This window comes from Metopolophium dirhodum, chromosome 2 (assembly GCF_019925205.1).
Source record: "Metopolophium dirhodum isolate CAU chromosome 2, ASM1992520v1, whole genome shotgun sequence".
Lineage (NCBI taxonomy): Eukaryota > Metazoa > Arthropoda > Insecta > Hemiptera > Aphididae > Metopolophium > Metopolophium dirhodum.
Genome location: NC_083561.1, coordinates 5,910,627 through 6,015,771, shown reverse-complemented (window position 1 = coordinate 6,015,771; position 105,145 = coordinate 5,910,627). Strand labels below are relative to the sequence as shown.

At 28.2% G+C, this 105,145-nt stretch overlaps 9 protein-coding genes across 28 annotated transcripts; 4 read left to right on the top strand and 5 right to left on the bottom strand.

The window, feature by feature from the left end:
* The first annotated feature begins 5,212 nt into the window (after positions 1-5,212).
* On the top strand, positions 5,213-7,881 carry LOC132939369 (E3 ubiquitin-protein ligase rnf168-like). 2 transcript variants are annotated; one of them, XM_061006489.1, is made up of 9 exons: positions 5,213-5,747; positions 5,879-6,179; positions 6,486-6,625; positions 6,699-6,791; positions 6,854-6,931; positions 6,995-7,039; positions 7,114-7,153; positions 7,213-7,332; positions 7,401-7,881. In XM_061006489.1, the coding sequence occupies exons 1-9, from the start codon at positions 5,739-5,741 to the stop codon at positions 7,757-7,759; spliced, it is 1,185 nt and encodes a 394-aa protein (XP_060862472.1). In that variant the 5' UTR covers positions 5,213-5,738; the 3' UTR covers positions 7,760-7,881. The 2 variants fall into 2 exon arrangements, with proteins under 2 accessions (XP_060862472.1, XP_060862471.1); XM_061006488.1 differs by having other exon boundaries at positions 5,215-5,747; positions 7,389-7,881.
* An 80-nt stretch (positions 7,882-7,961) lies between these two features.
* On the bottom strand, positions 7,962-13,827 carry LOC132939365 (FAS-associated factor 1). Of its 2 annotated transcripts, none has more exons than XM_061006480.1 (14): positions 13,286-13,827; positions 13,129-13,197; positions 12,834-13,047; positions 12,132-12,315; positions 11,748-12,045; positions 11,072-11,264; positions 10,420-10,565; positions 10,035-10,189; positions 9,839-9,975; positions 9,600-9,762; positions 9,330-9,426; positions 9,112-9,243; positions 8,228-8,305; positions 7,962-8,157 (listed from the first exon to the last, which is right to left on the bottom strand). In XM_061006480.1, exons 1-14 carry the CDS (start codon positions 13,319-13,321, stop codon positions 8,077-8,079), a joined length of 1,983 nt encoding a protein of 660 aa, XP_060862463.1. In that variant the 5' UTR covers positions 13,322-13,827; the 3' UTR covers positions 7,962-8,076. The 2 variants fall into 2 exon arrangements, with proteins under 2 accessions (XP_060862463.1, XP_060862464.1); XM_061006481.1 differs by having other exon boundaries at positions 11,072-11,261.
* A 284-nt stretch (positions 13,828-14,111) lies between these two features.
* LOC132939370 (thymidylate kinase) lies at positions 14,112-18,456 on the top strand. 9 transcript variants are annotated; one of them, XM_061006495.1, is made up of 2 exons: positions 14,112-14,244; positions 17,437-18,456. In XM_061006495.1, exon 2 carries the CDS (start codon positions 17,451-17,453, stop codon positions 18,087-18,089), a length of 639 nt encoding a protein of 212 aa, XP_060862478.1. In that variant the 5' UTR covers positions 14,112-14,244; positions 17,437-17,450; the 3' UTR covers positions 18,090-18,456. The 9 variants fall into 9 exon arrangements, with proteins under 9 accessions (XP_060862478.1, XP_060862476.1, XP_060862482.1 ...); XM_061006493.1 differs by lacking the exon at positions 14,112-14,244 and adding an exon at positions 14,251-14,399; XM_061006499.1 differs by lacking the exon at positions 14,112-14,244 and adding an exon at positions 14,562-14,583.
* Positions 18,457-19,733: 1,277 nt separating this feature from the next.
* Positions 19,734-27,053, top strand: LOC132939366 (heat shock factor protein). 3 transcript variants are annotated; one of them, XR_009663971.1, is made up of 11 exons: positions 19,734-20,158; positions 20,547-20,652; positions 22,115-22,251; positions 22,334-22,528; positions 23,571-23,711; positions 23,792-23,901; positions 23,980-24,417; positions 24,993-25,142; positions 25,506-25,585; positions 25,640-25,742; positions 25,810-25,836. XR_009663971.1 is itself a non-coding variant. In XM_061006482.1 (11 exons), exons 1-11 carry the CDS (start codon positions 20,048-20,050, stop codon positions 26,522-26,524), a joined length of 1,794 nt encoding a protein of 597 aa, XP_060862465.1. In that variant the 5' UTR covers positions 19,736-20,047; the 3' UTR covers positions 26,525-27,053. The 3 variants fall into 3 exon arrangements, 2 of the variants coding, with proteins under 2 accessions (XP_060862465.1, XP_060862466.1); XM_061006482.1 differs by lacking the exon at positions 25,506-25,585 and adding an exon at positions 26,289-27,053 and having other exon boundaries at positions 19,736-20,158; positions 25,810-25,876; XM_061006483.1 differs by lacking the exon at positions 25,506-25,585 and adding an exon at positions 26,289-27,053 and having other exon boundaries at positions 19,737-20,158; positions 24,993-25,076; positions 25,810-25,876.
* A 135-nt stretch (positions 27,054-27,188) lies between these two features.
* Positions 27,189-36,949, bottom strand: LOC132939367 (protein charlatan). 4 transcript variants are annotated; one of them, XM_061006487.1, is made up of 4 exons: positions 36,173-36,396; positions 32,030-33,269; positions 30,697-31,037; positions 27,189-29,700 (listed from the first exon to the last, which is right to left on the bottom strand). In XM_061006487.1, exons 2-4 carry the CDS (start codon positions 33,209-33,211, stop codon positions 29,556-29,558), a joined length of 1,668 nt encoding a protein of 555 aa, XP_060862470.1. In that variant the 5' UTR covers positions 33,212-33,269; positions 36,173-36,396; the 3' UTR covers positions 27,189-29,555. The 4 variants fall into 4 exon arrangements, with proteins under 4 accessions (XP_060862470.1, XP_060862469.1, XP_060862467.1 ...); XM_061006486.1 differs by lacking the exon at positions 36,173-36,396 and adding an exon at positions 36,415-36,949 and having other exon boundaries at positions 27,190-29,700; XM_061006484.1 differs by lacking the exon at positions 36,173-36,396 and adding an exon at positions 36,422-36,949 and having other exon boundaries at positions 27,190-29,700.
* Positions 36,950-38,489: 1,540 nt separating this feature from the next.
* On the top strand, positions 38,490-67,837 carry LOC132938421 (regulator of G-protein signaling 17). Of its 5 annotated transcripts, none has more exons than XM_061005245.1 (10): positions 38,490-38,759; positions 39,007-39,430; positions 57,144-57,376; positions 59,390-59,431; positions 60,619-60,630; positions 61,111-61,191; positions 61,571-61,632; positions 62,096-62,262; positions 62,977-63,238; positions 66,066-67,837. In XM_061005245.1, exons 3-9 carry the CDS (start codon positions 57,144-57,146, stop codon positions 63,211-63,213), a joined length of 834 nt encoding a protein of 277 aa, XP_060861228.1. In that variant the 5' UTR covers positions 38,490-38,759; positions 39,007-39,430; the 3' UTR covers positions 63,214-63,238; positions 66,066-67,837. The 5 variants fall into 5 exon arrangements, with proteins under 5 accessions (XP_060861228.1, XP_060861227.1, XP_060861230.1 ...); XM_061005244.1 differs by having other exon boundaries at positions 38,490-38,950; XM_061005247.1 differs by having other exon boundaries at positions 38,491-39,430; positions 59,411-59,431.
* Positions 67,838-68,074: 237 nt separating this feature from the next.
* Positions 68,075-69,252, bottom strand: LOC132938425 (ejaculatory bulb-specific protein 3-like). Its single transcript, XM_061005251.1, has 2 exons — positions 69,000-69,252; positions 68,075-68,415 (listed from the first exon to the last, which is right to left on the bottom strand). The coding sequence occupies exons 1-2, from the start codon at positions 69,226-69,228 to the stop codon at positions 68,207-68,209; spliced, it is 438 nt and encodes a 145-aa protein (XP_060861234.1). The 5' UTR covers positions 69,229-69,252; the 3' UTR covers positions 68,075-68,206.
* Positions 69,253-79,817: 10,565 nt separating this feature from the next.
* On the bottom strand, positions 79,818-90,620 carry LOC132938422 (uncharacterized). Its single transcript, XM_061005249.1, has 2 exons — positions 89,876-90,620; positions 79,818-80,614 (listed from the first exon to the last, which is right to left on the bottom strand). Exons 1-2 carry the CDS (start codon positions 90,339-90,341, stop codon positions 80,388-80,390), a joined length of 693 nt encoding a protein of 230 aa, XP_060861232.1. The 5' UTR covers positions 90,342-90,620; the 3' UTR covers positions 79,818-80,387.
* A 1,545-nt stretch (positions 90,621-92,165) lies between these two features.
* On the bottom strand, positions 92,166-103,404 carry LOC132938059 (putative mediator of RNA polymerase II transcription subunit 26). The gene is made up of 4 exons (XM_061004727.1): positions 103,104-103,404; positions 101,761-101,951; positions 96,477-96,711; positions 92,166-93,156 (listed from the first exon to the last, which is right to left on the bottom strand). The coding sequence occupies exons 1-4, from the start codon at positions 103,300-103,302 to the stop codon at positions 92,474-92,476; spliced, it is 1,308 nt and encodes a 435-aa protein (XP_060860710.1). The 5' UTR covers positions 103,303-103,404; the 3' UTR covers positions 92,166-92,473.
* Between the last annotated feature and the right edge of the window lie 1,741 nt (positions 103,405-105,145).

Sequence of the window (105,145 nt, the reverse complement as noted above, 5' to 3'; positions counted from 1 at the left end):
ATAATGTTTTGAAAAATAAACGGTAACGAAATCCAGCTGATGCTGGCCGATTAATAATATAACGGCGAACCTAGTAGTAATTTGTGGTAAAAGTATATTTGATGATATTATTGTGAATAAAGTAATTTATATATAACCTATTTTGAAACCTTGTTTTAAATTTTCAATCCTTAGCTACAAAAGTTGAACATTTTATAAATTTTTAACTACAAAATAATTATTAAATTTTAAATTTGATAAATTTTGTCAAAAATTGAACTTTAAATGCTTATAAAAAAAATTGTGCCTTTGTATTTTCAATATTTTTCAACTGCTATTGTAACAATATATCAGGAGCCTTATATTAATTTTCACGCTTTTCTACCCAACAAATAAAATTTTATTTATATTTATAGAAAAAAAAACTAAAAAAATTGAAAACTGACAATGTCCGTAAAAAGCTCAAAAGGTGTCAAATTATTTGGAAAATGATATGGTGTATCGGTAAAAAAGCGTGAAAAATTAATATAAGGCTCCTGATATATCGTTCTAATAGGAGTTGAAAAATCTTAAAAATACATAGGCATAACTTTTTTTTATAAGCATTTAAAGTTTAAATTTTGACAAAATTTATCAAATTTAAAATTTAATAATTATTTTGTAATTAAAAATTTATAAAATGTTCAACTAACCTAACCGTTTTCGCTCAGAATCGTTTTTCTAATACAATGATATTATATTATCATTGAATTCAAATTTAATACTATCCATTACAGTGATCCACTTGTAACCTACTGTACAGCAGAGAGACATCCACTTACCCACCTTTTTTTGTTGTTGATTATAAACAGTTTTTTTTATCTATAATGATAGAATGAAAATTGTAGGATATCTCCTTTAACTATAATATTTATGCGGTATGTAGTACCTATATAGAAAATAAAAACTAAAAAGGTATACATTATACATATTTATTTATTCTTCAAGAAGATAATGAATATATACACTATAATTATAGTTTATAGTTTATTTGCATATAAAATGGGAAATAAATAAATATATTAGTATAATGTATGTAATTTTTATGTTTAACTGTTTAAGATGTTAAACTGGTAATAACTAAATATAAATGATTGATTTCACGTAAAGTACCTACCGCTGACCTTGACCTTTGGATAACAAATATTCGTTATTATTATTACATAAGCTTACAATCTACATAGTATATTATGCAATTTATGCAATGTTGAATTCATATTTTGATATAAAATAATTCTTCTAACACTCTCGTCTAGCATCAGCGTCTTATTAAATTTATCAGAAAAAATACATTTTAAGTACCTATCTAATTAATGAGAAGATATAACGTGCATAGAATGATTGTGTACTCATAAAAAATGTACCTAATACCTATTAATCAATGTATAACATAATACGTAATATAATCAGTGGTTCCTATAGACCATGATGGTTTTGTGGTTGTTGGGCCCTTGGGGGGGGGGGGGGGCAGGATAACATTTATAAATATCTATTCGGAAATAGAGACTTCAGCCACACCTATTGCCCTATTGATGTTAAACAATAATAATATTTAGGTATTGAACTATAGCCCATCATATTATTATTACACTAAAATCGTCGGAATGCGCATAATGCAACTAAGTACCTATGTTTGGTTTTTATTTATTAATGTTTAAGTTTGATTTTAGACACACAAATAATACTAATAATATTCAAAATTGAAATTGTAAGCACAATAAATTCTAAAAAGGTAACGATCGTATTTTTGTAGAGAAATAGTTTAACCTTACCTTATTTCCCATATCCCATGAATATTATACTATCCAGTGAACACTATTATATTATATAATAATGTACGATATACTACTGTGGATACGGATGATCATTGTCATTATCCTGGAAAAAACAACATATGACGTCGTCGGATCAGCCAAATATACAATGTTGAATGTCTTAAACAAAATATTTTTAACCTTTCTGGTCACTCTAAAAAAACTACTAACTATATAGGTACCTATATTATATTATGTATATATTCAATATTGTATACTGTATGGAGACGCTATACATATTGCTTCACAGTTATAATTTTAGAAGCTTTCAATAAGAAGGGATTAAAAGGTAAATTGAATAACAATTTAAAACCATTAATATTATTTTGATATCAATATATTATAAGTTACACTATAGGTATTTATTACTATTTCAAGTAATATTCAAAATACTTCTAATATTTCCTAATTGAGCCAGATTTGTTATTATTTTAAACTGTAACTTGCGAAAATAACCGAACATATTGTGATACATCAGTTATATGCCATTAACTATATAAAATATAATTGGTAAAAAATTCAAATCTCTATAGTTATCTATTAATTTTTAAATTACAACGAAAAAACAAAATCTCTGTACATTATCTTCGCTTGACACTTTGAGAGTTTAAAAGAATGAGTGCGAAGTAATGCGTGTAGCCAAATCGGAGAATTGGAGAAGAAGGTTATACATTTCTTAAAGAGATTAAGTTTATGAAACTAGGGTTGGTATGTGGGGTAGAAATAATTATATACCAAGTTGCGAAATGAGCGAAATAGCGTTTCGGTATCTCAAAGGTTTTGCCACAATTTCGTTATACAAATCCCGCGATTAGGACTGAAGTCTGATCACAGGATTTTAATACTAGTGAGCATCGGGATCTCCAAGATACGCCGTGGAACTGGTGGCTCGTTACCAGCTAATAGCTAGTCTTGTATGTCTGGGTTATGGGTACATAAATAGAACGTCAAAGCCTATTTCTGTTGGAGAACATAAGAAGTATCTAGTCATGACTATATAAGAGGAGACCGTAATTTATTTTAAGTCATTAGAGGAGAGAGCTTTAAGACCAAAAAAAAAATGAGAAAGTTTGCGGGGATACCCCCTGGTTATGTCTTATAATATAATATCGTAGCGTATATTCACAACACACGCATTACGCATATATTATTATGATTACTAGTGGCCAACATCTAAATTCCACGCACTATATAGCACGTTTCACAGCCTCATGATATGATACGCGTGACTGCGGGAGTGCGTGTGAGTGTGCCTACGCCCAAATGATGTCCTGATGTTCACGACGACATGACGACAACACCAAGTTCCAACAGTTGTCTGTATGTGCCTGTGTATAGCTTAGTTGGCCGTGAGGCGTTAACGTAATGCAACATCACTTAAAATTCTTAGACTTAAAATTTATTATTTTACGAAATCGTAGAATAATAACACAAGACGTCAATGTCAAGACTATTGTTGTCGAATTTCTGGAATTGGCAATAACAATATCGAATTCGCTGGAAACGTAATCCGTACCTACCTTAGTACCTTCTCGGCACTCGGTAAACGCAATGATATAAATATCAAGTGGATGACTTTAAACTGTATAATACTGCGTAGGTATGACATAAATACGACAATTAATAACAATTGTTTATTTTCACGGCCCGTGGTCACACGCATTATTCACACAACATACTATTTTTATAGTATGTTTAGGTATATTATGTTGTAGGCACATCACTGCGCGTCTGCGCATTAACTAACGATTATCGTGTTGTCATGGACCATGGTAAAATGACTAAAATGCAACAAGAAAAACAATTATTTTATTACAATTTATAAAATTTTCGATTTATTATTTTACACAAATATTATAAAAGCAGTCGTATAAATCGTAGAATGCTGATATACGTATCATTTACCTATACTGGCTATACCTATCACCTATGTGTGTAGTAGCGCTGGAGCATATACCCCCCCCCCCCCCGTCATAACCATGTCAATGGAGCTGCCCCTGACAGGTTAGTGATGGAAAATGACAAATTACTAGTAGGTACATACTATAAGATTAGGTACTATTATAGTATTATAGTGATATAATAAATAGATATAAATAATATTATAATATGTCAGGTGCTTAACCGGGGGGGGGGGGGTCTGCTGTACAGTAGGTTACAACTTACAAGTGGGTCACTGTAATGCCGTTATGGTGTTTAATTTGAATTCAATGATATTATAATATTATCATTGCATACGAATAACGATTCTGAGCGAAGACGGTTTGTCAGCCAAAGATATTTTATATTATATTGATATTATTATTATTAATACGGTAGTTGGTATGTATAATTAATATTATTTGTATATTATAATAATATACATCTTGAAAAGTTTCGAGTACCCACGAATAATATTTTAAAAATATAACACGAAACTAAAATCGTTATTCTTCGTTTAAATATCTAATTTTGTCCAAATTTGAACATAAAATAGGTAACTATAATAAAAACTGCGTTTTTATATTATTTTATAGATTTTTTGGTTACCTACAGAATAACCTACTTCCGTGGATCCTTGTTTTAATCCATAGCTATAAAAGTTGAAAATTTCATAAATTTTTAACTACTAAATCTTTTTTAAATTTTTAAATTTGATAAATTTTGTCGAACTTTAAATGCTTATAAAAAATGTTATTACAAAAATTGTGCTTATGTATTTTTAATATTTTTCAACTGCTATTGTAACAGTACCTATATCAGGATCCTTGTATTAAATTGCCATGCTTTTTTTAAATTTTTAACGATAGAAACTTTTTCCTAGAAACTTTAATTTTTCACATTTTGACTCTTTTTAAGCTATTTGGAGCCATTTAACTCATAAGAAATTGTTTAAATTATCTTTCAGTTAGAAATTCATAAAAGTTTTTCTTTTTATAGCTAACATGAGAAATTTTAGTAGAAGGTTCCCAACAAGTTTTTCTACCTAGATCAAAAAGATAAAGTTCACCGGAAAGCCACGCTATTTATAGCCATGAGATATTTTAGATTTTTTAAAATGTTATATAACCATTAAATTTGATTATTCTAATTTATAGTGATACTATAGTATGACACGACGTCTCCGCTCAAAACCGTTTTTCGCATACAATGATTAATCATTGAATTCAAATATAACACATCCATTACAACCACATGTTCGACAACTACTGTACAGCAGAGCGGTACACACTTTTTAAAAATTATTTTTATTTTTGCTGATCTATGGATAATATACTATTTTTCATTGTGTTTATTTTGGCAACACTGTTTTCAATTTTTTTGATCAACAAACGTGTTAAGAAGAATATCTTCTGAGGCCGTGGTGTTAATATACCATATTCTGTGGTGCGGCTGTCACGTATCACCATGCTACGATAATTCCACAATACTATTGTAACAATAGTACTATCTATTTTGGCGGTTTTATTCAGCGCGTCTATGCCGCCCGAGTTAGTTACGTATGGACGTAGAATGCAATTTAATATTTGAATAGTGTGATACTGTGGAGAAACTCTTCACTCACCGACCTGTGTCAAATCTTTGCTCCAACTGCTGGACGTCCGTTGCCTATGATATTAACTACCTTACTGTATTTGTATAATATAATAGCTGCTTAACGCTTTACGAAATACGAATAGTTATAAATGTTAACGTCTTGACGTATTATTGTATAGTATCTGACTTGTTTGATTCGTCAAGATCAATGATCATTCATGACAAAAAATGTAATATATTTAATATATTATAATAATTTTAAGGCAGAACGGTTAACCCGCTATGATGTTATGATAATTTCGTAATTATTTTTGAGAAATTAACTTAACAATTTATTCTATCACTTGATCGTTTTGACTTCATTATAAAAAGAAAACAGGATAACAAACAATGAATTCCGTAAGTAATAAAGTACCTACTTCTTAAGATTTTTTTAATTATCTAGATGATTCTTTTTACTTTGAATGTATGCTATTAGAAAATGATAGTGCATAGTTAAATTAAATTAATATAATTTTATAATTTTTCAGAAAAAAATTCAAAAAAAATTAAACTTTGAAGAAGTATTTTGTATTGCATGTAGAAGCATTTATTTACAACCCGTGACAATGCCATGTGGTCATACACTCTGTCTAGAATGTTTCAAAAGTATGGTGGATTTAACGGCTTACCAGTGTCCCATGTGCCGAAGACGAATAAGTAATTGGCTTCGTAAATTCAAACATGATTGGGATGCCATGCTTAATGTAAAACTTTGGGAAGCTATAAAACAGCAGTACCCAGTTGAAGTACAGAAAAGGTTAAATGATGAAGATGATGGCCTCGAAGAACGTAATTATTAATATTTACATATACCCATAGGCGCAAATTGGCTAAATTTTTTGGGGGGACTCAAGCCCCCCTCCCCATAGGACATATTGCTTAGTACTACGGAATATAAAAATTCGTACTAATTACTAGATTTTTAACTGGGGGGACTTAGGCCCCCCCTTATTTGCGCCAATGCATATACCTATATTTTACATCATAAGTATGTACCAATAAAATTGGGTAATAAATTCAATTGTTTTTAATTTCTTTATACTTCAAAGTTTATGGACTCATAAGTGAGAAAGTTACACATTTATTTATGTTTAGGTATTGTCAACCATGGCTTTAGTCGGGTTGAAATTAAAGAAGGAGAAATAAAAAAAGAATTTGATGACATGCAAATGAGTATTTATAAAGAACAGGAAGAAAGAGAGTTGCAAAATTTGGAAATTGCTAAAAAATTACAAGTAAATTAAATACATGATTTATTTCACTACTTTTAATACTGGTCTTAAATACATTTTTATTACTATTAAAAAGGAAGAAGAAGTTGTTAAGATTCAAACTCAAACATCTTTAATTGAAGAATTAACACGGGAAGATTCTATAATAGCCACGTCTATTCAAGAAAATGTGAGGATTTACATTTTGTAATATTTACCTCATGTTGTGTAAATACAAATTATTTTTTATAGATAATCAAAGAACTTCACCAAGAAGAAATAATTTTAATCCAATCAGATTTGGATTTGGCGACAAAATTACAAAATCAGGTGAGGAAATAGATTTAAAAAATAATATTATTTTTATGAAAAACAAATGATTTTATGTTCAAGATTTCCACTGAAACAAGCATTTGTACGAAAAAGTCAGTTTCTGAAGTGAGTTAAATTTTAGATATATGATATAAAATATAAACATACTATTAGTGGTATTTTTTATAATTTTTTTCTAGAAAAAACAAATCAAAAAAGGACCCCTGGATAAAATGTTTTGTAAGTTCTTAATTGACTGCGTATTGTTAGTAAATTATATAATATATATTTATGTATAGCTAGGACCGAAAATAATTCTAAGATACAATGGAATAATACACAAAACTGTAGTTTATCTAGCACTATCTCTTCATCCAGTACAAAATGTGAAATTCAATCTTCTAATACATCATTAATAAGTAAGACTATTTAAAAAATTGAAGTTCAATTTTATAGTTAAATAAATTATTTATAGGTTTTTCTTCAGATCCGTGTACGAGTTCAACAACTTTAGATTCATCTGAAATATTTGAAGATGAAAATGAAGCTACTTGTACTTGTGGACGTTTACAAGATAACTTAACCACAAATAGTCCTCCTTGTTCATTTTGCGTTGCTCAAATAGCATTGTTGAATAAATTGTGGACTCAACAACAAAATGATTTTTTAGTAGCTAAAGATTTAGAAAAAAAGTTACGTATGGATAATTTCGATGATTATAACTTAAGGAAAAGACCAGGTTCAACTGTAAGCCTTGCTCTCAAAAAAAAAAGAAAACTGTCTAAAGGACAATTGACATTGAAACAAGTATTAAAGGACAATGGCAACACAACACTTTGGAAATAGTAGTATAAACTATTTTTGAAGAAATATATTAACTATAAAATAATTTAAAAATTAAAATTAAAAGACAGTGAAGATTTAAATATTAATTTATAGTTTTGTAATAAACAAAAATTATATTAACATTCGGTTGTTTTTTTACTCTGTTACCAAATTAAATAAAACATAACACTTGATAAATTTTAATATTAAATGAAAAGCTGTGTAGCATACAATCATCATTTTTAATAATAATAATAGAAACAATATCCTATTTATTTTTGATAAAAAAAATCTTATTTGTGGTAAATAAATTTATACATTCATGCATTTACATAGACTTATCGTTCTTCTAGAGTTAATGTTTCTTGTGGATACAGATTTAGTTCTTTCATGGTTTGAGTCACACCTAGTGTTGTTAACTATAAAAACAATTAAATGAATTGTTTAACAATAATATTAATAAAACAAAATATCATTATTTTTACTCACATCTCTTCTAGGCCAACTAGAAATTACTTTGAATTCTTCTTGACTAAATCCACTTATATATAAATAGTCAAACAACACCTACAATATAAACATGATTACATTTTATTGTTGAATTCAGTATTTAATAAGCCAGTAAAGTCGTCCTGGACTTATTTAGGTTTATTAGGTTCAAATTTTAAAATTAAAAACTAAGGTCAAAGTATAGAGCAGAAGTTCCCAAACTGTGGGTTGTGATTATATTTTTGGTGGGTTACATTAAGTTTTGAAATATTTATACATTTTAGTAATATAAAATATGTACTATTAGATTAATTTAGAATATATAAACATGAAAAAGAAAAGAAATATTAGAATTATAGTATACATAAATTTAAAGATGAAGTAAATGTATGATACAGTATCCGTGTGACTAAATCATATATTTATCATGTTCAAATTTAGTTTTATCATTGATCATTATCCATGACGATTACAAGTGTACCAGTGATGTGTCACCACGACATCATTAGACTAAAAGTTAACACAAAAATTAGTGATAAATGATAATATACGAAAATAAAAGTCATTAGTAACCAAAATTTGAACATGTTCCAAAATGGGTATACCATGAAAAGTTTGAGAACCTCTGGTATATAGAATAATTAAGTAAATAATGAACAGTGTGGATTCAAACCTACGACCTGTACTCCATGTATTTAACAATAACACAAATTCAAGTGAGCCATTACAAGAAAAGTTATTGATTTTTAGTACACATTTACAATTTTAAATTTTTTCCAGAAACAAAATCTAAGCTCTAGTTTAATCACACTTTAGGCTCCAAATAATCTATGTATGTTTAAAAATAAAAATACTATATATTAACATCATAGTAAATAGTTTACTTGAAGATTATCTGATGCCAGAAACCGCCGTTCTAAAAACTTTCCAAGAGGAAGCCTGAATCTGATTTTTGCGACTTGATCACCAGGTTCTGGTTCAGCCGGAAGAGATGCAACTATACGTTGTCGAATAGCCTAGTCACAATCAATTTATATATTAACATTAACTATACTATATGTATAATAAATATACATTTGAAAATCTTATGTTACTTTAATACCTCTTTTTCTGCGGCGACTTGTCTTTCTTGACTTTCAATTTGAGTTCGAATTGCTTTTTCTTCCATTTCTTGCACTCTTTTTGTTTCTTCTTTAGCTCTAAAATTATATTGATTTGTTTTTCAAATCCGGTTTTATAACAACTGATATTTTAAGACTTATAAAGCAGAACTAAAAGTCTATATACCACAATTTAAATCCATGTATTAAGCAATACAAATCCAAACTACAAATTACAATTACTACGAAAAAATTAGTTTGTTCAAATTTACCGATCAATAGCCAATGATTGTTGATAGGCTTCATCTTGTTCTACTTTAATCATTTCTCGCATATTACGTTCCCCTTCTTCTTTAATTTCAACTTGCTGTTGTATAGCAAACATTTCTTGGGCATTTATAAGGCTCGATAGTAGCTCACTTATATTGCAATCTCCTGTAAAATTGAAAATACATATTTTAGTAATTCAAAATTAAAAATTATAAAAAAAACTAAGATGATGAAATATTACCATTTATAACTGACAATATTTCCGTGTTTGACCGATTACGCGTAAATAACACTAAAGCTGGTAGTCTGTTAATATCAATAGCTCTCAAAGTTATTTCGGCCATTGTACCCAGCGACAAAGACGCTGATTGCAATATTCTAAAAAAAATATATAAAAATTGTATTTACATTATAATTTTGAATTTGTAACTAGTTACCTATTTCTGTTAGAAGGGTGTGTCATATCCCATCCCCATACTAAAAAATTTGTATTGAGATACTGAACGACTGATTCAAAACATAATAGTTGTGTACAAAAGACATTTGACAACACACTGCGATCATGATGTAAGTAAACAGCTAATAAACGTTTCTAAAATAAATACATTCAAAATTATTGATATTAGATATTATGCAGTTAAGACAAGCTTCAATAAAAGGTATCATTTAAAGTTGAATTCATCAGTATTTTAAATGTTATGAAGAACAATACAAATATATATATATATATATTAGTTTATAGTAATAAGGGTATTATAATATAGTATAATACAATTGGTTGTATACCAAATTGCAAATCTATATCATAATAATAATACCTACATCTTTAGCCGGTTTAAAACATGCAATTTTGATAGCTTGATCAAGTGTTCCCAAAAAAAACTGAGGTCTCATATCACCATAACGATTTTGAAATTCATCAATGAATTGAATACAACCAGCAAGTTCATCTTCAGTATCTTCAGCAACTAAATAATTTATAAGCCAATTAACTACTGAAGATAAAATATTTATTTATTTAAGGGGCGAGGCCCCTCTTTTACATAATATATTAAAAGTAAATTATTAAGTACATGCATAATCAAATACACCTATACAACAATTAAATAGAGGAAAAAGTTTTTGAACTAAAAAATTAGGGTCCACATTGGTACGTCCACAATTAACCTTTTCATTGGTTCATTGGCTAAATAGTTTGTGGTGGCATGAGACATAAGAAGGAGCAGTGATCTAGTTTAACGCTGAGGTACTTTAAATCATGTTAGCGAAACAAGATCAGTGGTTCAACTTTGCCATTTAACAGTCCTTCAATAAATCTAATACCAGCAGTTCGTCTTCGCTCAGCCAACGAAGAAATATTAAAATATATTAAACTGTGAAAACTTTGTGGTACTTTTAATTTTCCTTTTTAATCAATACTATAATAATAATATAAAATGTTTATAGAATTTATGGTCCTTTTTATCAAACTTACTTAATGGTCGGATCCGAGTAGGTGCCTCCGTGTCCATGAACATAGTATCTACATCATCATCATCAATACCACTTAATGATTCTGCTGCATCTTCAAATGGATCTTCTTCAGAAGATGATGATGATGTGGACGAAGATGAAGTAGATGATGAAGGCATTGGAGAATCGCTTGTTTCCATATCAACAACAGACTGCTTGAATAAACATGTACAAGGATAAGTGTCAAAATTAGTGATCAAAATATTACAGTAGTAATTCGATAACTTGGCATAATGGCGGTGCGGTGTTGTATCTAACACTAAAAACAGCAGTATTGTTTAAATGGTTGGAAAAGGTATTTTATTACAAGTGTCATAACATGTTTTCTTATATCAAAGAATACCAAAAATCAATTGCCAATTTTGGCAGTATGAAATTTTCATCAAATAAAGTACCAATTTGTATAATTTATATATAACCAAATCAGTATTCATTGTAACAGATTTTTTTATTGTTAAGAGCGTATTAGAGTTATTTATTTTGTCGGTTTTGTGGTGTATAATTAATACAATAAATAAATACTCACCATAAAATAATATTATTATAACAAAACATTTTTAATTGGATTTTGTAGGGCATTCAGTACCATAATTGATCATAGGTTCCATAATAATCATAATAATACAAAAAATACTTACATTTAATCTAGTGTTGTATCTTCTTCTGGTATGTTTAAGAATTGAATTTGAAGGCTTCAATTTAAAATCATGTACTGGGTAATTAATATGAGATTCTTCCAAAGTTGTAGCAGGAGTAACAAAATGTGGCCAACCTAACCATTGTTGATTACTAATAGGTAATTTAGTTAAGTTTGCAACAGCTTCTTTCACTTGTGCAACAGTCTGATTAGACGAGAATGACAATTTATAAACTTGGTATTCACTTGAAGTTGTAGCCTCCATTGTTATGTTTAGAGTGAACGTTCGCAAGTTAGCCCTTTAAAACAGAAAAGAAATATTAAGCTAATATTAAACTAGATAATATAATCAAAATATGAAATCAAATAGGTATAAATATATTACCTTCCATTCAGCTCTTGATTTAAATCTTCATCACCTCTAATAAGATTTAGCTTAAATCTATCTGGAAGGTTTAGTTTGGAAAGTGTATCTTTATTGGAAGGGAGTTGATTATTTGGCCATCCATTAAAGTTTTGTAGGCAACATGGTATGTTACTTTCCGCGTAGACCAATGTTTTTAAATCATCTAAAATAAAAATGATAATAATAAAGTAGGTTAAATTGTTTAATATATAATGTTTAAAACATTAAATAATTACACTGAAAAATTCTAAGTTACATAAATTAAAGAACCTGATAAATAATAGTACTAAGAAAAATTAAAAAAACATGGGAATAAGGTATTATATTTTGTTATAGCAGGGAACTAATAAAAATAATAAACCTGTTTGAACTGTTTAACTACAACTTTAAAAATAAAGTATTGTCTCGTTAGTTTTTTGCTTTGATAATGAGTCGGGTTATGTAGGTATGTAATATGCATAAATGGAAGTCACTCAATTTAAAACATAGAATGCTAATAACCTTTAATTACATATAGGTAGATCATTTAAAATTTAGCAACAATTCTATAAGTACAACTTTTTTGTTTTTGATAAATGTATAATATACGTATCAAATATTTATGTACATTTTGATTTTAAACCAATATAATATTATATAAATTGATTTAAAAATGAAAATAAATTTGGAATTAGTAATTACCTATTGTAGAACCATCGTTGACTTTTAATGTGGCAATAATATGGCCATGTTGTTCAATCTCGATGGTAATTAAACGGCGAGTTTCATTTGACGTTGATGCAGTCATACCGCTGAAATCGTCTGCAATCATTACAGTAGGTGCGCTCAATTGAGTACTATGTCCTTCAGAAGGCAAGTGTTGGGTGTGTTGTGGCGTGACATGTTGGACGGCGGCCTAAAAAATAACAGATATAAAGAGTGGATTTGGCAAAGCCAATATTAATACCACGTTTCGGTGGAAAGCTCAAGTAATTACCAGCAAATCCCAATTGAAATTCGACAAGTGCATCAACGCTTCTCCTGCATTGTCGATACCGGTGATGGCCTGTAGTACAACAAGACAACAACGTTAGAAGGAGGCTGGTGGGTGTCTTTGTCCCCCACGTACGGGAATATAGAACTATTATTAATACCTGAAAATCGGCTACAATGCCGTTTTTGTCGTCCATGTTATAGCGAGATGAGAGAAGTGGCGTCGATGAAACGAAAAAACCACTAGCCGGATTAATCAGACATGACGGATATCTATGTGGCAGGTACCGCTAGCGACGGGGCCGAAAGTTCGTGACGAAAGTTAACTTGCGCTCACAAAATCGGCCACGGACGACGTAGCGATTGACGCCCGACGGACAGAACTGAGACGTTTATGCTTTAAACCTACGAATTCTGCGATAAACGGACCAAACGATGTGTAACAATCAGACGTTCTGCGAGTTGAAGTCTACACTCTACGATGACTGCGGACCACTGCTGCGACTATAGTCTATATTATTATTATTATTATTGTTTTAAACTGTTTCACTTCCAGCGAATACGGTCGTAGCATCAGCATTCGATGGAGAGTAGAGACTAGAGCTGCGGCGCACACACGACACACAACGGGAACGTCGGGAACAACGGCGTAGGCCAGCTGTTTAACGGCAGCGGTGCGGGACCTCCACCCCTAAGCTCGAAAGCAGAACCATGACTTGTCACTATATTATAATAAAGATTATAAAGTGATTGTACTCTGTGTACTTTACGGTGGGGATGGGTGGGTGTGTGGCGTGTGCGTGCGTAGCGTCATAGAACAATATGGTTATGGTAGCGTTGAACCTTGGGTATTGTTATTTGTTATGCTATAATATTGCTATTGCTATACATATATATATATAATATTATAGTTTATAGTAATGTACTATAATTCCCTACTCCGATAGTCGTGGTTAAAAGAGAAACCCGAGTCCCGAGAACAGCAGCAGCTGTTGCAGGCTGCTGCTGCTGGTACCATCTGTTATAGTACTAATGTACCATAGTCCATAATACCATAGAACAATGATAATACCACATAGCCTATTTAGGACAGGTAGTACGTATTTCCCATTCCATATTGGTGAGTAGTATCATCATTTATTATAAATCATAATAATATTACTGGTGTGGTCTTCTGGGTATTCTGTATCCATGACGTGCAAATCAGGCTGTCGGATCGTACAAGTCGAGTACAAGACTCGTCAAAACTTCGTTATCAAAGTATCAACTTGCACGGTATTTTTTTTTTTGTAAACTGCTACCTCAGATTACTGAATAATAATAATGACTATTATTAGTCTATAATGAGTTAATGACACTATGACAGTAAACAGTTATACTAATTACTAAACACTAAACACCACAGAATAATGTTTTCGGCGTTTACTCTCAGCGTCCAGCGAACCGAGTATAGTATAGGGTATGGTCGCAAGGAATGGCTTCACTGCTGGAACCTTAGATCATATAATAATATAGAATAGAATATAATATTATATGTATTATGTCTATGCCTTAGATCCTGCTTAGATCATACAATATTATTATTCATGCATGATAGCATGATATAAACAACATAGTAATATAGAATGATCGGAAAAGTCCAGATTTTGTCCAAGGCCGCGCAGTCCGTCACCCACTTACCCGTATTATCATATTGATCATTAAATTATTATTATTATAATACTATACACTACGGCATGCGCTTATCGAAAGGTACTGTCAAAAAGTTACGATCATTCCTTGTTTTTATATCATGCATTAGTATAATGGTGATCATGACGTATACTATGCATAGACAAAAGTTTATAAATTTATCCAAGGCTTTAGAAAGACCCATTGGGTAATATTGCCCTATGGAAAGACCGCACCACCCACCCGCATCCCAAACCGTTGTTACGTATTTCCGTCCATTAGTATAGGTCCATCGTGATAAGGTCTGAAGTTCAATATTATTATCATTATTTATTGTTATTATTGTGATTTCGCGCCAATTTGTTCGCCACGGCCACACATAATAGAAATTCGCTATACTAAACCGGTGTATAATATTGCTCTATGATGCATATTGCATTTCTGCCTCAGTATTCAGTTCAATATTTCAGTTGCGATTTATAAACTAAAGGTTTACACCTTATTTTATAATAGTTGATATTAACTTACTACAATAGTTTCTATTTGTCTGCTGTTACTGAAAGTGAGTGGTAGAGAACAATTATCAATTAACGTCAGTCAAATTCCTTTATCTTAACTAGTATAGACTATAGACTTCTGATTTCTATACCTACTGCAATCTCACCGACATTGGTGACATTCGTCATTTCGTTTTATGTAAATCCAGTTCAAAGATAACCTTTCCTGCGTCTTGTTGTCGCCTAGGTAATATTAATGTGGCTATAATTATTATTTGCATAATACTATGATGGTTTTGCTACTGGAGTACTTCTTTTTCAAGACAAAGCACGGTCAAATTAACTCTTAGCTCTTGAGAGGACATTAAACTAGCATGTGTTTTCTCTGTCCAGCATACTTACAATATACCAAATTGCTCCAGTAGAACCAATTTAGTGATATTAGCTTAAATATTAGAGTGAATTGAATTAATATCAAATTTAAAGGTAAGAATATTATCTAGACCATTGTATCTCATAGACTTTTATTGATATTTTAATTTTTAAATTGTAATATTTTACATACTCTTTAATATTAATTTATAATATAAATGTTGAAAAAAAACTTTTTTTTGAACTTCAGAAAATATGATGACCTACCTTGATAAAAGTTAAATTCATTCTTAGATTAAAATGTATGAGACTAAATCTCAACTGCTTTATGTAAATTAACTATGTTATGCACTTGTAAGATGGAGACAACAAAAGCGACTATTTGTTGTCTTTTTAACCACTTCAGCTTATTGTACAATAATTATATTTAGCATACCAAATTTATCATTTGTATTATTATTTTAATGCATGTTTAAACTTTCAATACATGTCAGTTATACCTATTATCATTTGATGTTAGTCAAAATTAAGTGAGTTGTAAAGGAAGTAAAATTATTATCAAAATTTGGCAAATTACAATTACTTTACTTTGTTCGAAATATAGTTTAAAAAAATGTTAAAAGATAATAGTTTCTAATGGTTAAAAATAGTATCCTACGACCTAGAGAACTACCCAACAAACACTTGGATCAAGAGTAAAACCTGTTTTAATATTAAGTTTAAATTTTATTATTCATCAATCTTCCTTATTAATTTAAAAATTTCAAGTTTACAACACAATAATTTATACTTTTATACTTTAGTACTTAAAAGTATTTAAATGACTGGACTTTTTAAAACGCTTCACATATCTGTACATATTTTGCTTATCGCTTATGTAATTAGGGGGGGGGGGGAGGGTTAATAATATTTTAGTTTAAAATATCAATTATCAGGGTCTGTGCTGCTGATACAATTCTTGACCCCCCCCCTCCCTAGAAAAATGTCCTTAGTTGCTTGCACCTGTGTATCAGAGTTTCATCTTACAACACCTCTGGAAGCTATTTATTATTCCTTGGTGCACTCAATTGTTCAATATTCGTCAGTGACCAGTGTGGCAGTGATATGGGACTCGCACACAGTACACAGTGCTTCATAGTTAAAACAAGTGCAATGTCGTTTCTTATCTTTTGCATGGCATGTCCTAGGTCAGGTATTGAACATCCTCAGTATTATTATTCCTATGTCCTATACTACCTTGTTTAAGCACCTTAGTTGACAGAAGAGTGTCCATGATTATTGGCTCCGTTGATACTTGACCTCTTCTATCTCAAGTAAATTTCAAAGTCCCCGTTACTATGTTTGTAACCACAAAATTCACCACATGATGCGTCTTGCAAACAAACACTCTTCTTAACTCACGTAACCCATGTAATTATTAGTTTTTTTTAATTTCTTCTATATAGAATTTTGACTAGACAAAAGTTTAAATTGTACCTATTAATGTTATGAGGTACTATTATAACCTTGTTCTCATATAATTATATTTTATATTGAACGTATGTCTATTGATTTAATAAAATAAATATTTGTAGCTAACACCAAATTTGAATATTTAATGTTATAATAGGTAGCTACTTATATATTTTAACTGCAAAATATTATGCTTGTATTATAGTATCACACCCTGGCTGATGGCCATACCATACCATATTATATAATTAGAAGTTTTTTTTTTGTTAACAGAATAACATATAAATGTTTATGTAACTATGTATCTTTTATTTTTTTAGGGTGATTTAACAAAATGACAAAGTCTGGTATGAGGGGCGCATTAATTGTTTTGGAAGGCTGTGATAGATCAGGAAAAACAACCCAATGTGCAAAATTAGTTGAAGCTTTAAATAGTATGAAAATACCAGCTAAAAAGATATCTTTCCCAGATCGATCTACTCCTATTGGTTCACTAATCAATGATTATTTATCAAGAAAAATTGAGTTACCAGATCGATCAGTACATTTATTATTCAGTGCTAACCGTTGGGAACTAGAACCAGAAATTCGTAAGCAAATTGAGTCTGGTGTAACATTAATTGTGGATCGGTATTCATATTCTGGTGTAGTTTTTACAAGTGCCAAAGAATGCATGGATTTCAAATGGTGTTGTGGACCAGAAAATGGTTTACCAAAGCCAGATATAGTGATGTTTTTAAAATTATCAACTGGTGAAATGGCTAAAAGATCTGGTTTTGGTGATGAAAGATATGAAAATATTGAATTCCAAAATAGAGTCGATATCAATTATGATAAATTTAAAAATGATAATTTTATTCAAGTAGATGCAGCTCAAGATGTGTCTATCTTAACAGACACTCTTTTAGGGCAAGTTTTAAAAACAATAGACACTGTTAAGAACCAAGAGTTAGACGATTTAGTTTTACAATAAAACAAAGTTACCAATGATGATATTATAGAACTAGTTAATGTTTTATATTTTAAATCAGTTTATGAATTTATTCTCTTTCTAAAATAATCATCATTACCCTTAATTATGTTTTTCAAAATGTGTATAATTAAATATTGTCAATAAATTTTAAGTCACTTTTATTTAGTTTAAGCTTTTATAAATGATGTTAATATATTATCTACCTGGCTTTAATTTTATTATTATTAAAATTCATAAGTTATCTTTAAAATAATTTTGGGTAAATGAGTAAGGTATCTATTGCTTTTATTTTAAAACAAGTATTTTATACATAATATTGAATATTTATTTGGTGACATACCTAATATAATATTATATAATGCACTAAGTAGTAATGTGTTTTCATTTAATCACCATCAGTCTTTATACTATAGTTATTCAAACTCCTACAAAATTAAAATCATTGATTATACATAATATAAAATATATTATTTATAGTCCCTTAATATGTATTAAATATAATAGTATTATACAACAATAACATTAACAATGGTCAATGGACCAACTATTATATTAGAAGCAGACACCTAATTACACACGAACAGCATACCAAATTTTCATTCACCAGTTTCAATGGTGTGATATTAAACTTTTAGGTAAGAATATTATCTGTGTTATCTCGATCAGTATTTTCCGATATTTTAATTTTTAATTGAATTTTGAGCAGTTTTAATATACATAAATATAAAAAAATAATAAATTATATTATATATTTTTACATACACAACTCATAACCGTGAAGACTGGAATAAATGTAAAAAAATATAATATATTATATGAATAGTAATATTTGACTATAGAGTCAATAGTTGAGAAACTATGGGTTTTAAGGTTGATAACCAGTAACTCTACTGAAAAATTGATGCTAAGCCTATGACGGTCGACGCTCATTTTTAGTGTCCGCGACCATAGACACTAGTACGTTCATGACAAGTTTAATTTGTCATGAGTACACATTGCAGTCTGTGATATGTCAATATACATACGTATGATACATAAATACATAATAATATAATACTGCATAATATAGGTAATTTAATAATATATAAATAATAGATGATGTATATTGCAATTGCAGATCCTTCCCAATATTAATCTTAAAAAATTCTTTCCTAATTTATACAATTAATTTGAAGGATATATATTACTTCCCATGACTAAGTCATTCATAAATTCATCAAAGTTATTCCTCGATCAATTCGGTCCTGAATGGCTGAATAGTTGTACTTCAGTACTTGTCCCGGTAATTATTATCCTTATTTTGTTGTATAAATGTACAATATAGAAATCTGTGCTTATATACTATATAGCCACGGGGCAACAATGCAACTATAATTGACAAATGATCATTCAACATTCAAAGTTAACGTCAATACGTTTGGATTTATAAATTAACTTTGTTTACGTGTTATTTGTTGTGTCGTACTATCTTTTTGATATCAATTATCAACCATTCAACCCTGTAAAAGTGACTGGGGTAAACAAACGAATGACCAAATACTAAATAGCCAATAATTATAGGTATATAATTTATAGTATTTGGAATAGGTCGCTACCACAGGTTAGTGCGAGGGCCGCGGGAACCCAATCAGCTGATCGAGTATATGAGTTTCGCTTCTTTGATGGTACCAAAGCTTTATCTATGGACCGAGTACTACACTGTTTTTACTTTTTGTTATCATTTAATAAGTAAAAGCTAATATCAATTATTTCAATAATAAATTTATGTTACGACTTACAGAAATACGGAACTTAAACTGTCTTAAAGTAATAGGTACCTAATAGTTGTTATATAATTATTTTATATATTTCGTTGGTATTTATTTGAAAGATCGATATGACGATATTGGTTATGTCCAATACTCCGATCGTTTTTTATAATTGATATATTGGTACTTACTCAGTTCGCCGTAAGAGAAATGATGCCAGACGACAATCCCGTGAACGACCAAAGGATTTCTTTATTTTTGAGAAAACTTTGGACATTGGTCTGCAGTAAAGAAACCGATAATGTGATTACATGGAGCGAGGTAAATTTCCATATTTTTATTTATTTTTCTAAATTATTTATAAGTATTATATAACTTATTATTCCCTTCAGTGGCATGGCGAACTTCATTAACTTATGAGGCACAATCATTTATATTAGTAATTATAAATACTTATTTTAGTAATTACATGTTTACGCAAATGATAACTGAGAAAGATTGGCTTAGTCTTGATGTGCACTTAATAAATTATTTATTATATGTAAAATGACCCTGGTCCCCAGGACACCCACCACCCTTTAAACTAAGGAACGTGCCTCATATAAAGTCCTTCTTCACGCCACTGATTCCCTTACAATAGGTTATCTCTGCTGTTAATATGTCCCTATATTAAAACATTTAAGTACCTAAATATTATTTTATTTTTTAGGATGGTGACAGTTTTATCATAAACAATCCTGTAGAATTCTGTAAGGTCCTTCCAAGATATTTCAAGCATAATAACTTTATGAGTTTTGTACGCCAGTTACACATATGTAAGTTAATTTATCATTGTTATTATAAATACCTAAATACCCAATATCTTTGAAGTGAAATACATTTTATATAAAGTCTGTTGGTAATGCTAACATTAATAATGAATTTTCATTTAGTTACTATTTTAAGCAGATTACCTACTAATTTAAATTTATTTTAAAAATAATTTCAAATGTTAAGAGTATCTACATTGTACCTGAAAAATTTTAAAATACTAATAAACTTACTTGAAAATATGAAAAAAGGAAAAAGCCTATGTAGGGCCCTGGATAATATTCTTACCAGTTAGTTTAATGATTGGCCAATTAACTGAGGAAGAACATATTATGTAGATATAATATCCTCTTATTGTATTGATTAATGTCAAGAATTATATTTATATAATAAATTTGAACTTGGATTATACCTATCCAAACAATAGGCTAGAATAATAATAAACTTCTATTTAAATGTTAAGTTTAAATTCAAATATTTATTATTTTCTTAATTAGTTACCTACACTTACATACTGTTTCATTTAAGAGTAACTTTGGGTGCCGATCCATTATTAACCAGTTCGGTCAGACCATACCCACTGATTAAATCGGTTTTCAGCAGCTTTTATTTCTAATGATCAGCCAAAAAATGGCTTTATTGTGTTAATCTGAACATGCAAGCTGGATGGTTGTTGAAATAATAAAGTGACATACCTAAGAGCGTGGTACCTTCCGCGCATTAATTATACAGATTGCTACCGCAACTTTAACAACTTGAATAGTTTTTTTGGATTTTCCTGTGACTTAATAATTATGACAAGCTATCTTAAATAATTTATTTCCGAATTTCTATCAATGCGAAGAACAATAGGCATTTTTTGTACTACTCATACTCTAAAATATAATAGTATATAGTTTCTATAGTTTGTGTCTCAGCACCAGTTTTTGGGTCAGTGAAATTTTCCGAATGATTAACTGTTTTATGGATAAACCCATGTTCATTTAAAGTAGAATAGAAAATATATTTTATAGGAATATATAGTAGTACCTTGTTAAATTTCATTTAATATAATTGGCAGTAAGGTATTTCGATTTTGCCTTTGAACTTTAGAAATATGTCTCTAAAATGCAATCATGCTTACATCACAAACCAAAAATCTATGGCTCTTGAATTTGTTCATAATTTAAATTATTTATTACACAGTCTTCATCTGAACTACCTTCATCATCATCAGACTTTTCCTCAGGTTTGCGATCTCCAAGATATTATTATCTTCCACAATTATATTTAACATATATCTTAGAACAAGGCTTCATCTAAATCCTTTCATGCTTAATCTTAATTACAAAATTATAAAGTATATTATGGTACAATATTTACTATAGATGTCTTATTAAACTATCATAAAATTATGGTAGATAAAATATTTACAGTAGATAGCATATTGGACGAGTACCTATATTTTTTATTAATCTTATATTTTAGATGGTTTTAGTAAAAGAATATCTGATGTTGATCACACATCTAATCACGGAACATCTTGTGAATATGCTCATCCATATTTTATGAAGGAACATCCTTGTTTATTGTTATCAATTAAACAAAAGAGAGGGGAAAAATTGGTGAGTAAATATGGCTATGAGTTTATGACTTATGAATATAGAATGTTAAATATATTAATATTTTTACTAATGACTTAAATAGCATCAAGGCTTAAAAACCGACATTGATTCAATTGAAACAATAAGTACATTGATAAAAGAAGTGAACTCAGTTAAAGACAAAAATAAGATGCTTGATTCCAAATTCACTGCTATGAAACATGAAAACGAGTGTTTGTGGCGTGAATTAGCAGTTATTCGACAAAAGCACATGAAACAACAAAGAATTCTCAACCAGGTTTGAATTGAATAACATAAATAGTTATATTATATTAGTAATTTTATTGTACCTACGTATACTAAAAGATTTTAAACTTTTAAGATTAGATAATATTTAGTAATGGTGTATTTTAACCTTTCAATGGAGTAGAGCAAAAAAATGCGATGTATAACTACACAAATTCTACATATATGCAGACTATAAGAATTGTTCCTTTTTAAATGTCTACCAACTAAACCCTCTAAATAGCAGATATCTCCAAACTATCAACAAAATTTAAGTGATCAAGAGTGACGGTATTTAGAAGTTCCACTGTATATGTTTTAATTTTCTTTTAACAACTAGTATGCTCAAGCTATAAATAATTTGGGAATATATTTTTTAGTTAATGTTATGTAGATTTTCTTATAAATAGATGTTCTATAATAATCAAGTTTCCATTTATTTTAATTCTTCACTTAATATTTTTAATTAATGTCATTGCCATCCATATCTTTTGATGTTAAGCAGTTAAAATCTATTATATTTTTCACTAATACAGCCAGTAGAATTAAGAAACTAATTTGGGAACAATTTATGATGTATAAAATGGGTTAAAGGCAATTCTATCATCAATCTATTATCTGGTGCCAACCATGACTTATTCTAGTCGTAAGGCTCTAAAAGTTAAAATAAAATGAGATAGTTTTTTTCATTATTGTATTGTTAGTATTTTAATTTCAAAATTAAAAATGTAGTGTGTTGGTCATATATATATGTATATATTATATATTATAAGATTAATATCAGTGTATATGTTGTGTTTTGATTGAATTATTAAAATATAGTTTGGATTTATTAATTTTTTGAAAACTGTATCAAGATAATTGCATTTTACTTAATATATAATGTTAAAATTAATATAAAAAATAATGTAAATAGTTATACTTTAAATATATTATAATGATTTCTTAATTCATCTCATATTTTATTGAAACTTAATAGCAATTATTATTGCTATTTGTATATAAAAATGATTTTTTATTCTTTGAATTTTAATTATAAATATTTTGAATTGCAGCTAATCCAATTTTTAGTTACCTTAAGACAACCTAGTACCAATAATACATTGTGCCGAGAAGTAAAAAACAATGTTAGGTATGTTCTTCCTATTATGCATCATAAGGCATCAGAAAAAGCAAATTCCGGAGAAACATTTACTGTAAGTTTCTGTTTTTTTTCATTCATAAATTAAAAGTCTTGTACAATTATTTATAAAATATATATTTCATTATTGAAAAGAATCCAAAATATAAACCATCTACGTCATCAGGACCTGTAATTCATGAATTAGATGCTGCTGATATTCTGAATTCTAATGAAGATGGCAGAGTTCATGGAGGAATTTTTAAGTAATTTTTTTCAAGTTATTATTAAAATAAAATTTGTATAAATATATATAGTACTTATTATTATTTTGTTTCTTATAGTGATGCAGTAGAGTCAGAAGGTGTGGTACTTAGTCCTAGCAGTGTCTCACAAATGTTAAGTAGTCCTGGTGGTTCAACAATTGAAGAGATATTTGCACCGAATGACATTATATTAAACTCACCATTAGATGACTTAATCAGAGAAGTGTCAGTATCTCCTACTGAAGAATTATTAGAACCAAAAACAACTATTGTTACTGTTTCTTCGCCTAACCCAGTAACAAAAACAACTACAACCAGTAATAAAACTTCTAATTCTAAAAAAAGAACAAAAAAAGACATTAACCCTTCGAAGAAAAAAAAGACAACTCTTGCTGACAATGTTCAAACCCTCAAACCTGCGCCTTCATCAGTACCATATATCATTAAAGTGGAGCCAATGGGAAATGATCCACCGGTAATTTCTATTCCCGACATGGATTTCATTGAGCCTGAAGTGTAAGTGTAAATCTTAAAATATATAATTATTATTAGTTATTTTGTGATAGTATACTAGTAAGATACTAATAGTAACTAGGGTCTGACATATTTTTTTTGGAATACCTATCTTTTTTTTAGTATGCTTTTTACTAATTGTTTATATTTATGTATTTAAGTTAAAATTTCAAGTTTTAAGTTGTAGAATTCATTTATGAATACTTTTTTTATTTGACTTTTCTTGGAACTTTTTTATATTCCTTTTTTTATTATTTTTACTGTTATCAATATAACAGTCAAAACAAAAATGCATATAAATATATGCTAATGCAGTCCAATGATATGATTTTTATATCCTCAATTTTGTAAATTAAATTGTGTATTTTAACTATTGAAATTTCATTTTATGTATTTGTAAATTTGTAAGACACATTTTAGGTATTTCATCTGATCATACTGGTCATACTTTTTTTGTTATTAATTAATTAATTATTTTGGATAATACAATTTTAATATAGGGCATACTGAAATATTTAGTTGCACATTTTTTATATTTTATTATTTAGTTTATTAATATATATATATATTTTTTTTAGGACAATTTCTAACAATGATGATTTATGGAATAATGAAATAACTTCTAATTGTGATAATATGCAGCTTGCTAATCCAGAACCTAGGCAAGTTAATATGTGTGACGGGAGCAGTTCTGAATCACCAAATTTCCTTAATAATGTTATGCAAAAGTATGATGTTGCTTACCTGGTTATTATTTGTGTTTTGGGAAATGATAAATAGTGTCTAAAATATAAATTATATTTTAGTAAATCTTTATTTATAGGGATGAAAAATCATTTAAATAAATTGTTTTGAATTAATAATATTAAAGAAGTTTATTTAAAAGTTTCTAATTTAAAGTAATATGTTTGATAATGAGTCATTCGTCTATCCACATTGAGGTTATAACAAACTGTTCTTACCATCCTCGGGATCTAAAGTCACCAAACTGTAATTGCATAAGAGTAACCCACCTACCGGCTAGTATTTTATATATTAATAAAACCTATGAGATACATTTGTCATTCATGTTATTCATCTGATTTGGACAGAAACATAACTGTTTTGTTGGATGGAAAAATGCCATTTTCCAACCCTTTAACCTGCATCGGAAATTAAACTTTCGCTGCAGGTCTGAAAAAAAATAATAAAAATATACATGTTCTATATATTTTTTTTTTTTCAGGGAGTCTGTTTCCAAACAAATTGATTTGGTTCAAGCTGACTTGGAAAGTTTGTTGAAAGGATTAAATGACAAGTACACATTTGATGCAAATATGTTTCTTAATGTAAGTAAAACATTTTTTTATATTATTTATTGTTCTTTTTTAAAAGTTGATCTCAATTTTTATTTAGTTTATTAATGATGATCCAACAAATTTAAATTTACCTATGACATCAGAAGAACAGACACTTAATGATGGTACGTAATGATTTCAGCTTTTTTATTTAAGTTATAGAATATACAGTGAAACCTCGATAACTCAAAGTCTATAAGTCAAATTTTTGATACTTTAAAGGAATATCTGCCCCTGCATTTAATAAGTACACACAATTTTGTTTATAACTAATTTTTTTTTTACCCCTAACCGATTCAAGTTGTCGAGATTTCATTGTATTTATATATATTTTGGTGTAATTTTGTGGTTTGGCTTTGGGGATGTTAAGTCCTTTTAGCTTTCTCCATGTTGCTTATTTAATATTCGCTGTTAGAAAACATATATAATAACTAATAACAATTTATATTAATATGTACTCTTATGAAATTTAATCTGATTCTGAATACCTATTTATTTCGTTTTAACAGTTAATGATTTATGCTTTGATATTTTTAGTCAAAAATGGGTTGAATGTTACACCAGACAATCAAATTGTGTCATGTCTATCACCAAATACTTATGATCTAAATGATTTGATGACAGCTTCGGCAGACTGGACAATACCAAACACTCCTATGTCGTTTGATACAGCATATGGGAATGATGTATTAAATACACCAGTTATAACTGATTCTTTATTAAACACTGACTCGCTTTTTCCAAGTACATCACCTGATAGTCTTAAAAAATAAATTAGACAACAAAGTATAGATAAAGTTTACTATGTATATCATTTTTTTTTATTTGTTAATATTTTCATGTAGTCAAGATCAAATTTTGTTTTAAAAAAGAAAATTTATATTTTTCTGACAGTAAGTACTTTGCAGTTAAACTAAATATTATTTTTTTTTATATATATACATTTACATGACATATACCTAATTCAATGTAGTGTTATTGATTTGTAGTGTGTATAACTTATAAAATCATTCATTTTAGTTTCTTAAATTTAACTAATTTAATGATTAACAAAAATATAATAATTTTGTTTTAATTGTTAATATTTTCCTGATATTTCAGATTTAAGAAAATTGTTTATTGAAATATTATAATGTAAATATATAAGTTTATAACTAATAGGTAATAGTATAATTTGTTGAATGTTATCATACAAATGTATAATTCCTATTTCCTAGTTTGTTAAATTTATTAATAAATGTTACTATTTATAGATTTCTTTGTCTAGATAACATCACAATTTATTTAAATTCATCAACACAACAATAATATATTATTCATTTAATATTTAATTCATAAATACAATTATTAATACATAATATATAATTATTAATACAATTAAAATTTAAATATTTTATCATTACAATAAATTAACAAATAGGAATTGTTTAAAAATATGTTTAAATTAATTGGATGGATTTATTTAAAACTCAAAATTTTTGATGTTATGAAATATATTTAATATTTTAATCAACAATAAATGCATCCTACACAAAAAAAAAAATATTTTTATATATTAATACATATTATTTTGTCTGTTGTAAATAATTAAAAATAGGAAGTTGTTATAGTAAAGTTAAGTTTATATAATATAAATTATACAATGATTTTACAAACTTTATTTTACGGCTTGATTCTTAAATATTTAAATTGATCAATGATAATCTTTTAAAATATAAAGAATAAATAATATATATTGGAAGATATAGAAAATATTGAGAAATTTGCTTCATAATAAGTTGATTATTTCTATTTACTTGACATTTTGTTATACTTATAATTTATTTATAATTTAATGTTATGGATAATGTAATACTTTCACATTTTCAAAAGGCAAGTGTACATTTTATGGTATGTACAACATTACAGAAAACAGTCTATTTATATATACTACCTACTATAAAAAATCCTTGTACATGTATAGGCCTCTGTTTAGGTGGTTAAGCCATCCTGGTTGGTAATTTATCATGTTCTAAAAACGATTAGTGGGTGGATATATTTCCACTGTTTTAGAAGTAAAGTAAAGAAATTCACAAAATATTTTGTTATCAAATAATAATAAATGTGCAAGTATAATTAATGTAGTATAATATTAAATTTAAATAGTCCGTCTATAATCACAATTTATTTCTTAGGAATTATAATATCTATTCTAACAAACATAATAGGTTTTGTAATTTGTAAATAGTGAATTCATGAAAATTTAAAAAGAAATTTGGTTATTTAGTATTTTCATCAAATTTAGATTTTGAGTGAATCAAGTTACGTGCCTATTATTTATAAATCATAACATAAAATGGTTGAATATTAAATTTAGCATATCAAATCAATGTAGATCCTTGGCAAAAAAGGTAGGTAGACATGTAGGTACCTAGATAATGCAATTTCATGTACCTAAATATATACCTACTTAGTACATATAACTATCTATAATATTACAGTATGTTTTTAGATACCTACACAATTTCTGTTCAACAATTAAAGACATGTAGTTAGTTAGGTAGTTTTCTACCTACTTATGAATAGACAAGTTTATAAGAATTATGTAAAATCAATAATCATTTGTTTATTAGTTTGAATCCTTAAATATCAAAATGGTGACAAAAAAGACCCTGCGAGAAATTTTTAAAACATAATTTTAAACAAAATAGATATAAATTGTAACTATTATAATTATAATATGATTCATTGTAAGCTTAACAACCAATGTTACAACAATCTTTAACAATAAAATATAAATATAAAAATTAATGGAACAATATCTTATTAGCTAATTAATAATCTGAATTATATAGGCAATTAAATTTATTATTTTGCCGTTTGGTTATGGACATTGAATTCAGGACACAGAATTATTGTAGGTGGGTTTAAGTAAATCGTCAAATTCAGTGGGGGGGGGGGGGGATTTCAACCGAAATCCCTTCTTAGAAACTATATTTTGTTTAGAACCCATAATATATTGTAGGTATATTTATTATTTTTATACTGTTTAACAGTGTTACCTACTTTTTGATCGTAAAACATTTCCGTATGCACCCCGACCATAAAAATGAAGATAAATCTTAACCTATACCTATATTACGAAATTGTGCTAATAATACGCTTTACTGTCTTAGGTAGGTACGTGAATTGTAATAACTAATAAGTGATGAGTACCTACCTAATAACTAACAGTTGGGTACACCTATACGCTATAATATAATATAAGCCTACAATATAAGACTCGAGATAGGTTTAGTAGGTTAGGAGGTCTACGCCGATTTAATTCGAGGACCTTGATTTTCATCTATTCTTCTAGTTGAACCGGAAGCCAGACGCGATTGGCAATAATAATGGGTGTATTAAAAAGTATGGGTAGTAGGTACCAACCTATAAATTATAATTGTGTATATACCTAGTACCTATACCTACGCAGCATAATATTACATTACTTAGGTAGGTTTATTTGGGATGCTCTATGCGAATGCCGGAATTCATTAAAATAGTAAATTGAATGGGTATAACTAACAATTTTTTGAACTTTTTCTCCCAAAAGTCATTCAAATTTAATACGAGAGCCGTTATATTATTGTTATCAATTATGTACCGTTTTAAAAACGATCAATGCAAATATATCTGTAAGACACCAAGACTTCTATATGTATTTATCCTAAATAATCTCGATTGAGGTTTAATGCGTATTGTATGCCTGTCGATAGTTTATTTCATCCCTGTAACTACGATTAGGTAATAATATTCGTTTTGGCACATCGATTTAATTAACCATTATATTTGAATAGAACTCTGAGAATCCGTCACGCCCGCCATTGGCCAAACGACAATTACGTCGTTTTTGTCTGCAGTCTCCTCGGATTGTTCAGGCGACGACGGGATAGGCGATGTCTGGGTTCGACGAGACCTTACACTTTTGCTAAAGAAAAAAACAACAATATTAACACAAATAACATGACGTAATTACGTAAGTAAAATTTAATAACAATGTTTCAGACGTATATATCGAATGTATAAATTGTAATAATGTAATGTTACATAGTTTTGTCGCATTATTGTATAATATACTGACTACTATGTTCATGTCTACATACTATACTTACCTACTAATTAGTTTTGCAGAGTTTCCGACTTGTAAATAGTAGAATAATAATCACTGTGTAGTTATTTTGTAATTATTACCGCAGACTACTGAGCACTACACAAACGTAGTATGTATGTACCTTTCTTTCATAGCATTATAGAAAGTAATAATTACCTATAGGCGTATAGCGCATCTTGTTAATTAAACTAGACCCCGCCACCCCAGAGACAATATGTTCAATGGATACAATAATATAAATTATAATATTATATTATCATGCACACCCAACTTATTTCTGTATTAATTATTAACAACCATACATAGGTATAGAAGTCTTTTAATTTTAATCATTAAAATAAAATGTTAAAATTAAATACAAATGCATAATATAATATTCCATTATTCAATAATATCAATTATTTGTTTTAGCGTTATAACCTAAACCTATGCACTATGCGCATCGTACGTCCGTACCAACACAGCCAATTCCGAGGGGTTTATCAAAAAAATATACCTGTATTAATATATATATATTAATATGTTCTATAAAAACCTGTGTCTTGTCTTGTGTGTTATCTACTCCCCCATTCATGTAGGTAGTTAGGACAGTTAGGTACGGTGGTTTAGTGCTAATAATACGTCACGTGATGTAGATCAACTGATCAGAAACAATAATTAGCAGTAAATAATGATTGCGATTTAGAAACGTTGATAATTTTTGGTTTTTACATCTGATCTGTGCAAAGCTTAAAATAATATAATCATATAAATTATGTGAAAATTAAACGCATTCGCGCGCATTTCACGGGAAATATTGAAAACGGAACTCACTGATTGTTTTCGGACTGATGGACGTACAAGTCGTCTTGGTCCTGAGCAATGTACGAACAACGGCAGCACATTCGTTTGCTGTGCACTTTGAACACGTGGGTAGCCAACCGTTCGGCTCGGGCCGCTTTGTACTCGCAGAATACGCACTCGTAGGGCTTCATGTGGGTGTTGAGGTGCCGTTTTAGACACCAATTGTCGACGCCCGACCACGGGCAAAACGTGCAGCAATACCGTTTCTCGAAGTTTTTCCGGCTGCCCTTGCCCTTCGGTTTGGTCATCGCCACCGTACTCGTCGGCACCACCGAGTCCACTGCCAAAATGGTATCGGGTGCAAACATCACCTAGAACAATATGACGTGTGTGGTTAGGTTAGGTGGTAGTTATTAATTAAGATAATGCTGTTATTTGTTGTTATAGCTTGTAATATTTAAATACTATTATATACGTTAAACTAAGGCTCTACATATAATGGGTATGCTATGCCACCGTTTTGCGACTCATTTATCAATGATAAAATGATAAAATAAAGGGGGAAAAATTCATATTCACATATAACATTCGCAAAATGGCGGCGTAGCATACCTGTACCTATAGTGCCCTAGTTAAACACGAGTACATTATTTAGCGGCTTAGTCGTACACGATTTGTGGTAGGTAGGTACCAACTGGCTACTATACAATTTCTCAGGCAGTTAAACATTATAAATACAATAACTAGGTAAATAATTAATACCTATCAGTGGAATAATTAGGAGTTTGTCTTAGGGAGAGGGGGGGGGGGGGGGGTAGACATTTTTTACACATAAAATACTAAGTACTAAATACTAAATAAATCAAATAAATATATAATAAATACTAAATTTTCAAGTACAGTGATGATAGTGGTACTTACTGTTGGGAATACTAAATTGTGTAAAACGTTAAATGTAAAGTATATTTTACCCATATATAGGTAGCAATGTAGCAATTTAATATAAGCTTATATTATATATTATATTTTTATCAAAGAAAAGTTTGCTAAATTTTAATTTATTTGGTTCAGTATAATGTTTTATTTTACGAACTATACGTTCATGTAAAATTTAAATTTGAATATATAATAATTATATCCCCCTCAAAAGATGAACCCATTACTTGATATTTGGTGTCCTTAAAAGACAGGTATGAGAACAATATTCTGAACTCAACACATGATATTACTGGGTAATGGTTAGTACACGTATTAAAATTTAAAGGTGGTACAGGCAATTTTACAATTTGTATAAAACTTGTGTTTTTTGGTATACAATGATTGCACACGCCGAATAAAAAATCTAAATCTAAGTCCAACTCACCGGTTTTATCTGGTTAGCTGGTATCGGTATTTGTATGGTGTGCGTGCCGGTCTGTTCGTTAAAATTGACCACGGCGATGTTGACGACCGTCTGCTGTTGCTGTTGCTGTTGCTGCTGTTGTTGTTGGTCGTCCAACACGAGGGGATTGTTAGCTGCAATAATTGGTGCCGGGGGCAGTGGTTGTTCGTCGATCGTCCGTGACACGATGATTTGCGTCTCCGGTTCCAGCGGTGGTGGGTCGCCCGAATACAGCGTCACCCTCTGCAGGTGATGTTGATGGTGAGCCGCGGCCGCGGCTGCAGACTTACCGAAAGGGTCGCGCTTCACTCGGCTCAAGCAGTACTCGTGTTCTCTGTGCATGCGCGTGTAGTGTTTCTTGACGTGGTCTGCCCGGTTGAACTGCTTCTGACATATGTCGCACTGGAACGGTTTGTCTTCTTTGTGTATGTTTTCGTGTCTGGTGTACAGGTCCCGCCGATCGGTGGCGTACGGACAGTGGGCACAGTTAAACCGCTTCTGAGCGGTCTGCGTTTCCGTGTCGGCCGCGTTCAGTCGCATTTCGTCGTCGGCGGCTTCCGATTCGGCGGATGCTGCTACGGCAGCGGCCGCTGCGGCTGCGGCGGCGGTGGCTATCGCTTTATCTGCCGCCGCTTTCAACCGGCCCAGGTAGCTGGTGACCTCTTCGAGTACCGGGCTCTCCTTCCACGATTTCCGGCCAGCCTGCTGATGCGTCCCGTGTTCGGCCACCACGTTATGTTGTCGGGCCAAGTGCAAGCGGATGCACTTTGTGTACGCGCTCGCGTACGGACACTGCGGACACTGGAACACCTTGACGTCAGCGTGAGTGCCCAGCCAGTGTTCGGCCACACTAGACAGAAGGCCCATGGAATCGCACTCTTGACACTTGAACAGTTTCTTGTCTACGTTGTAGCTGCCGATTTTTGACGTAGTCCACGCGATCGTTTCGTCACTGGTCATCCAAGGGTCGTCCTCGGGCTGCGATGGTTCGCCGAACGACTCGGCCTCATCGTTGTCGATCATACTCAGGCCCTCTTCTACCATTTTGTACGCGTCTTGGCCAGCAAACTGCCTGTCCTCTGACGACGATGTGTCTTGTCCGTAAATTTTTTTCGTAATCTCTTTGAACATGTCCTCGTAAATATCCATTTGCACATCTGCCATTGCGGCTTGCCTACCATCTAATTCCACCACCGGGATCGTTGTACGGTGCACGCGTCACCTTAAATTCAAATATTTGAAACATTAATTATTAATAGGTATATTATATCTAAGTACATATTTTTTTTTGTATCTGTATAGTTAATGACTGTATAGAGCTATATACTTTGACGCAGTACGGTCATAAACGTGTTAACTTTTACACTTCTTACAATCTGAGAATAAAATTATAAATTAATTTAAATAATTATTAAAAAAATTAATAGATTATATTATATTAATACGATTATGATATCCACCTAATAATTTATGGACAGCCGATCTTTTTGAATAGCTGACACATATATCTTATAACTTTCACATTAAGATTAATTATTGAATTTACAATAGTATAAAACACCTGTTACATCCCGTGGATGACCTAAATAAATCAAGCTAACTTTCCATTCCGTCCGTTTTGCATCGTGGTGTTATTGCAATTTAGGAGTATATTTTATTAACATACGGTTCAATTTTCAGTTGAATTATTTAACTCTATAAAAATGTTCATTTTTATGTTAAACTTAAATTACTACCCTTATATACTATTCTCTAGAATACATTTGAAATTTATGTAAATTAGTGATTAATTGATTTTAGTGCTGCAATTAGGTACTATAGTATTTTCTATGCAGAAAATTAAAATTAAATAAATAAATAAAAACTACATGACTACATCGCATGGTCACATGGATAATTATTAATAATTAATTCGTATGACTTAAAACAATTTTAGTATTATTGTTTTGAATATTATTTTCCAAAACTTTTTATAGTACCTAATGTTGTTCTTTAGTAGGTACCTCTTTTATCCACGTTGACTCCATTACTATATACCTATACGCCTATGCTACAATATTGTTATCAGGAATCAGAATTTCAGCTATTTCTTGAGTAAACAACGTTTGTTTTTTTATATATATTTATAATTTTATGTGTACAGTTTTAGATAAAACTTACGTCATACATTGTATGTGTAAAAAATAACACAGACAAAATTGTTTAGGTAGTTTATTTAGTGATGGAACTATAAAACAAAGTAAAATGATAACAATTCATAAATAATATAATTTTATTGTATAATTATAAAGTATTAATTGAACATTAATAATTATGCGTAGTATAATTTATTCACCTCATCGATGGACACGTATTATATGTCCACATTCGGAAATTGTTTCGTTTTATTAAAGTATATTATATTATATACAAAAATGTTTCAGTTCGTTGGAATTAAATTGAAACAACAATGATTACGAATGAAATTATGAGCGGCGTATGTCAACAAATACCATGATCGATTTGTAACTATATAATATAATAGGAACTAGTATTATTTAGTGTGACTCCGCAAGCATGCCGTTCACCCCAATTTTCTCTTATAGTAATACATAATTTATTCAAATTCTGGTTTTTGGAATTTTCAAAAATATTTAAACACTGTTTTATCATTATTCAGATTTTTATACCATTTAAAGAGTCCTGTGGCGATAGGAACTTTTTTTCTAATGAGAACCAATTGACTGTTATGCACTAGGCGACTGGTTTTTTTTAAGAAAAATGTATGCACCTTAATCAAAATTTGAACGAGTAGTTTCAGAGTTATTAAAATATATTATAATGTACTAATAATAATATTATAAAAATATCATTAAAACTGGGTTTATAAAAAATAAAAATGTCAATTATATGTAATATAATTAAATTATCCAATTATAATTGGATCTGGTAATTACTATATACTCGGGCAATTGTTAAAATATTTAAAACATTTAAAATATTGATAGAGTAATATTAATTACCAACATTTTCAGAAAAGTCATCCGATTAACTATGTATACAGAATAAATGGGTGATTATCATATTTTGGATAAAATAAGTTAGTTTCACCACGAGACCTTCCTTAAGTGGTTTATACAATTTAAGTACCATTTGAAAATATTGTCCTTACATACAAATTCTAAAAAACAGAATTTAAAAAAATCGTGGTGAACTCGCTTGGTTAATGATCATTGCTGTATACTATTGGGAGTTAATAATTCAGTTAAGACGTCTGATAGAAGTGCACATGGGCACAGTGTCACAGTGATAAGACATATTATTAATATTAATACTTGTAAAAATCGGGGTTTCCCCTAATATGTCATATAATAATTATTCATATCGCAAATAATATATTACACTAGTTATACTACGCAGTGGAATTTTTTAAACTTGAAACATTTTTGTTTTTTAAATGCATTTGACTCGCAGTTATCTACGGATATGCAGCTTACCCAAGACCAACGACGCAATATGTTGCAAGCATATTTAATATAAATGTTGAAACCAAATATAACAAAATATAATACTATTATTATTATAATAATTAATGTAATATCATATAATTTTTATATTATTATCAACATGAGTATTTGTTTGCAGGCCACCTATGCATCGATGTAGCACAATTGCCTGCCCAAACGCCGTGTAACGAGTTAGTCGGCGACCCGCACCGACGACGTCACAAAAATACCAAATTTACTATAATATTCATATTATTAAACGGAAAGGTATAGTCGACAATCGTAGGATCGGACAGCGGTGAATAATAATAATATTATAGTCGTTGATATTATCACCGCTCTGTAACATTATTAACGAGAAAAAGTTGTTCGCGCGTCTTAATATTATAATACAGACATATTCATAAAATATTATAAACTATAATAATATCACAGAGTTCGAGTGTTCGATTGTCGCTTCGTATACACAATTGTGCGCTCTGCCTGTCCGATAATCAATAAGCCCGGAACGAACGCGTACCGTGCACGGTACACACTTGTTGTGTGATAACGCAGCGGTGGTACGCTAGGTACATAATATTATGACAACGAGATTAAAATATGGTTTTAATATTTAAGCATGGTAATAAAAACGTGATACCGTTATAGCTGCAGAGTTTTGCGGTGTTGGAGACGGTGATATGTGTGTTACCATAATATTACTACTCCTAAGCGCATTCGCCGGTTGTTGGTAATATCATAATATCATACAGCTGCGGCCGTCATAGGGTCTGTGGGGTATGCCATATGTAGGTGGGTACGACTATTTTCGGTTCGCACCCGTATTATATATGATTCGTCGCCATCAAATATATTATAATAATAACATATTATATATTATACCGTATACCGTATAATGTCGTCGTCGTCGTCGTCGTTGTTGTTGTTGTTGTTGTGTGTTATTGTGGTTATGCGTGTTATTGTTACGTACCGATGTCGTAGAGAAGCCGTAACGTCCGCGGCGTCCGGATCAATTGTCGACCGCGGCCGAGTGGCGGTGACGCGAAAAACGACGACGGCACGACAAATTACCGCGCGCCCAGGGAAATGATAATAAACGACTACCACTACAAACGTATGTGATGATTGACTTAAATAAATGCATTGCGACGTGTGCAGAAAGTATTGTGGCCGTCCAACAGCACCCTCTGCCGGTGGACAGATACGTTTTTCCAGCAATAACTGACAACAACAGACATCGTCGTCCAACCGCCCAGCGCCGTTAAGCCGTTTCGTTTCGCGTTTACCCGGTGAAAAAATAACGGGTAAAAAGAAAACGACGAATGGACTTCGGGAGTTTTTAATTTTTTTTTATAAATTTTTTTTCGGTTTCAGACGTTACAGCAGCCGGATGGGGTGGAAGAGGAGGTGGCCGGAAGCGAACGCTGTACAGCTGTGGGGGTAGGTGTAGAGCGTAGCGCGCAAGGGCGTAGCTACGAAAATCGTTCGATCGGCTACAGCTTTCGGTTGCTAACGGCGACCGGCACGTTGGATTTCGCGGCCAGATAGCGTGAACCCAGCAAATAGCACATTTTCGAACTGCCAAATGCTAGAGGTTTTATATACATCTTCGTCCGTGTCATCCGCAATATATGTGGAGGGGGAAGGGTTAGGATTTATAACGGTATTTTCTACGATTTAAAGACAAGAACCGTCGTGAATGATTGAATTTTCGAAATCACGACACGTCAAAATCAATGATCATTATTACATTTTACTCGTCGTACTATTTGGAAGCCGTTTACAATAATGACTTGGGTATATACACGTATCGTATTTCCAACAGTAGACGGCTTAGCTAAGTAGGAATATACGGCTGAAGCCTGCAGTCAATATTGACTTTATAGAAGCGAAAGTATACGGCTCGTTATTGCTTATATATTATAATATAGTTGCCCGTATTGGAGGAGACTTATGTAAACGCTTTTGCGTATTAAAATTCGTGGATACGTTTGCATACAGCAACGCGTGAAACATCGAACACGGTTGCCAGGAGGAACGGAAATATCGGCAACACGTTTAACTAGCAACGTGCGCTATGTTCATGTACATTTCATATTGTATACATTGCATGTCACATTACCGGAACGTCAAAAACTGTTTAAATTATTTTTTTCCCGTAGGAAAAGTGACGTCTTTTTCAAAACGTGTTCATGTTTAAGATCAGTACACGAGAAACGTATATAATATTCATAATCCGTATTGTTCGTAATGTATGGTATATAATATAATGATATAATATTTATATATTATAATGCATTATATCGTGGGGACAGTTTTACGAAATTATACATTATAATATAATAACTATACAAGACGAAGAAAATATTATGAGGACTCGACGTCGATTCCCGTGTGTGAATCGTCGACGACAGACAGCAACGTATATATTAATATTATGATGATATAAAAACGAAAAATTATTTTAATAATAGTATAAAACTCGATGAGGGCTCGCGTAGAAAAGTGACACAGGTATAAGGCCCCACCACCACAGTCGATACCACGCCGAATGACGACGATAATATAGTTGTGGGTCATAAAATATTGTATAGCAGCTCCGTGTAAATGTAAATGTTTACAGGTGTTTGGAACGGTAATGGGTCTGTGCCGTTTTGGCCGCACTGATTGGTGAATTACGGATGACCCGGTTTCCACAAGTCTTTGTGTGCATGTGCGCGAGCGCGGGCCATGCAAGTACACGAAGTGTGTCGCGGGTGCGCGTGCGCTTGGTCCACAAGCGCGCGCGCGCGCGGCCGCGTAAGTGTGGGTGTGCGTGTGCGTGTGTGTGTGTGTCGTAATGCGGGTTGGCGAGCGCGTGTGCGTGTGTTTGTGCACGTGCGTGTGTGAGCGTGTGCGGGCGCGGGCGCGTTGCCGTTTTCGCGCAGGGTGCGGGAGGGTCCTTCTAGTCGGGCTAATCCGCCGTCTATGTGTGTGCGTGTGCACGCGGCGTCAGGTCAACTGGAGTAGTGCGTACTCCCGTAAGCCCTCCGCGTCGTCAGTTTTTTGAGTGTCTCGGTCCGTGCGGTGGGCTCTACCTCGCGCTGGCTGGCTGGCGAGGCTCGTCGTCCTCTACACACGTTATTATTGTTATTATTATTATGCCGTCGATGCAGCAGTGTACCGTTCTATTATATCGCGTGCGATAATTACCATTAAGTCATCGTTACTTATTTAACGCCGTCGTGGTATGTGATACTAACTAATATTATAATATTATTGCCGAGTGCAGACATATATAGAAGACGACATAATAATATTATAATACAATAATAATATGTTTCGTTGTTTTTGCGCGCGCGCGTAGCCGTGTGGCGCTATTTTTAACGATAATATAATAATAATAATAATATAGTGTCGTGAACCGTTGTGCACGAAGGTATATCGCCGGAATCGTTCGTCTTCCGTTTGTTATTGTTTTTATTACTGTTGTAGTATTATGATGCGGTTGGCAAGCGATTTTTGTGGTGTACCGTCACCGTCGCCGTAGTGGGCGCAACGCGACGCTAATAGGATCGCGACCGGTGAAGGGGTCGGCCGTAAAAAGAAGGAGACGAACATCGTATATCAGAGATCGAACGGCGGAAGTCAAAAGTTCTGTCCGGGTGTTATAGCCGGACGTCGATGATGCCATTCGGCTGGTCACCGGGCATCAACAGCACTAGCACCGGTATCAATCGCGCCTGCACCAGCACCAGTAGCACCGGCGGGAACGTCGGCGTGTTCGGCGAATGGAGTGCGGCCGGACCACGCGACGGCATCGCGTACAGGCCGTGTGTACCACGTACGCGGCAAGTCATGTACCTGAAATCAGTTGACAATCCTATCTGAATGATCCAGCGCAGCGGTGTCTCAAAAGGTACACGTACCCCGTAGACGATTCCCACACCCCTTCCCGGCCCAACCGATACCCCGCACCAGTCCTCCGTGCCAAAGTCCGCCGACCCACACACGCCCCACAGTCGTCTACTACTCTGCTCCTTACTCACGCACCACCCATCGTCCTCCACGGCTCTACTCGCCACCGTCTCACCACTTGTTCGTTATACTCTCCCATCGCTATCCTTCCACGCACCCATTTCCGTTATGTATAGGTGTACTCCATAAATGCTTCCCCTCCACCAAAAACCGGTAGCACCGTGCCACAATTAATTATACCCAACATAGCTTTTATAAATGTACATTATAATAAAATTAAATAACAATCATGTCGATACGGTATAGAGAGATACATCATCGATATTATACTTTTTCATAATTGTCCCATTATTGATAGATATTGCTATAATATGGTTAAGCTTTACATTGCAAGTTTAATTACATAGGTAATTATTATTAGAGGTATTATTCAGTTCATATTTTGTTTTTAGTTAAATTGTCAAAACCATTTAAACTACTTGAAATATCAATAAAGTAAATGATTTTACTGTATACCTGAGGGTGCAGGTTATTACATACTACTATAATAGACACCGATTTAACTTCAATAATTGTTGACATTATTTTAACCCCTTAAATGTCTGAATTTAAAACGAAACACATTATTCAATTATTATAAACATGAAATAATATTACGTCATTTGGTTAGGTATTGTATTTAGTTCACCACACGTCTACTCATATACTTTTACACCTGTTATTAAAGCGTACAGTTTAATTTAAATGTAATTGTCGTAAAAACTGAAAAATTTGTATACTATTTCTCAGAGAATATTTTCCTATGTTGAATGTTTGTATTTTGGATATAAAATAATGACAATATATCTGTGCATAATTTTCTGGTTTGACGGTAATTGGATGATTATTATAAACATTTTAATACGTAAAACACTATATTGTGATACTGTACATTCGCAGGAAAGATCATGTCAGTTAGATTAAATTATTTGCATATTTTTTTTTATTGATTGAGGTAGAAAAAATAGCTCTTAAATAAAATTGATTTTATAATTTTACTGATTATTATACCTATTATACTATAATATTTATACATAATAACTCATTAAAAATATAAATATTTGGAAAACAATTTATGGGGCAGTAAAAGTTAGATAGTAATTATAACGGTGGATTATACTAGAATATTTTTCTCGTACGCTACTTTGAATAGTTTAAAATTGTGGAACAGTATTGGTACTTTAAAATTAATTCGATACAAAGGAAAAATCTAATACATTCAGCTTTTATAAAAGATCTTGACCGTTCTAGATAAAATCAAGCTTTGTTAAAAATTATATTACAAATATTATAGGTATAAGATTTAGAATTTTCTTATTAAAAACACCAATATCCGAGGTAAGCGAAGCGAGTTGAGTACTATTTTGTTAATAATTTTTTGTCTACATTTTCTATAGTTTTATTTCAGATGTGCTTTTATATTTGTAATTCAATGCTATAACGTCTTATTGCATTAGTTGTTGAATATATTTACTGATTTATCAAGTAGGTACCTATAGGTACCTAGAGGACACAGATAAATACTACGTTTTTTTGGATTAATACATTACCAGCTTTTAATAGTTTTTGAATATTTTTATTGAAATCTGTACATGTATGACTGTATGAGTACATCATCTTGTCGTTAGTTGAATATGACCCTTTGATAACACCTCAATCGTTTAAATTTACAAGTTACAATAGCACATTACCATTTGCGTTGTAAGACTTTTCATCAGCTTGGTAGATTACTTGTTTGTGTTATTACTTATTAAAACTTAAAAAAACAAACAAATATTAATAACAAATAAAAATTGGTTTTTGTCATTATGGAAAACATTTATAAGTTTTTTTACTGTCTGAAGGTTTCTAAAATGTTATATATGGTAGCTGTTTATGACATGAGAAACTCTTGGCTGTGAATATTTAAAAATCTAATATTTTCCCGTTTGTATTTAAAAACGATACTGAGTTAGTGAAATATTGTGTAACAAGAGGTATCGCAATATATTATTTTAAATAATATTTCCATTACCTTTATTTTTAAAATATTACCTATAGAAAATTATAGATGATATGTAATTTTCATACAAAGTATTAGTAACATTTATTTAAAAAAAATAAATATTATTAATTAATACTAAATTATACTTAACATATTTTTGTAATTTATAAATGTTTTACCTATACTATAATTATTCATGTATACTATAATTTGTCCACACTGTAATATGCATCAATTAAACCATCACCATCGTGATTATATTATAGCCTCTCATAGGGAGACAAAAAATTCTCTTCAATACTCAGTAATGCCATACAATTGAGTTGTATGGTACACATAGTCGACCGTAAATAATTTTTTATTCGTTTGAGACAAGACAAATAACGTCTAATCGTACAGTTAGAAATTGGTGTTCAAACATATTATTATATTCTTTGTACCCTATCTATATTAGGCTACACATCCATTAGAGAATCTTCTCATATTAATTTACATATTTGGTATATTTAATATTTATACAAAGAGGAGAACTACTTTTAATTTATTTGTTCAAAGATTTTAAATACTATTTAAAAATATTAAAATTTAGGTATACATTATACAAAAAATGTTTTTTCCATATTTTCCAAATCTGCCCATCCCAAAATCTTAATACTCGAGGCCCCAGCCTATAGGGCTTGTGCCTAAATACGTTCCTGATTAAAGTTACGCAAAAACGTCAGGAAGACGGGAACATACTTTTATTTATTACAGTCATGGACTAAAATATTAACAACTTATAGTACGATTCATTGTAGGTAAAGTTTATATAATCTGCTAAAAACTTTAATGATAATAAAACCTACTAGAGTCTATGCATTGTGTAGTTATTGTTTTAATTTCTGTATTTGGAATAATTGGGTATAATACAAAGTTATATATAGATTCTGAAAAGCTTTGTCATAGTATCATATTATCACAGTACCTATAATATGTATGACTACGTTGATATATTACAAAATAAAACAGTATTTAATTAAATGCTGTATTCCTTAACTTTTTTTACATATATTTTACAATAAAAACGGGTAATATTAATTCTTTATTAAATTATGTTGTTGTTAATATCATAATTAAAAGTGGCGGAAAAGCTCTTGTCATTAAAATTTTTTAAAATTAATAATTTAATAAAATAAAGAAATTTACTTACTAATTACTATTATCCATAACACATTATAGTGAACATTGTATTATTTTAATTATTTTTCTTCGGCACAAGTCACTATGTATATCAATTTGTAAAATTCCTTATATAGAAAAAAAATGTGATCGTTAACGACATAAATATTAATTAATAAACAATTTGAGTTTTATACATGAAAAAGTACTTTTTCAAAGTTAAGTATTTTTTAAATTGCGTTCTAGGCATAAAATGTTTTAGTATAAATACGAGTTGGATGATTACAACAATGACAATTTAATATGTAAATATATTACATTGGGATAATGCCATATAGTACTGGTGACTGATGGAAATATTTATAAAGATGATAGATTAGATTAGATTCCACAAAAAGAGACCAACCGCTTAAAAAAGAAAAAATGTTGAGAAAAAACGCGAAGATAAAAAGATAATTAAAAAAAAAATATGACTGTGGCACTTGAAAAGTTTCCCCTCTTAATCATTTACTTTCGTGAAAAATAAAGTAAATACTTTATTTTAGGAAATATAATACAGTTAGTAATAAATGACGATAATTTATCAAGTATAGTTTTATTTTTTTTATTCAGTGTTATCAAATTTGAGGATCAAATAGTTTATATTTATAATTCGATCATTATTATTTATCAATTTAGTTTTAACACGTTTCACTGAAATAAGTTTAAATATTAAACATTCAATTAATAAATTATATTATTTTTATCTTCTTACAAACATAATGTACTTAACTGTACCTACTACCTACCTAATTCATTCCTTTTTAGATATGTAGATTTTGCAATGTTAAAAAAATCGATTTAATATTAACTGTACAGAAAGTATGGTTTGTTTGTATTTAGTATCTACTTATTTTTGTAAAAATAATTTTGTTATTCTGTAGGTTTATTATTTTGAAAGGTAATTTATTATTCCATTAAAATCGTAACATAATTATTGCTAGTTATTTTATATATCATGACAAAACGATAAAATGTTACATTTTTTTTAAAACGAATTTAGTTTAAAATGTAAATATTAATTAATATCTAATAGTAAAAAAAAATAAAAACAAAATGTACTAGATAAAAACAATAAAAAATTATACATACTTTTTGAAAATGTATTGAACATAGATTAATCATAACTCATAAGCAAATTAATTTTATCTATGTTTATAATATTTTATACACATAATATGTTTTTTACAAACATACATTCATCGGTACTTTTAAAATATACGTAGAAAATTAAATGTGGTAAATTATCAAAAATCAATATCAACTAAATATGAAACAACTAGATACCTATTTACATTTTTTAGTAGGTATAATAGTAATAACTTTAATAAACTGTATAATATTATTTATACTTCATATTATATATGACAATAACAGACTAATACGTGAATTATTTAATATTATCTATTACCAAATATATTATAAAAAGCATTTACGAAAACGTATTTTTAAACAAAACATAATTTTTTGAACATATATCGTTTATTTGTTTTTATATACAGCCATTGGTATAATATAATAATAATAATGGTCGTTTTTCCAGGTGAAATTTTTCTTTGAAATTAAAATGGATATTGTTGAATATAAGTTGAAAACAGAACGACTGATAATTTAAAGGGTATTCGACGGAAACATTTTTTACAGAAGTTCTTCGAGGTCATAAATCACGACTAAACTAAAAAACTACATTCAATACGAATCACGAATGTAGAGTATACGTACAATGCGCTCTTGCTTTTTAGTTTCACGTCTCTGAAGGGACATTATCGATCATGTTCTGTTCACTGTTGTTTTTTTCACACGATTAACTACCCCCTTCGTTTATTTTTTATTAAATGCATAAAATCGTATGACAAGAAATGCTTTCCATTACGGTTTTTATAATTAATTGTTACAAACTTACAATCATATTAAGGTAAAAGAAACTAAATCATTTGACTATAATAGTTTAAAATCTTAGTTAAGTAATTTTAATTAAAAATTAATTTTTATTAAAATAACCTAGTATAATGTGTCCTAAAAATAAATTAAACATAATTTATTAGGATAACGCGCAAGTTTAATTTAATTTAATGTATACGGTGTTGTTATTTGAATGGTAAATATTCGATTTCTTGTTAAGTATTAATGTTTTTAGAAACAATTGTTTTTTTAATTTGAAGTCATAACAAAATAGTGATTTTTTAAAACATTATTTTTATTATAATTATTATTATTTAATGTATGTAACAAAAGTTATTTTTCTGACTCCATTTCATATTCATAATTTTTAAAGTTACTGTTATTATAGCTATATATGACCTGTATTGGATGATTTATTGATTGTGTTAAAGTAAGGGGTAATAGATAGTAGGGGTAGTAGGGGTAGTAGTAATAGATAATAGTTTCTATAACTACAATGTACCACAAAATATGGGATATACTTATAATTAAGCATATTTTATAGACAATTAATCTGAAAATAATAGTTAAATCTTAAATTACAACATTTTAGAAATGTTATTTTATTGATGTATCACACTATTAATTTGTATTAATTGCTTGACGTATTTAGAACGTATCGTAAAGTTTACTAACTTAGTGGGTAAAGTTATTAACAGTGATATACAAAGAGTTTTTAATCGGGAACATTCATTAAATGGGAAAGATAGGATGACATGTTCCTGTTTAAAATTATTGTGTATTATACTAAAATAAATTATTTTAATTTTAGAATTCCATATACATATTTGGTTTTAATACTTGTCATTTGATTATCTAAAATTTAAGGATTGAAGTATAAATATTATAGTGTTTTTTATGACATCAATTATTTTTAATCCCTAATATTATTAAAATCTGAGTGTAATATTGTAATTTAATGATTATTTATAAACATGAATGAATAAACCATTTTATAATAGAGTGTAACTATATTAGTTAGATTATTCTACATAAAGGAACTATTGTTTTAATTTACATGATATATAAGAATATGATTCCCAGACTATATGTCAAAACAATTGGTTTGGGAATTAATATCAAAAAGAATTATGCATTTATACTTATAATGTTTACTCACGAGTTATGAGTCATGACATTAGAAGTTTTCTTAACTATAATATAATTATTCTTTGCATTTATTTTTATTGGGAACAATTATACATTTTTACAATGCCAAAACATAGTTTCTATTGAATAATATCAACAGAAAAATCTTCCAAGATTCGTTTTGCAATAACACGGTAATAATAACATAACAGTCGTATTCTTCCGTAATTTTATATTTTGTTTAAACGCCGTCCACTAGATTTTGAAAATAAATATATATAGGTAGTCGTAGTACTCTTAAACAAACTGTCGGTTGTCGATGTGTTCGATTATAATATATTACACGCCTTCATATATACTAATAATCAGTGCACCCTAGAATAGACTATAGACACAACGTAAATCGTTTGGAAATCCAATAGAGAAAAAAAGAGAAAGCATCTAGGGCGTAATTGTATAGGTATATTATGTCATGGGTAAATGTTGAAATCGGGAAAACCTTAGAAATTAAAAGGCAAAACATGAACTATATGGAAAAACTTGGGAAAAACGTCATAGTTTGATTTTTTCTCGGGCAAACCTATAGTTGTGACCAACATATCACTTGGGCCAAACCGTATCAACTTTATATTTACAGTAAGCACCATATTTTTTATAAATATTAGGTAGAAATTCACAAAGTAATAATTATTAAATAAATTGATCATATACGTAGTGCATCATAGTACATTTAAATAATAAAAAAACATCAAAAATATTTTTTTGTCGTAGGTATTTATATTTTAATTATTTATTTACATCAAAATAATATTATTATGTACTTTTTTTTATAATACTGAGAAATATTTAATGTATGGTTGCTGGTTTTCCCAAATAATATTGATCCCAACTAGGTTTGCCTGGGAAAAAGTCGTAGTATGACTTTTGTCTAAGTACCGTGAGCGATTTTTGCGTTTTGACCTGGAATTTCTGAGGTTTGACCGATTCCGATACTATATATATTTCTATTTCAATAAAACCTCGATTGTTCATTTCGCACTTGCTATAGCTCAGATGTACTCTGTATACACACACACACACACACACACACACCGGTATTTGTGTGCACGCGTGCGTACGTGTGTGTGATATAATATGATAGCCTTGTGTCAGTGGGGAGCGAGGCGTTTGGCGTACGTGTTATATCGGTACGTAGTGTGGATCGGTGAAGATGGCGTAGAGGGTGTAAAAGGACTTATACTTGACACACCAGAGTCCAGTGACCGTCGCACACACTACATATTGTTATACGTCTATGTATTATTATTATTTACAGTTCACATATAGGTACAATGCCGTTGTTCGGAAGCGTTTTTGGGAACCCCCGCGGAAGTGCCGGCTATATATATAGGTGGGTATAGTAAATAACCGGGTTATGTTGTGGGCAGGTACGCCCGGGGCGGTACTGGGTCCCCGGCATATTGATTGGGGGCCCGGTGGGTGCGCGCGCGCGCCGATCACTGTTGTACGGTCATTCACTAAACGTCGGCTGGGCAGCAACCACCGCGGCTGCCAACGCCGCCGCCGCCGCCACCGTTGTCGTTGTCGTTTCCCTCGAATCGACGAGGCACACCCGACTACTCCGCGGAATCAACGAATACGCTAAACAAATTTTCAGTGGTTTCCAATATATCGGATGAAAATCCAAAAAGTCCCCGAACCCCATTCGAACAACACGACGAGATCGAATATTTGACTTTACGTTTCGTCGTTTTTCGAAACAGCTAACATTATTGTACCATTACTAATACTGATACTAGTTGCATGGTTTTTTTTTTTTTTATCAAACCTATCACATAATATTAAACTATTTCAGTATAATATCTACAATATCCATATAACTATTTAATATGTCTTCACTAATAATGATCGAGGAAACTCGCTAGTCGTGAAAAACCTATTTAGGTCTGGATTTTTATCGATGCTACATCTGCGAAAATGGCATTGTCGATAAGGTCTCATTGACTATACACTATACGTAGCAACGTCGGTTTTTTAAATATTAGTGCCCGATTTGAGGGGATGTTGTAGGGGGACCAAGTTTCCGATATAGTGGGGTGCCTGCGTGAAACGAGTCGCCTGCAGTGCTGCCAGTCGTGCGGCGGACGAATACTCTTTAGCCCTGCGGTATTCTATGGCGTGATGGATAATTTTTTTTGATAATCCCATACTCACAAATCGATTTAAATTACCGTTGATTTAACAACCACTAATTTAAATTGAATTTTTCAGATTTATTGTAAATACGATTTTTTAATTTGTAAAAAACACATTTGTATTGTGGTGAAAGGGGTTTTATTATGACATGTTTATACCCGTGTTTGTATATGTATGTCCGATATGTGTTCAGTCACTGTTATCTATAGTGAGATGTGTATGGTTAAGATATGAGGGCGATATGTATAGGCAATTTCGGTACATATGTGTGTGTAGATACTCGACTTTAACCAACGGCTAATAATAAATAGACGAATGTGTGTCCTCATCTTTTCTGAACTCAATCTATAATATTATGGGTACTTAGTGCACTAATACATAATTAATTGCAATATTATTCTTAATTATTATTAGTAATACTGATGACTCCTTCACAACGATAATATCTGAACCTAATGTTTTATAAATTCAGTAAATTTTTACTTCACAATCAACAATGGCTCCAGATGTCAAATACAGTGTGTAAGCTTATAATAAATAATAGTGTACAGACTATTTTCAACTTTTAATTCTTGAAGCCGAAAAGCAGGCGGTATTCTGCTATTTATGCTAATTCCTCATGTAATAATATCTATTATATCGTAATAGCATGTATATAGTTATTAGTATAGTAACATAATATTTTTGATTTCAGTAATGTACATTTTAAATGCATAAAAAAAACTAACTATTGTCAATTAACGTAATAATAATAATATTATATCTCACTTGTATATTTTTAGTAAGATGTAAAAATATATTAAATATTGTAATTAAAATAAAATAATTTAAGTTCGGATAAACTAGATATTTTAAAATAAAATCATTAAATGCATAAACAATTAATTTCAACCACAATTTAATTTTGTCATGAACGTTTTGAAAGAAAGACCAAAAACTTGCTTAAAATGTAAATATAAAAAAAATGTCAGGAAATATATTTTAATATATTCATTACTGATTTTATATTTATACACTCTTAACAAAATGCTTTTAACTATCAATACAACATTAAATTCAATCTAAGAGTTCGTACTGTGTTAGAACTAAGAAAGAAGTAGCATTAAAGCTCAAAAATAAGATTATTAGAATATGTTTATTTGATAACTATTTATTATTATAATATTACCGTGCTTCGTGCCCCGTGGATAGAATCGAATTTTCGTATTCAAGCTTTAAATTTAAGTTTAAAAATGTGAATTATACATCAATTAATTTATATTACATATTGATAATATTTGTTTAATGTTTAGCAATATTTTCAAGGGCATTTTTCAAGATTTTCTTGAAATATATTGTATAGTAGACATTGGTTAATGTGAGTCTACATTCCATTTTTAGAGCACTTATTACTTCTAGTGTTTTCTGACTTACTGAACAAAACCACATAGTTGTAAAACCAATAGCTTTTACGCTTCGATTAGACTATGACCCAATTAATAGGCACGAGTTTTCAATTATTTTTTTCTGTTAAACTTTTTTAAGGTATTAAGAACATATTATGCCAAGCTATTGCCAGTAATTGAACAGTTTATCAAAAGCGACTATTATTTAAAAAAGACAATCCGTAAAACGGTTTATTGTTCAAATTTATAATTCATCGAAAATACAGATAGTCAAATAATACTTATTTTTTGTTTGTTTTGAAATTCCACGTTGTTCAAGTGTTATAATTTAATAGATAAAAATTTAAAACTATTCCCTTATCTTTCAATTTGTATAGATAGTATATACGGTTATAATAGTGGCACGTCGTCGCGGTCATGTTATATTATATATTTTGAACTAACTGCGCTGTTGTGTATTATAATGACATAATTATATCATTTTAAAAACTTTTTTTTTTTTAATTAAGTGTGTTGAAATTACACAAAACAATTATACTATATTAGTTTAAAAGGTATATTTGTATATAAAAATGTACGTATATAATTTTAACAACAACTTTAATTAATAAAAATTATTAATTCTTTTATGACTAAATTTTATGTATTTTAATTTTAGTGCATTAAATAAAAACCTTAATATTTAAAATGAAGTACATTATTATTATTGATAAAAAGAAAAATATTTTGATAACAAATATTATTGACGAATTGTTATCGTATATTTAATTTAGCACTTTGAAGCTTGAAACCCTAGTCTGTGCAGTACTTAACTCATTTTTGATTTCTTTAAAACCAAGTGTATGCAAAGACCATCGGTAATTTCATAACTTATAAAAAAATATTGAATATCGCAATCTTGTTTTGGAAAAATGTCAGTTGACATGGTTGTCACTGAGCTTAAGAAATTAGCTTATGGAGAATGTTAAGAATAATTTTTCAAATATTATTGGGAATTCAAAATATATTTATTAATTTAGTGATGTATTTAATCCATACAATGCAGTAATTTCGTATTATAAAAATTAAAAAAGTATCAACCTCAATAGTAGGTACTTTAATTATTCCATTCCATTTTTATATTATTGTATAGGTATTATACAATACTAATTTAGGGGAGGCTTGAGTTTATTTTTAGGTGGTTAAGCTCCCCGCTTTATAATATATGTAATATGTATAAATTATAAAAAGGTGGGCAAGTGGGTGTCGCTCTGTTGTACAGAAGTTTACAAGTGGGTCACTGTAATAGATGGTGTTAAATTTAAATTCAATGATATAATATCATTGTATAAGAAAAACGATTCTGATCGAAGATGGTCAGTCAGCCTATGATATATTACTAAGTATATTTAATGATATTATTATAAATAAAGTAAATCATTTAACTTTTTCCGTGGAACCTTGTTTTAAATTTTCAATTCTTATCCTTAGGTATAAAAGTTGAACATTTTTTAATTTTTAACTGCAAAATCATTTTTAAATTTTAAATTTGACACATTTTGTCAAAACATGAACTTTAAATGTTCTTAAAAAAATGTGTCCATGTATTTTAAATATTTTTCAACTGCTATTGTAACATTATATCAGGAGCCTTGTATTACCTTTTCACACTTTTTGGCCCTACAAATAAAATTTTTTTTGATATTTAAAGAAAAAAAAGTTGAAATTTGAAATTGTTTGTAAACATCTCAAAACAAGTCAAATTTTTTTTAAAATTTTATTGTGTATAGAAAATAAAAATATAAACATTCAGAGAAATTTTCATGTATCTAAAGTTATTAGTTTTTGAATTGCAACAAAATAAGAATACTTCTACATGAGCTATCGAGTGAATATCCAATCTTGTAAAAATATGAACTTCAAAAGCTCATAAAAATTTAATTAAACTTTTTGTAAAAATTTTTCTTTATGATGGTATACAAACTTATGAGGAATCTTGTATTACATTTTAAAACCTTGGATTTAAAAAGAAAAATTTTTATGAATGTCTAACTCAAAATAATATGTCAAGTTTTGTACTTTAAATGCTTATAAAAAAAAATGTGGCTTTGGATTTTAAATATTTTTCAAATGCCTTTGTAATAATATATTAGGAGCCTTGTATTCAATTTGCAAGCTTTTTTACTCAAAAAATAACATTTAATTGATAATCATAAAAAAAAAATTACTAATAAAATTGGAATCTGAAAATATCCGTAAACAGTTAAAAAAAAATCAAAATATTTTGAAAATTCGAAAAACAGAAAAATTATTTTATTGCCTATTTCATAGAAATATTTCTAGTTTCTGTGAGTAGCGAAAAAGCTATTTGTTTTTAAATTATGTGTGTGCTTTTATTTGGATTTATTTAATATTGTATTTTTGAGTAAAAGAAGTTCTTTAAAAGTTTCATAAAGTTTTTCTATCGATTGAAAGTTGATGGTACAGACTATATGGAGACTGTGTTTGAGAAGGCCATCTTAAAAATTTCCCAGTTGCTGTAGCCCTAAAAATATTCTATTTTGGAATATAAAATTATAAATAAAGATTGCCATAAAACAAGTAAATCACCTAAAAAAATTATAAAGAATTTCTAAGAAAAAAGTGAAGTTATATATATACTATTTAATAAATAATATACAGGGTGATTTACCAAGTATACTAGCTCCTTTTTTTTTGTTATTATGCATTAATAATGCATGTTATTAAAAATCTGATATTTGGAATTTTAAATACCTATACTTCAATACAATATTTTAAAATGTATGATATTTTTTGTACCACTCAAGGAGTAACATATATTGACGCAAATTTCTGTTTTTCAAATCAGAAATACGCTTTTAAATGTATAATAATTATTACCCAAGCATAAAATAATTAAATCTACAAAAATAAAATTGTATCAACTATATAAATATTTAATTATTATACCAGTAGGCCAATCAATTGCCATCATATGAATGAATTATGAATAACTTAAAGTCTTAAAATGTCTTACACTATTACTCATGTACTTTAATCACCCTAATTTAAATCTTATTTTTATTTACGTTAACTAATATTTGTACCTATATATAAGTTGTATTATATATTTATTAATAATAATTTATCATCTTATTGATGATTTGGGTTTTTCTACATAAAATTGTAGTATTTTAAATTTTTACATTCTATCTCCCTAAATATTTAAAAAAACTGATTCCCGATCAAAATAAAACCATGAAAACAATAAGACTTTCACTTTTACTTTATTAAACCCGTGTCGGTTTGGCTCAAGGGTGGAGTGAGTAACCAGGACATTTCCCAGTGACCTGGGTTGTTCAAATAAAGATTGACCCGATTGAGTAGAAATGTCGTAATTTTTATGTTGATGAATTAAATGTTGATTCTATAATTGTTTGAAACCATAAATAATATAGTATTATGTGCTTGGAAAATAAGCATACAATATGAAGAATAGTAGGTTAGGTTATAAAAAAAATACAGTTTTTGATTGGTGCACTCAACCGATAAGTGATGACAAATGATTGTCTTAGAAGTGCTTCGATTCCAACATATAGTACCTTATCTTTTAGCAAATTGGATCAATAGATGGTACTTTAGAGAGGTCATTTTTTGATTTTCTCAATAGTTATTTAATGCCATGGGAAAAACTACTGACAAATTACGAAAAATCGCTTAAAATGGGATTTTAATTTCTAACGCTTTGTTTATCACCGTAGCAACGAATAAAAAATTATAATATTATAATATTAATTTAACTTAAAGTCTATAATAAATAATAACATTTTAAAAAATCCAGGCTGATAAACCGTCTCCGTTCAGAATTGTTTTTCTTATACAATGATATTATATCATTGAATTCAAGTTTAATACAATCCATTATACATTGACTCACTTGTAACCTACTGTACAGCAGAGCGACATCCACTTACCCGCTTTTTTGTTGATATTTAACTTAAGAGATACTTCTTGCCTCTTGGTCTGGCCAACCCTGCCCGTCGGGGGACTGAAGATTTATTTTCCATTTAGGGGCCAAACTCGAAAAATCAAAAATAGATGTATAAATAGGTATTTTAATATCTATAATTAATTTTATTATTTTGTTCGTTATTAATATTATATTAGGTAGGTAGGTAGGTAGGTAGGTACGTTGTAATAATTAATATTGACTTCAAAAAATAAAAAGTATATCAAACCAATAAACATAAGTTTAAGATTGGAATTTGAAAATTAATTGTGATTATGGCGTGGAATTTTGTATTTCAATTTTAGATTCTGAGCGGAGCGAGGAATCTAGTGGTTGTACAATGGTGTTTATTATTTTTTTTTATCCCGTATACACAATTTTTACCAGAAAGAGTGCTTCGATTTAAACATATAGTGTCTTATCTTTTAGAAAATTGGATTAAGATGGTACTTTAGAGAAGTCATTTTTCGATTTTCTCAATAGTTATTTAATGCTACGGGAAAAACCACCGACAAATTACAAAAAACCGCTAAAAATGGAATTTTAATTTCTAACGTTTTGTGTATCACCATAGAAACAAATAAAAAATTTTTTTGTTATTTTGTTGTAAATTATAATATTAATTCAACTTACAGGCTATAATAAAATAAAATAACAATATAAAATATCCCAGACTGACAAACCGTTTCCGCTCAGAATCGTTTTTCGTATATAATGATATGATATCAATGAATTCAAATTTAATACAATCGTATGATTATACAGTGACCCACTTGTAACCTACTGTACAGCAGAGCGACATCCACTTACCCACTTTTTTTTCTAGTACTTTTATACGATGTTCCCTTTTACAGACATTTGATCTATGTCTAGCACAATTCAATTACACAAATTTTAATTAGCATTTTTCTTCATTTTGTTATAGGTATTTTTTTGCATTTTTCTTATAATAAGTCTGACTAGAGTTAAAATGACCACTATATAAATTTGAATAGCTGAAAATAAAGCCATTTAGCATTTGTTAATTGAATTATTAGTAGACCACGTAAAACTGTCTTACTCAGGGGCATAGATTTAGAATTAGTAAAACAATTTTTTTGTAAACATCCATTATAATTTTATAATATACTTGTTTCAGATTTAAGGCTATATCTTAGTGCGATATACACAATCATCTTTTATAGTATCACTCATTTATCAACAAGAAAAAAGTGTATGACTTATTGACTTGTCTCTGGACTACTATTATTGTATAATAATCTGTGACAGCGTGTAATGAATTATGAACTTAGCGCAAGTTATTAACATCAATAAGAAATTATTTTTTAATATGGCACCTACTTTACTATGAAAAACCTAAAACAACAAATAAAAATTAACTGAACAATGTAATAGATTTATGTCAAATTTTACTAGCTTGTATTAAAAAAAATCAACTACCATATATTTACATACATTTTCTTCTGAAAAACTTTGACGGTTTGGACTTCAAATATTGTTGTACATAGAGATGTAGTATTGGTACTTTTATGAAGGTAAATTAACTTGCCATACCAAATACTCGATCAAGTATTTAGCGATATCGATAAATATCGCCGTTAATAAAACACATTAAAAATAATTTTAAACATAACATCGACAATACGCCGTCTTTACAATCTGTTATCGATTTGTACCGTTAATACGAATGTCATACATAAAGCTATCAGATGAATTGAAAATTAAACACAAAAAATCAGAAAGGTAACTAAGTAAAAAAGGCAAAAAAGTTATTATCTATTATCTTCGATATTAAATGAAACACATTTTATACAAACATTATTTTTTATCATTATCAACGAAAATAATTTATAATTAGAGATGTGACTAATTTTGGATATTGTTATGACTAAGATAACTATAAGTACCTACCTACTAATAAGTAGGTAGCAGTAATTATTTACGATGACTTCATACTTTTTATAAAACTACTGTGTATTATCAATTTTAATCAACGGATTACACAACAGGTACAATAGATAGATAATTTGATAAATTAAAAAGGATATTACTTGCTTTAAAAATTATTATAAGCAATATTACTATACTAGCATTTATAATTTTATATAAATTGTATCAATAATAATAGTGCTTGACTAAATAAATAAACATAATATTTTTTTTTGTTTGTCTTGAACTTGAGCCCAGCAACTATGGCCATTATTAGCTATACGTAGGGATTATGGACTATGGTTGGTAGGGTTGGTAGAGTTGGTAGAGTTGATAAGGTAAGGTTGTTACGGTAGGTAAGCAACACGTGTATACATATGTGGCAAGGTTTTTGATACTTCGAACCCGGGTGGTCACCCATCCGGATCCGGGAACTAGTAGCAGCGGGTGACTGTGCCAACGCACCGCGCCAAGCCACATAATATATATTATTATAGTATAATATGTGTTTATACCTCTATTATGAACTATTATCATAAGTCTTAATGTTATACATAATGTTTAATAACTCGGAATCTACTCGTTCAAATTTTAATTATATACATCAAAATGCTCAACAATATCATCTGCTAAATGTTTACAGTAAAAAATGGGAAATGAGTTCTCATTTGAAAAACACAAGCTTGTATCAACCACAGGGCATTTCTTAAGAAAAACAAAAAAATCTCAAAAATTTAAAACATGGTCTTTAAGTAGGTATATTTAAAATTCCAAAAATTATATTTTGATCTGCATTATTAAAGTAAAAAAAGGTTCCTTGGTGAATTACCCGGTAGATACTTTAAATTATACAAAAAAAACTAATAAACGTATAGATAAAATATGAAACTTACTTTAAAATATCACTTAGAATAATTTAGTATTTACTATTTAGTATTATCATAGTTATATGTTTTAATCAGTAACCTTGGTAAACTGAGTAATTATATATAAATATATAGGTAACGTTAATTATTTAAAAGTAACATTTATAACTTAGGTATATAGAATTTCTAAGAATTCAATAAGGTTATTTTAGTAACGTTATTGATTATTCATAAGTCAATGTTAGTATATTTTTTTTGTATTTAATAAAATCATTAAAATAGCTAAAGGTACATATAGAAAACATGAGGTTGGATTTGGTCAAAGTGTTAACATTACGTGACCAAACAATCAATCAAGATCCATTAGCTTAGCTTTTAGTAATGTATTCTACCCTTGAGGAAAAAAATACAATGCTTTTAATTTAGCATTATAGTGAAAAAAGGAAACTGAAGTTATTAGTCACGTACTCACGTATATTTCAAAGGGTAACTTAATTGAATAATCAATTTCATTATTAAAACACTTTGGCTACAACCAGTGCAACCACATATAGTATTTTTAAGGACATTTAAATATTTTTAAAGTTGCTTTTACACTTATTATAATGTGTTTAAAAATTACTATAAACTAGTAAAACTATACAAACTAAAAGTTGAATATATATTATTTTAATATATTTTAGGTTTGAAGAATAATTATCAATAATTAACAACGATAGGTATTATGTTTTACTTTGCTAATTGTATTTCATTATGTCCTTTATTTAATGAATTATATTTATTTAAAACAAGTTTTTAACTAGGAAGTTAATGTTTATTTGGTATATGTTAGTATATCACAATTAATCGGGTTTTTCCATTGTCTGTATATTTCTCATTTTTTTCTTGCATACCTCTTGCCTAATTTGATAATCTCTGGCAGAACATGTGATTTATGTAAAACAAAACAAAAATATCGTCGTATATAAAACATTTTTACGACATATATTTTATACATGTATAGATTCATTATTTTTAATATGGTATTTTTCTTTCTTTAGATGAGTGTGCTTGTGCCGATTGAAAGGGGCGATCCAGTTGGATCACAGGGTGGGTCGCCACCGTGCACGGCCAGGCACAGGTTCACTCCTCCTGGAAATCCCAGTACACCGACAGACCCACTGCCTGTGCCTCCGGACGTTGCCGAACCGAACGCGGCCATTGAAACGCAAGTGACGACCGCTCATAAGCATCCATGCATATCTTGTTGGTGTTGTTGTTGTGGATGCTCTTGGTAAGAATATATATTTTCATATTATTTTTCAAACTATAATAATATTCAATAGTCGCTGTGCAATAAAAATTAAATAAAAAGTTGTATACTATTTTGTATAGGTACGTTTATATGGCAAAATGTGGACTATAGGGCAATGAGAACTGCTAATTAAATATTTTTCTTTTTTTTTTTCTACAATTATGTGCCATTCTTAGTTTAACTCAATACTATGATTGCCTTGTGTGACGTTAGGTACTCTCATTTTCAATTAATTTATTATATATAATATATTAATACTGTCAATACTTAATACTGGTCCATTGTTTTTTAATAACATTTTTTGTCTACCTTCGACAGATTTAAATAGGCAAACAATTATTTCATATTGTTTTAATTTTTAAGAGAAGAGTTGTTAGTTTTATCTCTTTTATAAATCTGTTCAAATATTATACATTTTTGATTCCATTTTATTAATTAAAAACACATAGGTATAATATTATATAATATAATACAAACGTTCGATAAATATTACGCGTACGAAGCAGTGGTTATCATAATACCTCGACTGATCAATCATTATGGGGTGGTTGATTGTATCAACTATCGAAATTAATGTTACTTTTAAAATTTCGATATGAAATAAAAATAACTAAAGTGAAATTTCTATCGGTTTTTATTTTATTACTTTTTTTTATTGATCTTAAGAATCGGCAACTATGGACATTAGAATTTTGTAGGAGGTTACGGTTGGTTGAGGAATACGTGTATATGGGGCGAGGAATCATCACTAAAAACCCAGGTGGTCACCCATTCGTGAACTAGTGACGTCGGCCGATGCTTGACCTCAGAACATGTTAGTGATTGAGGCCAACCGGCAACCACCGAGCCACACCATATCCCTTATTTTATAATATTAATAATATTCTTATACCTAAATGTGTATTATAAAAAAAAAAAAAAAATAAGAAAATCTATAAATGATTTATCACATAATATAAAAATTAACTATAATCATATTTTATTTAAATAATTATAAAAATTGTTAAATAATAAAAACAATTATAATAATATTGTATATAAATATTGTTTTATTTGCTGTTTACACTATTTGATATTCCATTTTACCCGTAATATCTACATTAAAATAACTCCTTTATAGTTTATTAAAAGTGATATTTGTTAATTGTTAACATCAACAAATTCATTTAAATTCTGTTGAGTTATAATTATTCAATAATAAATATATTTTAATATAATATATTATGTGCTTATTGGCAGTGTGATTGAAATAACGAGTATCGTCCACGGTCATTAATTGCGGTACCTATTATTCAAAGATTAAAATGCATTGTTGTATTTAATTTGTATGCTGTTAACAAAAAAAAAACGTCTGTTTTTAATTATTGTTGAAATAATTTTCATTCACAAATAAAGGTTTTACTTTAATATATATAGTATATACATTAAAAACTAATAGTTTTATGTATATATTTTAGCTAGTTAATTTATTTTTAATTGATAAATTAATGTTTTTAAGTAAAAATATAAGCAATACTAATTTACATTAATTTATTATTATATACAATATAATACAATTATAGTACATACATATTGAGAACATGATTTAACTTTTTCATAAAAAAAGTTGTTCCTTTATTTTATGTTATGATACTTCAGCCATGAAATTATATTATGTATCAATAATTATTTAAATGGCACGAATAAGTATCATAGGGCAATTATATGTCGTTTTTGCTTGAATTCCCAGGTGATCACTCATCTGGGAAAAGGCAATTGAGGGCACATATTGCTTGACACCATTAGAACACTGTCGTTGTTCCTCCACGACAAGCTAATAAAAAGTTATAAATATAAATATTATATGTTTTGTACATAAAAATAAAAACTTTAGTGTCTATATCGAATTAATAATTAATGTAAAGACATATTATACGTGAATGTGTATAATATATATTTTTATGTTTTTTTTATTTAAAACTTATTTTAATTGATTTATTTGTGTACAATCAGTGTTTATTTGCATGCGTACAGGAGTAGGATATGCAAGTTATGGTAAGTAAAAACCAATTTATACATTAACTGTTTAAACAATTTTTATGTTAAACTATAATTATGTATGTAATAATATTGAAGTGTTAATTTTATATTTAAATATAAAACTAATCTTCATGTATACTTAATATCTGTATCTAAGCTCTCGTTTATGATATTTCTGAGAAATTCCAGACAATTTACAAGAATAATAGAAAATTACATTTTTAACATAGTCTTTGGTATTTTTCAATGATTCCACTACTAATCCACGAGTGTAGGCGCCTACTTTTATGTGCCATATTTATGTCACATAAATATTTATTGTGTTCGATGGTATTTTTATTAATAATTCATATTATATTACCATTATAATATAATAAAAATTAATAATAGATTATTAACAAACTCTAAATCTCCATGACACAAACTATGCGACGGGCTATGAAAACTTTATCCGTTACCATTAGCATGCATCTACGTTAGCGTATAAAGACCTACACGCTAAATCATCATCCGTAATTAGTTAAATAACATATCAAAATATATTACAAAATTATAAATTGTTTAGTATAAGAAAGAATTTAAATGTTAGATTTTAAATTTATACAAATACAAAAAACCATTAATTAATTAAATATTTTAATCATTGATTGATAATCAATTATTTTTTGAGATATTAAAATATGAGCATATAGTATAATTTAAAACTAAAAAATTGAATAATAAAAAAAATTATAAATAACATTAATATCAATATGAATGTTGTTTTTTATATTTATAATTTAATAGTATATAGTAATCAAACTTAACAAAAATATAAGGTTTGATTTCATAACTATAATACACACATTAATTGTGTAAGAATTAATTTTAATGGTTATTACTTTAAAAATTATTATAAGAAGATAATCAACATTATGTTTGCATTTATTATTTATACGATTTATAATCACCTAGTCCAATTAATTATTATTAACCTGTATTTATATCGTATTTAAATTTTATACATCAATTAATAGTTATGTGACTTTGAAAAGCTTAACATTTTAATAAATGCATTATTAAGAATATAATATTGTTTATCATTTTATCCCTTAAATAAATAAATCTTAAATTAATATTTTAGAGCTTTTATTAAAATAATTTTCGTACTTATTTTTAATATACGGTTTGTTGCTTTTTATTCTGAATTTTCACGCATACAGGGATCGTTTTTGGTGAGTATTGTGTATTTATAAAGAAAAATAATATCTAAAATTGTAAATAAAATTTTATAGTAAAATTCAAAAATTATTATGGTATATTCATGATTATGTGCTGTATTAATACATTACAATTTACATTAAAAAACATTTTCAATTCTTGTCCACTACAGTCTTTCTTCCTAACAATTGTACACGATATATTTTATAAGTATAAGTTATAATATAGGTATCATATTCATAGTTATACATTTATGTATATAACTTATGCCTTATAATAACAATTCAAACTAAACATTTTAAACCAATTTGAAAATTGTAATGTATGATTACATAGATATTATTATGTATTAATACACCACGCACTAATTTATTTGGACATATATAACATAATTATGAATATTGATTTGTAGTAAACTATCGGATGTATTCTGATAAACTTAACACGGAAAATAATATGTTGAGTTAACAATACTTACCTATGTATTTTTTCAGTTTCCCATTAAAAGGTCATCCCCCTAAAACAAATGGAAACGGGTCTAGCGGTGGCATAATCGAAAATCCCGTAGAGCTAAGGTAAATTTATGTAAATCTTAAATGTATATACTTATACAGCTATACAAAATAATATTGTATAGCAGATATTAGTTACAAAAGTTAGTAACAGATTTAAAGTGTCATTATTTTGATTTACTTTTGTTGTTATTTATAGACACATTTATAACAATTATGTTTTTTTAAGAATTATTAGATATATTAGGTTTTGGATCTAAAATATTCACCTATTTAAATTGTTTAAAATATTGAAGGCATATAAAGAGTTTCGCATATTTTACCAAACTAAGACGCTTTGAGGCAATTGTCTCCTTTTATGTGATATTTTCAATTTTCAATTTTTCATTTCATACTACCTATAAACTATGTTAACAATTTTTAATTAGTATAATCTTTACAGGCCTCCGTTGGACGAAATACGAAGTTGGAGCAAATCATTTGACCGACTTCTAAAGTGTCCTGGTAATTAAACCAATGTTATATAATATAATAAATATGAGTAAATATAATATAATATTAAAGTGTGTGTATTATTATGCATACATATACACATATACACCAGTATCGAATTAATACATTTCTCACGGAGGAAATATAAGTTGTTTAAAGTACTCATCAAAGTTTCCTTACCTACTCATCAATACTACAATTTCACTATTGAAGTATAAATTAATATGAAAACTGAAAGAAATATTTATAAAAATGTTAAATTAAGATAATATTTTCAGTATTGGAACTAAAAAAAAAAACCAAGGTAAAGGAAAACCTGTATCTTCCTTATCTCCAGTAAATATTCTACTGACGTCTGACACACATATACACATTTAACATAAAGCTTAATATTATCATTTACTTTTATAATTGTACTAAAATAGTATAACATAACAATTTATTATCATTATTATTCTTATTTTTATTTACGCAGCGGGAAAAAAGATATTTCGTGATTTCTTACGATGTGAATACAGCGAAGAGAACATATTGTTCTGGATGGCAGTAGAAGAGTTAAAAAAAGAATCGAATCCTGATGTAATAGAAGAAAAAGCTCGGTTCATTTACGAAGATTACATTTCGATTCTATCTCCTAAAGAAGTAAGTGTTTATATTTCAGTATTTTTGGAGGTACTTACCTATATTGTAAATTGTAGTAATATTACAGCAGATAAGAGCTATTATTTATTTACATTTTAAGGTACTTACATATTATTATCCTGACTACCTGCATCGATTGAGAATTTACTGGACTACCGTAATACCACAGTCAATGGTATTTTAAGTATTATTTGAACTAACACTAGTTTTTCATTTTTTTTAAATTAATATAAATATATAATAACTAATGTACTAATACAATATCCCATTGAGTAAACAATGGTATACCTATACTATATAATTACTAAGAATTTGTGTAATATATCAACAAAATCAATTTAAATAAATGTTAAGAAATCTATTTAACTCAATTATGATTTATGAGACACATAAAAAATGTCTAATATACAAACCATAATAAATAATAATTATTAACTATACCTAGGTAAGAATTGTATTCTATAATAATAACTATAATATTAATTGTATATCTGTTATTTCATTAGATACTTATTTATGTTATGAGTCTTACTGTATTTTCCCCTCAAAACAAAATTTATTTTATTTTATCTTTCTGGAAAGAATTTTGGAGAGTAGAAATATACATAGCCAGTGAAAGGTAAATTCTCAATCAATACAGGTAATCCGGATTATACGAAAGTACCAATTTTAATTTTAGTTTTATTTAAAAAATGTATTATTTATTTTAATTAGGTGAGTTTAGACTCTCGTGTTCGTGATATCGTCAATAAGAACATCAATCAACCATCATCTCATATGTTCGATGAAGCTCAGCTACAAATTTACACGCTTATGCATAGGGATTCTTATCCAAGATTTATTAACTCATCGCAGTACAAAAAATTAGCCAAACTTGAAAATGGAGCTACCGGTAATGCTCCAAACAGTGGCCAACAAACCCCAACCAAACGCAAACAGAGCAATATATGAAAAATAAATTTGGACAATTTTTCAGGTACTTATATCATGTCAACCAATTTCCCATTTTTAGTTTCAACACTTATTCAAAAAATACATTCAATTTGAATAAATAATTATTATAATAAGTATGTGAAATAATTTTAAATGTTTTAATGATAGACATATTAGTTTTTTCGACATACTGTAGTGTTATCTCTGTTTTTCTCTGTCTATATCTGTTTATTTCAAATCTGAGGTTGGTTCGCTTGCTATACTATAAATACTTTTGATAATGCTACATACATTTGAATGCACCTACAGTAATTTTAATCATTGTGCAGTGGTCTATGTCGATGAATTTTATTTTAATGTTAAAAGCTATAAAGTGTATATAATCGAACCATAGTGAAACAAAAGCTAGTATTGTCGGTTCAAATAGTTTGATTAGAGTTTTTGTCTCAATACTCCAAGTAGTGTGAGATAATATTTTTAATAATATAAGAACTTTATTAGTATATACTTTATTAGATATCTTTAGAATTTTTATGCGTGGAGGCTATGCGAACCTAGAACCGAATGTGATACCTAGTATCTGTACACATTTTTTATTAGGTACCTATATTTCCAATTTTTCTATTTTTTTTTTCTATTTTTAATTCTTCTATGTTTGATTCCTTCGTATAAATTCTGATTTTTTAAGCTAAAACCAGTGTTTTCGGTCCGTTTTACTAAATGTATAATCATTTCTTGAATATGCGTTTGTATTTTTTGATATTTTTATTTCTACGTAAGAAGTTAGCATCGTTAAAAATAGTATGTTTGATTTTATCAGAAATTTACATTATTTATTTATTTAGTTAATTTCCACTAAAAATAATATGATAGATAATACTGACCCTTGTAGTACTTACGTCGTTTTCTTGAGGGAAACGAGACTTTACGAGAGTTGGTTCGATATTTTAATTTGTAATGATCTATTTTTTAGGAAATTTAAGATGATATGACTTTGTTGTGTTTGGATAATATGTAGTGTCTTCATATTACTTTATTAGCTTGTGTAATGAGACTGGCTAGACTTAATATTTTTTTGTTATTAGATACTTGATCATATTATTTTTAATTTTATTGAGATTGTCATACGTTGAATTGTTTTTTCTAAGTCCATTTTGGTACGGGGTTAGGTAGTTAATTTTTTCCAGAAATCAAATAATATAATAAGCTATTATTTCCAAAACTTTACACATGTCGTGTTTAATAGTGTGATTGGTCTATAACCATCGATCCAGAATCTACTTTGTTGTTTTTGCTAATAGCTAACCTAACCTAACCTAACCTTTTTTCAGTCTGTCAGAATAGATCCATATCTTACTTGTTTTCGCCAATCATGTTTTCAACTAAAACGACCTTTTGGTTTTCGCCCAAATTACCTTTTTTTGCCAAAAAAAAGAGTAATTTGGTTTTTGCCCAAAGAAATATTATTCATAGTAAACCAAAAAACATTTTAGTTACCACTGTCCAGTAATGTCGTAGTATAACTTTAATAAAAATGTCAATACAAAATCACCGTCTATCATGCGCCATGGTTGAATATTATTCTTGATGAAGTTTAAACCAAAATGTATGTTAAAATTAGTTAACAAAATATAATAAAAATTTCGAAAGAATCGAAAAGATTGAAGTGACAAGAAATAAATCAATTTAAAATTACACAATACAAATCTGGTCTGCTCACACGGTACGAATTTATCAAATCCATGTGCCATAACTTTGAACATTAATTTGGTTTTTTATTAATATACTATTTTTTTTTACTAAATTCTAAAAATTAAATAACATTTTCAATAAGAAAAAATACAGTGGTAACCAAAATTATTTTTTCGTTAATTATCAATAATATTTCTTTGGGTGAAACCCAAATCACTCTTTTTTGAGTTTGGGTAAAAAAAGTCATTTGGGCGAAAACCAAAAGGTTGATTTTGGGCGAAGACAGTTTCACCCTTTTCAGCCATACATTTTTACTTTTTGGACCAAAGTGGTGTATAAAAAAAATTTAATTCAGTTAGGACCTGGAGGTGAGCTTTTGCATTTTTTTAATGTGAGATTTCATGATTTCAGATTTATGGTTATCTTAAAATTAATTTAGATTTGATCATCGGAGATTTAGTCTGTTGAAAATAGGGGTTTATTTTGTTTTATTTCAATGAAATCTAAGTCATAAAAATGTTTCATTACTGTTGGAATAAAAATATTTTCTTAATTTGTTCGAATCTTCCTTTGGGTTCATAATTTATTAATTTCTGTTTTTATCGATTATATTTATTTTGTTGTTTCGGTGTAGTCCTTTTAGCAAGTGTATTTTGTTCCATATGAGTTTTGTATCAGCTGTCTTTTAATTTATGTTACAAATAAATGTTTCCCATGGGACATGACTTTTTTTTATTATTCACATACATTTTTATTTAATTTTTTGAAAGCAATATTTTTATTTTAGTTTCTATTACATTTTTTATTTTATCGTACACCACGGTAGCTTCAGGGTTTTGGAATTATTCCTATTTTTTTCTAATGTGAGCTGAGAATCTTATACCTCGTGTTAACAACTTATCAAATGAAATATCAGAGGGATGGATCTTAAAAAACTCATATTGAATTATTTTTTTAAAACTTTACTCTTAGGAAAACAAGAAAATTATAGATTCAATGGACATAAAAAACATTGTAGATATATTCACGGATGTGATAACAAAAGTTGATAAACTTTTATCTTTGCTTGATAATGTTTGTTATTATATTAATCAAAACATATTGGTTTTATTCCAAAATGTAAAAATAATTACAATACAATAATAATGTACCTAGGTATTATTTTTCATATTTTTCAGCGATAATAATTCGTATTTGGTGTTCAAGCCTGCGTTTGGACCCATGTATTTGGGACCAGAATTGATAAAATGTTCGTAGATTAACATATTATACAGGTAGAATAAGGAAAACTTTGTATTTAAAACCGCGATGTAAAAATAAATTAGGTTTTAATTATTAAGGAAATAAATGTTTTATACATAATAATTAAAAATTTTATTTCATTCGCAACAATACATTTTTTTGTATCTTAAAAATAGTGGTTATTATAATTTTGTATTATCACTATCTTGTGTTTGTCATGTGGGTACTTCCATCGAAGTATCTAATTGTTTTTATATTAAACTTACACAACACAAATTCTTTTCTCTTAAAGTATGCAATGTTTAATAAATTATTATGTGTAAATATAAAACAATATAATGATTAATGTCATATATTATAAATAAGTTTATATTAAAACGAAATTGTGTTACCTACAAAAATTAATGCTATATAATTGCATATAATAATTATTTAAGACTAATATACGCAATACTCGGTATTCAATACAATTTAATTCGATACATTGATGGTATTAACTTAATTTAAATGTTTTAATAGAATCGTTAATTTTTGTAATTGTTATACCTACTTCCGTTCTATGATTTCGTACAAACAATGTAATAGTAAAATATAATTTACTACATAATCATTTCTAGTCTAAAAAAAAGACTGTATAATTTTAGTTCATTAATATGATTACCTCTGTCATTCTTATATTAGTTTTTTTTATTTATTTTATTTTTATGTCATATAAGAAGCTTTTAACTGTGCCAATTTAATCTTATGAGTTTATTATTATGTTTTTTTTTTTTTTTTAGTATTGTGAATGTGACATTTAAAACAAATTTAAAATGTACAATATTACGGAACACACAATTTCCTAGACTTGAATTAAGGTGCACACGTTTCGCACACATTTCTGATGAACAAATTTAGGATGTTTCTTCAAAATATAGTATAATACATATTACAATATTATATTTAATTCAAACTAATAATAACTATTTTAGATACACAATATAATATGTTTGACCGGTAAAATTAACATAACAGGGTACAACATTTTCCTTGTTTCATAAAATATTGTACTCCCAAGTTTGTCGTGAAAGACTAGTCATCATTCTTAATGATGACTACAGCAGCTTTCAATCCAAGTTCGATAGTAGACTTTAATAGGCATAATTTAATATTACTCATAAAAACAATACTATAATATGTAAACATTTTTTAGTTATTTTACATGCGTAGAACATTTATATTGAAATTATATAATTCTTGAGAATTTCTACCGTTCAAAAAAACTGCAGTAACTTTTTTTGTTATCCTTTTAGTATAACACCTCTATATTGTATTAAGCACAACTTAACAATTATACAAAAATAATAATGTAAATAATTCTTGAATTTTTCGGTTCATTAATTAGAAATAAATGTGAATAATATGATCGGTATGGGTACTCGGCTAATATATAGTTGAAATGGAAGTTAAGGCATGTTCGAAATTTTTTTTTTTTGTATTATACTTATACGAGTTAAATTGTCTATATAAATTATCTCGTTTAGATCATGGTAATAGTAATAATTGTTATAGGCTAACGAATTATATTGAGTTATCAATATGAATGTTCAATTTTAAAACAATAATAATTATTATTAGTACTTATTAAATTTATTACTATCATTTTTAAACAATATTTTAGTGCGTAATAATGTTATTATTACATTATAAAGATAATGATATAACACCGATATGTGAATTTTTTTTAACACTCGTAAGATTTTATAGAATACGAAATGATTAATCTTAATTAAAATGACTGCTTTTATTTCAAATTAAATACAAAACTGTATGTTAATTGAGTATATATTATTCTTCATTTTTATGTTTTAGACAAATACAAAATAAATACAACATAATAAAAACATAATCCAAAATATTTATTATTTCCTTTATGCTCTTAAAAAAAACAAAAAAAACACATATATAACTAAGTAATGATATTTTTTATTATTATTGTATACGTTTGATAAATAGTGCATATATAGGTACTGCATTCTAATGTATTAGATAAAACTAAATTATTATTAACTACTAATTGGTAAATTTATACTTATGTTTAAAATTTAACAACCCCTTTTTTCTTCTCTTCTGCCAAAAATTGTTGGAATTTCTGGAATTGTTCACGTTTAGGGTCCCATTTGTCAAGAAGCTGTTTCCACTCTTTATCATAGTCTCTCTGGAGTCGGTCAATTACTTTAAGGGCAGCATTTTTTTGTGTGGCATTGCATTTCACACATTGTGTTTTTAAAGCATCAGGTAAAATTTCTGTAAAGTAAAAATATTTAAGATAAATAATTTCATTTTATTTTATTACTAACGGCATTATGAGTACTATGCTCAATAAAATCAATAAAATAACACTGTAAAATAATGTTTCATGTAAAAAATATCATTGAATTAAAATCACATTAACTTAATTGTATACTAGTAACACTGTTTATTGTTTTATTAGGGGCCTGGTTTCTAGTTCTATTTTTGGAATAAGTAATTGAAATCTTTAATTTAATCATAAACATTTATCAACTAATATTAATAACATTTTTTAAAATTCAGATTTTTGTGGTACATAAACCTATCACTTATTGGATGATAAATAAAATAAAAAGTAGGCATTCATATATATTATAAAGGTAGGTGATTTTTAGAGCAACTAGAAACATGTATAGAAAAAAATAATTAGGTATATTTATATTCTAATACAGTTGATTAGATTCAATGAATACAACAGTATAATCAATTAACAGAGTATAATTGTATCATAATGGATGATGCTAAAGAAATACCTATCCTACAATGTCACAGCGTAATATTATGTTTTTCAACTATACAAGTGAAGTAAGTATACATACTTCTAAGTTCAGCTCCTTCGGGTGTGCACGGTTTCTTGTCCAACAGACATTGGACATAGCTATTGACTAATCTTTTGGAAGCCAGAACTTGGTCGATATCGATATGGTCGTACTTGGTAGTGTAGGCGGGACCACCTGCGGCTACAGCATCTTTTTGCGGCGCTCCGACCGTCTGGTCCACCGCGAACACCGCCAAGACAACACAGACTACTGCAATTCGTGAATCCATGGCGTGCAATTGTGTACTGAATATACAACGCTTCAGACCGGCTTTTATAAGCAATAATCATTGGCATCAATCGTGTGTTTTTTTCGTACTTCACCAAACTAAGACAAAGTGTGGTATTATAGCATAATAATGATTCATGCCCGACGACCTTCTAGTGACTCGTGATTGTCGTCATAGTACATACCTCTTAAAATCATTTCCCCATTGCCTGACCGGCAAGTTGGTTAATAGGTAATTATTTCCTTGATTACCACTTACTTGATATGCATAAATATTATTGTTGTAGTATCGAACGGGTCGGTCAATAATGCGTGTTTACATTCGGTTTTAGCGGTCCAGGAGCTGAATCTATCATAAAACTGCCGGCAGTTTTTCTCGGAACAAGAATAAATTACCCGCTTGTTATATTAAAAAATAACAAGTTTAATTATTAGTATTAGCTTTTAGCCTTTAGGGAAAATTCTGTTTATCTACGTCAATTTGACGTCATCATACTATCATCGTCTTCCATTAAATGTATTCTTCGATATTTTATTCTGTGCACGAATCCGTGACAAATATCATATCCGAGACTCCGACTGATTGATTTCGGCAGAACTTAAAAAAAAATCAAATATAAAAATATTACAATGGTAATTTTTTTATGAAGTATGTATAATATTATTCTACTAATTCATTTTTATAATTAATATTCATTATTTTGAACTGTTATAAATAATAAATTTAGACTAACCGCGGAATTACAATTCAATCAAATATAAACTTAATTATAAATAATTGTTTTATTGTATTCTAATGTAATATAGGCATCTAATATCTATTATAATTCTACTTTGGTAATTAGTGTTGATGTTTTGACTAACTAATTACTGATTCCAAATATATATTATTATTATAAGCTTATACAATTTGAAAAATAGTAATTTTAACATAATTTTTATAGTTGATGAAAGAATTTATATTAAAGTCAATATAAAATTGAAAATAATGATAAATTACTATTGTTTTCACATACAGTTGAATGAATAAAGTAAAACGAGTGCATATTATCACTAAATCTTTGAATCCTGTTGGTAGTTGGTATTGACATATCGGTTACTATATGGCCTATCAGAAATAGTGGCAAAATATTCTCATATTTTAACATTATTTTATTATTATTTGTTTAATTTTTTTGTTTGTATGATAATTCTTGTTATTTATAAAAGTTTTAAATATTGTACACAAGAATTCATAAAAGTCACATTTCATCATTTGTTAAATTAAATTTGAAGAGGGTTAGAGCTAATAGAGCTGAATAGTTTCCAAGATTAGACTTGGTTTTTTTAAATCTAAATTTAATAGTAATATATTATACAATTGTTAAACAGTTTCATATTAAGTTTTAATGCACAACAATAAATAAAACATAAAGAAAATTAAAATATTTTTACTGGTGTATAATATATTATATGTAATAATATATAATATGTCGCTTTTCTAAATATATTAAAAATTCAAAGTTATAAGACTATAACCAACCTAATAATATGACAAATATTAAATCATAATAATTTTTATAAGATCAAAGTATAGATATGAACAAAAATAAATAATAATAATCAGAAATTAAATGATAACGTTGTTTTAAAAAAGCCGAGAGACTCGCTTAGCGGAATAGTTGGTATTCAATGAACCTCTTTTATCGCTGTAATGTATAAGTTAAATTTGAATTCAGTGATAAATAATTGCATACAAAAAACAATTATGATTGGAAACAATGGAAACGGTCAGCCTAATCTTTTAAGTTCTAAAGATATTTTAAAATAAATTAATTTTATTATTACTAATACGGTTGGTTGAACTAATTTTTTTAAAAGATAAATTATATAATACCTAATTATTATAACATTTTTAGCTGTTCAATGTTATTAATTTATAAATCAATACACCATAGAAAGGTGTAAATATAGGTTCATCGTATAAAAACCTTAAAATAAATCTAAATATTTTGAACATTTCATTGTGGATAGTTTATAATAGGTAATATACGTGAAAAGTTTCAAATTCCTACGAATAATATTTATTTTTAATCACAAAAAAATCGCAACTCTTCGTTGAAGTATCAAAATTTGAACTTGAAATGTCTATTTTAAAAAAAAATTGTTACTATATATTTTCTATATTTTTAGAAATAACTAATGTGGGATCTTTTATTAAATTTTCAATTTTTTGAGTAACCTAAAATTTATCATCAACACATTAAAAACAAAATTCGAAAATTTCAAATTGCCTATAAATAACTTTAAAAAAGTATAAATATTTTGAAAATGATTCCATATTGTATAGAAAATGCTAGGTAATATAAACATTTGGTAATATTTTCAAGCAGTGGCGTGGTGAAGTGAAATAGTTTATCAGAAATTTTTTTTTTAAATTACCTACCATCCATTTACTCTAGTACGCAGTAACCTCGCAGTACTACTCGCGTGGCATGTACATTTTGTACAACATGCACTACAAAAATGTATCACTTTATTTTGAATGCTGTAAATTAAGTATTAATTACTATATTATAGTTACACCTAATAATTAATATTAAGTTCATGTAACAATATCTGGATATTGTATATATTCTATAAAATTATCGGGCAAGTGCCGTTCAAAATCACCGTCTACACGTCACTGTTTTCAAGCATCTATACGGTTATTAGTTGTTGAATCACAATAAAATAACCAATTCGATTTTATTAAAAACTGATTTTGAGGAAAAATTCGCGTTTTTTCTATTTTTTTTTTTTTTGTTTTACCTAACTATTAAGAAAAGTACTGCGAATATTATACTTTTTGCCCCTTAAAATACCGACTACATCTACTATACCAACAGAAAAGATGTTGAAGTTGAAGCAATCTTCAAGCATTTAACTGCTTTAAAATGCGACGACACAAAAATAGAAACTAAAAAAAATTTCAATTAAATAAACAGTTGTACTTGTATGTAAATAAATTATTTTAATACAATTCTTGAAATATATATATAATATCACACTATTTATTGATTTAAATTGAAAAGTTTGTCTTGATAACTCTTGCTATATAGTAAAGATACACAAAAGACATATTTTATAAATAAATGTTCTTCGTAATAATATTACATAACCAATCATAAATAATCCGAGCAAGGTTGAATCTTTCACAGAATTTCAGATTCCTCTTCCTTTATTCTATACAGGATTGGTAAATTTATACTCGTATAAAAAAAATTATGGATAATGTTGTTAAAAATATTAGAAAAATTTAACTTTACACAGAAATGTTTTAATTGAAAAATTATTTAGATTAACTAAAATAACTAAATATGAACGCTTCATAAAATAAACACTCAGCGCTTATGGCTAATTTGTCAATGCAAAATCTTTATTCAAAAGATCAATAAGAAATAAAAATAATAATAAACAGTTACGTGGTAAAATACCTATACTATATATAAGTACGTCCTTGGATTGACTCTCTTCTAATCTCTCAAAATTAACTTTAAAAAGTAAAAACATGACAGTTGTAGTTATATAATATAATAGTTCTAATTAATCTTTCCATACACGATAATGAATATTGGCCTAAATCATAATTGATTCATTGTATTGAATTAGATAGAATTATTTACATTTATGTGATAACATACAAACATGTTTGTTTTTTATAGAAAACCTTATTTTTGATGTTTTTTAATACTATTTGTGAAAAATATATTTGAAATTGTTTGTATACTTAATGTTTAAACTTTGATTCGTATGTCATTATTCATATTTATTAGTATTTTACTGTAATATTTATTAAAAATGCATTGATACAATATATTTTTTCTAATTCAGCCAATACATTTAGGTTTTATTCAATAACAGAACATTACGTTTTAATAAATAAACTTCAAAATACACGTAAAAATATTTGATTTGAGTTCTTTTTGGCATCTCTTTTTATATAAATTATATACAGTATACTAGTAGAGCATATAAATGACATACCTACGCAATGCGCATGTCTTATACAGGAAAACACTTAAAAGGTACGCATTATTTTTTTATAAATAATAATACATCTAGAATAACATTTGAATCTATTAAGTATTAATACATCATAAAAGTTTATTTATACAAATTAAATACATTTTCATCTAATCTATTAACTATTTGCTTATTCGTCAGCAATTAATGTTAAGTTAAATTATTTAACAATAATTCTGTAATGATAAAAAGTATTTAAATTATCAAAATGTTATACTTCAAGTCTTTAGATTCTTAAAAATATGGATTTTAATAATTTGATGGATGTTACATATTTTATAATGTATTATAGACTTTTATTTTAAAACATTAATTCTGTCCGTTTGTAAATGTATAATTTTTAAATTTTAAAAAATTATTTTTGCTATGCTTTCTTGGTTGATGAAGGAAAATACAGAAATATAATGCTATAATGATTAGTTTTTAAAACAAGATTATGTTGACAAACTAATATTAAATGTGGTTACATTTTGTTTTAGAATTGACCTTGCTTCAAATAGTACATTTATTTGAGTGTACGCTATACCTGTTTTATATTTTAGTAGAATTATAATTTCCAAGACCTTGAAAATCAATACAATAAAAATATTTTTTTTGATCATTACAATAACATATTTTTTTATATAAGTACAATTATTTTTGTTTAAATATTTTACGTGGCTAATTAGTCATAAATATTACGTACTTACCTAATTACTTATTGATATAAGAATATAACAATTATTTTTTGTTAGGGTATGTTTTAAATTTGAATTTTAAACTATATTAACAGACAACAGTTATATAAATCTGTGAAGGTTTTAAGAAGTTATAATATTTTTAATAACGCAATCTTAAAGATGATTCATTATAATATAAATGAAGGTATGTTACTATAGGCTAAATCTTTTAATATACATTTTGGAGCGTTTATATCAATGAAATAACCACAGGGGCGTATACAAGGGGGGGGGGATGTGGGGGTCAGATCCCCCCCCCCCAATAGGCCTTTTTTTAAATTTTATAAAATAGTGTTCTTAATGACTTAATGTAAGGAAATTACAAGGAAAAAAAATGGCAAGGATTTTTTGTAAATTTTTATTTTAACACAATGAACAATTAATTAAAAATAATTTACTTAATATTAATCAGTAATCATATATTTATTTCATATTCATATAATCGTATTATGTGATATTTGATAATATGTATATTATATATACAAGTATAATAAATTATTATAAGATAATAATATGTGGCAGACCAGCCACGGGCCGTCGCCAGTCGCCACCGTCACCGATATCAACGCGGCGGAGACGACGCCCGCATGTCCGTGCGTATAATAATACATTTTCCTACACATTAGAAAAAGAAATATAAAAATAGCTAAAAATAGCTTAAATAATAAATATTATTATTATCTAAAAACAAAAATCAACCACAAATATTATGTCAGTTGTACGAACAAGTCATAACTACATATAACTACTTGTAGAATTTAAAATAAAATGTATTGAATATATATATGTTTTATCATTTATTAGGTATTTAAATGTGCACATACCTAGGTTTAGGTATTTTTGTTCCATAATAATTTGTTTGCAACTGATCCCCCCCCATACAAAAGTTATGTATACGCCACTGAATAACCAAATAGGTTTCTAAAAAAACAACACTTCAGTACTATTGTTATGGATTGTGGTTTTATAATAAGCAGGGAGTAAATTAAATAAAATAAAATTAGTACCTACCTACCTAAATAGAGACTAATAACTAATAAGTAATAAGTAATAGTTACCATTATAAAATCAACCTATATTTCTTTAAATTTTTTTTTTTTTTGATATTAAACCTCCACTTAAGTGAACGACTATAGTTAAGTCTGTGAATGTAATTAAAATAGTATCTTCTTGTTGGAATAATTTACTATTAATAATTTTAAGTAAACATAACATAAGGATACCGAGATTATAATATAGATACCACTATTTAATATAAGATTAATGTTGACTTGAATTAAGGACTAAGCTTATGCTAATGCAATGAAAATATAATTTTAATGTGTAGAGAATTTCAGAAATTATAATATTGATCTAACTGCAAGAGTATTAAGTTGTAACTCGTAGCAGATAATTTATCTCAAACAAATATTAGACAACATCGGGAGTAAGGAATAAAATATAAACTAATACAAACTAGGTTTAGTCTATATTATAATTTTTTTTCCATTCGATGTTATAATTCTTCAAAGAGCCTTAATGATAATCATTGCTTGGTTTTTTATTATTCACACGAATAGTAATAGTAGTTTAAAATTAGTAAATTCAAAGTATACAAATATCTGTTGTTAGTTTAATAAATTTAATGTTTGAGATTCTATAGTCATATCCAGGGCTCGTAAGTTCATGCATTTGCATATCAATCTTGCTAAGTTGTATTTAATGCTAGATGACATAGAAATCTATTTCAAGGTACCACGGTTAAACATGTGAAATCTTATTTTGCATGTTTTTGCATATTTAGAGGTTTTTTGCCTATTTGGCATATTTATGCATACTTCTACTTTATCGGGCATATTATACAATATTCTATTAGCATCTATCAAAAATGCAAATGAAATATATGTATAAAATTAAAAATAGAAATTGTACTATCTTTTCTTTTCTTATCTTCTTGATACTCGTACATTTAACAATAGTTTCTTGGAATTTGGAGAGTGAATTAGTCCGGATTACACTATGCGTTTTGTCGATTGCCGATAATACGCAACCCATCGGTAAACGACCACGACATCCATAATTAACATTAAACCGATGTAAAGATGTATTGAAATCTCAGACGCTGCAAGCAAATTTGATTTATATCAAATCGAACTTTGAATGTTTACCAACGGCCATAAAAACAACTTCAAGAGCAAAAATTATCATTGTTTGATTCAATTAAAATAACCGAAACAATAAGTGGCATAGTTAAGAAACTTCAAGGGCAACATAGTGACAGTATTAAAACTAAATTAGATTCAGTTCTAAATAGTAATGCCGGCTACAAAATGATTTGCAAAATTTCCAAAATATTATCCGGTGAAGAGGAAAGTATGACAAATCTAGGACTACCCGAAGACATGACCCATGATGATTTTTCGTATTTGAAATATGCACCAATCACCTCTACTGACGTTGAAAGGTCATTTTCAAAATACAAAAATTTAGTCACAGATAACCGTCGTTCATTAAAGCTTGTCAACATTAAAAAATCGCTGATAGTACAATGTAATTTCTAAGGTAAATATAAATTTTGTAATTAAGTTATTAATGTTATTTCAATATTAATGAATAAATTTGTTTTAAAAGTTTCAGATTTAAAACGAATAACTGACAAAGACGTACATTATACACAGTTCATGAAGGCTCAGGAATAGTATTAAATAGTATTTAAAATCTATTTTTTTTTAATTGTAACATAAAAATAATAAAATATAGCTATAAAAAAATGAATGGATAATTCATGTTATTTCAAAAATAAATAATTATTAAATATAAATAAAAAAATTTTAAGTAAGCATTTTTAAGTGCATAATTTGAGATATTTAGTGCATATAAATGCATATTTTTTAACTTTTTAAGGCATATTTCAAAGCATATTTTGCCAATTTTAAGTGCATAAATGCATGCTTATTTAGGCATTTTTTAGGGCATGAACTTACGAGCCCTGGTCATATCTATTGAATGTATTCGTATACTGATTTAAAACTATTCCTCATCAAAACCCAAACGTACATTGAAATAGGGGCTGGATTTATTTTTGGTTTTAGAATTACAAACTAGGTTTTTTAATAAAAATATTCTATGGTACAATGTCAATTAACGAGGTCAACACATTACTGAAATGTATACTCCTAGTTTTATAAATATTTAATAATTACTAAACATCTTCAATTAATTATGCTTTAAAAATATACTGGACTTTAAAAATTTAATTTAATTTTGATAGGAAAGTAATCTGAAACATTTCCAATAGGAAAGTCGATGAATAGTTGATATACGATTTAATTTCTTAAAAAGAAACTACCAAAAACCCTCAATATTGAAGATCAAAATATTTTGTCTACTTTAAAGATTTGTTCGTCATCACCTTTTGGGGCAGTAAAAATGCTTTGATTTTCTACTTGACCATACTTTCTAGTAGGAAAGTAAATCTAGTTGGTATTTTGGGGAAATGTTGATTAAAAGTTAAAATTCTCATTAGTGTTCAAATTAGTAAAAAACAAAAAATAAATAAAAAATAAGGAACAACAGAGATTTTTATGCAAAAATAGTTTTCTAAAAAGTCAACTTTGTTATTTGGTGTAACTCGAAAAAAAATAACCGTACCGCAGTTAAATGAAATTTTCATCGAATGTTAATATTACTATTTTCCAAATACAACAACATGTTCAAAAAAGGTGGGTAAGTGGATTTCGCTCTGCTGTACAGTAGGTTACAAGTGGGTCACTGTAATGGATGGTGTTAAATTTGAATTTAATGATATAATATCATTGTATAAGAAAAACGGTTCTGTGCGAAAACGGTCAGTCAGCCTATGATATTACCAAGTATATTTGATGATATTATTGTGAATAAAGTAAATTATATTATATAACCTATTTACGTGGAACCTTGTTTTAAATTTTCAATCCTTAGCTATAAAAGTTGAACATTTAATACATTTTTAACAAAATAATTATTAAATTTTAAATTTGATAAATGTTGTCAAAATTCGAAATGCTTATAAAAAAAAATTGTGCCCATGTATTTTTAATATTTTTCAAATGCTATTGTAACATTATATCAGGAGCCTTGCATTAAATTTTCACGTTTTTTTACCCAACAAATAAAATTTTATTGATATTTATAAGAAAAAAAACTAAAAAAATTGAAAACTGACAATGTCCGTAAACAGCTCAAAAAGAGTAAATTTATTTTAAAAATTGTATGGTGTATAGAAAATGCTAATATAAATTAGTATATATTTATACATATTTTGAAAATAACTAAATTTGTTTAGGAATTTTAAAATATTGGTTTCGGTACACCGTACAATATAAGACATAAAAAGCAACTTTTATCTTAAATATTGTGTCTGTTAGAACTTTTGGAAAAAACAAATTGGTAATAATCTTTAAACGTTTATTTAATTAATCTGATTGACTTTAAATGTAATATTTGTGAAAATATGTAGTACATTATTTTATTTCGTTATTTTAATAATATTTTATCTCATGTTATAACTGTTATAAGGCGTTTAGTATTGGCAATAATTTTACATTACTATGTTAAGATGATTGCAATATTGGACAGTTTTTAAGGAGTTAAAAATAGGCAATCTTCTAATTACGTGCATGTGTGTATTTTAAATGTGTGCGTAGTAAGTGATTATTAGTTTGTGTGAATGTAATGGCACTCCTCCTGAGCCACCTCCTTTGCGTTGCCTGAATGGTAAACACTGTATTTAGTTCAGTGATGGTAAACAATGTTAGCTCATATTTTATGTATACTTTTTACCGATCTTACCAATAGACCTGATAACGTGATAAGACTTCTGAAAAATAATTCGAGTTCATTAATATGTCTACTTAAGATCGATTATTTAATTTAAATTTAAAATAATCAACATTTAAAAATCCATACATTTTAAATATTCAAAGAAAATGTATATGAGTTTAGAACAAAATTATAAAAAGTGACCTGATCAATCTCGTATAAACATATTATTAGTGAATTAAAATCCTATCATGTTGAAATAATTTACCACATCATGCATGTAATATTGCATAGTGCATTTGAAACTCTTCGTATATATATATTTGATTTCTCGGTATCCGTACAGAATACACAGGTACCTACTATTACTTATAAGTTCTGAAACATCAATTTTATGTTATTATTTTCACAATATTTAATGGAGATTTTTTGTAAAATATTATTTCAAAATTATTGTGCGATTATTTTGAAAATATTGTACAATTATTCTTAAAATATTTGGTCTTTAAATATTTAATATTATTTTAAATGACCCTAAAGAAATAAATAAGTATGCTTTACCATAGGTAAAGTATAGCAAGTTCCAATTTTGCTGAATTGCTGAATACACTTTCCCAAAAATGTATAATTTATTACGTCTAATTTACTTACTAGTTACTAGTTGTATAGCAAGTTTTAAATTGTTATGTTGAATCTTGCATTAAAGAGTATTATTAGTTATTCGAGGCATGTCCCCTTAAGTCATAGCTCACGTATTATTTTTGAAGACATTGTGAATGAATTTCTTGTGGAAATATATACATCATTAAATAGGAGTAGATAAATGTGAAATGTATAAATAAAAATCAATTAGTAATTACTATATACTATTTAGTATTTACCCTAATTTAAGTTAAAGAAAAATAAGACAACGAAGATCCAAAATTTTAATATTCTATAAGTAATGACTATTTTTTAATACCACCAGTTTACGACTGCGTAATATGATTTGTTGTATGAAAAACATAACATTTTTAATATATTTTAAATGTTGTATATTTTTTATACAAAAAAATAATAATATAACTTCAAAATCGTTAGTAAGTTCTAAATCTCTAGGATAATTCTCTAACCATCATATTATCACACTAAAAAATATTTTCCATTTGAGGAACTATTCCTCTACAAGTTACAACCAGATAGATTACGGTACACAGCCAAATTAGCATCACAATTTAAAACATTTATTGACTCAAGATAATTTATTTTTAGAGCATAGTATTAAAAAAATGTAAGATCAATATAATTCGATAAAAATGATAAATTAATACTAAACATACATAAAAAATATAATAATATAATAATATAATAATTAATAACCTATCAGTAGGAATATCATAATATAGCAATTTAATATAATGACAATTTACAAATGTGCATGAAATAAAAAAAACCATTAATTAGTAACAAAAATATATGTTTAAGATATTATATTATCTTATATTTTTAAATCTACTTCTAATATTATAGGTTTATTGACTTATTTTATATAATAAATTTAAAATACATATATTCAAAAGAAAATATATGTCAATAAAATTAATTGTTCTATGATCAAATTAGAACTAAACATTTAGTTTTATTTGGTAGTATTGTTGGTAAGTTTTTGAAGAGATAATTTCTCATCGTCATCATTGTCTGCCATATACTTTCTCAAATATACATTATTTGGATCAAATTTTTTCACCAACATGTTCCAATATTCTGGTTTGTACTGTAGTAAATGAGCCAAAACTTTCCCTGCTTGTTTTCTTTGCCTTTCATTACATTTAGCACATTCTGTTTGTATTGCATCCGGAACAATCCCTGAAACCATAATGCAATTTCAATTTAATGAATCACAATACATAAAACCAAAAGATCAACAACTGACTGAGATTATAATAGCCTGCAGTAGGTATTGGTAGGTACTAAGTTTAAAATAAATATACTAACGTTTATACGTAAATATGTAAATATATATAATACGATTAGGTAATTACAATCAGCTAGTGTAATACAATTCGATAATATATATTTGTAATTTTGGTATTTTAGTCTAAAAATATGTTGTTTTTATATTAAAAATTTACGACCGTTAATGTACAGCCTGCTTGTCACGGAGTTTCAGTGGCAACGGTGCAATAACAGTGGGATATAAGGGTACCTACATTTTTGTTTGTTAAGTTTCAACTTATTAATTTTTTCTTACAATATTTACAATATTGGGAAAAACCACCAAAATATACTCAAAAATAATTGTTAATATTTAAAAAAAAAATCCCCAAGTTAGATCTATTCCCCACGTAAAAACACCACTGCTTACCATCGATCTTACCTTACAATTTTTACTAGAAATGGTTGATAAAAATATTAGTTTTAATGATATTTGGTCATTATACTATGAACAATCGAGTCAAAAGTCAATTCATATAACACGGGTCAAAAATAGAAGTTATCTAGCCTTGATTCAACTTTCAAAGAATTTAAACAATCCTTCGATAATGTATTCAACCTGTTATCCAGGTCAAGTAAGAAAACACGGTTCTTACTTATGAAGTTCAATCTCTCAGGGAAAGAATTGTTTAATTAGAGCGCCCACTTTAATTGGCACGCTCTGTAAACCAGTTGGTTGACTTTGACATTGCAGCCAAAGAGTCTCGGGGTACATTCTTTATGTCTTAAGGAGAAAAATATTATAATTTTCAACGTTTTGAACTCTGTCCATGTACTCATCTGTACCATTATTGTAGATAAAACTCATAAAAGGATACTTCAGGGTTTGGCCTATTCAATCACAGTGTCAATAGTGTTAATCATCTGTGTAATTTTGGTTATCTTAGGCATCCTATTTTGGTGAAGCTTGTCAGACAAATTCATTACTTATTTTTATTGAAGTTTTCTTTACTGCTTGGAAAATGAAAAAGTTAGTTTTATGTTTGTCACTCCTATATTGAGATTAGGCGACAGGTGACATCTTAAGTATCTAATTATAAACCTATTTCTAAAATTAGTAAAACAACTGACGTCTAAAGTTGTTTGAAAAATTTTAGATTTTGTATTTTCTAATGTTTTTGCAAAAATATTAATTTACGAACAGCGTGGTTTCCGATCTACTAAATATACAGTAACGAAAGCCTTAATATACTGTAATAGTCTGCGACACGAAAAGTAGCCGGTGACCGTCACGAACCTAGTTTCGTCTCAGTGGTTGTTTATAAACATTGGAGATTAGATACGTGCAACGCATAACTACAGTAACTGGTTTAGTCTGAGAACCACTGTCTAACCGCGTTCTATGAAGCGCGGGTTGTGTGGGTTACCGGTTAGTTTTCGTATCGCTGATTATTATATACTCTTTTTTATAGGACATTATTGCACATCAGCAACAGGTCAATGCGATCTACACCGATCTCCTAAAAGCCTTAAACAAAATTGATTATGATTTACTTATATATCAATATTAGATAAACTTGGTGTAAGAAACTGTTTATTGTCTTGGTTGTTCTCTTATGTAGACCTTTCTGTTATTTCTTACTTTTCCCCATTTTATTTTTAGTATTTATTAATAATTTGGACTTGGTAAAGTCTTTAAAATCCTGTAATATTTTTCGTCGTTTGCGGGAGATAAAAATATTTTTGTATCTATGTATACTGATGATGGGGCTATTGTACTTAATTAAGAGTCGAAAATAGATTTTTAAGCGCTGTGTTTTAAATAGTTTATCATGAATGTCTATAAATGTGTGTATATATAATTTCATTGATCCAGAAGGTCAATTAATTCACGTCAAGGTATAAATGTGGCATTTTCATGAAATCTGCAGTCATTATATTATTTGTGACCTTGGAATTATTCTTTCTGCAGATCTATCTTTTGATACACCCATTAAGATAATATATAGCAAAAGATTACTAGTTTTGGGTTTTATTAAACAATTTTACATAGAGCTTATTGCTAAAGGTAAAGAGTATTATATTTTTCTGCATATTTTACTTTTTTGGTACCCATTATCCAGGCTTAATTGATATGCTTGAAATAAAAACAGGAAAGATTCTTTCACTTTTGTGCTTTCAAAGCTGATATACAATTATGCCAATTGATATGCGTGACGAAGTTGCTTTCTCTCTAGAGTCTTATTTGTCTTAAACCATTGAAATAAAGACTTCTAGTTTGTACTTTACATTTACCTATACATTTTTATTTAAACTGCTAAATATAGGTCCTATAGATTTACCAGACATTTTATCCAAAATCTATTTAAAAGTACCATCTTATTTTAAGAATAAGGTTAACCTTTTTTGTTATATCACAACTATTAGTCGAGTGTTACTGCTGGGTAGCTACTCACCTCCCGCATTCAAAAGCCATGTAAATAAATTCAGCACATATGCTCATTGTAAATATTATATTACAGATTGTATATAATCTAATAAATGTTAAAAAAAAAAATATATTTAATATATATTAATAACTAAACTATTTGAATAATCCTGTTTGTCGTTTCTCGTGTTTGAATAATGATATTTTAGATTTTTTTTCGGTCATATGTATTAAATAAATTTATTATATTTAACTGTAACATGTAATATAATTTTGAATAAACTGTTTTTAATATTTTTAACTGTTGTATTTAATATACATATTAATAAAGATGTATTTTAACACAATACTAATACCGATTCTGGTGTAATATCATAAAATAAAAATAAAAAAACAATTTTTAAAATAATATTATATTTTACCATTTTATATGGTAATAATTTTTTAAGGTTTTACTTTATTGAATGTCGTCGTATTCAATTTATAAAAACCAAAATTCAAACTAGAAGTTAAAAAGATGCATAATTTATAAAAGTGGCACAACGACAGGGGTATTCCATAAAATGTTGTTCCAATATTATTTCTTCATCTAAGCTTTTAAAAAAATAACTTACACCTACATTATAATTGGTGAAAAACGCCTATACCAACCTGTTGGAACAAAAAGTGTTAAAAAGATCATGACATTACTGTGTTAAATTAAATATTTTTTAAATATTTAAAAATTAATACGTTGAATATATATTTTAAAACAATAAGACTAATAACAACAAATTTTTAATAAAGCCAATTTTAATAAAGGTGAAGGAAAAACTGGAATTTTACGCAAAACTATTTTTCGACAAAATCAGTTTTTTTTCGTAAAAACTGTAAATATTTAAAATTTGAACTAATAAAACATGTTAAAATTTTATATATATGGTATAATTTTCAAAATATTTTTTCTTTTTTTGAATCATATAGTGACGTATAATTTTGTTTTCATTAATTGTAGATAAATAATTATTTCGCTTGGTCAAAAAGTATGGAAGTACAATATAATTTTCCTCATAAGTTGTTGTTACATATTTTTATTTATTTAAAAGTAATAAAGATACATGGTCGCGGGTTTTATTAATAAAAATTTTAAGCTAAAATTATGACGAAATTGTGTATTTAAACGAAAAACGACGGCTTTAGTTATTTGGTTGTGATTAAAAATTATTATTCATGTGGACTTAACATTTTTAAGTATATTATTTTATTTCATACTATACACAATTGCTTTTTCAAAACATCTTGATTAATTTTATGCTATTACCCATTTATAACAGGAATCTATTCACAGTTCACACCGTTGTTCCGCAAATCGGTATTCACTCAAAAGTTAATAACCAAAATATATGGTATACATATAATATAGGTACTATTATAATAATTAAATATTAATATAATACATTTATAAGTGTTTAATTGTTGGCAAAAATTAATTTAACCCACCGTATTACCAATAAATACCTAATAATACAATTAATTACTATAATAGTAATACCAAAAAACACAATTTCATCATGAAATATACTTGATAACAGACTCGCTGACTTCTCACTCAGAATAATTTATCGTTTGCAATGATTTTTCATTGAATTAAATTTAACACATGCCTACACATTACGATAACTTATTCAATGCCGAGGTACACTGGATACGTCCAGTAGGTAGCAGAGTGTTATCTAATTTTCCCCTTTTTAATATTCACATCTAAGTTTAAAAATGTAATACATACAAGTTTTCTCATAAGCTATTAATTTATTACAGATACTAAATAAAAATTTGAGTGTAATTCTTCCAATATTTTTTATTGATCAACAAATTTTGATCTTCACTTGCAAAATAACGATTTTAGTTTTGTTATTGTACCTAATTCAAAAAGTATCAATCGTAGAAAATTAAAAAATTCCACTATTATTTAAATTATTATTTTCTATACTTAATACAACTTTCAAAATATTTGCACCTTTTTCCCCTTTTAGATATTGCTGACGCTTATTTAAACTTTTATGATTTAAACTATTCATAGGCATTTAATATTTTTGAAATTTTTTAGTGTCTTTTTTTTTGTACGTTTTAATAAAAATGTTAAGGTTTAAAAAAATTGAAAATTGAATACATGATCCCACATAAGTTGTAAATTTAGCTATAAATACATTGATAGGCACGATTTTTTTCATAACATTTTTTTTTAATTGCTTAATTCTAGAATATGAAATTAAAAATGTCTGTTATCTTTAAAAAACTTAAAATTACGATGTAAAAATATTGTTTTATAATATAAAAAAATTTTCAAAAACTCTTTTAATGATTTTTTGTAATATGTGTATTCCACATAATTTTTCAAAATTGTTTTCAAAAACAGTTCATATTTAATTAATATTAACACCTATTAGTTATTAACCGATAATTTTCAACTTCGATATTTCTTCTCTATTTTATCAATAATTGCTAAATTTATTAGATTATACAACATAGGTATGTACTTATAAGCTTGTATAAAATAACTTCGAAATCACTAATTAATAGGTAGGTATATAATGAATAACAAATTATTGTATATATCCAAAAAAATGTATATGGATTTTGATTAAATTGCAGTATATTTTTATAATTATATAAATTATATGCATTCATATTTCATAACTCATAAGTAAAGGCGTATAACATTATTTATAATTATAAATATTAAATACGATATACGTAGTTAAGTACAGCGTATATTATTTCCTATATATTATATCCATAAATTAATTTTAATAAGTTTTGTTTCACAAGTTGTATATGTTTAAAATAAAACAATCTTAGTGTTTATAATTATACTTATAATTATTCCTTCTTTTGTTTAAATATGGAGGAAGTATCTGCAAATTGCAAATACCTATTATATTCATTATACAACAATTGAACTGAAATTTAATTTTAACTAGTATAAAATTAACATTTTAATTAAATAGGTTGTGAATTAAAATTTTTTTTAAATCAAGATTGAACGTAAATGATAAGGAATATACAAGATATGTTACCAATTAATGCATTTAAAATTTTTTTAATTCCCACATCTATTCAGAAAAATTGGGTAAAAATGTCGTAAAATTACATTTATTAATTCATACTTTTGCTTATTATAACTATATATATATTATGTCAGTATTTTTTTACTCCTCAAACTTTAAAATAGATAAATAATTTTTAAATTTTTAAAACTCCTAAAAATAATGAATACATTAATTATATTTTCAGTATTATAATTGTTATAATATTGTAAATTCAGAATCCGATACAATATATATATATTAATAAATAGAATTTGATATTTTAAATATTAGTTTATTTAGAAAAATTAGGCATACTAATTTATAAATTTTGCGAAAACGAATTTTATTTTTAGTCTAAGTATAAGTACCTATACTTAACATAAAAATAAATAAATGTTTCCATAAAATATAAAAATGTAAAAATCTTATTTAGAAAAATATTGGTTGGTAAATAATGACCAACATGGAATACATTCTTTATATTGTATCTATATATAGTTCTTGGACCACGATAAATAAATAAAAGTTGTATTATGAGCCAAGATTTTTTCAAGGACAGTAATAATCCAAATAATCTTATTTTTAAAAAAATATTCATCACAGAACACAGATAAATAACAATACATTATAATTAATGCATTTTATTTTTAATTTATTTGTATTTTTTTAATTTATGTTATCTGAATATTTTTTTAAATTTAAATTTTTGTATCCAATTGTGTTTTTTTTAATTTTTACAAAAAGAAAAAATATTATTATTTATGTATAAAACATATATTTATAATTGATTTCTTAATGTTTCATACAGTCAATATAAATAAAAAAATTAACGTCAAGAGGATGTCAGTGCACTATTTGTTTTCTCTCTCTCTCTGGCCCACGCGCCACATGAACAAAACGCACTAACGCAGAATCATTTTTTCTATGTTTTTAAGTAATTTTAGAGTAAAACCACTCATAACAAAAAAGATAGAAAATAATATTTTTGAGGGAATGACATATCGATTTGTCTAAATGTTGAAATGTTTGTCAAAAAAATGATGTATATTTAAATTATGTTTAAATTGTTTTGAGACAACATTTAGACAAATCGATATGTCATTCCCTCAAAAATATTATTTTCTATCTTTTTTGTAATGGGTGATTTTACTCTAAGATTTCTTAAAAACATAGAAAAAATGATTCTGCGTAAATGCGTTTTATGTATGTTGCGCGTAGCCTAGAGAGAGAAAACAAATGGTGCGCTGACATCCTCCTAAGACCTAACTCTTCAACTCTTGACCATATATTATTTAGGATAAATTTTTATACATAAAATAAATTGATTAAAAGTGTGTTTATTGCAAATAATAAGTAATAAACAAAATATATCATCATTTTAGCTGATATCATCATTCACTTAACTTAATGTGTCGATTGCATTTGTTCGTATTACAACATTAAGCATTATGATTATCAAAATATGTTAAATATAGGTACATGACTAATGCAGGAGTAAACATTATCTTTGGTTAATGATTAACATAATTTGTCAAATAAATCAAATGTATATTCCTTTGAAATACATATTCGAATACATAGCTTTTAGTCTTCCTGTATAAGAATAAATATAAATTTCAAAATTAAAATATGATTTTTTATATGATTTAATATAAGTTTATTATAGTGAAAATAATTAAAATTAGGTCACATAAGCTTTCTTCGTGAACAAAAAAAATATAATGATCATAATACTGGAAAAGCTTTTAATGACGTATAGATAAATTGATTTTTATTATAAGAATATAAGAACCGCATAAATAACAAAAATTAAGATGCATATGCTTTAGTGTGCTACTTTACTGAGGAGTTAGACAGATACGGAATTTGTAGTTCTGGTAGTTTTCTTTTTATCATATATAGATACTTATTATTAGAAAACACGTTTGTATGTTTATTTTCATTTATTTAATCGTACAATTTTGCTTTTTTCGTTCTTTTCTAATAAATTATTTGCATTTTCTGGTTTAACTATTTTAAAAATGGATACATCATAAACTATTAATTAAAATTGGTAGTTAGTACTAGCTATAGTGATTATTCCCCTACTTTTGTTAGTACTATTATAACTGTAGGTATTATTGAAACTGTTATTAGGTATTTATTGAACGAAGAAATATTCAAATATTATATAAATATAAATAAATATTTTTTGAATTTATTACTGATAAGTTATATTATACTATATTGTATTATTGTGTAATAACACATTATTAATATGGTGAATTTATTTATTTATTTATATATATAATATTAGTAGATTACCTTAAACCTATATACAACAATTTCATAATACATTAAAAAGAAACCTTGATTTTTATGTAAAATAAAAAGTAAATAATAATCGTTTTTGGTTTTTATCAGAAAACGATAATTTTACATTCTTTGACTTACAAAAATAACATAAATTCAATAATTTTGGTTCTATACCATAATTAATTTAACATCGTATAATTAGGTACCTACTATTCATCTTAATCCCAGTTCAACGTATTCGTAAACCTTATGAAATGGTTTTTCAAAACATGTGTTAAGACTGATAAAATACTTAACAGTAAGAATGATTACTACCTATTAAGTATGAATATAAATTTCGTCAACCCTTTCAGATTTATTCAGACTATTTTATAACTAGGTACAGAGTAATCCTATATGAATTATGGACGTTACACAATTTATACCGTTGAATATATTATTATATATGTTACGGGTAAAGTACAAAATATGGTTAGTGTTCACATTATCCGGGTAATGTGTACACTACCTGTACCTATTGGATAAAGTAAAAATACTATTTATAAAACGTTTATTTCGTACTTTACTCGGGTATTTTACACATTATCTACGACTGAGTGGGTAAAGTACTTTGATAAAATGTATACGATAAAATAACGATTGTAGATAAATGTTTATGAAGAAACACACGGAATAATATTTAGTACGTCTATAAGTGATAATCAATATTACGAACTCGGTAATAAAAATGGCACTCTTCATCAACTTTATTCCAGAAATCAATTGACTGTATGCTCTGAACCATTAATAGATATTTTAAAAGTTTTAGCCACAAAACAATCTTTGCGTGAAATAGCTAATGAACAATCTTTTTCCGGTGGTCAAGGTTTTAAGAAGTGTTTATGTAAAACTAAATGCTTGACAAATAAATGTAAATGCAAATCCGGGGGAACACTTTGTAATTCTAAATGTCATCCAAACTCAAATTGTTCTAATAAATAATTGTATTTCGCTTTTAAATTTTAACTAAGTAAATAGTAAAATTATTCAAATATATAATTTATAGTTTAATACTAATAATAATAAATATTTTTTTTTGAATTAGTATAATTTGGTTTTTGCTACCTACTAGAAAGACTTTGTATAATCTGTACCATTTTAAGTGTTTGATGCGTTGGTCATGTTGTACCGACGTTATAAGTTTACGGTTATAGTTATACGAATACATTATCCACAGCACACTGGATAATGTATAAATTGATTGGATACTACATATTTAAGGTGGATAATGTATACATTACACTGTTCGTATGGATGAGGTTCACATTACCCGGGCAATATGTACACTAACCGTTTTTGTACTTCACCCGTAATATATATATATTGTATATAAAAACGGTATTCATATTATCAAGGGCTTACTTTTGAGCTCCAAACCCTCTCTGGTACACGGTCCTTGGTTCATAACACAATTGAAGAGAATTTTTATGATTCGGTCATTGTTCATAACAGCTTCAATATCAATGAAATCGTATCGAGTTGGATATGACGACGTTTCTCTGGTGGTTTTACGTCCATCGGTGGTTGGTGACACGCTGACATTCACATTCTGAAAATTTTGTCCGATCCGAGGACCGATCGCAGCCTCTCCTATCTGAGGTGCGACCGTAGCCTGTCCGAACCTAGGTGCAATCGTAGGCTGTCCGAACCTAGGTGCGATCGTAGCCTGTCCGATCCGTGTTGCAATCGTAGCCTGTCCGATACGTGTTACAATCGTAGCCGGTTGCTCAATTCGCTTGACTTGAGGGATCGCAGTCGGTTGCTCAAGTCGCCTAAATTGAGAGTCACACATCATGGTTATATAACAAAAAATCGCTAACAAATTCATGTGTACTGTTGTAGTTACATTAAGTCATCTATGAAACCGAACAAATAAACACAAACGTTTTAAATTTATTTTTATTTAAATTTTATTAGACCAATTTGTACACGTATAAAGTTGTTACGACTGTTTAACGTGGGATTTAGTATAAAAGTAACGGATCGACCGATGTTTAACCGATTCGCACTTAAGAACGTCTGTTGTTGTTGGACGCGAAACGGAAATGTAGTAAAAAAAAAAACGTGCACATCTCAAGGGCACCGTCATCCTGCGCAAACATGGACGCCAGATTGCTGTTTTTAATTTCACCCGCTCATCTCCCGGCGTTATAGCGATAGCTAACGTACATAATTATATATCAACTTCTACTTTGTGTCTTTGGTCGCAAGCCATTCAGAAGTATTGTGTTCAATCGCGAATGTCATTAAAATATTTATTATGATGAGTTGATCGTTATACATATTAAATACGTCCAAATTATTAATCATATACAATTGAACAAATTTCATTTAAAATAATTATATGAATTATAAAATTATATTTATTTAAAAAAAAATTTAAATACTTAATAAAGTATTCATCTATAACTTGTGAATGCATTTCAGTTTTTGTGTAAACAATTATTATTTACTGAAGTAATAGAAAAAAATTAAAATTCAAAGATCTATAATATTAAGTATATAACAATCAAGGATATGGTATTAAATTGTGATTCGGTTCTATATCAAACAGTTTCCAAGGCACCTATGGCTACTATTTCAATAACTCTACTTGTACGACTCTGTTTAGTAGTTTGATTATTTTATCCAAAGTGTGTATGCTTGTTTACAGAAAACTGTATTCAAAATATATAAATAAACATAAGGTGTATAATATATACCATTGCACACATATATAAGTTGTTTACAACTTACAAGTCAAACAAGTACATGAAGATATTTAAAATATCAAATAACAATTTTCAAAATGCTATTTGAAATAATAATATTATAACGCCATGTTGGTTTCAATCGTTAAATGAATAAATTTACATTCCGATTCCAAATATATATTTTTATAATGGTGCATATGATACAGCAAACGTAAATAAATAAAACAACTACACAAAACCGGTCATAAACAGAAAACGCAAAAAATAAAAACACAAATCATACATACAGTGCGCTGTCGATTGAAATACCATTGAACCACTATTTTCAAGGAACTTCAGATAGGGCCAAGCAAAACTATGTAAAACATGGTAGCTGAATTCCTTGAGTATATTGCATGAAATGTGATATATTTATTAATAATTGCATAACTTCATAAAAATAATTGTATTTATAAGAGTAATAATTCATCTCAATCTATCAATCTACATGAAAAATGAATAATGCATTATGCCACAGATAATCCTTTTATTCGGTATAAAACAGTAATCAACGGTTCATATTTATTATTTTATTTGAAATCACCCAGGTACCTGAGTAGGTTTACTAGTTATTTGATAAAAATATAATATCGTAAAAAATTATATTATATTTATTGTTTAAATAGTATATAATAGTGAGTAGGGTAAATGTGTAATACAGTTTATTAAAATTATATAAAAATATTTTTTTTATTTTACTGTTTTTAGTTTATTGAAACCAAATATATATATATTTTTTAACTATTTATTACAGCTATCATTACCTATTATAAACCACATTAATATAAAATTCAGATATATTAATTGATTAAAATCTAGTTTTTTTTTAGAATTATTGTAATTTATTTAAAATAGGTAATATGTATTTATGATTTATTAATTAACATTCATAAACTATGTTTTTGTATAAAACTGCGCATCGTACAACAATTTATTGCATCATATAAGTAATATTGTAACAATAATTAATTAATTATAAAATATGTATTTCCATCTTCAATATTTACGCAAGTATATGTTTATTAACATAAATATGAATTCATTTTTTAAAAATATAATCATAGAGTTTGACTTGTAAATAATAATATGACGGAAAAAAATAACCGTTATTTATTTATTACATATATTTGTTTACTCATTCAGTTTGTAATTGCCTTGTGGGATAAATAACAGTAATTTTAACTCTAATTCGTACCCAAATACACAATCATAGTTTGAACAGTTAGAGTCAAGGTTTCCTGTTTACCGTAGATATAGGTGCCGTTGTTATTACCGTTCCTTTTAATTGTTGTTCATGTTGATGTTGTTGTGGTTGGTTTTGATATTGTTGTGGTTGGTGTTGGTGTTGATGTTGATGTTGATGTTGTTGTTGATGTTGCTGTGGTTGGCTTGGATTTTGTTGTGGTTGGTATTGCTGTGGTGGGTTTGGATGTTGCTGTGATTGGTTTGGATGTTGCTGTGGTTGGTTTGGATGTTGCTGTGGTTGGTTTGGATTGGGCTGTGGTTGGTGTTGATTTTGTTGTGGCTGGTGTAGATTTTGTTGTGGATGGTATTGGTTTTGATGTTGATGTTGCTGCGGTTGGTTTGGATTCTGCTGTGGTTGGTTTGGGTTCTGTTGTGGTTGGTTTGGGTTCTGTTGTGGTTGGTTTGGATTATGTTGTGGTTGATTTGAATTTTGCTGTGGTTGGTATTGGAGTAGATTTGTATTCAAAAACTGTTCATTTCCATTCCGCTCTATGGTATTAATATATTGCTTCATATATTCTCCATTTGGGTCAAATTTGGCTGCTACTTCTTTTAATATATCCGGTTGGTGATTATTTAGGTAGCACATCATTTTTTCAATCACTTTTCTTTGTAATTCAGTGCAATGTTCGCATTCGTTTTGAATAGCTTCGGGAACCATTCCTGCTACGACAAAAGATGTGTTTAATCAATTTTATTTTATTTTTATTTTTTTCATTAATTAACCCGCGGAAACTTAGGTCATTGGGTGGTTTTTAACTGTGGAGGAGGGTACTGTAGGTTTTAAACACGTGTGTTTTAGTTTGGTAGAATTTTCAAGTGGGCACCCGTAGGTATCTGCCATGCCCGGGTGGGGGATGGCGGCCTCATTCTCCAGACAGCGTGACTGCCCGAAAAGAAGTGCCGCCCGTGGTCGGGGTTTGAACCGGCGACGGTGCGCATCGCAACCGACGCCTTAGTCCCCTCAATAATAATATTGTAGTGAATCTATATAAATGATAATATGATTATAAATACAGTATTTATAGTATTTAAATTCGATGGTAGTATCCGCTATTCAGTAATAAGCACTCATAAGTCTTGGGGTTCATCTCTGAAAAATAAATGTCATAAAAATATTTTTAACTATTTTTATACTACAGAGTAGACAGGCCCGTATTTAGGGGTGTCAGGGTGGGCCATTGCCCCTCCTGGTGGAACCTAGGGGGCCGTAACTTTTCATGAACTCTTATAATCTGAGCGGAGCGAGAAAGCTAGTGGTTTTACAATGGTGTTTTTTTTTTATTTCCTGTATACAAAATTGTTACCAGAAGGAATGCTTCGATTTCAACATGTAGTACCTTATCTTTTAGAAAATTGGATCAAGATGGTACTTTAGAGAGGTCATTTTTCGATTTTATCAATAGTTATTTAATGCCACGGGAAAAACCACCAAATAATTACAAAAAACCGCTAAAAATGGGATTTTAATTTCTAACGCTTTGCTTATCACCATGAAAACGAATAAAAAATAATAATATTATAATATTAATTCAACTTACATGATATAATAAATAATAACAATATAAAATATCCAGATTGACAAACCGTCACCGCTCAGAATCGTTTTTCTTATACAATATTATATCATTGAATTCTAGTTTAATCCAATCCATTATACAATGACCCACTTATAACTTACTGTACAGCAGAGCGACATCCACTTTCCCGCTTTTTTTTTTTTATTATTAAGCCAATATATTTATAACTTTAAAATTATGTAAAATGTTATTTTCCGTATGTATTGTGATTTGTTGGAGATTTCTCCAAAGTTTATTTTATGATGATATTCTTTCAAATCTATTTGTATACTAACAATTATAATAATTCCTTGGATAATTGATAATAGCATGATTACAGCCAGCAGCTAGCGTTATTGTAAATACGTAAAATACAACATAATAATAATAATGTTAAATAAACCAAAATCGATTTTCTCAAAAACAGATTTTGCGTAAAAATTCTTGTTTTTCCTTAATTTGTCAACACTTAATTTTAACAAAGAGCAAGTCGTTTTACTGTATAATAGGCATCGCGTATATCTCACCATTAAGTTGGTCACTATATTAATTATTATTATAGTTACATTTGAAATCAATGATAAATCATTGCATACAAAAAACAATTCCGAACGGAAACGGCGTGTCAGCCCTCAATTATTTATTTCTAAGGACATTTAACAATTTATTAATTATGGCTTTGTTATGACCGCAAGGCGTTAAGTACGAAAACGTTCTTTTGTTCTTAAGAGGACGCCACACGGACATTTGTTGTCTCCATCGTACAAGTGCGTTACATAGAAACTTTACGCTCGGCAGATAACGTTTAACTCAGTTAGCTTAAAAATTTGAGTGAATCGACCTATTATAAAACTTGATGGTAAGAACATTATCTGTGTTCGTATGTTGGTTTTGTACGATAGTTCAATTTTTCAGCAAGTTATGCGTATAAAAGTTGTATAATCATATAAAACTGTTTCATATAATAGGTCGATTAACTCTAATGTTTAAGCTACCGATATCTACGTTATCTGCTGAGCGTAAATTTTCTATGTTACGCACTTGTAAGACGGAGACAACAAATGTTTATGTGGCGTCCTCTTATTAATACTATTCATTTATTTTTCTATTAGTAATACGGTAAACGGTTGAACTAATTTATGATAAAAATATGAAATATATTATAAATAATAATTATTATAATATTACATTATTGTTATTACGTAACTTATTTAAGGCTATACTTATACTATTTTGGCTTCTATCGAAGTTGCAGCTAAAATATTTTATTTTGGTTTAATTTTTTTTAACTGAATTTAAGCCCGGTTACTTTGGCCATTAGCTGTTGTAGGGTTTATGTACTATGCTTGTTAAAGTTGGTACGGTAAGGTGTTGTTATGGTTGTTACGAAAAGTAAGCAAACACGTGTAGGTGTGGTCACCCATCCGGGAACTAGTAGCAGCAGGCGTTACTTACTCTCAGTCACATTGCGTAACTGGTAGCAGCCAGCGCGCCATGCCAAAACACTTGGTTTTATTAAAGTCTAAAAGTCTAAAATAGAAATGTATTTTAAATTCTGAATGGAGCGATGAATGTATTGATTTTACACTAATGTGTGTTTTTTTCTATCTTTTATCACCTTTTGCGGTAGTAAAATATATAATTCAATTTTTAACTTTGAGATGGTTAGAAGATTAGATTTAGTAAACACTTTTGTAAAAATTTGCATATAATTTTGTAGTTAATAATTCACAAATGGTGTACCGATAATACAAATAGAAACACAGAACTTATACAATGATGTAAAATATAAATGTTGGTCTGATAATTTAATACAAAGCTAATATTCTATCGGTTGAATGACTGAAAGAAGTTTTACTTTATCCGCACGCGTATACTCGCAGCACGCATATTTTTTTATAAACATTTTGAGTTAAAACTTAGGTGTAATTAAATATCTTAACGAAGAATCGTTCGATTTTAATTATGTTGTTGTATTTTAAAATATTGTTCGTGGATACTTGAAACATTTAACGTATATGGTATATATTATAATATTATATACACACAACGACATTTAAAATGCAATGTTTTCGGCAACAATTAAATCAACCGTAAATCTGTCGTATTACTAATATGTAGTAAAATAAATTATTTTAATAATAATAAATAAAATAAATAAATAATTACATGGTAAAAAATATACTTAGTACCTATATAGAATTAGTAGGCCGACGTCTGTCTTCGCTCAAAGTCATTTATATTTTATTGTATGCAATGTTGCAAATGATTTATCATTGAATTCAAGTATAACACTTACAGTGTGTACTTACTCCTCAACATGACGAGGCACGCTCGACACTTACTGTACAGCAGAGTGGTTACATACTTTCCCCCTTTTTTTATAAATTGTTTCAATTATTTCAGTAAATTCTAATGTATACTTACGTTTAATATTCTTAGCTTCCGGACTGCACGGCCCATTATCTAAAAAGCAATTGAGGTAATTTTCACGAATTTTAGGATTCCCCACCAGTCCAGTCGTAAAGTGGTCAACTGCATATTTTTGTTGTTCTTGCCTACGATTTTGCCCGCCGTCTATTCGTTGTTCCGGCATTGGACCACACTGCACCATTGAAACGAAACCCGAAACAATCGCAACGAAGACCAGCTTGAACATAATTTAAGACAAAAAAAATTAATTCCGTTGGAAACAGCAACTAGATGGTTTATTCTTGTGATCAAGATTAATTATGCGATCTATCGATAGATACGCTGTACTTTTAAACGTAGTTGATTTGTCCGGAAGTTACCTCTTTGTACACTTGAGTTTCATAGTTCACTGAAGACGGAAACAATGCGGAACTGATTGACCGAAACTCGACTAGACTTTAATGTTCAAATAAATGGTGAATATGGATAACTATTATCATTTATTATGTGTCAAAATGTTTACAAATCGTTATTTTTAAGACATTATTTGAATTCTTGAAGTGCATTAAATGTAACAATAAACATTCTAATTGTTACACCTATAGTTTTGCATGTTATACAAAATAATCGAGAGTAAAATTAAACAAAAAAATTAAAAAACCTTGAAGTATTCTCACGGCGTGTCCAAAACGAATTTTCCATAAGATTCCTTGACCGAATTTACTCCTGTTATAATATTCTTTCAGACTATGGATATTTTTAGGTTCTTGTTTAGTACGTTTTTATAAACGATCCAAGTAAGTACTTTTTATCTTATAATCATTATTACATTATTTTTATCATATTTGTATGATTTTAAAATCTAACAGCTAAGTATTCTTCAAAATTACAATTACCTTGTGTCATAAAATAGGTCTACCTATTTCAATAATTGTATCAAAACGTGCATAGTTTTATGAAATATTTTAGTACATAAGGCCAAAATATCATGGTAGATGCTGATAATACAGTGAGATATGCAAATATTTATTTAATTAATAAAAACAAACAAGATAAAATCAGTTGAAGTTAATTTAATTAATTAACTTATAATAGCCTTTTTAATTAATGTTATAATTCGTAATCATAATACTCGTGTGTCTGATATTATATTTATCTTATGATTAGTACTTGCATTATGCCTTGATGTTGTTTCACAATAAAGAACGTAGGTATTCTATAGTAAATAAAAATATGTTTATTGCCAATAAAGATTATTATTTATTTGAAAAGTAAGTCAAGTCAAACTGCAGTAAGTTAATGTTTAATATAAAATATTATTTTTATGTTCTGTAAATGAAATAATTTTAAGTTAATATATTATTCCTATATTTAACTATTATTTATACAATTATTAAATAATTGATTATTGAAAATCTATTATATTTCATAAGCTTAGATTACAATTATTAATATTCCTGTTTTTTTTTTAGCTTAATAAATTGGACTTAATTCTACATTAATTACAACTTGAACATAAGACTACATGAATGAGAATTTAGCATTATTATAACATACCTACTAATAGTGTTGATAAATGTCAAATTGTACATATGAATGAATAATAATAAGTACCCAGAACAAACTTGAAATTCAGGTTAGAGAAATTTAAGACTACATATTTTTTTTATATATTTATATTTTAATAGCTACCTATGGCTTGTTTAGACTCTGTAATATAAAGAATCTATTGTTATACCTTTAGTAATTATTTTAATAGAACAATAATTATTGGTACATAGGATCGAAAAAATATATAACTTTTTTTCCGCATTATCGAGGACCGGGGAGAGAACCGCCATTTGCATTACAGCTCTCCGGCCCCCATCGTTTATTGACAAATACAACTGGTTATCAATTACATCTATAGCTTATGCCCCCGCGACCTGGCAGACTATATCTATAGATAATAAACATAATACAAATATAAGACATTTTTAATAATCCGCTTCAGCTGCAAAGTCTAAATTCCCGCTTAATATAATGGTTTGCAATTGTTACTGATTAATTACAATTATACAGGGTGAGTTAAAAATAATACCACAACTTTGAACACCTCTATTAATAGAATGAAATATTAAAAATACATATTATTTCATATAACCTTTGTACACAATAAAGAATTAAGTTTTTTTCCAGTAAAGACACGATCCCAAATGTTCAATGTGACCTGCACCTTGTGACGCTCGAACGATATCAACCCGGTATTCTAATTCGATCATTCCACACTATCTGGTTGCATATCAGGCGTAACAGTTTAAATTTCCACAGTTATTCTTCCTTTGAGAACAATAAATGTTTGTTGACGACATCTTTCGGCAACTGAATGAAACTTCAGAACTTCCCAAGCACTATAACAACTAGAGTAGAGCTCTACAATGTCTGGTTGCCGCGATATGAATTTTCAAAGTTGTGGTATTCTTTTTGGCACACTCTGTAGTCAGTATATTTACAATAGTTACATCATTTATAACTTTTATTTAAATTAAAAATGTTTTCATAACTTAGGCGAGCATTTTATATTTCCTTTTCTTAAAATTTATTTCTTAGTGGCATGCAGTGCTAGGTAGCTTAAGACGATTTTTATTCTTTGGCATATTATATAATTACAACTTTTGTGTACTCTCTTTTAGTAGTGTTTTTAATTTGCCTTAAATACTAAATTAAAATATTTTTTTAAAATTATTTTTGAAGATAAGCCTCGGTGCCTGGGCCATTAAATGAATATTAATAAAAAAAACATTTAATATAATTAAATATAGGTATTAGTGAAGAGTAAAATAAATATTTCCAATAATTGTACCAATTGGAAAACCTTATGCAGGGCTTATAGCAGGGATGGGCAACTCAATGCTACTAGAGGGCCAATTTTGAATGTGCAAAAATCTAGCGGGCCAGAGAACATAGGAAGCAAAAAAAAAACCTAATGTTAACTATACCTCTATAAATAATATAATATTATTTACATTTAATAGTTCAATACTATATAAGAATTTATATCTACGTTTTACGATAAACATTATATCGGTTTTAATAATTTTATAAATATAATAAAATAAAATACAGAAAAATCTTAACATTTTATATTTTTATGAACTAAATTGAAATGTAGCACGGACCAGTGAAAAAATGGTACGTGTGCCGCCAGTTGCCCATCCCTGACTTATAGTATGAGGTATGAACAATGAAGTTGTAGGTATGTATGTGTTTAAATTTATTATGTATTTATTTTTTATCATGCATTTTAATACTTTGAATCCAAACCAGATATTAAATGGTTATATATTTTACATTGTCATTACCAACTCATTAAGGTCAACATTCAACATACTGTCAGTACATTACATTATTAACAAAAAAGTAAGTAGGTAACAATAATAGTGATTAGTGAATGTGTTGTACACTTGTACTACCTACAATTTTTATAGTTAAGCCTCCAAACATGAATTTCGGTAATCTTTATTTTTTTTATTATTATTGAAATAATAACTAATGGATATTTTAAGCCCTTGAAGTATTTTACAATATTTTATGAATTTCAGTAATTTTAAAGCATATTTTGGTCTCGTAGTCTCATTAGCAAGGCTCGAAACTTTATGCGCTAAAAAGTACTCAAATATGCGTTCAAAAACATCATCTTATGCGCTATTATAATATGCAGTAAAAATTCGGAAAATATGGAAAAATATGCAATTTATTGAAGAAAAAAAATATTTATAACATAGGTACGTGATGGTGCTTTTTAAAGCAAATTTTTGAAATTCGATACAATTTTATCGATATTACTAAATTGTTCACGTATTTCTTCAGAAGTCCTATGAAGACCATGTGCAGCGCATGGCACGTGAATCGTTTTTGAGTATAAAGGACTCCGTTTAGAGGGGGGGCATGGTGGTAAAAGACCCACGACAAGTGTGTGAATATAAAAAAAAAGTTTCCCGGAAAATATTTTTTGTATATTGAGAATCGACAACCTTTATCCTTTTTTTGGAGGTTACGGTTGGTTTTAGGAACACGTGTTTATATGAGATGAGTATTCGTAGCAAAGAGCCCGGATGGTCACCCATCCGGGAACTTGCGACGCCGGACGATGCTAGACCACAGCATACGCCATACATTATATAGTGACTGCCGCCAACCACCACACACAACAGGTCCCAATACATATTATTATTTTACGTGATAATGAAGTTGAAAAGCTATACAGCAGGAAACTTCAAAAAAGAACCTTTTGTTATATGATATGTGTTAACTTTTCAGTATACGAGATTGCTGCATGTCTTCATGTAAGTATGTACCTAACTTTAATGTAGATAATATCATGAAATGTGTTGGCTATATTTTTATAATAAATTGCCCCGGCCTTGTCATTGAAATACTGACGGTTATTTAACTATTCACTCCACGGATTAGAATCTAAGGAATTTACATCTGTAAACCATTCTACCTCTTTAAATGTACCGCTTGGAGCAAGTTCATCCATAGACCCTATGAGAACACATCTCTGGGAATACATATTAAAAAATAATGAACAGTTCCTACTTACTTATCACAAAAAATTCTCGACAGTTCTTTTGTTCAGTGTATAAATATAAGCGAGTACCTATTGTATTATAGTTCATAGTAAAATATTAAATAGTAGACAATTAACAAGGTTATAAGTTATAACTATACGTCTATATAGGCAGACACAAATAAAACTTTTAGAATATTCTATGAATGTATCATGCTCCCCATCCTCCATATGTATTTAACTACCACTTTTAATGATTTTATTCTATATAAAAATGCAATGATTGCAAATGTAAATGTTATTAAAAGTGGAACTTTTGAAGTACTATGTTGTACAATATAGTTTCAACGTGACAATACGTCAAATACTTTAAAATATAGTGTATTCTAAGTTTAGATATTCCTTTTTATTGTTACACGGAAGACGATTTCAAAAGTTCAGAATACTATTTAGTGTTTTATAAATATTCTACTACCTAGGTACTTATAATTAATGAGTAGGAAATGACAAAAATAAAAACAAAAATTTGATTATCATCTCATGTATATTTTTTTTAAATGTATAAATTAAATTTTAAAAAGTTATAAAATATTGTATGAAAGAATATAATAAGTGTAAATAAATAAGAAATAATTTTTGAAATGTGCCATTTTATAACAAAAAATTGCATCGATTATTTGTATTAAATATAAATAACACAATAAGTTATTATATATTTATATGTTATATTTTATAATTAATTTAAACGTCAATGTTCAATTTCTTTGCATCTTCCGAATAACGTTGTCTGTATAGTCCTTTAGGGTCATATTTTGCTTCAAGTTGTTTCCACATATCATTTTTCTTTTCAAACAGAAACTTAATGATTTTTTCGGAACCTATTTTTTGTTTTTCCGAACAGTCTTCGCATTTATTTTCTATTGCTTCTGGTAACCAGCCTGTAACCATATTATGTACAAGCCAAATATTAATAAACACAGTATTATAGTTAGGAATATAAATCCATATAAGTTTCTTTGCTTTTTAGTTTTTAAGCATATTATGTAGAATGCATTGTTATTTTTACAACTAATCTTAAATAATGATCAAAACGATCGACAAATAATTACACATTTACACCTTTATTTACCTAACATAAAATATATACTATTTTTCAAAATGTTTAAACATATAATATTTTATTAACCAATAAATTTATATTGAAATTAAAAATTGATAAAACAAAACTGAAAAAAATTATTATTGTGTAACGGATGGAAATGACAAATTGTATTAATTTAATTGTTTTGCGTTAATTGGTCGGCTTCTGTCTGATACGCCTGGTTGATCGCCCCATGCATTTCCGCTATAGTGCCCATTAATTCAGGAGGCATATATTGAAATGTATTAGCAAATGCTGCATTTAGAACCTTAACTCCCACGTCTGTAAATAACTTGTTTATAGTGAATATTATCCAAATAATTTTTTTATGATTTTGTATGTACAAAATGATATTTTAGTTCAAATATTTTTATTCACGATTCAGTAGAATATTCGTTGACGTAAGACATAATTAACTATACAGTATGGATAGACTATATTTATCTTTTTAAAACAATGATTCTTTTACTTGTAATATTTTACTTAAATACATTATGAATCATAAATTACGTAGAATAGTAACGTCAAATATAATTTTGAAAAAAAATTGATTGAACCCAACTATGGATTTTGATTTAAAATAAAAATAAATTACAAAAACAATGAATGTAAGAGTAATTTTACATGAATATAAATTATCTTAAAAGGAAACCAATTATATAGAAAAAAATAATATGTTTTGGATTGACAAATATAAACATTTTTTTGAGAGTGGTAGGTTCACATCAACTGACGTTGTTATAGATGTTAGTATATTCTTAGGATATTGTCATTTTGTACTTTAATGGTAGGTACCTTTGTACGTACTTTTGTAACTCAATAAACAGTCTTCGATTTGATTAAATAAAATAAAATTATGAAAAACGACATGTTTAACTAATCACGTATAATTTACTATCACCGTCAGAGGATAATCAATGCTCAAGTTTAAAAATAGGTAAGTACTTACGTTTGATTTCTTCGCCTTCTGGCGTACATTTTCCTGTTTCCATCAGACACTTGAAGTAGCTGGCGACCAAGCGGTCGTTGTGCAGAATGTCATCGATATTTACGTTGTCGTATTTAGTAGTATATTTAGCCGGTGCTGCCTGGACCATAGTCATCGTGGTAGCGATGAAAAAAGCAACTGCTAGAAGGAGTTTGTTCATTTTGATGTGTTAGTGTATTGTACTCAAAAGCGAAAAACGTCTTATGGCGTTCAGAAATGAATTGTAACTTGATGTAGAACAGTTTTCCATTATATATAGCTAGTAGCTACCACAACTCAATGGCAAAGACATATCTACATATTGTTTTACAATGACGTCACATACTACGGGGGCTCGTTAGTGAGCTAAACGAACCGAATCGAATACTTTTTGGAATTCCCCTCTACTGCTTACATGACACTGACTGGACATACATATCGGAATAAAAGACGCATTTTCTTTTCAATCTAATGTGGTAGTGAACATTTCCACCTTGGAAATTGTTTATTCCGGTCACACGTGGATAAATAAAGTACATATTAATCCTAAATAAACGTAACCTAGACTAATCCATCCATGTACCTACAAGAATTTTTAATTCATGGACTTTTCCTAAAATATAAATTTAATTGTAGTAAAAACAAGATAATAATTATTTGATTCTTCGAATATAATATTAAATTTAACTAACTACTATAAAAATAATTAACTAATAATACATAATCTAAAAGATTTAATAAATTAATAATTTAATAATACATCTTATATATTATTTACAAATTTTCTTCTCCATTATTGTTTTGTTTATTGCAATTTTATTGAAAACTCTTATAAACAACTTAAAACTAAGCTTTGCTACAGAATAATAAAAATACTACCTATGTACTAATTGAATATTTATACATTTTACGACACTACACCAGTGTATCATTAAATATATTAAACATTTTATTTCCTAAAAAGAGTAATTTCCAATTGTTTGTCAAATTAATATAATTCTGGTACACGATAAGCGGACATCCGTCCGATTTAGTTATTATTTATTATTTAAGTATGTTATAACAAAGGCATGGATTTAAAATCCAAATTTTATTTCTTTTTTCCAAATTTCCTAAAACATTGCTTTTCAAGCTCAAAATTAATTTCATAGGTACAGCAAAAAACTCAAATCTGAAACTATTATTTTGCATTTTTTAGACTTAAAGAATATTTTATAATAATTGATAAAATTTAATAAAAATTTACCATAATTACACAACTAAAGAGAAAAAAAGTGGGCAAGTGGATGTCGCTCTTCTGTACAGTAGGTTACAAGTGAGTCACTGTAATTGTTGAAGTTAAATTTGAATTCAATGATATAATATCATTGTATAAGAAAAACGATTCTGAGCGAAAACGGTCAGTGAGCCTATGATATTCATATTACTAAATATTATATTTTATGTTATTATTGTGAATAAAGTAATTTATATATTTACCTATTTACGTGGAATCTTGTTTTAAATTTTCAATCCTTAGCTATAAAAATTGAACATTTTATACATTTTTAACTACAAAATAATTATTAAATTTTAAATTTGATAAATTTTATCAAAATTTAAACCTAAATGCTTATAAAAAAAAATTGTGCCTATGTAGTTTTAATATTTTTCAACAGTTATTGTAACAATATATCAGGAGCCTTGTATTTAATTTTCACGCTTTTTTACCCAACAAATACAATTTTATTGATATTTATAGGAAAAAAAACTAAAAAATTTGAAAATTGACAATGTCCGTAAACAGCTCAAAATAAGTCAAATTATTTTCAAAATTGTATCGTGTATAGAAAATGCTAATATACACATTCAGTGAAATTTTCAAGTATCTACAGTCATTCGTTTTTTAATTACAATAAAATAAGAAAATTGTTACATGAGAAATCGAGTGAATATCAAATGTTGTAAAAATATAAATTTCAGACACTCATAAAAATTTAATTTAAGTTTTTTTTTTTATAAAGGTAGAAAAACTTATGAGTAAT

What these genes read in the sequence shown, in the direction of transcription:
- LOC132938421 (XM_061005245.1), top strand. Translation starts at nt 57,144, where the DNA reads ATGAGTGTGCTTGTGCCGATTGAAAGGGGCGATCCAGTTGGATCACAG. An exon ending in TGTTGTTGTGGATGCTCTTG is followed by an intron (nt 57,377 to 59,389) that starts GTAAGAATATAT and finishes GTGTACAATCAG; the next exon opens with TGTTTATTTGCATGCGTACA. An exon ending in GAAAATCCCGTAGAGCTAAG is followed by an intron (nt 61,192 to 61,570) that starts GTAAATTTATGT and finishes TAATCTTTACAG; the next exon opens with GCCTCCGTTGGACGAAATAC.
- LOC132938422 (XM_061005249.1), bottom strand. Translation starts at nt 90,341, where the DNA reads ATGAATTTGTTAGCGATTTTTTGTTATATAACCATGATGTGTGACTCT. An exon ending in AGAGGGTTTGGAGCTCAAAA is followed by an intron (nt 80,615 to 89,875) that starts GTAAGCCCTTGA and finishes TTATGGTTTCAG; the next exon opens with GGATTGTTCCGGATGCAATA.
- LOC132938425 (XM_061005251.1), bottom strand. Translation starts at nt 69,228, where the DNA reads ATGGATTCACGAATTGCAGTAGTCTGTGTTGTCTTGGCGGTGTTCGCG. An exon ending in CGAAGGAGCTGAACTTAGAA is followed by an intron (nt 68,416 to 68,999) that starts GTATGTATACTT and finishes TTTACTTTACAG; the next exon opens with AAATTTTACCTGATGCTTTA.
- LOC132939370 (XM_061006495.1), top strand. Translation starts at nt 17,451, where the DNA reads ATGACAAAGTCTGGTATGAGGGGCGCATTAATTGTTTTGGAAGGCTGT.
- LOC132939369 (XM_061006488.1), top strand. An exon ending in ACCCCTGGATAAAATGTTTT is followed by an intron (nt 7,154 to 7,212) that starts GTAAGTTCTTAA and finishes ATTTATGTATAG; the next exon opens with CTAGGACCGAAAATAATTCT. An exon ending in TTCTAATACATCATTAATAA is followed by an intron (nt 7,333 to 7,388) that starts GTAAGACTATTT and finishes AATTATTTATAG; the next exon opens with GTTTTTCTTCAGATCCGTGT.
- LOC132939366 (XM_061006482.1), top strand. Translation starts at nt 20,048, where the DNA reads ATGATGCCAGACGACAATCCCGTGAACGACCAAAGGATTTCTTTATTT. An exon ending in AACAAAGAATTCTCAACCAG is followed by an intron (nt 22,529 to 23,570) that starts GTTTGAATTGAA and finishes TTTGAATTGCAG; the next exon opens with CTAATCCAATTTTTAGTTAC. An exon ending in GATTTCATTGAGCCTGAAGT is followed by an intron (nt 24,418 to 24,992) that starts GTAAGTGTAAAT and finishes TATTTTTTTTAG; the next exon opens with GACAATTTCTAACAATGATG.
- LOC132939365 (XM_061006480.1), bottom strand. Translation starts at nt 13,321, where the DNA reads ATGGACGACAAAAACGGCATTGTAGCCGATTTTCAG. An exon ending in GTTTTAAACCGGCTAAAGAT is followed by an intron (nt 10,190 to 10,419) that starts GTAGGTATTATT and finishes TATTTATTTTAG; the next exon opens with AAACGTTTATTAGCTGTTTA. An exon ending in CTAGTTGGCCTAGAAGAGAT is followed by an intron (nt 8,158 to 8,227) that starts GTGAGTAAAAAT and finishes TTGTTTTTATAG; the next exon opens with TTAACAACACTAGGTGTGAC.
- LOC132938059 (XM_061004727.1), bottom strand. Translation starts at nt 103,302, where the DNA reads ATGAACAAACTCCTTCTAGCAGTTGCTTTTTTCATCGCTACCACGATG. An exon ending in AGAAGGCGAAGAAATCAAAC is followed by an intron (nt 101,952 to 103,103) that starts GTAAGTACTTAC and finishes ATATGGTTACAG; the next exon opens with GCTGGTTACCAGAAGCAATA. An exon ending in CAAAGAAATTGAACATTGAC is followed by an intron (nt 96,712 to 101,760) that starts GTTTAAATTAAT and finishes TTTTTGTCTTAA; the next exon opens with ATTATGTTCAAGCTGGTCTT.
- LOC132939367 (XM_061006486.1), bottom strand. Translation starts at nt 33,211, where the DNA reads ATGGCAGATGTGCAAATGGATATTTACGAGGACATGTTCAAAGAGATT. An exon ending in CAGCTAACCAGATAAAACCG is followed by an intron (nt 31,038 to 32,029) that starts GTGAGTTGGACT and finishes ATATTGTTCTAG; the next exon opens with GTGATGTTTGCACCCGATAC. An exon ending in CATCAGTCCGAAAACAATCA is followed by an intron (nt 29,701 to 30,696) that starts GTGAGTTCCGTT and finishes TTTTTTCTTTAG; the next exon opens with CAAAAGTGTAAGGTCTCGTC.